This window comes from Varanus komodoensis, unplaced genomic scaffold (genome assembly GCF_004798865.1).
Source record: "Varanus komodoensis strain SLA01 unplaced genomic scaffold, ASM479886v1 scaffold6_4, whole genome shotgun sequence".
Taxonomy (NCBI): domain Eukaryota; kingdom Metazoa; phylum Chordata; class Lepidosauria; order Squamata; family Varanidae; genus Varanus; species Varanus komodoensis.
The window spans coordinates 2,757,564-2,901,742 of record NW_025336347.1 but is presented as its reverse complement, the minus strand read 5'-3'; the positions used below and the strand labels follow the sequence as shown (position 1 = coordinate 2,901,742).

At 43.6% G+C, this 144,179-nt stretch overlaps 3 protein-coding genes across 3 annotated transcripts; all 3 read left to right on the top strand.

The window, feature by feature from the left end:
• The first annotated feature begins 16,930 nt into the window (after positions 1-16,930).
• BHLHE40 (basic helix-loop-helix family member e40) lies at positions 16,931-24,102 on the top strand. The gene is made up of 5 exons (XM_044452018.1): positions 16,931-17,415; positions 17,649-17,718; positions 18,201-18,308; positions 19,234-19,357; positions 20,889-24,102. Exons 1-5 carry the CDS (start codon positions 17,336-17,338, stop codon positions 21,749-21,751), a joined length of 1,245 nt encoding a protein of 414 aa, XP_044307953.1. The 5' UTR covers positions 16,931-17,335; the 3' UTR covers positions 21,752-24,102.
• A 60,512-nt stretch (positions 24,103-84,614) lies between these two features.
• On the top strand, positions 84,615-116,586 carry ARL8B (ADP ribosylation factor like GTPase 8B). The gene is made up of 7 exons (XM_044451826.1): positions 84,615-84,864; positions 106,179-106,259; positions 109,639-109,712; positions 111,301-111,394; positions 112,011-112,078; positions 112,336-112,406; positions 114,299-116,586. The coding sequence occupies exons 1-7, from the start codon at positions 84,742-84,744 to the stop codon at positions 114,346-114,348; spliced, it is 561 nt and encodes a 186-aa protein (XP_044307761.1). The 5' UTR covers positions 84,615-84,741; the 3' UTR covers positions 114,349-116,586.
• A 3,811-nt stretch (positions 116,587-120,397) lies between these two features.
• EDEM1 (ER degradation enhancing alpha-mannosidase like protein 1) lies at positions 120,398-143,719 on the top strand. Its single transcript, XM_044451846.1, has 12 exons — positions 120,398-120,966; positions 126,206-126,278; positions 127,744-127,847; positions 129,264-129,435; positions 130,024-130,207; positions 132,671-132,845; positions 133,474-133,594; positions 134,954-135,124; positions 136,273-136,346; positions 138,062-138,158; positions 138,462-138,647; positions 140,432-143,719. Exons 1-12 carry the CDS (start codon positions 120,485-120,487, stop codon positions 140,519-140,521), a joined length of 1,929 nt encoding a protein of 642 aa, XP_044307781.1. The 5' UTR covers positions 120,398-120,484; the 3' UTR covers positions 140,522-143,719.
• The last annotated feature ends 460 nt before the right edge of the window (positions 143,720-144,179 follow it).

The following is a 144,179-nucleotide window of genomic DNA, read 5'->3' as shown; positions in this document are numbered from 1 at the left end:
GACAACACAACAGACCATCAATGCTAAAAAATGGCCATGGCTTATCATGTTCTCTGAACCCAACCACTGGATAATACCAAACATTATAAAAAAGAGGAGGAAGGAAGAGGTAGGCAATGTAGTCAAGAAGCTGATGCATCTTGGGATTGAATTTCAGCCACAGTGGCTGATGGGATATGTGACAACATTGAGATGATGGAGTGAGAAAGATGGAAACCATGTACAAACCACTTGATCATCTGTCCATAGATCATTGTAAAAACAAAAAACAAAACTGAACCATGATAAACATGCAGGGTTGCTTGTCATGTGTGAATGCAGCCAGAGACATTACTAATTAATGCACTTCCATGAAACGGAATCCTGGTCTCTTTTACTCTTGCAAGTGATCCCTGTAGGAACTTGTTTTCTTAGACAGTTTTTGTACAACATATTTATACCATACCACAAACATTAATGGAGTCAGTGGATTTAATTTTTAGTTGTTGTTAAATATCCAACAGCTCCCACGTCTTACTGATCAATGCAGTTAAGCTTCATCTCAGTCAGTCAATCCTTGCCTCTCTTTAAATCCTTACCATTTAAATGTCTTTTTGTTTTCCCCATCTTCTTTTGGGATCTCTCTGACTTGGGAAAAGAATGTTGCACCAACGGGCTAAAAGCCAGCAAAGGAATTGGCCTCACTTTCTTGGTAGCAGTAATAGGCAGACAAAAATACACATTACATCAGAGAGCACTAGATCCCCATCTCCTGCATGTTAATTAAGCCCCAGGAATAGATCAAACATGTTCTCAGGAGATGCCTCCTTACATATCACTCCTCCTATCCTGGATAACCTTAACTTGCCAAGACTGTTTCAAAGCCTCCAACCTGAAATGAAACTTCTGGAAATTAAATTAAGGGGGCAGGAGTAAGTGTGTGTGTGTGTACAGACACACACACATGCATGCATTCATGCACCCATTCACACATTCATGGAGAAAGAGACCTTTTCTATGTATCCTCTTGGAAAGTTGTATAGCAGAAGACTCCTGCCACCCCCACTTTCTATATAATTGGTGACTTGGAACATGTACCAATAAACCTATTTTCCCTTCCTGCTGCTCCTCCCATTCCCCGTGCCTTCCTTACTGTAATAATGGTACCCAAGTTGAGCAGATTTCTGGTTGTTAACCACCTGGTTGTTGGCTCTCCAATAACTTGAAAATTTATTTAATACTAGTGTATTGTGGAGAGAAGGATTCCCTCAATTCAAATGGGAAATATTTTGAAGGCATCACTGCTCAGTAGTCCAAGCCTTTAAAAATCAACTTGGTTTAATTTCAGAAATCTAGCAAATATCTTTGTCTGATAATGAAGAGAATCTCTGGTCGGACACATGATGTTCCCTTCTTGCAGTCCTGAGGAATCTTGATGCCATTCCTCACTATGTTTATCAGGAGTCACTTGATCTATAACTTTTATTTTTCCTAATGCTCTGGATCAGAGCCTATTTGTCTTACAGTTCAAATCTAGACATGACTACTCAGAAATAAGCCCTGTTGATTTCAATGGGGTTTACAATCTGCATATCTGATTGTATCTTAAGTCGAAATTCTATGCAGTTACCTGGAGTAATCCACACTTAACACATTAGGAACTACTTCTGAGTAAATACACTTTGTGTTGATTGTACTGCACAGTGCACTCCCTTAATTTTTTAAAAAATGAGGCAGCAATCTGGTAAAGACAAGCATATTAAGTTATGTGTGTGCGCGCACACCCTTGTCAGATCCTCTAGCTGTATGCACGGAAAAAAGTTAGGGAATGAGACCACTAGAGCCAAATGAACGCTTTAAAATCTTTATCATCTGTCATAGCTGTGCCTGATGCACAAAGGCAGTGTTGTATCATGGTCAGATTGTTAGCCTGGGGACCTGAAAGCTCCCAGTTCTAGTTTCCACTCAGCCATGAGGCTCACAGGGTGACTTTGGGCCAGTCACTCACTCTTAGCCTCACTTCTGACAGGGTTACCGTTGGGAGGATAAAATTGAACTAGCTAAGCCAGCTTGGGCTCTTGTAATAGGAAAAACGGTGGCATATAAATGCAAAGTAATAATAGTATGTGTTCTGAACTGGATATCATCACAGATAAAATTCTTGTGGAGATGCCCAGTGCAGCAAGTGGTCTAATGCAATCAGCGTTAAATGATGCAACCTGAGGATGTGGGCATGGTGCTTGGAAAGGGTCAACCAAACCTTGCCCAAACCTTGGGTAGAGGGATCTGACTAGGTAGATCCAGTGGATCATCAGTGCCTTGTGCAGAGCGGGAGTGGTCAGAGCACCTAGAAGATGGCTGTTGAGACCACTTCTTAAGAAAACCTCACTCATCCTGGAAGATTCCAACCTCTGTTGCTCAGTCATGAATTTGCTCCTTTTGGGCAAGGTGCTTGAGAAGCTCCAAGCACCATGCAATGAATCCATCTAAATCCACTTCAATAGGGGTTTAGGCTGGGCTTTCCCACAGAAACTCCTCTGCAGATTCTCTGCAATCTTTCAGCAGTTTTTGATCCTATTGACCACGGTATCTCATTAGATGGACTCTGTGGGTTTGGCTCAGTGGTCACAATGATATGAACCTTCCACTTGTACTTGCAGGGTCAGTTTAAGAAAGTCGTGCAGTCCTTGAAGGCTCTATCTTATTCTGCACCCTTTTTAACATTTATGTGGATGAGTACATAGAGGGTTTGCCATGCCGCCACTATGTTGCTGAGGCAGAACTCTTTGTTACTAGAATTAGATGAGACTGTAAAGGTACTGTACCATCGTCTGGATTTGATAATGAGGTAGATGATAGACTGAAGCTGAATCCTGACAAGATGTGGGTACTATATGTGTTTTCAAAGTCTAGGGAGTTGCAATATTACCTGTTCTGAAATGGGGCTATACATTCCCTGAAGAGGTAGCTGAGCAATCTAAGAATAGTAGAGTTGAAAGGCGTCATGAAGGCCTTCGGGTCCAACCCCCTGCTGTTGCAGGACACCAAGTTATACCATCCCACTCAGGTGGCTGTCCAGTTTTTGAAAGTCTCTAGTGCGGGAGAGCCCACCACCTCTCTAGGCAGCTGGTTCCACTGTCGTATTGCTGTGACAGTGAGGAAGCTTTTCCTGATATCTAGCCTGAACCTGCATTGTCACAACTTGACTTGATTATTCTGTGTCCTACACTGTGATATCATCAAGAAGAGATCTGGGCCTTCCTCTTTGTGCCAGTCTTTGAGGTACTTCTAGAGTGATACCATGTCCCCACTCAGTCTTCTCTTCTCAAGGCTGAACATGCCCAGTTCTCTCAGTCTCTCTTCAGAGGGCTGTGTTGCCAAACCCTGGATCATTTTTGTTGCCCTCCTCTGAATCCTTTCTAATTTTACTGTGTCTTTCGTAAATCTTGGTGCCTAGAACCAGACAGTATTCCAGGTGAGGTCTGACTAGTGGCGAGTATAGAGGAACTACCACTTCTCATGATTTGGAAATAATACTTCTGTTAATACATCCCAAAATAGCACTTGCCCTTTTGGCAGCTACGTTGCATTGTTAGCTCAAGTTTAGCTTCTTGTCCACAATTACTCCGAGATCTTTTTCTTTTTTTAAGTTCTGTTGAGCCACGTATTCCCCATCTTGTATCAATGCATTTGGTTTCTTTTTCCTAGGTGGAGAACTTGGCACTTGTCCTTATTGAATCTCATTCTGCTGCTCTGAGCCCAGTATTCAAGTTTATCAAGATCACCATGGATCTTCATTCTGATTTCCAGAGGGTTTGCTATTCCCCCTCATTTTGTATCATCTACAAATTTGATTATCTTTCCTTGTACTTCATCTAAATCATTAATAAAGATGTTGAAGAACACTGGGCCCAGAACTGAACCCTGTGGCACCCCACTAGTTACCTCCATCCAAAGATGCTCTTGGATATAACATTACCACTTGAGACCTAATTGCCCCTCATGGCTCAGAGCATCTTTGACCACTTGTGACTAATTAATCAATTGTAGCCTTTTCAGGGATAGTTCAGAGAGCTTTGCCTATGGGATGGTATAGAAATGAAATTATTACTAATAATAATTTGACTGCAGTAATTCAAGCTCTGATAACTTGAATTAATTGAATACAGACTTGTCCAAAATAGTGCCCTCCAGCTGTTTAGGAGTACATCTTCCATCAATCCCAGGCTGCATGAGCATTGGTCCGCCTCTAAGAGAAACATATTCATCTTCAAAAGAGATGGTTTTCTCTGTGATGGTGGCCTGAATTTGGAACATTCACCTGCAAAAGAGTCTCCTGCCACCAATGTTGTATAGTTTTTGGCACTAGATTGAAATCTTTGTATTTGCACAGGTATTTAATTTTACATTTTTGTGTTACTTGAAATAGCTTTTAAACTTATTGGTTGAAACATTGAATGTTTTTCTGTAAGTGAGCATGAAATCCTTTTTTGCTGACAGAACAGTTTGTTTTAAACAAACATTTCATAGTACCATGAGGTATTACTTACTGAAGTAATCATGGGCTCTCCCACACTAGAGACTTACAAAAAGAAACTGGACAGGCATCTTGAGTGGGATGGTGGAAACGGGTGACCAGCAACAACAGGAGGTTGAACCTGATGGCCTTCTTGGGCCCCTTCCAATGCTACTATTTTATGATTCTAAGTAAAAATGCCATCTTCCTGGAGATGCCAGGGGCTGAATACAAAGCTGGCCAAATCATTATGAAGCAAATGCATAGGGAAAACCTGAATTTGATACTAAGGGTGCAATACTGTGTAAGTACGGCCTAAAAAGCCCAGTAGTGCATAGTCATTCAACCATGGCTTTCCAATGAATGTGAATGTACAATGGACCATTTTCATATTGTCTGTCGGTATTTTTACGCATCAGTAGAACAGTTTTTGACATGAATTATAACAAGTAGAGTTTAAGAAGTCTGTTTTAACTTCGGATATGGTCATCCAGAATCAGGTCACTCTACCAGAATTCTGAGAAAATGCAAATTCCTACTGCTTTAAAGTGCAGGAAATAAATATTAAACGCCTATTTGATCTATTGATTTTTTAAAACCAATTTAAAATTTCCAATTTAAAATTTCACCAATTTTTTAAAAACCAATCCTGTGTTGTTACTTTAATCCATTTGGTGAGCCATATTGCAGATTTTTACTCTAAAGTTATAAATCTTTTAATAATTTATAATTTAGATAGAGATCTGGATCTCTAACAGGGGCAATTTTTGATAAGAAAGACTGAGGCTGGCTGAGGCTGACTGTTTACCTCTAAGCTTTGGGGCATCAGCATCTACTCTTCTGATAAACTCCATGACCTTCAGACTCTCTTCCCCATCCTTCATATTCCAGTTGCCTCACAGTTCTCAGTTCTCAGTTTCAATATATATTTTCTGGCTGTTGACACAAAGGAAAGATGGACAAAGAGAAAACAAGAGAAACACATTCTCCAGTTCTACAAGGTATTCTACCCCAAGATTTTGTAACCCCATTAAGGCATGGTTATTGGGCAATACTATGCAAACATCCCTGATTTGTATATATACAAACACATTAGATTTTGCAACTGTATCATTACAAGTTTTGTGCCGAATTCTAGTCTTCCTCACCGCCTCTGCTATGGCTGCCAAATCAAAAGCACTATCATTCAGAATAGCCCATGCAGTATATCAGTAGATGGACTGCAACATATTAAATTGCTTTTCAGTTCACACAATATCCCATGGTTATCAAACCATGGCTTGTTTGTGAGAGCTAACCAGTAAGGATGCTAGCTTTCCTATTTCTTCTTTTCTAAACAACTCAAGAACCTGCAACCCTGGGCTGTTGAGAGTAAATCACCCCAGAATTTTAATATATGGTTTGTTTTTGGCTTAACATTCTGTGCTGTTTCTCTCTTAACAACCTGGGTTTGGGGGCCACAGAGAACTGTGGCAAACCAGAAGTGAGAGGAAACTGAAATGCTCACTCGCTCCCAACGGTCTGCAAACCAGCCAGACCTCCACTGGTGGTGTGTATGAGCAAAAGACACAAGGGGAGTTCAGCTGCTCCCCTCACATCATCCGACTGTATGTGTCGGAGTTGGACTGCACACACCAGCTGTGCCCCATTGGCCAGTTAGCATACTGGCCATATTCCCCACTCACTGGCTGCAGGATTGGTGTTAGTATGAAGAGATGGTGCACCCATGCCGACAAGCCCATTCAGGGCTGCTCCATGGAACAGAGACCCCTGGGCTGACCAGAGTCTCCCCCTGCCCCCCGTGTGGAGGAGCTCGATGCACATTCCCATGTGCTCATGATTCTTGAAACTGACATGCGGCTGTCAAAGGATGGCATTCTGGTTGGTGCTGAGGCGGTACAGCCCCACTAACCCCTCCCTAACACTTACGGGGTATTATTTGGCCTCGGCAATTAGAGGTGGCCTATAAATGTAATTTAAATAAATTTGAATATTCTGATATATAGTTTTAAATATTTAATTATATATATACATATATATAAATATATAAGTTTTAATATTGAATTGCATTATTGTATTTTATTAATTGCAGCCAGAGTGGGTCGTCAATTTATTTATGCTGTTAGCCGTCCAGAGACGTTAGTAATTGGATGGCATACAAATTTTATAAATAAATAAATGTCCTTATATCAGATGCTTAGGTGATTAATGACAATGTAGGAAGATTGTGAATTTGTACTTATATTTCGGCCTTCCTGCGCCTAAGTTTCAAAGGCACTAAGTTTCATCTGTGAACAAAATTGTACTACCTGAAACACAGTCTGTGAAACAATAAAATTATCAACAATATGCACTTAGAAGGACGGACATACATACTGCCACTGAACCATCTGCAATGGTGGCCTCAGTGATCGCAAAGGAAACAGCGGTAAATAGCTGTAAACAGCTCCCGCTGCAAGCTAATACCTGGATCTATATCTTCACTGGTATAGGACTTCAGTAGGACGCTCCAGCCTTTGAACCTTGTAGCTCACCTTCTCTTTATAGCATTTATCCGTCCTGAGCACTGTATCTACTGACCTCTGCTACCCACAGACTGATCCTGTTCAGAAGGCAGGAAAATCTTTGATAAATTCCCTGTGCTAAAGTTCTGTTATCTTATCTGGTAAATACAACTTCTGTCTACCAACAAGCCTTCCCCTTGTTCCACATGTTTGGAAAAATTGTCCTGGCATCTCAAACACAAAGTGATTTGCTGCTTGACATTACATACAGTGGGAAGGTATGGCCACCGTTATCTTTGCGTTCTGAGAGCAGCTGGATCCCCGGATTACACTAGCAGAAGGACACCCTGCTTCTGTCTGAAGAATGCAGTCTCTCTGTAGACTCCTCAGACTAATCCAGGCCTGTTGGCAATCCCACTTTGATCTGCATTCTCTTGATTTTACAACTGATCTGTCTCCTGAGCAGCAGTATAGCAGTAAATCTTGAAGTACCATCACCAATCATGCAAGACTGCAGAGCCACACCTCAAGGAGAAGTCAAAAATTCAGGCAACTGTGTTGAGCCATATCATTTTAACAGTGTTTGTTTCTACCAGGAACAGCTCCCATTCAAGGCCAGACCACCCCAAAATTTACATTACAACAGGGATAGCTCATAATTTTGCATGGTTGCTGAGCAAATTCATTTCCCCCAGGTACTGTGGAGGGAATGGGATTTGGGGTGGAAGAGGTGGCAGAAGATGTCAGCATCCTTGCTCATCAAAAAGTGCAGGTATTGTATCCCTGCCAACCCTAACTCCACTACATCACTATTCCTAAGAAATATAGTTGGCGACTGCAATCATTTTATTTTGGCACAATATCAAAACAATACATAAGACAAGATTCTCTGTGAGATTACAATCATTTTATTTTGGCACAATATCAAAACAATACATAAGACAAGATCCTCTGTGAGCTAAAACATAATATAAACTTTGCAATGGTTCAACTGGTAGATGAAAGCAGAGCTCCTTGTACAATTTCAGCTCCTATACATGTGAAATAATGAAAACAAAGTTTTGTAGGAACAGCAAAAGCAGTTTGTGCAAGACAGCAGTTCCTTTCCCAACCATCAGGTAAGAATCAAATCGTGTGTTGCATTAATTATGTAGCTTACAGCATTCCCTCTGCTTTTTTATTTATTCCAAAATAAAAGTGTAAAGAGGAGGGCTTTCTTTGTGTAAGACAATGGAATACATTTTGGGAAAAATTGGGCCTGTGCAGGAAAGATGGGCTAGATCTGAATCAAGATGGAACAAGACTGCTAGCAAGTAACATAAAACGGTGGCAGAACAGCTTTTAAACTAAATCCTGAGGGAAAGCTAACAGGAGATGGATCGACTTAGTGGATAAAAGATTGCCTGAGTATAGCAGGGAGGAAACTGGCAACAAGGTCAAGAAACACCAGTATATTCAGTTAGAGAGGACAAAGTGCCAAAACAACAAACGAACGCAGAAGGAGAGGGACACACTGCCTAGGTGTTTCTGTACAAATGTCACAAGCCTTAGGGATGAAACGGGGGAGCTGACAATAAAAGAGAAGCTAGCTATAGTAGTCATTATGGAAGCCTGGTGGAGCAGAGATAACCATGGGATACAGTTATCCCTGGATACAAAGAGGACACAAAGACCGGGTAGGGCAAAAGAGAGGTGGCATTGTCCTCTGTGTTAAAGAGGGCACCGCATTCATCACGCATGAAAATCTAAGGTGCACAGACTTTTCCATAGAGGCCCCAAAGGTGAACATTCCTGGACCCCAAACTAACTTAGTCATGGGAATATACTATCGTTCCCCAGACCAGAATGTGCAACGAATCTGTGAATGGGAAATGAAATTAGGGAGACTTCCAGTAAAGGCAGTACTGTAATAATGAGCATTGACTGCATAAATATATGTTCCAGTTCTGAAAGGTAGATTAAATTTTTTGGTGTCCTAATCAACTGTGCCCTGCAGCAGTTAGTGGTAGAACCAACCAGAGGGGAGGCAATCCTGGATTTAAATGTGGGGGGGGGGGGTTGATCAGGATGTTGTAAAGGATGTAAATGTTGCTGAGCCATTAGGTAACAGTGATCACACTGACATATTTCATATATAGTTAGATGGAAGACTGCCAATGAAACATAGAAACAGAGCGAGTCAGAAAGGGGCTTCCCAAGCCATCTAGTCTGACCCCCGGCTCCAGCTGGCTCTGATCACGACATGCCCAGCATGTGCATGTCTACTCTATCCTTGAACACCCTCACCGAAGGGGCCTCAACCACCTCCCGTGGAAGCCCATTCCATACCCTCAGGGTCCTAACTGCCAGGAAATACTTCCTGGCATGCAAATTGAACCTTTGTTCCATGAACTTTGCTTCATTGGAACTTGTCCTGCCCTCCTCTGCAGCAGAGAACAGGTCTCTACCCAGGTCTCTACCCCTCACATACCTGTATGTCACCAACAGATCCCCTTTGAGTCTCCTCTTTTCCAGGCTGAAAAGACCCAGTTCCCTCAGTCTTGCCTCATATGGGATCCCCTGCAAACCGGCCACCAACCTTGTGGCCCTACGTTGCACTGACTCTAATCTGGCTATATCCTTTCTGTAATGAGGGGCCCAAAACTGAACACAATACTCCAGTTGCGGGTGCACCAGTCATACAGAGCGGTAGTAATACCTCTCTTGATCTAGAAGCCATACTTCTGGCTATGCAACCAAGGGTGGCGTTTGCCCTCTTGACCACCACATCACACTGCTGACTCAGGTTCAGCCTGCAGTCAACCGGCACCCCAAGATCCCTTTCACAAGTGCTGCTCTCCAGCCACTTGTCCCCTAACCTGTACTTATGACAGCTAGTCCTATGCCCCAAGTGCAAGACCTTGCACTTATCCACATCGAACGCCATCCTGTTGTCTCCTGCCCACTTTCATAGTCTGTCCAGATCCTTTTGGACCTGGAGCACCTGCTCTTCAGTTGTGGCCACTGCCCCGGTTTTAGTATCGTCTGCGAATTTGATCAGCAGACTGTTCACCCCTTCTTCCGTGTTGTTAATGAAAAGATTAAACAGGATTGGCCCCAGGACAGAGCCCTGGGCGACCCCGCTTGTCACTGGCCACCATCCCGATGATTCCCCGCTAATGGTTACCCTCTGCTTTCAGTCAGTATGAAGCCAAACTTATTTGCATTTAACTTCAAAAGAGGAATTTTCTCAAGACTAAGGTACCTGGATAAACAGAAGCTGGGAAAGAGGACTAAGAAGATAAATTAAGTACATAGCACTTGAGGATTCCTCAAAAATACTATAGTAGAGGCACAGAAAATATGCCTCTGCTCAAGTGAGGAAAGGCAGTTCAAAGTCCAGGAAATCACCTGCTTGGTTAATGAGTAGAGTCAAGGCAACCATTACAGTAAAAAAAGCTTCCTTTGAGAAATGGAAGTATTGTCCAAATGAAGAGAATAGAAAGGACCACAAGATTGCAGAAGGGAGATGTAAGCAGACAGTAAGAGAAGCAAGGAAGCAGTTTGAGGAGCATAACACTAATAACATCAAGTTCAATAATAAGGAATTCTTTAGATAGATCAAAAGTAGGAAAGCAGCTAGTGAAGCTGTTGGACCATTGCACAATGATGGAAATAATGGGGAGACAAGGAAATTGCAGAGAAGCCGAATATATTATTTTCTTCAGTCTCCATGGTGGAGAATGCAGAGCATTTACCTCTCCCTGAGCTTTTTATTCTGAAAAGGAGGAATTAAGGCAAATAGTAGTGATCAAGGAAGCAGTTCTCAACCTTAGTCATAATCTGAATGTCGGCAAATAACCTGCTCCAGACAATATCCATTACACAGCCCTTAAAGAACTAAAATGTGAAATTGCTTACCTTCTTACCAAAATATTTACTATGCCCTTTAAAAAAGCCCTTGTACCAGATGATTGGAAAATGGCCAATATAACACCAACTTTTAAAAAAGATTGGTGGGGCAAGGGGTCCAGGCAGGTCAGTTAGCTTAAATTCTATTCTGGCTAAACTGCTTGAAAGCGTAATTAAAGATAGAATCAGTAAACATTCAGAGGGACAAGCCCTGTAGAGAAAGGGTTAGCATAGCTTCCTCAGGGGGAAGTCTCCTTTCACAAACCTACTGGAGTTGTTTTGAAAGTGTCAACAAACATGTAGAGGGGTGATTCAATAGATAATGTTTTAGACAAAGATAAGGCTTTAGACAAAGTCCCTCACCAAAGTCTCCTGAGCAAACTAAACAGTCATGAGATAAAAGGGGAAGTCCTCTTAAAGGTTATCAACTGGTTAAAGAATAGAAGATAGAGGGTGGGAATAAATGGAAATTTCTCCCAATTGAGAGATGTCACCAGTGGAGTCCTGCAGCGTTCTGGGTTAGGGCCAGTGCTTTTCAACCTATTCATGAATGATCTGAAATTTGGCGTAAGTCGTGAGGAGACCAAGTTTGCTGATGAGACAATTTTTTTTTAGAATGGTCAAAACCATAAGGGATTGTAAGGAACTCCAAAGGGATCCACCACGATGGGGGAATGGGCATCTACATGGGGAATGCAGTTCAATAAAAGCAAATGCAGAGTAGTACATGGTAGGGCAAAAAATCCCAATTACAAACACATGCTCTTGGGATCAGAGCCAGCAGTGAGAGAGCGAGAAAGGGGCCTTGGGGTGGTAGTTTACAGCTTGATGAAAATGTCAGCCAAGTATTCCATCACTGCAAAAAAGGCCAACTCCATGCTGACCTGATTAGGAACAGAACAGAAAATAGAAATGCCCAGATATCATTCCCCTTGTACGAATCCTTGGTGTGACCACACTTGGAATATTGTGTTCAATTCTGGTCGGCTCACTTGAATAAGGACATTATAGTATTGGATTTTTGTTTTCTAACAGAAAAGGGCAGCGAAAATGATCAAGGGGCTGCAGCATCTCCTGTATGAGGAGTGGCTGCAAAACTGGGAGTGTTTTGCTTATAGAAAAAAGGCTGAGTAAGGGAAGACACAATAGAAACGTTTAAAATTATGCACCGAGTGGAGAAAATGGAGAGGGACACATTTTTGCCTCTTTCTCACAACACTCAATCCTGATCCTATTCATAGGTGATCTTATGAAGCTGCCTGGAGGAAGGTTTAGGACAGACAAAAGAACGTACTTCCACACAGAAGGTATAAATTATTGAGTGCACTGCCGTAGAAGTGATGGCCACAAATCTAGAAGGCTTCTAAAAGGGATTGGACACATTCATGGAAGTAGAGACTATCTGTGGCTACTAACATTGCCAGCCTCCTTCTGCCTCCATCATCAGAGGCAGCACATCTGCAGATGCCAGCTGATGAGGAGCTTGGACAGGCAAAGGTCTTGCAGCCCTCCTGCTGGAGCAGTCCTGGGCACCACCGGTTGCCACCACATGTACAGAATGCTGGGCTAGGAGGAGCACCTTTGGTCGAATCCAGCACAGCTTTTCTTTGTTTCTGTGTCTTAGAGTGGAGTCCCACTCTGGATCGAGGCTACCACGCACAAGGAGGAGTAAACCTCCCCTGCGGAAGAGGAGCAAAACCAGACGAGCAGCTTTTCCTTCCCGCATCCTCTTCCCAGAGAGAGAAGGCAGGCAAAGCAGGTTCTCCGGAGGGGACGTGCTGGCACACCTGCTGGGGACCAAGCGGTGCCAGGAAGCACTGGGGGCATCCAGGGTGTGGCCACACTCCCCTTCCCATCATTCGTCCCTGCTGGGCCAGGCGGATGAGGTCACTCCCACCCCACTCGCCTGTCCCGGGACGACTGCTACCTGATGTCAGGTCTGATGCACCAAGGGTCCCTTGGATTTTTGTTAAAGAGCTATCCTTGCCTCCGCACAGCTGATTACACCCAATGCAAGGACCACTGGTGCATTAAGCTCGAGGCCGGGCATTTTGAAGCTCTCAGCTAGCAGTTTAAGGCAGAGCGCACACTCCTCTCCTTTCTCGTTTAACGGGAGCCAGACAGACAGAGAACAGATGCAGCTGTCCCGCCTCTGTTCCTGCTGGTTCGCTGCCAACTTCTCTGCTGCCACCCAGCCTCTTTCAGTGGGTGGTGAAGAGCTTGCCAGTTAGTGGGTCCCAGCCATTTCCTGGGCTTGCTGCTTGTAGGAGTTTTCAAAGGAAACATGCCGAGAAGGAGGCTTTTTTACCCTGCCCTTTTATGACAGCCTTTGCCTCCACCCAGTATTACTCTGTTCAGTATGAATAATAAGTTAAACATGCGTCACAAGTCAGGTGCAGCTAAATCTTTGAACTTGGCTTGTTGCTCACCCAGACTGTAATAATCCTCTACTTAACACACACACACACACACACACACACACACACACACACACACACACACACGTTAAATAATGCAAACAGCACTCCACTGAGTAGTATCCATATTATCATCTTCATTTCTTGACAGGAGACCCTCCCCCGCCCCCCTGTATTTTTACACTAAAAAATCCTTACTCACAGAACTACAGCTAGACAGTGGCATTGCCAAGCCTTACCATTTTTTGTTTATGTGCTCTTCACTTAGAATGCTGTGGATATCCAAACATATGTAAGCAGCTTGACAAAGAAAGTTGTTACTGGGTGACACATACATATCGATAACAAACAGGCACTAAATAAAATAGGGCCAAGCAACTTTAAACCCATAATTAGCAATTGCATGTTGTTTTTGTTTGTTAAGTAGCACTTGTGGGGGGCGGGATTAGAACTGGGACCCTGGGAGTGAGGAGAGGGAATTCTTTTGTTCTCAGTGTGGTCCTGATGCAGATGCCTCTCCTGCTTCTATTGCTGTTACTCAGTTCACCCCATATGGAAGTCCAAACTTAAGTTTCTGAGGCTTGTTGCTGCTTGACATTGTTTCAGAGCATTATTCTTGGTTCCTTACAGTATGATATTGGCCTGATGTTGGATTATAATGTATTATTTTATTGAAATTATGGCATTTTAAGGTTGTGCTTTTTAATAAGCCACTGCCTGCGTGTGGGAGGGCTTACCCTAAAGGCAACATGAAAATATTTTAGCATTTTAAATTAAATAAATTCTTATTCCCAGACTATTGTGGTGGGTGGTCAGCAGCAGGTCCAGGACAGGAGCACTTAACAAGGAACTGTTAATAGGCTTCTGTCTGAGCAACATTAAAAAATGCATTTGTGCATTTTTTTTCTCTTAGAGAAATTACCTTTCATTCTGCTCCCAGGTTCGTTTTTATGGCATAACTGCTGTGCTTAGCTCATTTGCAGTGGTTTTCCCCTCTTAGCTTAGAAGGGCCATTAAATTATTTTTGTCAGATGTGAAGTGCAATTGACTTAATTATGAACTGCTTTATAACTAGATTTAGTGTAAACCGCTTGGGAACCATTATGGCTGAAAGATGGTCTATAAATACAGTAAGCAAAGTTGCAATCCTGTACTTATTTATGTGAGAGTAAATCCCAATGAATTTAACGGGGCATGCTTCTGAGCAGATGTGTGTTGCTGCTGCTGCTGCTGTTGTTGTTGTTAGTTGCGAAGTTGTGTCCGACCCACCGCAACCCCATGGACAACATTTCTCCAGGTCTTCCTGTCCTCCACCATCCCATGGAGTCCACTTCAGCTCACACTGACTGCTTCAGTGACTCCATCCAGCCACCTCATTCTCTGCCATCTCCTTCTTCTTTTGCCATCTATTGTTCCCAGCATTAGGCTCTTCTCCAGGGAGTCCTTCCTTCTCATTAGGAGGCCAAAGTATTTGAGTTTCATCTTCAGGAACTGGCCTTCTAAAGAGCAGTCAGGGTTGATCTCCTCTAGGACTGACCGGTTTGATCACCTTGCAGTCCAAGGGACTCGCAGGAGTCTCCTCCAGCACCACAATTCAAAGGCCTCAATTCTTCGGCGCTCAGCCTTCCTTATGGTCCAACTCTCGCAGCCATACATTGCAACTGGGAAAACCATAGCCTTGACTATACGCACTTTTGTTGGCAAGGTGATGTCTCTGTTTTTTACTATGCTGTCTAGATTTGCCATCGCTTTCCTCCCCAGGAGCAGGCATCTTTTAATTTCTTGGCTGCAGTCCCTGTCTGCGGTGATCTTGGAGCCCAGGAAAATAAAATCTGTCACTACCTCCATTTCTTCCCCACCTGTTTCCCAGGAAGTGAGAGGACTGGATGCCATGATCTTAGTTTTCTTAATGTTGAGTTAGACATGTTATAGGAGTGCACTATCAGTGCAATACATTCCTCTTTGAGCAGGGAGTAATGTGCTCTTTCCTGAAAGGGCAGAAGTGGCTCACCTTTATAAAACTAGCTGAACCATCATCAAAATATATGATCCCTTGGAATGCTCAGAAGCATGGTGAGATGTTTCTTCTAAATTGAAAGTAACACCTAACTCTGTGAAGAAGGAACTCTGCAGAGAGAAAGCAATTCTCCACAGTGGCCAACCAAAAGAAAGTGCCATCCTGGAATCCTATAAGCAGACTCCTATATTGCTTAATTATGTGTGGTGGAGCAGGGGAACATATGCCAAAGATTATTTTTCTCCCATTTTACCAATGAGATGGAACATTTTATTGCCTTTATCAAAATCTTTAACAGGTCAATGTTCTAGAAACCATTAAACAAAATGGACAGTTCAAGGGCTGCTCTAACTTGGCCATTCAGGGCCAAACTAGATGCATCCTCTGAACTCCTGTCTGTTTAAATTTTTGTGAAATGTGGAGTACTCGAATTCAGATCAGAACTGTGGCACTGGGAAAGAATGCTTAACTTTCCCTCTATTTTCCCAGTGTGTCCTTCTGATACTGCTATTTTCCCCTAACGAAGTTTTTCCTAACTTACACATACTGTTATGTGCGTGCACCCTGGGTGGGTCACACATCGTCTTGGAGACCACACAGGCTCACAGAAAACAACGGGAGTACCTTTTTCTCAAGATCTGAGTCACACCACAACCCTGGAAAATTCTTGCCACGCCAAGCCAAGACTCAGCCCTGGGACAGATGAAGCAATCTTGAGCCTGGGCAGAGCGCGGCGTGCCCTTCACACATGTTTGAGATGGCGGGGGGTGGGGAGCAGGGCGGCAGAGTTTCCATATGAAAGGGCGCAACTGCCTAGCCAGTTCTTTTCCAAAGAACCGAAACGCTGCTTTTCTCAGAGCTCGGGTGTTTCTTACTTGCGGGAGTTTCACTTTGCGGCCCTAAGTAGAGCGAGGAAGAAAGCGGAGAGCCGGGACAGGGCTTCGCGATCTCTGCCGGGGCTCACCAGGGCTCGCTCTCCGATAGGGCTGAGGCGGCAGACGCCGCTCAGCCGTGTGCGCGGGGAGGGGAGGGGGGAGGGAGCAGGCCTCGTGAAGCACGGGCAAGTGCCTTCGAGCATGTCCAAAGTGTCTTCGGCCAGGCGCCTCCGGCAGCGCTCGGGACTGAGGAGTGGCTAGGCTCCAGGGCAGAGGGCCGCCTGCTCGCACACCGGGCTCGAGCCCGTGCAGCGCGTCGCTCGGCGGGAAGGGCGCCAAGCCGCTCCGCGCCCCACGTGAACGCCGAGCCTGGCTTCCCCGCCGCCTGCCTCCTCCCTGCGCGCCGGCTTGCACGCACGCAGGAGAGGCGCCAGGCCGGAGGGGGCCGGGGCCGGGGCCGGCCGAGCGGGCGGGCGGGCCGGATCGTCCCATCACGTTTTGACAGCGGCGGCCGCGCCGCGGCTGCTTCGCCTGCTTCCGTGCGTGGCCAGCCGCGGCGAGGGTGGGGAAAGAGGCTGGAGCGTTGTCCAACACGTGAGGCTCATGTGATGGGAGGGAAGGCGGGGGGGAGCAGGTCGGTCGGTCGGTCGGTCCCTCCCCTCCCTCCCTCCCTCCCTCCGGTAGCAGCCAGACGTGCCTGGAGTCACAGGGTAGAACACGTCGCTCCAGTCCACCCACTCGCTCACATTTAACCCAGCCTGCAGCCTTCCAATTACTCCTCAGCTCCGGCTCGCCCCTTTGACAGCCAGCTGCCGGTGCTGCAGCGCAGAAGGACATGAGCAGCCGCCGCCGCCGCTAACCGACTGCTGCCTGACTCTCCCGAGCGCTCGGGGGACCGTCGCCCTCCCAAGCGCCTCTCCTCCTCTTCCTCCTCCTCCTCGCCTTTCTCCTTCTGGACCAGCGACGCGCCGGGCTCCAGCTCCAGGGCGGGGGAGGGGAGGAGATCCCGACTCCCTTCGCATCGAGAGGGAGGGGTGTCCCAGCCAGCCAGCCAGCCTCGCCTCGCCTCGCCTCGCCTCGCCTCGGGAAAGACCTCGGCTCGGGCCAGGAGAGCGCGAGGAGGAAGCCCCTGCTCCATGGAGAGGATCCCCAGTGCTCAGCCTCCGCCGCCTTGCCTGGGCAAGCTGGCTGCGCTGGAGAGCCCCGAAATGCCCGGGTAAGCGGTCGCGCCCGCAGGATGCCCGGGCAGGTTTTGCGCCGGCTTTCGCGACATCTTTCCAGCCTCTGCTCCGGCCAAGCCTGGGTCTGGAGAAGGTGCACAGAATCTTCTCTGGGGTGGCATCTTCGGTCTGCCGGACTCCAGGGACGGGGGGAAAGGTTGTGATCTAATTAGGTGATCCTAAATAATACCTTGCATCCTATTTTTCTTTCTTTTTAAAAAATCAACAGGTTGGACTTTGCTCACATGTATCAAGTTTACAAGCCCAGAAGAGGGCTAAAAAGAGGCGATGATAGTAAGGTAAATATGAGGCATTCTTGTATCTTTCTTTGCACCTTGGCTGAATACTTTGGGCCCCGTTTAGGATAATTTAAGGCGCACCTGAGATTCTAATATAAAGAAGTAATTTTGTGAAATACGGATGAAGTAATTTGGGGATCTTCTTGAAGTGTTTTTCCTCTTAATAATTTGTATTTGGAGAATAGATACTTTTTGGGGGAGGGAGAAGTTTGTAGAAGATTTTTTTATTATTATTTTAGGTATCATATTAGTAATTTATTTTGTCCCAGCCTAAGTATCTAAACCAAACAGTGCAGCTGCTTGCATACATATAATATGCTTAGTTTCAAGAATTTTGCTACTGACTTGAGAAAACATTTCGATTGTGTTCCCTTCTAGCCTGCATACTTGTGTGTGTATTTTAAATTTAGAGTCCCTTAGAAATTGCTTTTCATTCAGAGTGATGCAATTGTTCCCCCCCCCCCACCCCTTTTGACTTCCAGGAGACCTATAAGTTGCCCCACAGGCTGATTGAGAAGAAAAGACGTGATAGGATTAATGAATGCATTGCCCAGTTGAAAGATCTTTTACCAGAACATCTCAAACTTACAGTAAGTGTAAATCTGGCCACTGTCCAAACTGTTCTTCCTTTGGGGGGAATGTATTGGGTTTAATGGTTTTTGGTGCAGGTAAAGGTGCCACCTAGCGGTTTTCTAGAGCACTGCTGCTCAAACTGGAGGGGACTGCATCTGGGGATATGAGCCAGTAGCTGAGTTTATTGCCAAGGGGATACATTTCTCAAGAACTTTCATCTTTGGATTGGAGTAGATGATACCGTAAAAGCAGCTGGATGAAAGGAAGATTTATTTTGGTGTGCCTAGTTAGATTTTAGTTTGGTGCCCCTCCGATACTGTGATGGGGTTTCTTCAGAATCTGTGGTACGATTTTAAGTTATCAAAAAGCTCCTATCAGTGTAGAAAGCAGCTCTGTGCAACCTGTACTTCATGCATTATAAGACAGTGAGCACTGCAATATAGTCATACAGGAGCTGGGTTTTAAAAGTGAGGGGCAGCATCCAAAATAATTCAAATTTTGTTTGGGAAATCAGTTTTGCCTGCTCACTTCAGCTCCAGGAGTTCCCCTGTTTCTCATGGTTAAAGAAAAGCTTCTGCTGGAATCTTGTGTTTTAAGATCAAGCTGTTATCAGGGATAGCTACATAGATGTACAAAACAAGGTTAAGCAGATGTTCACACACACTGAGACCTTATCTTTTTGCTGAAAATATCAATAGAACAGAGCTAAAATGTTCCATGCCACCTTCCTTTTCAGCTGCTCTCTCTGTGTGTTTTTTACTTTTGTTTGTTGGAGCGTAATATCAGTTGAAATAAAAATTGGTTTCACTGGATGATCGTTAGCTTTGCTCTCATCCATGTTGATTCTGTCACCCATTTCCCCGCAGCGTGTCTAGGCAATTGTCAGTCTTGTGGTTCCGGTTCCTTCTGTGGAGACTAACTCAACCATTTACTCCTCCTCAGACATTAGGACACTTGGAAAAGGCTGTGGTTCTTGAACTTACCTTGAAGCACGTCAAAGCACTAACCAGCCTCATTGAGCAGCAGCAGCAGCAGATCATAGCTCTCCAGAAAGGTTTACACGCTGGTGAGTACCACAGTCATGCTGTTAACCTGATTGTTGGAGAAAATCCCGACAACTCCAGCAACTGCTCATTTCTGGCACTTTTCTTCAAACCAGTAACAACTTCCAAATTCTCATTCTGTCATTGTACATTCATTGGAGTCGTCCTGTTGATTTGGGTGGAACTGCTTCAGGACACAAGATCTTTGAGTCTTCTCACACCATTTTTGGAGGAGGAGGGTATATAAAACTTGGCCCATGCCCTTTCGTTTTGATCCTCTGTCCCTTTCATTCAAAACTAGCTCTTTATTTGAAACTTGATCAGGTTTTTAAAAGCTGGGCTGCCAACTCCTGTATCACCTTCAGGTCAAGAGGAGGGCTTCTGGCAGGGGCGCCTTTTCCCAACATGGTGTTCCAGCAGCCCAGAAGCCTGGAATAGCGTCTGGGCTCTTAATGATCGAGACACACTTTCCTCCCTCCTGCTGCAAAGCTCTGCAGAGAACTTGCTTTTAAGAATACTCCTTTTGGCTGCTGCATCTTCTGCAGTTTCGCTGCCCCTTACCTGGCGATTGCTGCTTCTTGGACAAGTGCTGTCTTCTGCCCTCAAGTACTGGTCCCATCCCTCTAGCTTAGAAAGTGATGTGGCAAGTGGCAACTCTGTAAAGAGGCGTTCACATAATAGTGGTGATTCACGCGATAAGCAATTCTAGTTACGGCCAGTGCATCAGGGTACATTTGTCGCATGGAGTGACTTTGCAGAGGGTGGGATCTCTGGGCAGTGACTTCTGCATGACGAGGGTCTCCTGTCGTGGTCAGTGCTGATTGTGTGAATGATCACTGTTAGGGTCCCCGGTTACAGTCTACCTCTACTACGTGGACATCTCTTTATGCCACTGCACGTCGCCCCCAGGAATACTGAAGCAAAGCAGAGCCTCGGAGATAGGCAGGCAACACTGTGAACTGTTCTAGACATCGTAGCCATAGCACAGAGTGCTCCAAGGGGGCAAACAGGATGCAAATCTTAGTAGAGCAGATTTGTTTTGCAGAGAAGTTGATTTCAAAGGCACTTGCTCTCAGTTTCACTGGAGTCAACGCACTTCATCAAATCCTAGAATGGGACCTTAGAAAAGGACTGTTTTCATTCCATAGCTGCACCAGAGTCCTGCATGATAAGAACTTCATTTTGTGTTTGTTTGGTTTTAAAGGCTTCTGTTAAACTAGAGGAGTATTTCAGTACAGTAGAAGTTTTCTTGTCGACATTTGTAAAACCTGAATTTTACCTTCACAGGCTCGAAGAGTTACCCAACCAAAATAATAGTTCTTCCTCAAATATTGGTCCCAAAGCATTTTTTTTTAAACAAAATTTTAAGTTGCATCCCTCTGCACATTTTTCTGGGAGTAAGACACAAGACTGCAAGCAGGACTTACTCCTTCTGAGTAAGCATACACAGGATTGTGCTGCTCGAGATGTATGATTATTTATAATTGTGGGCTTGCCTTTTGGTTGAACTTTGCTAATAAATTAAGCTTGTAACTCCTGCTGATCTTTCCTCAGATGAGCTGCCCACAAGGAGTCTTGATTCTAGCCAGGAGGTGTTTCGGTCTGGTTTCCAGATGTGTGCCAAAGAAGTGCTGCAGTACGTGGCCAAACATGAAAGCGCTAAGGAGCTGAAATCTTCCCAGCTCATCAGCCACCTGCACAGAATGGCCTCTGAGGTCCTGCAGAGTGGAACCAGCAGGAAACCTGGAGATGCTGCCCCGAAACTTATGGACTTGAAGGAAAAGTCCAGCTCTCTGACCAAAGCTGCTGAGGCACACGGGAAAAATTGTGTGCCCGTAATTCAGAGAACTTTTGCTCACTCCAGTGGGGAGCAAAGTGGGAGTGATACGGACACAGACAGCGGATATGGGGGAGAACTGGAAAAGAGTGACTCCAAATCTGACCCACAGTATTTTAAGAAGGACACTGAGCTCAAGTATACTGTCCAAGAGCGAATCAGCTCTATCAAACAGGAGAATGAGGACCCACCGGCCAAAAGGCCCAGGATCGAAATGTCAGAGGATGAAGACCATTTTAGCAGTGACATGCTTGGCTCCTCTTCAGTCAGCTTCTTGGGACCTCACCCTCACCAGCCTCCTCTGTGCCTGCCTTTCTACTTGATTCCGCCTTCTGCAACAGCTTACCTGCCTATGCTGGAGAAGTGTTGGTATCCGTCCTCTGTGCCCATCTTGTATCCCAGCCTCCCAGGCTCCACTGCAGCACTCTCAGGGTTAATGAGCCCAGATAAAATTTCCTCTCCTTTATTAATGCCTCAGCGACTTCCTTCCCCAGCACTGCCTCATTCACCCATGGACTCGACCGCTCTGTTTCAAGCTTTGAAGCAAATGTCTCCTTTGAATTTGGAAACCAAAGACTAAAAATGGAATGGCTTCCTCTTGAGATTCTTTTTCTTTTTGGTTGCGTTTCAGATTATTTCAGGGGCTTTTTCCTCCCTAAAATGGCTGAACTAAGGCAGAGAGGTAGAACTGGGGAAGATCATCAATCATTTATGTGTAGGGCAGTGACGTCCTTCCTTGTTTTGACTGTCCAGGAAATTTAGGAAAGACCATACAGATGCACCTAAGGTAGTGAAAGAGAGAAGAGGGTTGTTGTGGCTGTTTCTAATTTTTTTTTAATGATTTGACGTGCTTTTTACTTTTTGGTATCTATGGAGCACCACCTGGTTTAGTCAGCTAGGATAATATTCTGAAGCTGTGAAGGAGCACTAAAACGTTAGGTGGAGTCAGGGTCTGAATATAGAATCATGGTACTTCTGGTGAGGACTTTTCAAAGTAATGGCCTAGGGAGGCAAGGGCTGGAGCGGATTGGTATGGCTTCCCCATGTTGTTGCTGCCAGCATTTGAGACACGTACAGAGAGGGAGAGAGTTATTGAAGCATTGTTATTCATTCTGCTAGTAGCAGTCACTGGCTGGTAGAGCACAGTGATTCAGGGAGGTTTTGAGATGGCTTTTTGGTCACACTTCTGCTGAATGCACATATACTTTCTTTCAAGCACTGCCCAGAAATTTTGTGTAGCTTGAGCTGCTAAGCAAGGAAGGTTGTGGAAAGGGCAATTCTGCAGGAATGACCCATAAATCTCTGGTTCTCACACTAGATATTGCTTCTCAAAACTGCTAGACAACAGGAATCTGCAACAGTCCATAGGAAAGCAGAATGGCGCAGTCAGCGGTTTAGGGCCTAGCCCAGTTCTGTCTGGCAGAAAATGGTATCGGATTGGCACCTTGTCATGGGAATGGTTTGCCACCAGCTCTTTTCTTCTGGGGCCTGTTCTATTGCAAGCAAAGTTGCATTCTGCAATATCCATGCTGACTCTGTCCCCTGTTACGTTCTTTGAAGATAACCAAACCTGTTGTCTGCTATGCAAGGGAGTTCCATGTCCACAGTTGGGTGTGTGGCTTTCTTCTGCCAAATGCCAATGTAAAATGCTGACTCAAAATACATGTTACGGTTACCAAGACTGAAGGCCTTACTTAGATAGCTTTTACTGAACCAGCAGCAGCAGCTGGCAAGCCAAGCACTTGCCTGCAGCCCATGAATGTTCGGCAATTCGGGGCAACCCCTAATCCACCCCTCTGCTTCATTCCTGGTATTCAGGCAAAAGAGGCTGGGTGTGCAGTATGTTGCACTTCTGCTCCAAAGAAGGAGGCAGTGGCTATGGATTGGAGGGGGGTCACAAGGGCAATCTCAATCTAATTAATATTTCAGGTTTGGACTAGAACATTCTCCCCTTTTTAAACAAGCCGAATAATGACATTAGAGACTGGAGAAATTCCCCTCTGGCATCTGCCTGATGAAACATCTTTATGGTACCTCCTGCTAAGGCTGGTCCTGGAAGGTGCATTCAGGATCGTGGGAAATGTTTGAGCAATGCCCTCACAGTGTTGGCAGGTCTCTTCCCCATGAGGCAATAACAGAGTTGACCATGACCCTCATTGCGGACACCAAGATATGTTTGATGCTTCGTAAACCTGCAGGTAGGTCCAACGACTGTTGGTTGCAAGGCTCCTGCCATGTGGTTTGCCCAACTGGATTGCCATACTCATTGCTGGGCTGTGTCGGTGGAGAGGTGACTGCCTTTTCCTCGGACGCTTCCTGAACTCACTGGTGTGCTAGAGTACCAAATTAGGAAGCATGAGAAGCCATCATCCAGATAGCCTAAAAGTCTGCCCTAGACTGAACACATTCTGCACTGGTGAATGGCTATTTAAAACTACAAAAAGCACGCATGAAAGGTGTCCCTTAGTTCCTTCTGAAGAACTCCTTGATCAGTTGTCCTATGATGTCTCTTTCCATGGTTGCACCAATTGCTGAATGCACTATGCTCCATTGCAGATTGTGTTTGAACATTAAATTTATTGTTGGTTTTAAATACTTTTTTGTACACAGTTGTTGCCTTTATTTGTAAAATCTGTTATAAATATGAATGTGTACATATAAATATATATTGTATGGATATGTAAAATAAAATGTTTCAGAAGTCTATTATTTGTAAAACTACTTGAGTACACAGAAAGTGGGAAATTTGAATGTATTCCTCTTTTTCTTTTTAATGAGGAGAATGTTTTGTTCTCCCTCTAGGGAGAGGTAGAGTGTTTATATTTTTGGAACCTTCTTGAAGGTGGGGATATTGTAAATATTTTTATCAGAGTAAATGTTAAGTAGTTGTTTAAAAAATTTAATAAAATTATTTTCCTGTGGAGCACGGTACTACTTCTCTGAGTGTTTGTGAGACGTGTTGGTTGGAATGATAACATCTGGGGCTGACAGATACAAAAGCAGAGAAGAGACCTACGCAGATTGCAAGTTCTGGTGGAATTCTTGGGTGGAAGCCTGCTCAGCATCATTGAGCTCCATGGGGTAAGAGATCAGTTGTGACAGCAGCTGATGAGGGGGGACCTGAAGGCCCTAATGGTAGCACCCAAGTATCGCTCATCAGCTCTTTGTGCTGGGTTTGGGGCGATTGCCACCATCACTGCCCCCAAGGATGTGGGTTATATAGGGCAGGAAGGGTTACGTGTGCTGGCCTGGGTCTCAGGAGATTCAGGTTCTAGTCCCCGCACAACCATGAAGCTCATTGGGTGACTTGGGGCCAGTCACAGATTCTCAGCCTAATCGACCTCGTAAGGTTATAATGAGAATACAATGGAATGGAGGTGAATCTTGCATCAGGATAAAAAGAGCAAAAGCTCTGCCGTAACATGGCTGCTACAAGCCTGACATTGTAAGAACAGCTTTAGACTTAAGGTAGGATTTTTCGATGGAGCAAAGCTCAGGGAACCAAGATTTAGAGTGGATGCCAGGAAGTACTTCCTGATGGTTAGGACCCCGAGGGTATGGAATGGGCTTCCACAGAAGGTGGCTGAAGCCCCATCGGTAAGGGTGTTCAAGGACAGGCTGGACATGCACATAGTAGCCATGTCATGAGTGGAGCCGGGGGGTCAGACTAGATGGCCCAGGAGGACCCTTCTGACTCACTCTGCTTCTATGTTTCTAGGGGCCCCTTGAACACATCCCATGGGTCACGTCTGGCCAACAGCTTGTCCTCAAATGTGAAGGTACACTGAAGGCACTACAAGCGGAGCAGAAGGAAGTGTCCTTCCCCTCCTGCCAAAGAGCTGGTGCCCTGTAGCTGCACCCGAGCAAGCTCCTGCTTGCACAGTAGTTGCTGAAGCAGATCTGCCTAGACGGGCTGTTGGCTGACTTCTGAGTCCTTCGGTGTTACAGAGGAAGGAGCTGATCCCTCCCTGAATTCCAAGCACTAACTTGGCATTTTAAAACTTACATTTACTACTTATTTAAGGTACTTGACAGGCATTTTTGAGGCCTAAAGGCTCCAAGTGGGTAAGAAAAAGAACACCAGCCTCAGTGAAACAAACCAAAAGTAACATTTTTTTTTAAAGTACAATTTAATACAACGCCCCGAAACCCAACAGAAAGGAAGATGTCGTACTTCCTTAGGGTGGGAGTTCCAGAGCCCGGGGCACTGGCGGTAAAACCCCGGCACCTCACTACCGCCGTCTCTCTCTGCTCCCAGGTGGAACTGTCAGGAGGACCTGCTGACTTAGACACACGAAGCACTTGGGGCTCCTGTGCTTTGAACAGTAGAGCAGTTGCAGTTTGTTCTGCAAGCCAGAGCTGCCAAAATTCCATACTGTATACAACTTTTCAAGGTGCCGGAGTCCCATCCCCTCTTCGGGCACCTGGTTGATATGAGCACGTGCAGACAGCTACACTGGGCAGGTGTGTGGCACCGAGGCACCGCAGCGCTTCACGTGTTAAAACCAGCACCTCGAGTGGAACCGAGACGCAGCGGCGGGGCAGAACGGTCGAGACAAAGCAGGATTCATAAGCACTGAGGGAGGCGCTCGCACAAAAAGGACGTACAGCTGCACCCATCACCAATGGTGCTTTCAAGCCCCCTCCACAGGTATCCATTCTTCTGCTGCGGCACAGCAATCAAACCCAGAAGCTGTAGAAACATGGCTCAGTGCGGCAAGGGGGGCCTTGCTGGGCAAGGAGAGCTTCCACAGCAGGTGCAAGTGGGTAAATGTGTACTGTTGAGGTCCAGTGGTATCTCTAGTGAGTGCTTTCCTTGATTAGACCAAGAGTTAGGCAATTGTCCCAGGTGGGAGAAAGACAGTGGCAACAGCCTCTGGCTGTTCCTCCGGAGCTCCCCAGCCATTCCCCTCTCCTGGAGGAAAGAGCTGTGTTCTTCATGCCCTCAACTGGGCCCTCCTGGCCTTCAGGAAAAGTGAAGGGCCCACTCCCATCATCAGCTGCTGGTTCACTTCTCTGTTGTGTCTGGAACGGGAGAGGGGCATCTTGTCCTTTGCCTCAGGTGGCAAAGCATCCTGGGCCAGTCCTGCAGGAGATGATGCCCTCAGCCGAGCATCTATTGGCGAAGGCCTTTCCAAGGTTTTCATCTGGAACTTCAGGACTATTTGAGCAAGTGTCAGGAGAGAGATGCAGGCTCTGCAAAAGGCTGTTGCAGCCTATTATCCCAAATCAGAGCTGTGTACTTCCAGATTTAAATCTCCCATCAGTGCACCGCTGCTTCAGTCTCCCCATCCACTATCTGGGAAAAACAATACTGGTCTACCAGTTACAGGGCTCGGTGTATGCAAACACTTGGAATGAGGTTATGTAAGTGCGAAGTAGAATTCTTAAAACATCGTCTACGAGTTCCATCTCTTTTCCAAAGCCCTACCTCTGTATTCCATTGCCAGTGCTGCTTCCTCTCTTCTTTCTGTCACTTGGACATCTAAATAAGGACTTCTCTCAGTCCTCGCTTCTCAATAAAAGCGAAACATGGCAACTTCTCTTTGCTTTTACTGAGAGGGAGAAAATGACTGTGCAAACTTCAGCATCTGAACCGTGGCATTTACTGCTTCCTTGTAATTTAAATCTAAAGGTTCTTGAAGTGAACAAGAAATCACGTTTGGATTTAAACTGAGTTGGACCTGGCTTGATATGCATGACAGAGCTGCCATGGGGTCACCGTTATTGTCCTTTAGACTTTGGAGTGTGCTCCAACATGCCATCTGGGTGGAGCTGGTGCACACCTCTTTGAATTAAGGGATTTTGGGTGACTGCACCACCTTGCCTTGAGGATCCTGTGTGGTTTCATTTTCCCTTGAATTGGCACCATTTCTTTAAAAATAATGGTTTACAATATAATAACAATGTTCAAAAAGTTCCCAAATTACAGCATTGTTCTTGCTGAATTGGCCATAACCCAGAAAATGCTGTGATACTTTCTGTATATTTCTTGAAGAAAACCCCCAAGTCCCTATTACACAGTAAGTTGCTTTTGAAACTCCAGCGGAAATACTTTGAGATGCATCATGGAGTGGTATGTGTGTAGCGACTTTATAAGAAGGAAAAGTCATACAGACCATGTGTGCCCTGTTGGGTGTGCCTAAACTAGTTCCTTGGGTTAGATGCAACATTTTATTTTTAAGGGCTGCATACTGTCAAGCTTTCCAGTTAGTAAAAACAATCTGAACCAACTTCTCAAAATGCTTCTCTTTCAATACATGTGCAATATTGCAAATATCTCCACTTATTTGGGCACACGCCCACAGGGAGCTCAGTAGAGCTTACTTCTGGGTAAGCACAGGATTGCCGTTTAGGTCTTGCTTCTCAATAGTTTTAGCTGCGTCCAGAGCTGGTTTCGCTTAATGCTGTAACAAGTTCATGCAACTAACCACAGAACTGGGACCATAGCCTTGTTGTTATCATCCTCTCGGCAGTTGTATTTTTGCTAAGACTGAAATCTTATGCACGCTTCCCTGAGCATAAATATCACCACATTCTGTGGTACCTGCCTTCAGGTGCTCATGTTTAGGGTTGTTCCGTCAAAGAAATTAAAAAAAAAAATTGCAACATGATGCTCACTTACCTGGGAGTAACTCTCCTTGAAGAAAGTGGACTTGCTTCCACATGCACTGGCATGTGATTGCCCACTTAATTAATTGCCCTTCTTGATACATGGGCGGGACCCAGAAGCAGTGCAGGAGCTTCGGGCACACCTGCACCGAAGCAGGAAGGCCTGCAGTCCTGGCTCTCACGCAGCCAGTCATCTGCTCCCACAGAGCTCTGGGTCACTGCTTCCTTCCTCATTCGGTAAACTTGAGCAGGGCTACCCACGTAGTGACCCACCCACTTGACCCAAGCCCAGAGCTACTACTGCTTTACCACAGCTTGAGCACTTCTGGGCTCCAGCAACCTGGAGACAAAGGCAAGCTCAATGGGCTCCTGGTTTCCAGCATTCCAGAGCCCAATGAAAATGGGCTGGATGGTGATTTTAGTACGCCTTGATGGTTAGGAGAACAATCCAAGATAATTCATTGTCAGAGAGAAATCCAGTACAGAATGATAAGCATACCTTGAGCATAAATAAAAAACAGACAAATCCATTGCAACTAACTGTGGTATGAACAAAAGGGAGGTTGATAGGGTTAGAGGCTAACCAACCAATGTTTGCCTAATTTGAAAATCCTCTGACACATCACATGCTAATTGCATAATGAGTGCAGCTGAGAAATGGTAAAGGCTTCGCTCAGAATTCAAGAGGAGCAGCCCCCATGATACTCCTTGGCCCATACCAAGGGAGCAGAAGCCTTTCTCTACCACAGAAAGATGAGGTTCGGAGTGTTTTTTGCAAGGTGTTCTGATTTCCTCCCATTGGAAAGTCCTGTGCTGTTATATAACTTGCTATGCAAATGAAAATGTGTGTGCTGCGTTGCCTTCCCATTCCTGTAGGTCCTCCTTCCTTCGCTTTGAAGTGGTGTTCACCCAAAATGCTCCTAGGCATGTGAGCATACTCTGTCCTGGCAGAAAAACAAATGGCAAATGAGGCGTGGGGGCGGGGGGGAGGGAGCGCATCAAAGGGCCTCTGTGCAGCTGGAGTTATCAGCTTGTGACGAGGCTGCTTTGCACGCTGCCTCCGCACTTGGACTGTTCAGACAGGGTGTGTGTTAAGTTCCCCTCCCCTGGCTTGTTTTCATGGTCTCACCCAGCTCTGACCTGCCTCAAATGTTGACACAATGTCACGTTTCCGACTGCAGTCTTTCATGTGCAGCCTGAGGCTAAATACGGCTGCTGGTTCCTGGAAACAGACGTGCCTGGCACCCTTTCAGTAGAAACTCGATCCCCATGCGGGCTTGGCACGGCAAGCTGAATAACATGGCAATAACTCTTTCAGCGGCATTTCAGCCCATAAATAGGGCTCCCCGAGCAAATGCCTGGAAATGTGGCAATACATGATGGGCGCTTTCTTCTCAAAGAAAATGAGGGTGAGAAGAAAGCAAGTGCGGGAATATCACCTCCCACGACAGTGTCGGGGGCAACCCATGGTGGGAATGGAAAAGGGCCTGCACAGTATCCTCTTTTGCTGGCCACTGGTACTGCAGGCGGACGGCCAATTTGTGTCTCTGTGGAGCCACTGAGGAATACTCTTCCTATCTACTGCTCGAGAAGCTACAGCAGGGGTGGGCCAGCTGTGCCCCTCCAGATGTTTTGGCTACAACTCCCATCATCCCTCATCATTAACTATGCTGGCTAGGTCTGGAGAAGTATAGGATCTCATGTTGCCCAGCCCAGACATACAGCCTGCATCTCACCACCCTGAAACTACAAGGACCGAAGGAGGCCACAAGACTGAAACCTGGACAGTCTAGAACGCCTTTGTCAAATCTGCATAATCTTCACAGGACTAAGGTCAGGCCACAAAATGTAAACTCAGCTGCATCTACTTCTCTAATATTTGGTCTCCCCAAGATAACTTCAAAGGGTTTCCTCACTAACATTTTGTTCCACACTCACTCCCCTCCTCACTTGTGTGTTACATTAATAGTCTGCCTTTCTTCATCTGCCTGGTGAGATTTGTCAATTGACAGAAAGTTACTTGTGCACTTCCACTAGTTTGATTCAGAGGATCTGAACTGGGCATTCCAAGCCAACATTTTTGCCACTACGGTGCCACATGCAAGTCTACTTCAGTCCTTAGCCTTCTTCTGCCTCTCTCTCTCTCTCTCTCTCTCTCTCTCTCTCTCTCTCTCACACACACACACACACACACACACACACACACACACCCCTTAATGCTGCAAGTGCCATATCCTTCTTCTAGACTTCCTCTTAAGGATAAGAGGAGGCCAGATGAAAAATATATCATGTGGATTATTTACACCAGTTTCTGTGTATTTAATTCATCATATAGCTGCATTCTTGAATGGCTTGGCCACCATGAAAACTCCCAAAGTCCAAATTTGTCCACAAAGCCAAAATACTTCAGGCAGATGAACACAAATGTAGAACCTTTTCTCTGTTGGGCCAAAGGAGCATGCTGGAGACAGGTGCACCTTTTGGTACCCACCTCTGCAATCATAAGCACTTTCTCAGAAAGAAGACATGTCCTTATCCTGGCCAATTTAGAGGTAAATGAGAAGCCCTCATAATTGTAGCCTTTCATCACCAGCTGGGGAAGCTGGAATAGCAGCATGCCGTTGCTCTGGATGGGGCATGCATGCATGTATTCTGGAAGTTACTTATTCTTTCTATAATCTGTAGTGACATTTTTGAGGGAAGGCAAGCTATGGGGTCTTGAGGTAGGATGTCATGCTTAAGCAGTATGCTGGTTACTCCAGACATAATCCTAACATACTCCAAAATTGTATTAATACTTCTCTATTATATAAACACACTTAAGTCCATATCTCACATACACCCACACACAGTGGCACAGAGACTGTGCAGGGAAGCAGCACCCCTCCATCTCTAAAGCGTGCAACAGCCAGTGCTGAGTGTTTTCAGAAGGCTTTGAAATATCCCTTGAACTGTGTCCTAGTACAAAAGAGGCTTTGAAATGAGAAACACGTTGTCATGGCATGTTCCAGGCCAGCAGCCCTAGACTGAACCAGATAATTGCAACTTTGGCTGCCTCTGTGCTGAAAAAAAAGCAGTCTCGTGTCAAGTCAGTTTCCTCCTCGCAAATCTGAGGTGATGTTAGAGGCCTTTAAACATTCGGAGGAGGACAGGAGTGCTCAAAGAGACAGAAAATGGAGCCACACCAAGAAGCTGCTTCTTTCGGTGCTGCTAATGCCTTCCTATCTGGCCCTGGTTATTAGTGGCAGAAAACTGTTTCCAGCAGGGGACTTTCTGTCAGCTCAGGTAAAATTAGTTTGCTGGTTTCAAGCCATGTAACTGAAGCCAGTGTCAGTGGATATTGAACCTGGAGTGTGACACAGGAGATTGACTTTGAGTAACCTTAGCTGCGTCCTGTGTCGTATCAGCCTCCTTAAATAAATGAATAAATAGCTCCAATGGGGAGAAAGAGAAGTGTGTGTGTGTGTGTGTGTGAGAGAGAGAGAGAGAGAGAGAGAGAAAGAGAGAGAGAGAGAGAGAGCATGCAAGAGAGAGATTAGCAACCATTCTGTGTATGTCTGAACTGGGAGATGCTGCATGGGAACCCTCATCTACAGCTATTTATGTCTCAGAATTCTGTGATATGATTAGAGCTGCAAGCGTTAATTAACTGACAGATCACACGGAAATTTGACACATGGGATTTTGGAGCACTTGAGTGAAAAAAATACATGCAACTTCAGTGCTGGAGCAAAACCTGATGTGGATATTGCTAGTTGCACTATTCTCAGGCTACTTTCTACTTTTAGTACAGATGCACAGGATTTCAGCACAGGCTGGGGACATGGGCAGAGCATCCAGGAGCTGTGAGATATTTTTCAAATGCAGACACATCCTTAAACAGGTTGTAATATTACAAGTTTTAAAGTTTGGACAAGTTAGAGTTAATGGGGCCAGAATAACTAGAAGACATCTTTAATGCTCATGAGACAAAGTTACCAAACTCAAGAAAAAGGGAGACCAAAATGTTGGCATGTTTCAGGGGCAGGTGCAAATTAGTTTGAGCTATGAAAAAGAACCCGGAGATCCTTTGCGCTGCCAGCAGAACAAAATAGGACTTCTGTAATAGGACTTCTGCATCCCTTCTCCTTCTGCCAAACTTGTGGATTCAAATCTCTTTTTAAAGATCTCCAGAAGCTGCACAGGAGAGCAGAGGACATGGAAGGTCCAGGCCCTAAGCAGTGCCCTTCCAGTAGCAGATCATTGGATCTGGATCCAACCTCCATTTGCTGATTGTTGGTTGATTGTTGGTTGTTTGTAGGAGGAAGGCTGAGTTCCTCTGGATGGTAGATGCCTGAGTCGCATCTTATACATATATAAATAAACCCAAATGTTGCAGAAATACATTAAGTCTCCAGTGATTTCTTCCACCTGAGAAACTCAAACCTAGGTAAGTGCTGCCCTTGGGATTTCCATACACCTCCAAGAGCTGTGAAGACTCATAACAGTATCAACTGTTTCCAAAACAAGTTCTCTGTGGATAAAATCAGACTTTGGTACAAATAGAAATGCCATCTGTTGTCCATAGCCCCAATAATAATAGCCTCTTAATCTGAAGTTTAATAATGGTTGGAAGACTATGAAGGTGTGTGAATAGACAACTCTTCAAGGTTCCTAAATGTCATCCAGTCCCTTGAATTTGCAAACAAGTGTGTATCACCTACTTCTCATAAAACAAGAAGACTTTCAATCATTTAATCCGAGAATTTATTCCGTACGGTATGGTCCTGTTAACCGTAGAACACTTTCACAGCTTTCTATCCACAATTAAAGCTTATTGTGATGTGTAATATATGACCCTCAGGTACACTTTTGAAAAGTTGTTGTATACATGTCTATGCATTTTCTATCATCATTTTAGTCCTCATGTTGCCAAGAGTGGAATAACAATTCCCAACACAATTAGCTGAAAGGCAAGGCACCATGGTGCTTCTACTCAACAAAGGCAGAACCAGGACTGCAAGGAGCAGAGATGTATGAATTTTCAAAAATCAGGAAAATTGGGTTGGCCTGGACATTGATTATCCAAGATTACTCTGGGCACCCATGCCAAAGCAATAACTGAGACAATTTCATCAAGCCACACAAAATCTTGTTAGCTAAGTTTTCAAGTGAGGTCTATGGTTTCACTAATATGCTTGATATTCTGTGTTTATGTGCTTGCTGGAGGTAGATCTTCCTTGAAAATGGACTTAGTGGGTTGAAACTTGGTGTGCTAGTTCAAGACACAACCCTCCATTTCCAGTTGAAACACCAGTTCAATCTTCACAACCATTTGATGGAGTTCAGAAAAATATAAAGCCCATTTTTTTAATTTTAATGTGAACTCTCCCTTGAGTGTTGAGAAATAATGAACACAGGCTCATAGTGTTTCATTTGAAGCTGAAACTCCCAGCTGAAATTTGAATATCCTCACACCCATTTTAAGAAGCAAAAAATAAATAAAATAAAAGCACTGAATGGGCATTAAATGGGACATCTAAAGTAATTGCATGCTCTTGTACACATGCCCTGGAGATGGTTAGCACTGAGCCACAGACAGCCATAGGGTAGTACCCTGGAATTAGAACTGAGGCTTAGTATAAGTCAAGCGCCATAATCCACTGTCCTTGTCCATGCAAGTCTTTATGCTATAAAGGAACAAAGCTGTAGCGTCTATACCCCTTTCTACTGAATGCATGCCAGTGGTCATTCTAGTACATGGAAGCCCTCCACAGTTTGTAGCCAAACTGCAGCTCCAGCGACCTACCCAAGGGCCAGGGTTTCCATGGGCCTCAAAAGCTCCTCACAGAAACATGCAGAACATTCAAATGGTGAAGTTGGTGGGATGCTGGGGAGTCTTAAAAAGTGAAAGGGACAGAAGCCAAACCCTTCCCAGTCTATGTACATAGGGAAGTCTCTGTTGCTTCTGCTTGGACACCCAGTGCCGAGGCACTGCACCGCATCCTTAACCAGCAGGGCATTGAAGGCCCAGATGAAGCATGGGACATGAGGCCTAACAAAAATCCTTCTCTTTATGATGTTATCAGTTACAAAATGCAATGGAAAAAAATCAGCTCCTGGATTTTATAGATCGCTTTCTGGGAAACTTTTAAAACCATGGCTAATTTATCTCTCATGACTAACATTTACCTTCTATTTTATTACTCAGTAAACCAGTAAACCACCTGAGGGCTTTTTTTTTAATTGCCAGAGCACAGCTCCATATGACAAAGCCAGTGCCTTCTGTTCAAGGCATCAGGCCTCTTGCAGGGCCAACAAGGATGGCTCGGTCCAGAAAGCAACCGTGTCTGTCATTTTATGACTATCGTTTTAGAATGCAATTTCCTTGACCTTGCTGGCTCAGTTTCTTCATTTCCATGGACACATGTTTCCTTCATTTAACTTACTGTAAGTGCAGAATGGCAGGGAGCTGTTCCCTTGAAGATACTGTAAATGATGGATGCTCAAATATTGTTTATGTTATCACATGTGAGCTTATGTTATACTACGTATAATAGCCATGATTTGCATTTTGGCCAGAGGACCAACACAGTGCTAATACACTGTTGAGAATCCTGTGGGTGATTTATCTTTTATTTCTGTCCTTGATATCTACTCCTTTTTAAGCCAAACTATATCAAGGGGGCAATCCAGAGCACTTAGCAATTGATGCACATGAATCTCCGATCTCAGAAACCTATAAGCATCCAGTGCATGCAGCAAGGTGGGAGTTGTACATTGGGGTTGCACCTTCTGAGCCTTTTTCATTTTTACCAGATCTTACAAATCACAGCACGGGTAAAAAACATAAAGTATTTACTTCTCTGATGTCTGCATCAGGAGAATATGAAAAATAAGTATCTAGATCTCACAAGAGAAGAGATTGCTTTGGGTCTTATTCAATAAGAAACCAGGTAACAAATATTAAGAAACACACTTTTATGTTGTTTTGTTGTGAAAATGCAATTGTTTTAAAGATCAAGACTTAAAACTAAGTCATGCTTTTGAAGGACTTGTGACGTTAGAATCCCTAGACTTTATACCTCATGTCGTAAGTGTATTTACATTGCTTGTTCCAAGAAGTCAGACTAAGACCTGTATAAACACATTTAGGGTCAGACTATATATGAAAAGGACTTAACAACATACAGAGGTTGGGTTTTTTGTTTTTTTGTTTTTTTTGGTGTATAGTTGAAGGACAGACCCAAGTTTCCTTGGATGTGCCTATACATGGGTTTAGGAAGGAGGTGGCTCTGTGACCCTGAAAGACAGAACTATGCCAGCGCCTGTTCATATTCCTGTAAAATGTGATAAAAAGGGAAGTGGTTTTTTCCTCAAAGAAGATCTACAACCTTCCTGACAAAGTGGAAGCTGAAGGAGCAGGTTGGCAGCTTAAAACTGATAGGCAAATGGTCAAGGATCATCTAACTGGGTTGAATGAGTTCAAATCTCCAGGGACCAATTAACTCTGTCTTGCAGTCATAAAGGTACTGGTGGAAGAACTCTCAGAACCACTGTCTATTATCTTTGAGAAATCATGGAGGACAGGGGAAGTGACACTGGAGCAGGGCTAATGTTGTCCCCATCTTCAAGAAAGGAAAGGAAAGGAAAGGAAAGGAAAGGAAAGGAAAGGAAAGGAAAGGAGAAGCTGGGAACTACGGACCAGTCAGTCTGACGTCAATCCCTGGGAAGATTCTGGAGCAGATTACTAAATGGTCAGCCTGCAAACACCTTGAAAGCAATGCAGTGATTACTAGAAGCTAACATGCATTTCTCAAAAACATGGATTCCTCAAAGATTTCCTGCTTGTTGGAGCAGTATGGCAGTGGGACCAATTACCTAGGGAAGTTGTGGACTGTCCCACACTAGAGGCACTGAAGATGCAACTTGACAGCCCTCTGAGGAGGGTGGTGTCCTGCACTGAGCAGGGGGCTGGACGCGATGGCCCTCTGGCCCCTTCCAACTCTACTGTTCATTTATGGAAACAGCTCCCCAGGGAAGTGTGCCTGGCACAAACCTTATATATATTTCGGTTTCAGGTCAAAAGTTTTCTGTTATTTTAATTGATAAATCTGATTATTGATTTTGATATTGGATTTTAAGTATATTGTCATGGTACATGATGGATTAGTTGTTACATTGTATTATTATTATTATTATTGAATTGTTATTCATTTCTATATGACTTGAATTTTGTTGGCTATACTGTATTGATGTCTTTTGACATCAAAACTATGATACTTGCATTGTTTTTGTATGGTTTTATTGTACACCATTCTGAGAGCTTTTGCTAATGAACAGCACATAAAAGCTTGATTAATTAATTATTCTCTTATTCTCAGTCTTTTGGGCATTGACAGGCACTGTCATGAGCAGAGCAAGGTGCAGTCCGATGAACATACAGCCCCTGAGCCTCTCAGAGGCTTGAAAGGTATGTGAGAACAAGAAGGTGACAGGGAGGCTGCATGGGTGGAGCTGGGAGGAAAAGGAGACGAGGAAGTCCCACAGGAGTGATAAAAGGCAGAGGTGGTGCATACCTCTGAGCTTATCCCTCTGTCTCCTACTTCCTGGCTGTAGCCTCAGTGTGAGAATTTTCTTTTAATTGCACAACAGTTTACAAGAAAAGCCAGACCCTTGCTTGAACTGGTTGGGCTCATTTTTCTTCTTCTGAGAACAGCTTGCTGTAGCGGGACTCACATGCTATCCGTGCTGTACGCATCAGCAGCGTGCCCACTCACATAGTTTGCCTGCAGGGTTTCTTGAGTGCAGCATCTGGCTGGAACTGGGATGACTCAGGGACTTCTTGCAGCAAGTGCAGGGAAGAGAGAGGGCGGTGACCCTGTCTGGGCTTTGCTTGGAAATAGAAGCAATCTTCTACTGTTATGGAAAAATGTCTCTCTGTAGCCCTTCAGATGGAAACTTACAGGAATGACAATTTCAGAGATTTCCCCCTGAACTGCTAGGGCTTTGAAGAGCAACTTTAAGTCATTGCAGTTGGGAAGTATATTTTATCCCCTCCAACGGATGCAACAATCATGCTATGACTGTTTGCTGGACATGGGCCCATTTGATTCTTTGAATGCTAGCCTAGGATTGCTAAATGTCTCTGACTGGTACTCCCTGCACTCCAGAATGTTCCACCTTCATATAATACACAGAGTGTTCCTCATTTTCCAATATTGTACCTACATAGAGCAGTTCCTGCTGCCTCATATTTGCTCACCAGCATCCTTTCTGTTTACATTTTTGATCTGCCAGGTCCTGTGTCAACATAATGTCAGGAATGGCTTCAGTCGCTTGAATTAATATGCAAAAAGCAGGGGAGAGGGAACCTCATAGGAAAGTGTGTACTCGAAGCTGATAGCTGAGGGAAGATAAGGCAAAGGCCCGAGAAATTCTAGGAAGAGGGGGTCAAAGTGAAGATGGTGATGGAATAACCTTCTGCATAGCTGAGGCAATAGAGAGCTTGTGTGCTATTTTTAAGGAAAAGTATGAACCAGGTGAGCCAGAGAGTTACTAAGAAAAGGCTAAATAGTACAGACAGTCATGCAGCCAACTGTTTGGCATAGTCTGTGTGAGGTGTCATGGTTTCTGGCTAATGTCCTGGTTATCACTTCTTTCTCACTGCTATCTGATCTCCCACAATTCAGCTGTGATGCGTACATGCTGCCTTGAGAGAAAATCTGGTCCCCATAGCTTGGACAGTCTTTTTGTATGCTTTGCTTCTGCTAGCAGATGTGAGACTGGCAGAAATTCAACGAGTGAAGCTGTCTCTCATCGCTGCATTTCCCAGGTTGGGAAAGTTTTGCCGGTTACATTTACCCCACACCGTGCAGTTATTAAAAGACTCAGGACCCCTGCCAGGAAAAAGGAGTTTGCAGATATATCTCTGACACAGTGCACCTAGGTCTATGTTGTGCTTTACATTATGTTGCTATTCCCTATGCTAAAACGTCACAGCAACAAGACATTTTCCATGGTGGCAATTATTATTGATAATCATGGCAACCAGGGCTTACCTGTTTTTGTACCAATGGAAATAATTATGCAATGACTTGCAAGCCTGGCATTTCATCAGCTTGAGTGGAAACTATTTAGTTGGAGGGTTTTACATTTGCTCAAAGTGGGTTTTCAGTAGGGTTTCTGCTATAGGTGTGCCTTTTAACAACTGGGTAAGGTGCAGACATTAGCATTCCTCCTATGAAAAGTATCATCAGCTGGTGGTTGCTTTATCAAACTGTTTCTAGAACCCCCCAAAACAATGATTTTCAGCTGGCAGTCCCACTGAAAAACACTGCATGGGAGCCACTCAAGTTGAGGCTCTCCAGATGTTTTGGTCTACAACAGCCATCAGCCCTAGACAGCATAGTCAAAGGTGAAGAAGGATGGGGGTTATAGGCCAAAAAACATCTGGAAGGCTACATGTTGTCTGTCCCTGCTAACGCATCTGAAGCATGAGATATTGTAGATACCAAGAAAATTGTACCAACAATTTAGGGTAACAGGAAGCTACCCTGAACACACTCATTAGAGCAAAGACAGACAGCCTGTGGCTAACACTTAAGTTCAGAAGCCCTCTCCAAGCCATCATTGCAAACTTCTGACAAGAGTGAGCTGTCCCACCCTCAGCAGACTGCTGGACTGAGAGAAGGAAGCGAGAAGGGATGGCAGAAAGAGAGAAAAGGGGGAAAGGGTGGTTCGCTGGCCCTGTGGGTCCTAGCTCTGCTCCCATTGCCTTCAGCCCTACCACACGAGAGACGTTCAAGGCAAAACTGGACAGTCACCTGAGCGGTAGTGACTTGGTGTCCTGCACCAGCAGGAGGTTGGACCCGGTGGCCTCCTTGGCCCCTTCTGATCCTGCCATTCTATGAATCTATGCATGTGGTCTCCAGTTGATTAACCTTGAGGGAATATGGCACTTGATAGGAAAAAAAGAAGTTCTGCACCTCAGGGGCATGTAGTAAGCTGCCATGCCTCCCTGTCAATGAATACAATTATGAGTAAGCAGTAATTGTTTTGCAAGTGACCTGGATCAATCATGCATTTGTGCATAAAATGCCTTTGTCCTTCAAGATAAGGCCTGCAAGTAAGTGCACATGGCCAGGCCCAAGAGCATCAAAGGGGAGTGGAAAGGAGGAAAAAGACAGTTTGGATTATTTCAGTGTCATAGCAGCTTCCATAGCATCATTGTATCCTGGGATTTTTAACATGCAATTTGATTCTGAGTGGGGAAACTTAGAAGGATCTCTCCAGGAGTTGAGTGAACTGAAATACAGTATCACACTGCTGTAGTCTCTGAAGGTGAAGAGCACTCTTGAAATACATCCTTAAGCCTGAGTCCATGTCTGCAGCTTACTCAGCTCACAAAGGCATGAGAAAGAACTGTCTGGTAAAACTAGTCACAGCGGCCTGATTCACATGCCACAAAAACCAAGTTTTTTTGTTTTGTTTTTTTAAACCTTGGGTGGTTGGGAACAAGCGCTGGAACACGTTGCTCAATCTGCTGAGAGCAGCCACGCCCTGGGTTGTTTGTTGTGATGTGTGAATCAGGAACTCTGGCTCATCTCTGGCTGGTCAGAAAGGAGACATAACCCACAGCTTGTTACTGGCTTATGTTTCTGGCTTCTTGAGGGACAGACAAGTCACAGTTCTGGTTTGCAGGTAATAATCAAGTGCTGTCAGTGGGAGTGACTGAGGCACATACCCTGCCCCAGTAGGTTGTTATGAAATATTTCTCTTACAGCTTTGTGTAGGCTCCAGGACAGTGTATAGAAAAGACTAATTGATTGTTTAAACAGATAAACTGAATCTTAAGAAATGTTGGGTGTTTTGAAGTTTACCAACTTACAGTTACCAAAGTAAAGGCTGTTCTCAGGGTTTTTCCTCTCAGAGGAGGAAAAAGAAATCAAAGGAAAAATGTTAGTTTTTATATTTCTATACCTCCCAATAGGCAAAGCTCTTTGAGCAGGTTGTACATGGGTAGGTCATCTCAGACTTATGGTGACCCTATGAATTAAAGACTTCCAAGATGTCTTATCCATGACAATCCATCTCATATTTGGTCTCCTGTTTCTTCTCTCTTCAACTTTCCCTAGCATGATTATTTTCTCCAGGGAGATTTTCCTTCTTATGATCTGCCAAAGTACAATAGCTAAAAAATGTGAAGTCTGGGTTATATTTGACCATGTGAGGCACACCCAGAAATACATAAATGTATTTTATTGTGCACAGTTTTGAATGGAACTGTCACATCCTGTGACCCTTCTGCCACAGAAAAAAATAGTTGTGTAAATTGGCCTGTAAGTATTTGAAGAAAAGCTAAGTTTTTAGTGTGTTAGGCCATTGAGTCTTGCAACCAAGATTATAGTACAGATGTGATAAACAAGCAAGCAGGCAAATTACTCCCCTCTCCATATCTCCAGTTTTCTAGCCATGTGACATCTGATCTCTAAGGTTGATTATCAGAAGTGTTGTATCCTGTACTGCTTTAACTGACTGCACATGGAGTTGTGGGATCAAAACATGAGGCAGCTAGAAGCCTTAGAATGAGGCAAAACAGATTAGAAAAGAGTAAATACAACTGTTTGAACGAAGCCTACAGTTTCAGAGGCAGGCAGTTGTCCAAAACAATTTTTCTAATGATGGGTCACATTTTGGCATACCTGGCTTTCTCAGCAGTCCTGCATGAACCTCAGTGAGATCACAGCTTGAGGTACTTTTGTCCTGAACATTTTTGGGAAGAGTTGCAGTGCTGCTCTGACCTACAGATGAGTCACTATGGGCAAAATTGAAAGCAGTCATCTGGGGGCGGGGGGGGGGGGGGGGGGGAGGGATGTCTACCAGCCACGAGGTGCTGGTGGGAAACAGTGCCCATCACTTGGGAATACAGCCCTTCCGATTTTAGACAGTGATGTCATGACATCTGTGGCTTCTGCTTCATTGAACAGCTGTTACTGCCAACAAGTGGCAAAATGCTGAGATGCACAGTATCCATGGCAACTCCAGGCTCTGTAACATGTGGCCGCAGGAATCCCTTCACTCCAAATACCCCGTGGAACATCCCAGCTGCGATGGAAGAGAGGATGAAATTGCAGCATATGGTACTTAATGTCTTGCTCCACTAATTTCAGTCGGGGAAAAAAGGTCACCGAATGTGAACAGGAGAAAACAACACCCATTACATAAGCCTACATTGCCACTGTGGATGCGGTAACAGCTCACCGGCTGGGCCGTGTATTTCAGATCATCACCACATACCTGAAGGAGTGCCACTAATGCCCAGTTTAAATGTTCATGCTGATGGTTGAAAGGCACACCTAATGGTAATTACACTTTAGTTGAAGTCTTTTAATTTTCTCTGCATGTTATGCAAGAGAAAACTGGATTAGCACCTGAAGAAAAAAAATCCATCCCAGCATGTGACAGATTTTGCTGAGCTAATGTGCCATAAAAATCATCTCCTCATCCCCCCTCCCCTGAGGGGATGCTTTGAGGGGACAGCCAAATGCATTTCCTGAAAAGACTGAAGATCGATTATATGAGAAGGCCCTTCAGAGAGTCCGGATTGTGGAACCCGATATTCAGGGCCCACCTCTGTGGTGTGCACATGAGCACACAAACCTCTAGGGGGCACTGTGCAATGCAATCTATACAACAGGACGGTGAAGAGAAGTTGGTTTCATTTTAGACCTCCCATGGGGCTTCCAAATTCTCTGTGAATACTGCACCTTCCAAGTCCAGCCCAAGACACTTTGCTGCCTCTGGCGGAACAGAAAATGCTGTGTACACCCCACCCCACCCCACCCCTCTTGGTATAATTGCACCCAAAGATGTCCCAGTTTGGTATCTGAGGCAGAAAGTTCCAGAAGTGCTGCTTCCCACTCTGGCAGTTTAAATACTGATGAATTAAATGATGATTCACTGCCATTCCATGACACCCAAAACCAGCAGTCTGAAGCAGCTGCCTCACTCTGGCTACTGGCAAGGCCCACCCCAGGAATCAGTCATTCCCTTGGGTTGGGGGAAGAATAAAGAGGAGGCCTGGAAAAATGCCGTCCTGCTTCATCAGCTCCCCAGGGAGTTATCTGGCAGGCAGGAACGGCTCCCTGGCTCTCTTTCCCTGCTAGCTCCTACTGATACGCTTGGCAAGGGAAGGAAGAGTAAGGGAACTTCCACGCATGTGATCGCAGCATCCTCTTGCAGCCTCTCAAGAGACCTGTTCTCTTTCAGCAGGGCCTGACCATTCACTAGGCGGAGAGGACTTCGTTTCAGCCACAGGCCGTATAAGAACCCCTGGCAGTCAGCTCGCCTTCCTCTGCTGCAGCTGCAGAACTGCATCACAGGACAAGAGGAGCTGCCGCGGGGCAGAGGAGGGAAATAGCGAAAGAGACAGGAGGGTCCTGCTCCTGAGAGTATACAGGAGAGGCTGCCAGTGCCGGCTTTGCGGTGGCCCTTGGCAAAGGCACCCATAATATTTGGAGAAGCTGCATTTCCACCGCCACTGTCATCTCCTGCTGCTGCCGCTCTTGTAACATCTTCGTTTCCTGATAATTCTCACCATCTGCTTGCTTGCCAGGTGGGGGCTGCTGGCATCTACATTTCCTCCTCCTCTTCCTCACTATCAGTGAATGTTGGGCCAGACGAACAAGCAGAATCCAGTGGTGAGGGAGAGGAGCAGGTCCAGTGGGTTCGTGTCCCTGCACGCTGATGTGTAGGCTCCTTGCAAGTGTCCTGACATGCTAATCCTTGCCATTGGTTCTGGACGGTGTAGTTGACTTCTGCATGATACAAAAGCATTTTCCAGCCCCTTTCCAACCTCCCTTTAGTGCAGGCAGGACAAGCTTCAAAGGAGAGAATTTAATGTGGCAACAGAGTCAAATTAATAACTGGGACCTACAGATCTGGCACAGATAAATCAGTTCTTTCCTGTTTGCCTAGGCTGCCTATATGCTTGTGAACCCAATTCAAGGTGCAGAATTTCACAGGCCGCAATATTTAATGGTGCACCTCCCCCAGCCACAATCTGCTCAGATGTTACAAGGCAGCCTTCCACTGATTGCCAGGCTTGGAGGGCAGGAGCAAGGGGGAGCGCTTTCTCACTAGTGCCCTCCCCATCTATGAAATGACTGCCCCACTGAGGCCCACTTGGTGCCCGTCCTGCCATCTTTTTGGCACCAGATTAAGCTGGCCATTTCTGATGGGGCAGATAAAAGTATACAGAGGGAGCCAAAAACCTGAGGGGATTCCCCATCCCAGGTGCTTTACAGGGCTATTCTTCACTGTATCTTGTTTTTCTGGTTCTTAATTTAGTTTTAATCTTTTTTTTTGTGTTTGGGAAAGATTTTTTTGGTGTTTTACTTTATTGATTTTGTGAACTGTTATAAGTATCAGGATTCCAGAGCTGCTTGGAATGAATACTCATGGTCAATGGAAGCATACAATCAAGCACCCAACAGTTTATTTACGGCAACAGAAAACCCTAAAACAACAGCGCTGAAGGGTAGCAGTCTAGGACTGGCAACAGCGGATCAGAGCATGTTCAGAGTGTTTTATGGATGGATCAGAGCATGTTCAGGGTGTTTTATGGACTTGCAGTCACATTCACATGAGAGGGAGGGGGATGAGACCTTGAATGAGATATATGCAAGAACAATAGAAGCACAAAAGGAAAATGCAGAAATATTGAGAAACCATCAACACTGGGAAAACATCATGAGGCATCAAGCTCTTGAGTGACAGATAGCAAATAAAACAATCAGGCATTACAGAATTTAACAGGTTTCAAAGTTTGCTTTTTACAGTTTGAGGTAGGAAATTGCAGGAAGACAATGAGAAGCTGGCCTAGTATTTGAATATTCAAACTAGTTGCATTGTATCATCCCCCTGCTGGCTTTGTTCTGCATTTGAGAGCGATTTGCCAGGGGGTGAATCATTGCATATCAGAGCTGGAGCTCCTTTTCCGTAGAAGGAACCTGAACAGAAAAACCTGGCAGATTGGGGGGTGGGGGTGGGGCAAATAAAACAGACAGTTTTCTATATTCTAAAGTATAAAATTTGCACCTTTTATTAGAGCAACTCCAACATAGGCTGCCTTCTTTAACGGCTGCTATTTTCCTGTCTCTCCCCACACAAGGCACTTGTCTTTCCGCAGGTGTTGGGACAGATGAAATTGTGTGGTGTGGGAGGACAGTGTCGTGCCTGGCTGAACACAACAGGTGCTTTGCCCCTTCCGCAAAGATGAGGCCTGAGATGGGATCTTGACAGTACAATTCTTGTTTTGATTCCAGGCTGACACAGGAGCTGGGCCAGTTTTAAAGTGGCTAAGGAGCCTGTTCTTCAGCACTGACAACAGTAGAAAGCAAATTAAGTGATGGTGCAATTCTTCAGCAGATCCTCTGCACGTGGCACCATGTGTCCTGGGTTGTGTAGGCTGATCTGTGAAGGGCAGGGGACGACTGAGGAGAAGATCTCCCAACCTTGGGCCACTGAGAAAGTGCACACAACTGCAGGGAGGGCTTTGTTCTGCCCAGGAGTGAGGCTAAGAAAAGGGACCCACTCATTCCTCCTTGGCTGGGAGAATAATGCTTGCAAGAGTTAAACACAGGGAGAGGAAAAGCTCAGCTGCTTTGGGATGGACAAAGTTTGGCAGCAGGCTGCGAAAAGCCGTTTGCTGCCCAAGAGCAAAGCACGTGTGCTGGGACAGCGATGGCTTGGCATGTGACAATGACAAACCAGTGCTATTGAGGTATTTCCCAGCGAGGGCAATGTGGAGGTGGGGAAGGGTGAAATGCAGGCAGAGCCATGCATCATACATTAAGTGGCTGACTTCTGAAAACAAGAGCGTGCAAAGTCTTCTGAGCCAAAGGGATTTTTCTAAAGGCATGAGAGTGGCTTGCAGGGTTTGGGCTCAGTAGCACTGGATAAGGGGGTGTTCTGACTACTTATGCTCCTCAGCACTAACTGTGTTTAATTGGGAGCATGTCCCATAGGTCTGATATGAGAGTATTTCAGACAGGCAGGAGCATGATTGCTTCCCTTGGGCTGAGCACAGATGGCCATTTCCCCTGGTGCTAATTTGATGCTGTGGTGCCAGACTGGTGGTGCATAGTGTGGGTAGGGTGGAAAAAGTACTAGAAAGGAGAGGGAGTGCCAACTTGCAGAGACCTTAGGGTCACCCTAAGTTGGAGATGACTTGACAGCCCATTGCAACAGAACAACAGCAGAGGCCTTTGACTAGCAAGTTGTCTTCTGGACTGTGCCAGGGATACTGTTTGGACTAGCAGTATTCAGCAAAAGATGGAATCTGTATGTGTTTATCACACTGAATAAGCACTTGATTGCTTTTTTCCTTCCAAAATATTCTTTATCTGGAAGCATCTTTAAAAGACCTAAGAATTCCTCAAGTATCCATAGCATTACAATCCATCTTAAACACACGGGGTTGCATCCCACAATGGCTTTGGACTACTGGAACCCCTTTTACCCACCCCAGCTGCAGTACCCCATTTTACTGATTCCTCACTGCCAACAGTAAGCCTCTGTGGCATATCCCATTGCAGGAATCCTCAGGAGGAGCTTTTCAGGCAGCTGAAGTGGGTTGGATGGCCAATTACTGAAAACTGGAAGCTTGTGCTGCTAGTGCAAAGCCACCATTAGATTCAACCCATGTACATGGATAGGAATACCCTATACAATTTACTTCCCTGATAGTGTGAAATGGAGTCACAACCATAGAGATATGTCCACTTAACAATACTTCAAAGGCAACATTTAAATGACGGTTTGGAGAAACTTTTAATTACTTGGCAGGTAGTTTTTTCAGGGCCTCTCGCACCATGTTCCCCCAGCTCCTTCCTTTTCCTGCACGGCATTGCAGCTCCACACCTGCACACTGATGAGATATTGCAAAGGCCAGAGAGGTTCTCCAGAGACCCAGCCAGACTGAGGCGCCTGGCCACGAAGGGATGGGAGGGTTTCTCCGGAGATTGCCTCATACCCATCCACAAAGACTCTTAGTGCAAGCCAGAGGGCCCCTGCTTTGGAGAACTCACATTACCGCAATGGGAGAATGGGAGCAGTGGTGCCCTTTGGAGATCCCCACCTTCTCACCATGGCAGATGCCACTGTGGAGAATCGCTGACAGGTTTCCTCAGTGCACCTGCTGGAGGTGGCAGCAACAGTAGCAGCCCTGCTCATGGGGGCCTGGCGCAGTTTGGCACCTTGTGCCTGGCCTTTCCCTGGCCTCTGGGCTCCATTGCTTGCAAAGTATGCTCTTTGCCAATGAACTATGGTCTCACAGGGCCTTCCAAGCCCACATTCTGGTTCTCAGGTGTGGCTCGCTAACTGCTCTTACGCAGGATGCCAAGAAGGGAGTGACTGCCTGCTGTTTCTCAGAATAGACAATGAAGAAAATTTTCTGCTAAGAACTAGTCGTAGCCACCAGATATTGCATATGCTGTCCATGTAGAGACACCTCGGCAGTCCAAGATAAGAGGATTACTGGTAGCAAGGTGGTGAAAGACCTCTCTGTGCTCAAGCACTTAGAGGGCAACTGCCGGGCAGGGTAGGCTTGGGTAGTGTAGATGGACCAACAGTCTGACTATAGGGCAGTCTCATGCGTCTTTATATGGCCAGTAAGGGATATTAGAATAGCTGAAGACTGCACAGCCTGCAAAGCAGTTCTGCTGAAGCAACACAGGCTCTCCAGATGGCAGAACTAAGTCTGTTCTGTAGACAGCTCAAAGTAGGGAATCTTGCCAAAAACACTCTTCATGCCCTCCTCATTTCCTTCACAGAAGACTAAACAAGACTAGGCATGATTTTGCCCACAACTGCGCAATCAATGCTGGGGATGGATCTCAGCACATTCTTGTTCTTTTTAAATTTTTAATTCACTTGTTCACAGCTAAACCACATCCTTCCCAACTCAAGACCCCAGGATGAGAACAGTGAAACCAAAAGTAGGTCAGGGCTTCTCAGTGCTGTTCTTGTTCAATCCCGGGATCCATATAGTGACTGCAGCACTGCACGTATTTCCCCCTCCCTTATTAATTCCCTTGATGTTTCTTCTAGGACTAAATCCACTTGCTTCACTGCCCAGTACTGAACCAATAAGAGTAGAACGTGAGAAAGCAAATGCTTTGGTTTGGCTTGTGCATGCAGCATGCATGGCCAGTGATCAGGAATGATGGGAGTTGTTACCCAATAAAATCTGGAGGGCCACAAGTATACTAATATACAGGTAATATGTAGCCAGTGGCTAGTAACCAATAATACATAGCCTTATCGCCCATGCACCGTCTCCTTTCAGTGGCACCCATTTTGTGATCATTACTGCAACTCATGATAACCAAACCATAGAATTTGGGGTGTGCTGCATGAAGAAGGGCTTATTTTGTCCTGAATTGCCCACCATTCAGCTTTGTTGGATGACCTCAGACTGCAGTATCGAGAGAGGAGAATACATTCTCCTTATTCACTTTCTCCACATCATTTTTGTATACTTAAAGCCTATCTCCCATTGCTGTTGCATGTGTTGTAACCTGCTCTCGCAGGGCAGTTGCTCAGGCCCCGTGACCATCTCGACTTTTCTGCACTTCACAGGGCTCCTAGAAGCTTATATCTTGTCCTGGGCCTATTTATGACACAGCAGCCACTGTGGATTCCGAAAGCCAGTGCAGCTGAACTGGAATGCAGCAGACCTGGGTTCTAGTCTCTCCTTGGTCACGGGGTGGCTTTGGGACAGTCACTGATTCTAAGCCTGGCCTTCCTCAAAGGGTTTTTGTTGTTAGGATATAATGGAGAGAAAAAGACCCTTGCAAGGGGAAGAAAGGCAAGATACAGATGCTGTTCTTTTAGTCACCATTATTTAATCAAGGGTGAGGGTGTGGCACATGCTGGACTTGGGGGCTGCCATTTTGACTATGCAACTCCCATTTGTAAGCCTAAATGAACCCTTGTATAACCCATTCATGACATGAGAACCCCCAAGGAGGAGTTGCTTATTCAAAATGGCAGGTGCACAGGCCCTGGACACATCACAGCCTCACCACGGGTTAAATACATAATGGCCTGTTTTAAGGGAGAGGGATATTTAACCCTCATGCAACATTTGCTGGATTTATATCATTTAACAACACCAGCGTGTGCTCTCTGAGCCTAGTCACTAAGTCAGACATAGGTTCATCTGGCCCAGAACTGTTGAAAAAGCATTTTATTAGCTCTCTGACAGAGTTTATTTTGTGACCTGAGCTGGAGCTGAACTTGGCATTTCCTGCATGCAAAACATGTGCTCTGCAACTCAGCTGTAACTCTTCCTCAGTAGGGTAATGTGATCCAAGGTACCAGGATCTCAAGGTACTAGGTTCTCACCTGCCACGAACTAGCTACTGAACTACCTGTGCAGGTGCTGATACCAAGAATATCCTAAAAGTAAAAACTATGCCTATGGCATGAACAAAAACAAATGTAATATACTAGGGTGTAAATTTATTGTCTCATATGATAAAGATAAGTCCTACAAACAGATTCTGCATATTTCATATATTGGAGTATGACCATAATAATAGGTTCCTAAAAAACCTAAATGTATGAAGTGGGGTGGTAGAGTTATTCCTCACTTGGAATGCCTTTTGTGTCGGCCCAACCTTGTTCACATGTGCACAACTATTAGATGAGGACCAGTAAGCCGAAAACGTAGCCAATGGAATTACTTTTAGAAGATCTCAGTAGCTGCGTTCTCAGCAGAGAAACAGGTGGATCACCATGGTTTGATCTTGGAGTGGATGTTTTACCATTGTTCAGATTGGCTTGTTTGACCTTGTTTGTCTGCTTATTTGAAGATTGTGAGGAGGAGGAATTATTAACTGTGCTGTAGGATAGAGGCTGGTGCAAGTACAATGCTAAGGAGAAGCCAAAGTTGTAGTTTGTTAGATCTGTAAATGTAGTGGGTAAGAAGAGAACTTTGCTTTAGAAAAAGAAGGCTTGCTCAGCACTTTCCAAAAAAGCATTATGTGTCATCCACTGCAGAAAAAGAAGGAACACACATTCTTCAAAGGAAAAAACAAACTAAAATATATGTTCAATACTAATTTCTTATCTCATTTATTTGTTTTTTATTACATTTCTACACTGCTCAATAGCCAAATTCTCTGGGTGCTCCACAAAAGTTAAAACCATAAGCCAAGACATCAATGAGGTGGGGACAACATGGTAGTATTTTTAAAGGGCTACAATTGTGCCTTTTCAAGTGGAGCCTTCACAGATTTAAAAATACTGTTTGAAGAACTCTGCAGAAAAGTGCCAAAACTGTGAGGCATGAAGGAATGTGCTGCTCTTGTATCTTTGGTGAGATCAGAGGCATTATCTAGCTGGTGACCACAGCAATCATAAAGTTTATGCAGTTCCTACCTCTCTTGCTGTGACTCTGGTTATACCAATCTGTGAGAAAACTGGCATCTTCTCTGAAATTTGCGTGTGGATCTTATTCCAAATGATGGTCAAAGCTGCTTACATCAACCATCCACCTGCTATGCATGGAGGTATGTGAAGCAAGGCCTTGGCTTTCAATCCTGAACAAGTTGGACCTTCAGCAAAAACAATGCAGCACATCTTACTCTCCCAACAGGGCCATTGCTGTTTGGGGCATCTTTGTATCACTTTAAGCCACTGCTTTACCCAGAGGTCCTCTTCTGATTCCAGTGTGGAGGGAAAAGTGCATCTTTTACACGCAGTCTGTATTTCTCAGCCTTGCTATATATCCTTTTAACCAACCACAAGGTGGTGCGGTGGCATAGCTGCAGGATGGCAGAGTTGCAGTAATACACAGATTTCTTCTGGTTGGCTGTGATTTAAAATTTAATACCAGATTCTCCATGCTTTAAAAAATGTCAAAAAAGTTAGGAAAATCCTGGAGAGGCTATGGAAGATGAGAGTATTGTAAAAATGTTTCACCGAGCACAATAAATGCCTCGTGTGAGAGAAGATCTTGGAGTTCACAAAATCATAGAAAATAGCACTGGAAGGGGCCTATATGTTCATTGGGTCCAAGCCTCTGCTGTTGCAGGATACCAAGTTTCAGCATCTCTGACAGATGTCTGTCCAACTGCTTCTTGAATACCTCCAGTGTGAGAGAGCCCATGACTTCCACAGGTCATTGATTCCATTGATGTACTGCTCTGTCAGGAAGTTTCCCCTGCTGTCTAAGCTTCCTGTACCCTGAGCCCCTTCTGTGTTTGTGCTCTGGAATGATTGAGAAGAGATCCCAGATTCCTTTGACAGGCTTTCAAGTATTTGTAATGTGCCTCGGTTTTCTCCAAGCTAAACATGGTCAAGTCTTTCAATCACAGAGCTTTGTTTCCAGTTCCCCCGATCAACTGTGTTGGCCTCCTCTGAACATTTTCCAATTTGTTTGCATCATTTTGCCTGAGCAAGCTACACCCTCTTTCAGGATACTCCATGCGACTGACACTCCTCATATATTCCAGTTGACATTCAGCTGTCCCTTTTTTGACCCTTAACTTGCTGCAGCTCCTGAATATGCTGAGTTTTCATTGAGCTTTATTTAGGGGTATGAGTATCTCCTTTGGAATTTTGTTCCAGGTTTTTTGTACTTCTGGGAAGCTTAGGATTCTGGTAAGTGTCTTTCTCAGTGGCTCCCCTTTGGCTCTGTTTGTGTCAGCACTCACCATCTGATTTTGCTGTCAGAGGAACTTATTAGCATCTCTACTCCCATGGGGTGCTCTTGGGATAACACAGGTTAACCCATCCTTTAACGAGCTGATTATTACTCTTGGGTGGTACCTTGAGGATCGCACTACAGTCTTTTGGACAGGCTATTCCCATCGTAACTATTCATAGGAGAGTTCAGCACCTTCCATCAGGTGGTCTGAAATGCAGAAGGCCGTCCCCAGCTGTTGAAGGGACTTGCGCCTGCTCTTAGCAACTGAACAGGCTAACTCACACAAAACTAAAAATAAAACCCCCCCAGCACTTGTGCTGTTTAGCAAACAGAAAAGCAGCAGGGAGTTTCTGAAGTGTCTGCCTTTTCCACACAGAGAGGTTTAGTCATCCATGCGAGTGAGTGTGTGTGTGCATGTGACCAGAGACAGGAGGCAGGGAGGGGAGCAAAAAAGCTCTTGGGACTTTGGAAAGATTAAAGACTTATGCTGACCCTTGAATAGCTTCAGGGTTGTTAATCTAGCCCTGACCCTATCTTGCATCTAGGGCGGACCCATTTGCATTTTGTGCCACTTTCCTGGTTCTGCCTCCACTCCCCAGTCCAGACATGCTTTGGCGAGGAGGTGGAAGGCGTACAAGCCGCTTCTCTCCCGCAGCTGAGCTGTGCTCTTTGGAGAGCTGGACTGGGTGCAGCCCTCAAAGGAAGCCAGTGTGGATAACAGACGGGTGCACAGAGTTCTTGGAAACCACTCCCAGAGCACACAGACGCACGCTAGAATGGTTATTCAAATCATGGTGAGGGTGAGGTTTCAGAACGCTTGGCAGCTGCGCCCAGTAGCTGAGAAAAAATGTGCCATCAAGGTGAGGTCCTCTGGGCAGAAGATCAAACCCATGGAAACAGCTGTATCCAGGACACCCGTTTCACAATATTTCTGGCCTAAAATGAGCCTGGCTTCAGGCCTCCTCCATTTCAAGTCCTGACTGCATGTCCCCCCCCCCACCCCGGCCCCCTAAATTCAACTTCTGACTCGAGTCACCTGGCCCTTCAGTGGCAGCCCATTCTGTATTCTTTATTTATAAATGTAAAGTGTGTGCGTGCAAGAAAGTTTCTGCATGCAGAGATCAAGGCCAAAGGCAGATAAATGGATGGCTGTCACCCGAGAATGCACCAATATACTCATCATGTTGGTTTTCTCTTTTAATGCCTGGGAAAACACTAAACAAACAGTTTTAAGCCCGTGGTTCTCACCCCAGCTCCCTTTCTACCCACAGAGCACAGCCAGGGGAGTGGCAATGCACGTTTCGCAGCGCTGCCCCTTAGCAACATACCTGAAGGATGAGATGACAAGGAGTTGCTGCAAGTCCCTGTGCTTGCTGAATCACTGCCTTATCTGATAGGGCCAGTGCAGGAACTGAACGATGGAGGCTCCAAGCAGAAGCCTCTAAACAGAACTTTGAACTAGGGCTGGTGGTGACCAACCTGGAAAGAGGCCTTGTGGTTATGGTGGGCACCTCAGTGACATGATCGACCTTGCGTGCGGCAACTATGAGAAGGGCGCATTACATCAAGCAATCACTGGGACAGGAGTTTCTTTTGAATGCTAAACAGATTGCTTTGTTTCATGGAACCAACAAGGTTCCTCAGAGGTTTATAAAGTTACGACAAATACAGGTGGATATGAGCATTTGGCCAGCTGTTCTTTGCAGCATGCGGAGCCAGCAAGTGGGGTCAGTGTTGTCAGGCACCATGCTAGGCTACACCCCTCCTGACCCTGATGGCCTTCTTGCTCCTCTGGCAGTTCATCTGCCCTCTCCAAGCCTATGAGCCGCGAAAGAGCAAGGCGGAAGTGCGTCAGTCTCTGTTTGCCCTGCTTTCCCCTTCTGGCAGTGGGATTGGGATTGGGCCCAGGCAGAGAAAGCAAGCACGTCGGCAGTGGTAAGGGGATGGGCCCACTCAGAGAGAGGGGCCCACTGAGGACATCTTGCCAAAGTCTCCTCCCTCCAACCTGGAACAGACACTGACATTACGCAATCTCAGGTGGATGATGGGTGTGTTCTCAGAGGATCCCTCCAACCACACACACAGTGGCAGATTTGGGCAATGGCGCATATGTGTTGTAGAACTTGTACCCAGAATTCACGGCAGTGCCAAAACATCCCATGGCTGAAATGTAGGCCTTCTTGACACACAGGTTAGCATCAAAAGGGTCCACTCTAGAAAACAGGAACATTTGAAAATAGCCATTCTAGTCATTTCCTTGCATACTATTCTCCCCCAATAAACATTCAGTAGTAAATAATGACAGGAGTTGGGAGATTCCACATGGCACAGTGGGAATGATATCAAGGCTTATTTTTTTAAATCTAGGAGAGCTTTAACGTAAGGGACAATGCAGGACACTCACATTTTATGGATCTCATTTTCTGGGACCACATAGGAGACACTGCTTCCCGGCAATCAGTATTTGAGCTCTCAAGGGAAGAAATTACGTTTTCATCCCCTGAGTCTGTTAAGGACACAGTCAACTACTGAAGAAGCAAATCTGTCAGTCACTGCATGGTCCTGGAATAAATTTGAACTGGTGACCTGGAGGTGAAAGATTCAGCAGGTTCTATTTCGAATCCCCTGGAACATCCAGTTCCTCTGATAAGAGAGCAATATATAAATATAGTAATAGCTGAGTGGTGCCTTTTTCTACTGTGCTTCCTTTCTGCTTTGCAGGAACTGAAACCTAAAGGTGTCCCACTGCAGGTCTTAGTTTTGTGCACTATAGTGAAAAACTGATCATTCCCCATCAGGACAGGTGGCAGATCTTGGCAGATGTAGTCCTATATGCTGTTAGAACCCCACGTTACTTATTGGGCAGATTAGAGGTGCAATGAATGCATTAGATAAATTGATTAAACCATTAAAAGTGGACTGAAGAGGCACCCTCAATAGCTTAGGGAGCATGGTTTCTTTTTTCAAAAAGTTAATTATTTTCATTGTGACTCCTTATAAAAACTGCAGAAGGCCAGTGCCACTTCAGGAGAGGCGTCCTTCCTCCAATTTCACATGGCACTCTTCTAAAGTGGCAGCAATTGCAACAGACGCACACACCACCTAAAGGCAGAGCCAGTATAATTACCCCACCACACTTTCTCTAGTGGTTAGGCAGTATCGGAGTGCAGAGATTACCCGTGCTTGGTTCCCTTTGGAAGGATGTTACTGGAGGCTTATTTGTGAGTGCAGCCACAAAGCAAACCAGTTGTCTTCAACCTGGTGCCTGCCAGGTTTTGCAGGTGGTAGTCCAACTTCTTTGGCGGACATCAGATTAGGGAAGTCTAGCTGAAACACTCCAACAGACAGCTGGGCCTGTTGCTCTCACATCAGTGCTCCCAGAAGCTAGTCTGTACATTAAAATATTATTAGCCAACAGAATTTTTAAAAACTCCTTCAGCTATCTGGCTCCTTGGGTGAACTTGCATGACAAAATAACCCCCTGAATGAGCTACATTGTGGGCTTTGCGAGTGTCACACACAGAAGGGGGGGGGGACAATTGGGCTTAACGTGGATTGTTCTCCCCTTCCTTTTCTCCGGTCCTCAAGCCAGTATCCCAGGGTCCTGTGTGGCACAATCTGTCTTCTCCCACTCCATACTCTGATCATAATCCTATTTTTTATGTGTGTTTCATTTCTGGAGCCCATACTGTGCCCAGGAACAGTCACTCCATTGATGCTCATGTAGCTCTGACCATCACTGGCTTGTTACCTTTAAAAAGGTAGCAGCAGAAATTGAATGTTTAAAAAACGGTTTGAGGGGTTTTTTTTGCATGTGCACACTTAGAGCTGCCCAAAAGGTACATTATTGCTGGCCAATATCTAAGTGTCCTTGCAGTAGGTAACATCCATGCATATTGTCCAAGATGGGTACCATATAAGTCTCTATGCACACTCTTGACAGCTGCCAGGTGATAAGCTGTCAACTGAAAGCAAAATGGCAAAGGGTTTTTTCTCTCAAAGGAAGTTGGTGACTGCTCCCAATTAGCCAGCGTGGTTTGCTAGTTCTTCAGTATTGCCCTGGGAGTTCTCTGTGGTCTCCACCACAAACTCCTAGTTAATGCAGAAATAGATCTACACCCCCTTTTCATGAGTACATACATTTGACAGCTGTCAAAATGTGTATTTTTAAAAGCCTATCTGGCATCTTTGAGAGAGTTTGGGAGTGGAAAGGCACAGGGAAATCTGCAGCCACTAAATTTGCATGTACTGTATTTCCTGCTTGAATTATCCAGACAGGCTTTTTAAAAAAAGTCTGTGGAATGTAGGTCTTTTTCTGGAGTACTTAGAGGGTGAGTAAGCTATGGAAGTGGCAAAGGGAGATGAGCATTGTAGGGGTAATTTAAAAAAAGCCAAACAAACTAGAGGATCATCCCCAAACTGGGGAGATATACCCATCACCCCCTTTCCAGGGGGAAAACCCCCACCACTTTTCAATTGACAACTTTAGGTGTGCACAAAACAAGCTAATACAGCATCACTTCGCTGATGCCATCGATGTTGCCTAATACATGTTAACAGCTGACACTCCCTGGGATACTGGCCAGCCACTTCTCAGTCCCTTGTAGGCATGTACCTGTGAAAGGCAAGGGGAAAAAACTGAACAAAATGGTGCACACTTGTGGCTTCCCTTCCCCCTCGAAAAAGGTAAGAGGCCGGTGATGGTTGCAGCAAAGTGCCTTGAGAATTGGTGGAGCAAGCGTCACTGGCATCAACAGGAAAAGGAGTTGCTTTTTGATCAGGGAGTGGGAGACAAGGTGGATTTAGGCACACAGGAGCCTGGGATACAGGCTGGAGGAGGAGAGATGGAGGAGGGCCAGAACAACCCAGTGCTAGTCCTATTTATTAGATTTTAGTCCACTCCATTAGCCACAAGGCTCCAGCGGTGGAAGACCGATCATTGGCTGGAAGCAGCAAAGGTTGTTCCAGGAATAAGCTACAGTGAGCAGCGTCTGCGTGTTGTGTGAACTCATCATTTGCAACATATGCTCTTCCCTAATGCATACCTGTGTGAATGTTATCAATACAAGTGTTACTAACATCTGTAAGAAAGGAGTACATAATCCACAAACACGGATACAGAAGATAGCCATTCTGTCTGTGGGTTGGTTCCTGATTGCATTAGTCCCACCTGGATCCTACTGAAATCAGCCTGAATGTTACTGTGTTTTATATGGTTTTGATTGGATGTAAGCTGTGGGAAATGAATGAGTAAATAAAAGTTCTCTCAGCCCTGCGGTGACTGGTCTGTGCATATGGATGCACTGTTTAATTTCTTTTAAATTGCCTAGACTGCAGGTCTGCCTCACATGGCATTTGGGTTAGAGCTGCTTTTGTATTTGACTCCCCACTCCTTTAATTACTGTAGAATTAAAAACGAGCCCTGTATTTACACAGCAGCACCTCATCCTGTGCCAAAAAGGTTGACAGCCTTTGGGAGTGTGTGTTCTTTCCAGGGCTTCATGTGCGTGCAGCATAAGGATCCTGGCTGGCACAATTTCAGCTGACTCAGAGCACAGTCCCATGGGCTCGATGCCCAAACGGCAGGGGCCTCTGTCCATCTTGTGCTCTGCAGGGCTTTTGCCAGGAGGCTGGGAGAGACTTTTGACCCTCCATGGATCTCCTTTCCGCACTCTCCAGCTAGCACCCATAACACCTTCCTTCCTTCCTTCCTGCTGTGGATCTTTCTGTGGGAACTGGGTGGGGCTTGGCCCGTGGGGGAGATTCGGGATGGATTATAAGTAGTACTTCCTCACACGGCTCATCTTCAGTATCACAAGAAGGATGACTAGATCTGGATGGCTTTAAAGAGGAATTAGTCCTGTACATGGAGGCTCAGACCATCAGCAGCTAAGAGACATGAAGACAATCAGTTGCCTCCAACATCAGAGGTGGAATGCATCTTAACACCAGTTATTGGGGACCACAAGCAGGAGGAGCTCTTGCAAGCACATTCGGCGTGTGGGTCCTCACAGGTCTCTGGTTTGCCACTGTGGGACCAGACTGCTGGCCTAGATAGGCCTCCAGTTGACTCAGCATGGCTCTTCTTATGCCAGCAAGACAGCTTTTGTGATCCCTTTGACAGCTTCTGAGCTCCTCTTCCAAGGTGCTCCAGCAACAGTGTGAAAGGGTGACCTGTGGCTGCACAGTTTTTTTTTAACTGGCCCCTAATTTTTGCAAAGAATTGTGATGTTTGTTTGTTTGCCCTTTAATTTCTTATTGTCCTTGCACAGCTGTGAACAACGACAGTTACGCAGGAGCAGCAATGGGGAATGTGGAATGGGCAGGGAGGGTGCTTCCTGGCAAAGCCCAGCTGGTACCCACCCTGTCCAATGCCAGGGGTGCAGGTAAGTAAACCTCCACTGAGCAAGCTTTTAACAGCTGTCAGAAGCAACTTGCCCTGGAGTGGCCTTTCCTTGTGGGAGGGGTGCCTCCTTTACCTCTTTCACAGCAGGATTCTTGGGGGCAGTTGCAGGGAGAGGGGGAAACCAAGTATCTCCTAGGTTTTGCAGGTGTCCCCGAGATGCCAGCATCTCAGGAACATGCAAAACTTACAATCATCTCCTTTATGGGCATAGTTGCACTTTGACAGTTCAGGTTATCTGCACACTTCTTAAAAGCTTGAATTTCTAAGGGGCTGAAGATGTATTTTCTTTGGCAGGAATACTGATAGGGAGATAGAGTCTTACAAACTCATGTTTTTGCAACAGTTGGTCTTCACCCACGGTGTCTCACATTTGGAGAACAGGTGAATTCATTGTGAGGGAAACAACTCCTACAAGCCATGGGTTCCCACAGTGGGTTCAGAGGGGACACCAAAGCACTGTGTCTTATAAGCCATTATGGCTTGGTATGTCATGAGAACCCAGGCAGAATAAAGGGAATGGATGAATGACAGGAGTGAAAGAGGCGAGGATGAGAGCAGCTTTGCTGCCCCATTTCTCACAGCATCAAGGCATGTAAAGGTTGAACAGCCAAACAATCTTCCAAGGCTCTCTCTGTCCAAAGGACTCTGCCCCAGCTGCCTGAGGTAGCCAGTTCTTCCCACCTACAGTCCCTTTTGCCCCACGCTATTTCTCCATCCCACTTGCAAAGTTGGAAGTGGTTTGAATGCATAATCTCAACCATAAAAACAATGCCTCTGAATACACAGAGTACATGTTCAATCAACCACTTGCACCTATTTTAGAATGCCTTTTTTCTTTATCCTAGGATATTTGTTGGACTGAAAAGTAAAGAGAAGATTAGTGGAGTTTGGTTAATGCAAATCTGAAATATTTGGTAGTGACTGGAGCTAGCAGATAAACCTTGAGCAAGAACTGAGAATTCTTTCTTTGACGTATGCCAATTACTTTGGATTTCCAGTTAGCACATGCTCTGAAATGAAAGCACTTTGATGTCATGCAAATTACACCCTGCCTTAGTTAGCAGGGAGTCTGGTTTCCTTTCTGTTCTGGGCTGCCCCTGCTAGTCAGGAGGTAAAGCAAAGGTCAGGCTGGGAGCTCCTAATCTGTCTAAAAAATGGTAAGAATTGTTCTGGTGGTTTTGATCTCCCTCCTAATCTCCCCTCTTGTAGCTAATTAAATGCAACAGCTCCAAGGTGGACTGAACAAACTTACGGTATCTGCTCAGGTTATGTCAGCCAAAACATTTTCCATCCATCGAAACACTACTAATTAGTGTTATTAAATACATTGTTTGCTTTCAGAATCTCAGCAGCAGAGATCCTCTGTCAGTTCAGGTCATTCTGCCTTAGGGAATCAGCGTTTGGAGGGGATCTTCTCTTAGGAGTCTAACAGACCTGATAACAGCAGACAACATGGTAGTCTTAGAACTGTTTTTCTGCCAAATTCCTAGAAAGTGGAGGGAAGGAATTGAAGCATTCCTTCTTCCTGAACCTTTCACCTTTGGTAGTGGTGGTGAATGGCAAGAAGTTGCAGTTCATCTTCCATTTCCTGACCAGTGTAGACTAGACACACTGCTGCTCTTTTATAATTTTTAAAACAGTATTACCAATGGTCCACAGAGGTCCACTTTGGTGCATAACACATTTTGGTTCTGCACAAGCACAGAGCTTTATAGGTGTCCATGGAAAGTATTGCTAAAACCATTATATGACCAAGTGTCATCGTGGTTCCGCAAGGAAAAGGGCAGTGGCTTCAGGGTGGAGAAGTGTTGTAAACACAGCAGATACCATGCTGCATTCATTAACAGGTACCCATCAAGTGGCAATTGTGTTTTAAAGAAAACAAAACATCCCATGATGTCGCTCAAGCAAAGCTGGCTCCAGGATAGATGCATCAAAGGTTAACGAGCACAGATTATTGTTGGATCCGGACTGTTTTTACCAAGCATTCCAAGGTGGAGGTTTCAGGCTCTGACTCTGAACTGGAAGAAGGGAGGAGGAGAATCAGTCTGGAATCAACTTCTGGAATTGGCAAGAACTTCACAATTAGAGGGTCTTAACTGGATGGATGGTCCTAACTTGCTAATAACCTTTAATGTAATAAATATTGTAGTTAGAAGCTAAATGACTATTTTGCCTCTGTGTTCTCCCCAAAGCAGGAAGGGGGATGTCCGCATAGGAGATTAGATGAGGCTGGGGACTTAGGGGCACAGATTAGAGTCACCCCCTTTGAAGTCGAGGGGCTCCTCAGGGCACTGAATGTTACAAAGGCGCCAGGCCCTGACAGGTTACACCCGAGAGTACTTAGGGAGTTGGCAGGGGTTCTCTCAGGCCCACTGGCCTCCATTTTTGAGGCCTTGTGGAGAACGGGTGAAGTTTCAGAGGACTGGAGGGTGGCATCAGTGGTCCCAATTTTCAAAAAGGGTAGTAGAAGGGACATTGGGAATTACAGACCTGTTAGCCTTACGTCCATTGTAGGAAAAACAATGGAAAGGCTCATAATAGAGAGAGATCTAGTGATGCTAGATAGGGAAGGGAGGCTGACAGCCACACAACACGGCTTCCACAAAAACAGGTCCTGCCAGACAAACCTTGTGGAATTCTATGACAAGGTTGCGAGATGGCTAGATGGAGGGGATGCAGTGGATGTGGTATACCTGGATTTCAGCAAGGCCTTTGACAAAGTGCCCCATGATATCCTGGTGGAGAAACTGAGGAGTTTTGGGATAGACCAAAGCACTGTCCGATGGATTAGGGCATGGTTGACTGACCGAAAGCAGAGGGTAACCATTAGTGGGGAATCTTTGGGATGGCGGCCAGTGACAAGCGGGGTCCCCCAGGGCTCTGTCCTGGGGCTGATCCTGTTTAATCTTTTCATTAACGACATGGAAGAAGGGGTGAACAGTCTGCTGATCAAATTCGCAGACAATACTAAAACTGGAGCAGTGGCGACAACTGAGGAGCAGGTACTCCAGGTCCTAAAGGAACTGGAAAGACTATGAAAGTGGGCAGGAGACAACAAGATGGCGTTCAATGTGGATAAGTGCAAGGTCTTGCACTTGGGGCATAGGAATAGATGTCATAAGTACAGGTTAGGGGACAAGTGGCACTTGTGAAAGGGACCTCGGGGTACTGGTTGACTGCAGGCTAGACATGAGTCAGCAGTGTGATGCAGTGGTTAAGAGGGCGAACACCACCCTTGGTTGCATAGCCAGAAGCATGGCTTCTAGATCGAGAGAGGTATTACTACCACTCTATACGACTCTGGTGCGCCCGCAACTGGAGTATTGTGCTCAGTTTTGGGCTCCTCATTACAGAAAGAATATAGCCAGGTTAGAGTCAGTGCAGCGTAGGGCCACAAGGTTGGTGGCCAGTTTGAAGGGGATGGGGTATGAGGCGAGACTGAGGGAACTGGGTCTCTTCAGCCTGGAGTAGAGGAGACTCAGAGGGGATATGTTGGCAACATACAGGTATGTGAGGGGATGTCACACGGAAATGGGTAGGGACCTGTTCTCCCCTGCAGAGGAAGGCAGGACACGCTCCAACAGAGCCAAGCTCAGGGAGCCAAGGTTCCATTTGGATGCCAGGAGGCACTTCCTGACAGTCAGGACCCCGAGGGTGTGGAATGGGCTTCCACAAGAGGTCGCTGAGGCCCCATTGGTGCGGATGTTCAAGGATAGGCTGGATGTCCACATGGTGGGCATGTCGTGAGCGGAGCCGGCTGGAGCCGGAGGTCAGACTAGATGGCTCAGGAGACCCCTTCTGACTCGCTCTGTTTCCATGTTTTTCTGTAATTCTCTACTGGGAAGGAAAAAGGAGAGAGATTGGTGGAGAGAAATACCAGTTCTTGACAATGAATTCCATGTGACCCAGGACAAGGGTACATCAAATCCTGCATTCTCCATTATTTTCATGTATAAAACATTAAACAATCCTTCTGTAACATGAGCAAGCTTTATGCAGCCAAACAAGACTATACCAACAAAATCTAAAGAACTTTAGCTTATCAGTTCAAAATAATTCCTGCAACAGCAAAGGGGGTTGGACTTGATGGCCTTCATGGCCCCTTCCAACTCTTCTATGAGTCTATGATTCTATTGATTCAGGAAAGTAGGTTTTAAGGTAGCAAACTACTGGAAATGGCAAAAGCAGTTCTTCTTGGCATGCTTTCCAGGGTCAGGGTTGCACCAGCTCTTTGGATGAGTGCTGTGAAGGCTGGGAAATGGGGAGATTGAGAATTGAGATGGTGGAAGAGTGTGAGGTTATTTCAAGGCTCCAGGTGCTCGGTCAGACCATGGGAACAGATAAGGCTTGGAAGTGAAGGGAGGGGATGAGAAGAGCTAGATGAGCCAATGTTTGGTTCTGTCTCTGATTCCATGATGTGGCATCAGAATAGAAGGGCTACCCAGTTAGAGGGCCTGTGTAGCTCAAGACTAGACCTTCTCCAGGGAGGCCCACCCAGAAGGGTGGAACCCAACCCAGGGTTACTGAAAAGGAGAGTTTTCAGAAGTAGTTGCTAGTTTGGGTTCGGTGAAACACTTTGTTCCTGCACAGTGACTTGTGGTTATACTTTGTCAGCTGTGAATGGGAAAGAAAGCTCTATTGTTTATGTCTATTGTCTATGTCTATTGTTTGAAATGAATAAGGGGAAACCCAGTTCCTGATACAAACTTCATCTAACATTCACTACAAGTAAAACTCTTCTACTCACTCCATAAGCTTTAAGGTACTTACCCTTTCCTGAGAAACTAGGAAGTAATTCCTCTGGCAGTATGATAAATTCCCCTTCTTTCTGGCTCACACCTTCCTTGAGTTGCCTGACTTCCCAGGGGCAATAAGGTTGTGTGGCTGAACTGACTGCCTGGTCTTTCCATGAGAATGTTCTACTTGCCAGTCTTCCTTAGCTCATCCTCTTCTTCCTCACTGAGTTTGTGATGCTTTGTTGAATCAAATGCCTACCCCTGGGAAGCTTCCCACTAGAGTCTTCCTTGCTTCTACAGTTGGATTCTGTATTATTCCTTTCTCTATTCCTGATTCTTTTTTTCCAGACATGCTCATTTGTCATGTATATTCTTCCTCCTCTCTAGCTTATTTCCTGCCTTTTAAACTCTTGTCTCTGACTCCACCTGTCCAAAAACCCAGAATACAGCCAATCTGTGCTTTGACTTCTGAGTCGTATTGACGACTTCAAAGTGGGTTCTTTCTTGCATGGTTTATGGAGTCTACTGTCAGTCCAGAACTGATTTCTGCTTATGAATATAAGCTGACCGGACCCCTCCAGGACTCTCTTGCAGGTGACAACTTCCTCACTAATTGTCATGCTGCCACAAATACTATTATGGACATTGTATTGGCCCTTCCAGTGTGCCAACTTACCTTGTTTTCTAAGATCGGTTCCAGTTTCTTGAGGATGAGGGATCTACATCCACATGATCCAGTTCATGCTTTCTTGCCCTTTGTCCTTCATGACTTCTTTGAGCTAGCCATGGGGTACTGACCAGAGGGATCAAGAGAGTGGTGGATGCATCAGTGCATGATGTGTGGGTTCTACTGCTTTGAAGGAGGCTGTTTATTTATTTAAAATATTTCTATGCCGCCCCATTCACCGAAGCCTCGGGGTGGCTCACAACATAAATTAAAATATAATACATTAAAAATATAAAACAAATTAACAATATAAAATAAGTTGCCCTGGCCAGATAAAGTAAGCAAATAATATTAACAATTAAAATGACGTTTAAATAAAAAGGTCTTCGCTTGGCACCGAAAAACAAATAACAACGGCGCCAGGCGGACCTCTCTGGGGAGAGCATTCCATAGATTGGGCGCCACCGCAGAGAAAGCCCTCCTCCGAGTACCTATCCTCCTAATTTCTTTCACGGAGGGTTCCCGGAGAAGGGCCTCTCCCGCAGATCTCAAGGGGCGGGCAGGCGTATATGGATGTAAGCACTCCTTCAGGTAACCAGGACCCAAGCCGTTTAGGGCTTTATAGGTCATCACCAACACCTTGAATTGGGCCCGGACTTCAATGGGAAGCCAGTGAAGCTGACGGAGGACTGGAGTCATGTGAACATAATGCCCAGTCCCTGTCAGCAGCCTGGCAGCTCTATTTTGAACCAATTGAAGTATCCGGACTGTCTTCAAGGGTAGCCCCACATAGAACGCGTTACAGAAGTCAAGGCGGGAAGTCACCAGCACGTGTGTCACTGTCGCCAGGCAGTCGTACTCCAGGTAGGGGCGCAGCTGATGGATCAGCCGAAGCTGAAGGAAAGCGCTCCTCGCCACTGCTGTCACCTGAGCTTCCAATGAAAGCTCTGGGTCGAGGAGCACTCCCAGGCTGCGGACCTTGTCCCTAAGAGGGAGTGCAACCCCATTCAGGACTAAGTTCATTCACCCTCTCCAAAGCCTGATCCGCCAACCAACAGGACCTCCGTCTTGTCTGGATTGAGCTTCAGTTTATTGGCCCTCATCCAGCCCATTACCTCGGCCAGGCACCGGTTCAGTACAGCCACTGCCTCACCTGGATTGGTGGAAAACAAGAGGTAGAGCTGGGTATCATCAGCGTACTGATGATTCTGCAGCCCACATCTCCTGATGACCTCTCACAGCAAAGGGGACAAAATGGACCCCTGTGGTATTCCATGGTATAGCTGCCATGGTGCAGAGCTATAGTCCCCCAGCACCACCTTCTGGAATTGGTTATTGAGGTAGGAGCGGAACCCCACTGCAAAGCAGTGCCTCCGACCCCCAATCCCGCTAGCCTATCCAGAAGGATACCATGGTCGATGGTATCAAAAGCCGCTGAGAGGTCCAGGAGAACCAACAGGGACACACTCCCCCTGTCCTTCTCCTCGCACAGGTCATCGTACAGGGCGACCAAGGCAGATTCAGTACCGTACCCAGGTCTGAAGCCAGACTGAAATGGGTCCAGATAATCAGTTTCATCCAAGAGAGCTTGGAGTTGTCCCGCCACCACCCGCTCTAACACCTTGCCCAGAAACGGGATGTTGGCCACTGGTCTATAATTAATGGCCATCTCTGGATCCAGTGATGCTTTCTTCCAGGACCGGTCGGACTACCGCCTCCTTTAAAGGGGCAGGCACCCGACCCTCCCTCAGAGAAGCGTTAACCACTTCCAAGATCCAGATCCCAATCCCGTGCTTGGAATTATTTATTAACCAAGACAGGCAAGGGTCCAATAGGCAAGTGGTGGGACGTACTCGTCCAAGCACCTTGTCCACATCATCAGGCCACAATAACTGAAATTCATCCATTAATTTTGGACCAGACGGCAGCATTGGTGTCTCCCCAGAAACCTCTGAGTCACTAGTAGAGTCTAGCTCGTGACGAATCTGAGAGATTTTCTCCCTGAAATGCATGGCAAAGTTGTCACAGCGGGCCTTTGAGGGTGGAACCAGATCTTTCTTAGGACCTGGACGAACCAGGCCTTGCACCACTCGAAAAAGCTCCACCGGACGGCATTTTGAGGAGGCAATGAAAATGGAAAAGAAACTCTTTTTTGCCACCCTCACTGCCACAGCATAGGCCCGATAATGGGCTTTCAAGTGTGTTCGGTCAGATTCATCCCGTGATCTCCTCCACCTACGCTCTAGCCGTCTCCCAACCTGCTTCATCACCTGCAATTCAGGTGTATACCAAGGGGAAGAGTGGGCTCTGCCCAGTGGGAGAGGATGCTTAGGAACAATTGTGTCCACAGCCCTGGTCATCTCCCCGTTCCACAGTTCGACCAGAGCCTCGACAGGAGCACCAGTCTTGTCAGCCGGAATCTCCCCCAGGGCCTTCAGGAATCCATCCGGATCCATCCGGCTCCGGGGGCGGACCCACACAATTGGGTCTGCACCCTTGCAGAGGGAGAGGTCGCTCTCAAGCACAAACCTCACCAGGAAGTGATCTGACCATGACAGGGGGTCAAACATAAATTCCTCACCCTCAGACCACCCTCTTCCTGCCCCGTCGAGAAAACCAGGTCCAGAGTGTGTCCATGTTCATAGGTCAGGCCGGTGACATGTTGAGACAGCCCCATGGCCATCATGGAGGCCATGAAGTCCTGAGCCACCCCGGTCAGACCAGTCTCGGCATGGAGATTGAAGTCCTCCAGGACCAACATCCTGGGGGTCCTCAACACCAGGTCCGAGACGATCTCCATCAGCTCAGGCAGGGAGACTGTTGGGCAGAAGGGTGCACGGTACACCAACAGAATCCCCAATCTGTCTCGGTCGCCCAACACCAAGTAGAGGCACTCCAGCCCTGGTCTCGAAGGGACCGGAAGTCCCGTGAGAGAGATGGAGGCTCGGTAAACCAAAGCGACCCCCCTCCCCTCCCCTCCGGGCGTGAACAGTGCTGAACCAGATACCCGGGCGGGCACATTTGAGAGAGGGCGACATCCCCCCCCTCTCCCGCCCAGGTTTCCGTTATGCAAGCCAGGTCGGCCCCCTCATCCACAATCAAGTCATGGATGAGGGAAGATTTATTGTTGACCGACCTGGCATTGAGCAACAGCACTGTCAGGCCCGAGGGGCGGTTGACAAGACTAGCTGGAACCCTCTGGCTGGGGGCAAAACCAGAAGGAGGGATAGGTGTCAACCATCTGTCCCTCCTTCTTCTACGCCGACATGTTAAGCCCCCATCTCTGTTACGTCCATTGCCCATGACCACCCCAATGGCGACGCCCCCGCGCTCCCCAGGAAACACAAACGTCGACATGGCCAGGGACGACTCCCTAAAAACAAATTAAAACAGATTAAAATACAATAAAATTATAAAAACAATCAAAAAACTCCCCCTTCCCTTGGCGGCAGCAGCAGTGACTGCACAGCGTGGCCCAGCAGGTAAACTGAGCCGCAGAATGCGGCCAATGTCCGTAGGGGGAGGGAGCTCCAAGCCCGCCCTGCCCCAGGCCGGGCCCGGCGGGTTAAACCGGCGCCCGCCCGCGCAACCCGCCCCAAACCGGCATCGCTCTCACCGGCACCGGCAGGGGGGAGCAGGGAAGGGCGCGGAAACCCGTCAGGCGGGAAGATGGCGGCATCCTCCTCCGCGCCATCAGCGGCGGGCCTAGCGTGGCCCTGGCGTCCTCCATGCCCAGGGTGGTCCAACGATGGCCGCAGGAGCGGCGTCAGCTGGCCCCCGGCTCGGTGGTACGCCCCAGTCCGGTGGCAGCAGCAGCAACAGCGACAGTGCAGTACAGCATGGCAGGTGGACCAATTAAAACATGGCCCCTGGCTAGCCCAGCCCCCCGCTCGGCCCCCGAACGGCTCCCAAACGGCAGTGACCGCCCTTTGGCCATCGCCCTTCAGCCGCTGGCCCCGGCTGGCCGCCGGACCTTTATGGTCACAGGGCCCTTCCTGAGCTCCGCCCTTTCCCGGCACGTCTCTCACCTGCACGAGGGAGGCAGGCCAGAGCCGGGTCCTGGGCTGGTGGTCCTGGCCTCTGGAGGACGGCGTGGCAGCCGGCGGCCGTGTCGCTGCAAAGCGGCGACACGATGGTCCGGGTGGCACGGAAGGAGGTGGGCCCCGTCCAGCGCGCTGGTTCTCCTGGGCTGCCGCCGGCGCTTTATGGGTTGCAGGGCCCTCCCTGAGCTCCGCCCTTTCCTGGCACGTCTCTCACCCGGGAAAGGGCGGGTGCGTGACTGCCCCTGAAAAACAGTACCCTTGACACAGGGACCCAAGCTAAGCATTGCCCATCTGATCACAAATAAGCCCCTTCTTGAGTAGAGTGCTTGACAGAGTGGTGCTGTCGCAGCTGTAGGCGCTCTTGGACGAAATTGATTATCTGGATTCATTCCAGTCTGGGTTCAGACCTGGTTTTGGAAGATGATGTCTTGGTTGCCCGGTGGAAAACCTTCAGGAGAGGGACAAAGGGAGTGCTTCCCTGTTACTTCCCAATCTCTTACTGGCTTTTGATACAATTAGTCATGGAATCCTCTTGGATCATCTTCATGAGTTGAGAATTGGAGGCACTTAAGAGTAGTTCAGCTCTTTCTTGCATGATCAGTTCCAGAGAATAACTCTGGTGACTGTGCCTCAGAACTGTGCCAGCTGAACTCTGGGGTGCCACAGGGCACTATCTTGTCACCAGTGTTGTTTGGTATCTATATAAAGCCATTGAGAATTATCCTCAGGAGGTTTGGGGTGAACTGTCCCTCATATGCCGCTGATACACAGCTGTATTTCTTTGTGAGCTCCGAATCCGGAGAGGCTCTGCATATGAATTAGATGGGCTAATAACCTGAAGCTCAATCCTGATTAGACAGAAACCCTAAGGGTAAGTGTCTCTCAGGTCCAGGAATTGCTTTTTGATGGGGTTTCATTCCCTTGGAAGGAGCAGACATGTTGTTTGGGGGTGCTTCTGCATCTGTCTTTGTCACTGGAGGTCCAGGTGACCTCAGTGGCTTGAGGTACCCATTATCTATACCTGTTCCTGGATAGGAATAGCCTGTGATCCATGCACTGCTAACCTCATGATTAGACTACTGAACTGTGCACTATGAGGGACTGTTTGGTTGGAAGCTGCCGCGAGTGCAGAATGATGCCCCAAGGGTGCTTAGAAGGGACACCCAGCTATGCTCACACACGTTCTATGTCAAAAAAAACTGTATTGATGGCTTGTTACCTACCAAGTCATGTTCAAGGTTATCTTGTTGACATACAAAGCCCCAAACAACTTGGTACCAGGATATGTAGCAGCCTGCCTTTCCCTTTATATACCTAGCCCATGGTGAAGATCTTCTGAGGAGGTCTTACTAAATCTTGCAACCAAGAAAAGGTTTCCATGCAACACCTTGAAAGTGGGCTTTCTCAGCAGTGGAACCCACCCTGTGGCAAATCATCCTCCCATAAGTTTGGAAAAAGAAAATGTGGCATGTTTAAAATCTCTCTTGAAAGTACACTTGCTCAACAAGGCCTTCTTTGGCTTGGAAATAATTTTAATTGATGATAAACTGCTCCAACTTTCTGCTTTTTGTAGTTAGTACATGTTATTTTAACTACTTTATTTAATGTACATGTAGTTAGTGTTATTTTAAAAGCATTTATTTTGTTGTTTTAGTTGAAATTGCTCTAAGAGTGTTTTAATGCTATATTTAAATGTGATTATAATACTGTATGTGATCCAGTTTGAGATTTTTAATATTAAGTGGCATATAGTTATAAGTAAACAATAAATAAAATTATAAGTACTCTAACATAGTCACAATTAGGGCAGTTTAATTTTTGCTTTCCCTTTCAGTAAGCACTTTAGTACTATAACCCAGTTTTAGGAACGAAGAAATGTGTTAGTTTTGATTTCTCTCGTTTTGTCGTTTGTCCAGCAGTCAGTTTTCCCCTCATCATATTTCTGCATTAGTTGTTATTTTTTAAAGCTGACATATCTAAACAAATTTTCGCAATCTTTCTCCAATACATGCATGTTTGTTCTCACTTTTGCTTAACTTACATACTTCTGATCTGTGCCAGATAAGGAGCTGGCCCAAGTCAACAGAACAGTAACATAGAAGCTTGCAGAAGTCAAGCAGGCCTTGGCAAATAGCAGAGACTTAGAGGGAAAGAGAGCTGTGCAGTTTTTGGAAGCGTTTGGCCTCTTGGATGAGCCTACTAATGAACTGAACTTCTTTGGGAGAAAACAAAATGTTTTAATCACAATCAGAGCCCTGTAAATGTATCTTGCTCATAACAAGTTCATTAGAGTCACATTATTGCTTTTTGTGGGTTTTGTAGGGTAGGTAGTAAAAAGACTGGCGACGTTGCCCACCTTCTGTTTCATGGCTTGGGCAGCATTTTTTTCACACTAGCCAGGTGAAACAACACTCTACAGCTGATCTACCCAAAAATTCCTATATGGTATTTATTTCTATCCTAGTCTCTCTCATTCAGAAAGCTAAGGGTTGGATACACATGGTCCTCTGTGCAGAAAGTTAGATATAGTAATTGAGCCACAGGTGTCCTCTTTTTAAGAGGATGCTTTTCCATCTGTCCAGTCCAATTCTGGGTTGAAGAGAAAGATTAGAGGGAAGGGGTGGGCCTTGAAGTTACCCATGGATAGGACCTAGAAAGTCAGGTGTGCAAGGCACAGAAATCACTTGGTCGTAATTTTCCACATGATGGTGAAATGTACTGTATTTCTATTTAAACTGCAATGTTGCTACTGTATAGCTCTTTCTAAGTTTGCACTGCTGCATCTAAATTCCTATATGCACATTTTATGCAAATTGCTGTCCTCTCTTGTTCTCTGTTTAGGTGACTTATGTCCCTTTTTGGGGCAATTCACAGAGGGCTGCTCTATTCATGGCTCAGTAGGCATTTGAACCCTGGCTTGGCTGACACTGGTCCGGCATGCAAACCCCCGCCAGACCCTGGGGGTGCTTCTGTGCAAGCTTTTTCCCTTGCACCCACCCTGCATCATTCATGGAATTTCACAGTGATTTCCAATGAAGTTGTCATCAATGTGTGATTCTCCCATGCTCCTCTACCTCTTATCCTCCCGCCTCCACCCCGTTGCACCCTGGCCTCAGTGAGTAGATATTTCATTCCTGTTCTGTTCATAAGCAGGATTACATATCCTCATGAAAGGGACAAAAATAATGGTTAATATGGGGAAGGGTAGCTGTACCCTTCTTCCATTTCTGTGTCCCTTTATTCCCTTACACTAACCAAGCTAAAGATGTTTAGTGTATGGAGTAATGCCTCTTTCACAAGTGGTATGAACGCAGTTCCTGTATTTGTTCCTTCTCTCAAACAATTTATAATAGTTTCACTATCCAGAAAGTTTAAATTGGCTTTGTTCCACCTTCTGTACCACAACAACAGCATTTGGAAGTGACTCATTTACAGCATGCCAAGTTAGGCAGGAGGGCTGCAGCATCCACCTGTCCCTCCTCAAAACTTCTCCCTGGCCATTTTTCTCCCAGTGGGGCTCTGAGGCTCTAATCCTTACTAGGAAAAAATGGTTTGGAGAGGAAGGATTCAGGAGACTAATGATTCAGCAGCCTGCTTTCCTCTGTCCATGCTGGAAGACACCCCCGCGTACTTCCGCTTCACTGGGAAATGAATACCATCTGACACACAGATTGACGAGGTTCAGGCAACGTGGTAAGCTACCAAGGCTGAGTGTATTGTCTGAAGACCCCCACCCCCATTTCCTGGCACTCGCTTTATTATAAGCCATCCTAGGTGGCTTCTAAACCCTTCAACTAGCCATGCCCCAGCAGCACTTGGCTAGCTGTCATTGGCTTCCCCCAAGTTACTGCTGATCCTGGGAGAGTGAAACTGCTGGGAAGACCGATGGGGGAAGAGAGGGCAATGATTACTTGGGCACAGCAGGGGCTCCCAGGCAATTTTAAGTGAAACCAGCCATTGCGTCTATGTAACATTGGCTTTGGATTGCGTGGGTCAAAACTAGCAGAGATGCTGGGAGATCTGTTTGAACCCTCATGGGGGAAACTCCTTTAATTCAAAGGCGCCTTGGACCTTCTCAATTAGAGTGACTCACAAGCTGACATTTGTGCAAGTTCCATATTCATTGACTGGCATACGTTTTCTCCTTTACTAAGCTGCCCGGCTTTGGGTTTCTGTTACATTTATCCCAAATATTAAGATATTATCTCCAATGACACTGGAAGATCTCACTGATTTGCCCTTCAGTTCAACAGTGTGCCCCACCCCGATTGGATCAGGGAAGCAGCCCTGTGCAGGAGATATATATATATCTCAACCTGTGCACATTGCCCGATTTAGATTGCCCCTCCTTAGAACTGGCATTTGGTTCCTGAGGGCAAACAGAAACGGCAAAGACAATGTGCATGTTTTACCACATGAAGAGGTAAACAGCAGCTTTGGGAAGAGAGCATTTAGATCAGGAAAATGGCACAGGATAAGATCATTAAAAACTTTCCCTGCTGTCTCTCCCCTATTTGAGCTAAACACACATGAGATCTCCTTAAAGATTCCAGTGTCAGTGCTGTTTGATGTGAATGCAGAATGACTCAATTGCTGGTCAGTGTAGTCAAGGAGGAAACATTTATGAATGTGGGAGCTACTTCGGAAAACACTCTTACAGAGAAACCTGAGCAGCCCTCTACAAGATAAGAAGTAGCATGAAGATACTTAAAACCTTTTGCTTGACCTTGAGCCACAGAGGAAATAGGTTTCATAGGAGGCATGGATTTGCTGAAAAGGGTGATGTATGGCAAAACTAAAAGGAGAAAAGGTCAAAAAATGGGATTGTAAAGTCCTTTCCCCTTCAACTTTTTTTTTGAACTGCACAGGGCAGAAGTGTGTGGATGGGGGATTTTATGGGGAAATCTGCATCCATGTTTGTGTGCCTGACCTCAGCTCTTGGGGTGGTAAAGGCCTCTGCTCAAAATCCTGGAGGATAATGACCAGTGAGTGTAGATGCAATGGCTTTTCTCTGCTGTTTCTAAGTGTCAAAGGTATTCTTACACAGGAGTAAAAGTTCAGTCTGGGTCTGTTTGGTAATTGAAGCTGTTTCCAAGGATTATTTCCAGTTTGTAGTTATCTGAGTACCTGAAAATAAACATGAACTGAGCATCCCAGTTCTAGGCAGGCCTTTTAAGTGCGAGCATGCATTTGGTACTGGAAGATAAAATGCAAAATAATTTTAATGGTGAGGGAAAACATAACAGCCATTACAAAATTAGCAAAACTATTTGCAAAAACAAATGATTACTCAACATGATATATTTTTCTTTACTTGCTGCGGTGGATCTCAATGGGTCCAGTACTGCTTCTATCATACATCTATGATAGATGATATGGAGGTGTGAGATAAAAACCACAGAAAAGGCAGAGCTCTTTTCATAATCTGTCCTGTCTCATTTAAAAATGAAAACCTCCTACCTCCAAAAAGAGAACAAAAAGAGAACACACCTCCAGGCCTTCTGCTCTGTACCAATTAAAGCTGTCCAGGTGAGGCATTAATGGTATCAGGAACTCGAGCTGGGTAACCAAGACTTTAAGCATAATAATTAACAATCTGAAATGGTGGAGAATGGCTCACCAGGTGAAATATATTCGCTCTCTATGTGGGTCTGGCCAAGGAAAAGATGTGCCAATGCTCAACTTGTGTGTGGCAACAGAAACAAACAATGAACACACACACACACTTTGCAACTTGAGGAAGCTCAGTAGATTAAAATGGATTAGCAGTTATATGCTAATCTGACATGCTTAGGTTTATTTATTTATTTGGGTATTTTTTTACCCCATTCAATACCTGCAGGGTCTCTGGATGGCTTACAACTCAAATCCAACAAATACATACATGTACCTATATACCCAGATAATACAAATAATCACCGAACTGAGAATAAAAATATAGTTAAAGTATTAAACAGTAAAAGTACAGAAAAATAAAAAGGTCTTGACCTGGTGCCAAAAAGCATATAACATTGGCACCAGGCAGACCTCTCTGGGGAGCACATTCCATAGTTGGGGCTGACCCAGTATAATACCGGGACACATGTGGAAAACTCATCAGGTTCCCCGAGATCAGCAGCAAAAGCCCTCCTCTGGGAACCCTCCGTGAAAGACATTAGGAGGGTGAGTACCCGGAGGAGGGCTTCCTCTGTGGTGGTGCCCAACCTATAGAATGCGCTCCCCTGAGAGGTCCGCCTGGTGCCGTCGTTATTTGTTTTTCGGTGCCAGGCTAAGACCTTTTTATTCCAAGAATATTTTAATAACTTTTAATATTAGCTATATTTGTTTTAATCTGCAGCCAGGATGGATCTGGAATTTATTTGTATCATGTTTTATATTATTATTCTTATTTATTTATGTAAGCCATCCTGAGGCTCTGCAAAAGGACAGCATATAAATTAATAAATTAAATAATAAAATATATCCCAGTCCAATAACTGATCATTTGCTGCTTGTTAATAAATAAAGCACAAATTGTGTTTGATGGTAAGGATAATTATTCCTCCTGGTAGAGCAATTTCTGGAGCTGTTAAAAAAATTAAAGGTAAGATGACCATAGGGCAAGCACAGGCCCCTGGGGCCCAGGCCTGATTTCAGAAACCCCCTGGAAATATTGACTTTAGACCTCTGAAGCTCTCTGGATGGAGAGCAGGAGGGAGAGAAAGCAGCAGAAAACACTAGACAGAATAGTAGCCCAATCCACTTTGGGGGCTGCCTTGACCACCACTGGCTTCAGCCCCACTCATTGGCACCATGTGCTAATACCCCTATGGACAAACAGAAAAAAGTTCCCCACTTTCACCACAAAGAGTTTTCCTCTGAACGAACCATACCCCTTCCAATTAAAAAGGATATACTTCAAAGTATCTTGCAAATATCTTCTTAGGAAACAGTTAAATCTGCAACTTCCTCCAGGCTGAGTCCTTTCTGGTCAGGACAGTGTATCTACTGAATCTCATTTCCTTGTTTCTAGATCTTTTCACAGTGCTCATATACCCTGAAATAGAAATTCTGACATAGTGAAATTTGAGAATGAGGTTTTGAGAAGCAGGACAAGAGGATACAGGTCTGGGATACCTGTAAACCAGTATTTTCAAAAGTTTACCATATTCCAATAGAGCACACTGCTTTTATTGCTGCCATGTACTGATCTCTAAGAAACACTTCATTTTATCTTTCAAGCATACCTATGCCAGTGAGAGAAGTTCAGTGTTTCTGGTTTGACTATGAATGGAGGCAGTTCTGCATGACTTAAACTGTTCCTACTGCATGCATTAAGGACTCCAGTCTGCATGAGAATTTGCTCTGTTCTGGGACACTCTGGGGAAACCAGAGCTATAAAACAGTACGACTGTGGTTTGTGAGGCAAACGCCTACAGTTTCCAAAAGGCCGGGGAATTAGATTTCCTTAGGGATTATTCCCAAGTGATTTGAACACTGATGTCATTCTTACCTCCTCATTAGCTGGTTCACTTGGCTTTAATTTACAAACGAGGCTTCTCTCACTGTAAAGGTCATCACACTCCCCACTGTCTGGGGTGATGAAAGGGGTCTATATGCGGCACACAAAAACAACCTGGGGCTGACATGCACTTGCAAATCACCCGCCTCGCATGGCACTCTGTCCATTGATCAGCTTGGCTTTCTCTCCATTCAAAGAGTGTGGCTATGATTAAGGGCACAATCCTGTGCTTATTTAGGCAGAAAGGCATCCTGCGATTCCCAGCATTCTCCAGTCACGCTTTATTTTTGGTCTAAACATGCATGGGGCAGCGCCTTAAATCATACGAAGTGCAGATGGTGTGGGGGAGGGTGGAAAGGTATTTTATCATTACGGGTGAAAACCTCTTTGAAAAGAAACCATTTCTTGCAACAACGGGATAAAGAGTAAAGCGAGTGTTTCTGTGCTTATGTGCCCCCCTCCCTTCTTGGGGCCGCCGTCACCCCCAGCTCCCTTAAATCCGCCCCAGCCTCTAAAGCAGTGCACGGGATAGGAAGGTGGGACTGTGAGGGCCACCAAGCGTCCCTTTTACAGTCCCCGTTTCGTACCGTCCTATTTGACCGGGGATCCATCGGCTTGGTACTGATGCGTGCGCCGAGAGACAAGATCTGCTCACGCACATGCTGGCTGCGTGTCAAGGAAGCAGCAGCGCGCCGAACAAGCAGCCCAGAGGCCCAGATCACGAGGAAACCACGTTTCCTGCTGGAGGTGGCCTGATTTGCTCGTAACACGCTGGCGCGGGGGGAGCCCGCCTGCCTGGCCTCGCGCGCCCCCTGCTGGATCCCTCGCGCGCTCTCCCTTCCTGCGCGCGCGTGTGCAGCAAGTTCAATGGTGGGGCGGAGCGAGGCGGAAAAGAGCCGTAAGTTTTCTGCGCCTCCAATATTCCTATCTGTACATGGATCGGTATATAACTATATACCCCATCCAATCAATATGCACTTTTGCTTTCACGGATTGGTGGTGAAATAGGCATCCAAACATTTGCATTGGATTCTAACTAGGCATTTGGCCCTCAGCATGCAAACGGATAGAATTCAGAAGTATTTTTACTGGGTGAGGTGAAGACTTTTCTATACGGCGCAGGGTTTTGCGGACTCGCCCCTTCTGGACCTTCTCACCACCATTGTTAGGGGCAACTGAGCAAGCAGGTCCAAGGGGCTTTTGTCAGTGGGGCGCTGCTTGCATGTGACCGCCACACAGACGAGACAGACAGACGGAAAACCAGAGCTTGAAATAAAATTCAAACGCAGTCCGAGGGACTTCAGCCAACTAGGCATGTCCTCTCAGGGCAAGCCATTCCGTCCCCCCTCACCCGTGGTCCTGCGTTGTACTTCTAACAGTCAGGCGGCATGCTCAGTTTTCAATCGGCTGCTTTGGGGTTAAGGTCAGGCTTCACTTCTTTTGGTTTTTTACCCCCTCCCGCCCTTAAGTTTTTTATCCTTAATGGTTTTGTTGGACTTCTGTAAACTTTGGGGTTCCCCGAGCCTACTGACTCCTGCCTTTTATGTGTGGGGCTGCCATTTTGGCTGCATAAGGTCCCACATTTAGGGAATAATAATAGGATGACTTTGGATATTGAGGCAATCTTGGAAATGGAAAAACTGTTAGCTCAGCATCTCTCCTGAACTATAATTAAGAGTAAAATCTTGAAAAACAGGTTTTCTCAAGGGAAAAATAAGGGAGAAGTATGACCTTCCCAGTACTTAAATCTTTGAGGATGTCAGCATGCAATAATGTTGTGACTTGTTATTTTATTGTTTTGCAAACCAATTAGCAAAATATAATATAGCATATATTAAAATAATTCTGCCTCCTTCCACAAATTATCAGTGGTTCACAACAATATAAATGAGAAATGCAATAATACATGCATACACTTAACTGGTGCTTGGTAAGAGCAAAAAGAAAAAACTGTTGCAACAACAGTTATTATATTTATTTATTTTTCAATTTATATCCTGCCTTTTTCCTACAAAGGGCTCAAGGCAGCTTACATCATTCTCCTCCTCCATCTTATCCCCACAACAACAACCCTGTGAGGTAGGTTGGGCTAAGAGTCTGTGACTGGCCCAAAGTCACCCAGTTGGCTCCATGGCGATCTGGGTTCTAGTCCCCGCTCAGCCATGGTTAAGAGCATGGGACTGGGACTCAGGCGATCTGGGTTCTAGTCCCCTGCTCTTAACTATTATACCACACTGGCTCTCATTATAAATGGAGGTAGCATGCAGCAAGACTCCCACTGATGGGGAAGTGGGGAGAGATTTGGTGCCATTTCATTCTTTCATTTGGAATCTGTGATGCAGATTAGAAAGCCGATTTTTCAGCTGACACTGGTTGAAATGCAGTGGCTGGGCAACTGAATGGAAAAGAGATTTGATATAAATAACCATACATCTAGGTACTGTGTAACCACAGACCTGTGTGTTTCTGCAGGCAGTAGGAAAATCTCTGTTTTAGTAGATTCCAGTCAAACGGTCTCTGTGCATCCATATGATGACACCTGAGTCTTTCCAATCTGGTTTTTGCAAACTGCCTTAATATGACTTTTGCCCTGCATCCAGTTTAATGATAGTGCCTCGTCACAGTAGGATAAACCTGGTGTGCTGAGGTTTATCCAAGTAAGCAGGTTCACTGAAGCATGCACATCAGCCATTGCGAGAGAAAGAGCTGAAACTAACGGGGTGTCCCCCGAAAGCAGCAAGTGTCTGCCCTCAGAAGAAACGCCTCTTGCGTCTATGACATTCTTTGGTTATACAGGGAGAAACAGAACCCTATCAATTTTCTCAGCATAGATGCACCAGTGAACACACATTTATCTTACCTGCTTGCTTTGTTGTTGATTTACAACAGGCACAGCCTCCATCTTGCATCAAAACAAAAAGTGAGATATAACAGACACAGACTAGATCACGGGTTATCACAAATAGGTGTGAATAACAACATCCCAAGTCTTCTCAAGAATCTGTACTGAGTGCCTTCCCAACACATTCGGCTGATCTACTTTCCTGCCAGACCCAGCTGACCAGAAAAATATTTAAGGCCTGAACATTTAGACTTGTTTTAGGAATTTCCCAGCCCTTCAGTATTCAGTTTGTGGGCACTGAAAGAAGCGCTTGACTAAAGACTCACAGAGAAATGTGGCCACTCTAGCTGCCAGGATCTGTCTGGAGGCGCACAATGCAGTCACCTCTTGGAGCGCAGCAGGATGGGGTCTCGTCCATACCAGAAACAGATTGCCTGGGAATACCATATCCATTGCCTGAAGTTCCATGATGTGGGGAAGGGCAGGATACAAATTAAAATAAATACAGTAAATACAGTATTTCCTTCTCAGTGTAAGTAGGAAATCCAGCAACATGCTGTGCACTTACCAGCAAGTCATCCGCAGCCTGGTGAGCCCCAGAGGGGCATGACTGAGGCCGGACTATGCTGGCAATTGCAGCCTAACACGTGGAGGGCGCCCGCTTGGGAAAGGCTGGCCTCGTATGTAGAAAGCGAGGCTGGCAAATGGAATATATAGCTTCTCTCTGGCTAATATCCCTGCAAGGTGCTATGGTGCAAGAACCTTGATGCAGGAAACCAGGGAGATGCAAATATCAGGCAGAAGTGCAAAGGGAGCTGGGCTAGCATTGGGTTAATAGCTAAACAGAATATTGTTCCACCTTAATAGGCTGGCAGGTTTATTTAGTCCTGAATACCTAATCTCATAGAACTATTTTTGGGCTAATACATTTCTTGTGTCTAACCATTTAGATATTACAAATGTAAAACGTTTTAGATGCAGGAAGAGAAAAGCAAATCCTGAAGTAACCACAGCTGCATAATTTCATAAAGAGACAGAGGAACAAACCTTTGATCAAAACTGGAATAGAGCTACCATCTAGTGGCCATGAGGAGAAGTCACCCGGCTTACCCAAAAGTGGTGAAATGCCCTTGCGCTTGGTACCCCTGTGCATGATCTCCGTTGTGGATCCAGTGTGGGGTGCCTCCAGACGAGGCTGTTACAGCACCATCACCTTGCCATGCCTTCCACTTGTAGTCTTCCTGTAATTTCCTTCTATCTTTCCCCTTACTGTGGAACTCTATAGGGTAAAAAACAAAGGCAGAATAGCTGTCGGGTGCCTCTCAATCCTTGAATTAAGCTTAGGGGAAAAGCTGCTCCTGTTTGGAGCCTAAGGACCTGCTCCTTGTGCGATGTCGTACCTAAGTGTATCTGTGGGGCGCATGCAAGGGACAAACCAGAGATGTCACTTGAAGAGCTTATTAAATTGGCCACGGTGCTTTTCGCTTTGAATCGGACTGCCGATGGCACGGGGTATGGATTTTGCCATCTGGCAGTCATGCTGCTGTTCAGTTTTGCTTCCTGATGCACCTGCTGGGAGAGCTGGGGGTGAACAGTGGGCTCAGAGGCCCACCACTGCACAGGCCACTAATGTGACCCCCCTCCCCTCCACCCTGTGCTGCCCTGATCTTGGCACCACATCCCCCCTTCAGGAGATCCACCCCAGAGGAGCTTGGAGCCCAGTCCCCCTCCCCCTTGGAAATCGATTCACCCAAAGCCTACCATGTCCTGCCCAGCTGCAACTTAATACATTCCCCCAGAATAGTCATAAATATATACAGCAACTTATTTACACACACAACTTATTGACACGTACATCTGTCTAGTGACAGATTTTATTTTCTTGGGCTCCAAGATCACTGCAGATGGTGACTGCAGCCAAGAAATTAAAAGACGCTTGCTCCTGGGGAGGAAAGCGATGGCAAATCTAGACAGCATACTAAAAAGTAGAGACATCACCCTGCCAACAAAAGTTCCTATAGTCAAAGCTATGGTTTTCCCAATTCTAATGTATGGCTGCGAGAGTTGGACCATAAGGAAGGCTGAGCGCCGAAGGATTGAGGCCTTTGAATTGTGGTGCTGGAGGAGACTCCTACGTGTCCCTTGGACTGCAAGGAGATCAAACTGTTCAGTCCTAGAGGAGGTCAACCCTGATGGCTCTTTAGAAGGCCAAATACTGAAGATGAAAGTCAAATACTTTGGCCACCTAATGAGAAGGAAGGACTCCCTGGAGAAGAGCCTAATGCTGGGAACAATTGATGGCAAAAGGAGAAGGGGATGGCAGAGGATGAGATGGCTCGATGGAGTCACTGGGGCAGTGGGTGTGGAGTTGGGTGAACTCTGAGGGATGGTGAAGGACAGGAGAGCCTGGAGGAATGTTGTCCATGGGATCTTGATGGGTTGGGCACAACTTTGCGACTAAGAACAACAACAACCTTGCAGCCGGGAAGGAGACAACCCTGCCCTACTTGCTTGCCGATTGGAAAGCAGGTGAGTTTCCACCCCTACCCTGATGACCAGCAACTAACGTCTGTCCAGCACAAGATTTCCTGCTAGAGGCATGGAAGAACGGTGAAGTCGGCAGCAGCAGCGGTCCTGGCAGTCCCACAAGGCCACTTTGTGGGCCTTTGGTGGACCAGAGAGAGAACAGGCTGCATCTGCTCTCACTCTGGCCAGTTCCTCCCAGTCCAGCACCATCAGGCTGTCCTACTGGACTGGTGCTGTCAGGCCACAGGAGGGCACTGCTGCCTCTGTGCAGATGCCAGGCCTGCGGGCTCCCCTCCTTTCCCACTGGCAGGTCAGTGTGTGCCCACAGTGGTGGTTCCCTGCTTGCCAGGGAGTCGATGGACCAGGTCTCTGACAATCAGGAATTCACCTTCTGCTTTTCCTTGGACCATTTTTTGACGCTTAAGGAGTTTAAAAAAATATAAAGTGCCAAACAAATAAATGCACATGGCTTTGGGGTGAAGAAGGAACAATCAAAGCCAGTCCACCTTCAATCATTGGTGGCAAGCAGAATTCATTCCACAGAAAATGTCACTACTGCTTGCAGGCCCTCTAAATGTGCCCCAAGGGATAAGGACTAGAAAGTAGAGAAGCTTGCAGGCTTGCCTATATTGCTAGGATTTAATTTTTCTTTACTTTGTGCTTGTAACAGTGGCAGGTTTGTATAACCTATCCCTAGATCCTTTGAAACATCCTGAATTCCAGCTTCAGGAAACAGCCTTCATCCCACAGTATGAATGAAAATACATTTATTCCATGAAAGTCGATTCTGAGTAAGCATCTCTCATGCTGGAATATAAGGGCCTTTCCATCTGATCATATTGCTGTTACTCACCAGACTGGCACACTGCATTAAGATAAGCCTGGAAGGTATGCATCTCCAGCTGAAAATAACAAGAAGTTCCAGTAAGTATGTGTTTCCTAAGTCACAAATAATTGTTCACACTATTGGGTCAAATTTCAGCAGTATGACTTAATTAGTCAGACAACTTAGGGGTTCATAATTAGATCAAGACACAGTAATCAGGAGATAGGCATGAACGTTTCTAGGCATAGAATTGTATATAACTCCAGTGTTGCAGAATTACTGATAAATACGGTGGTCAGCTGGAGATTCCAAGCTTGAGTACAGTAATCCTGGAAGAGTCCTGGCTTGATTAGATTTCAGCAAAAGAATCCTGAAGTATTTTCAGGATGATTTAATGGGATCCTGGTTTCCAGTCTGCCCTATTTTCCGAAAGTCTTTCCAATACAAAATTACTGCTTTTTCATGTGTGTGTGCACGTGCATATGCGCGCACATGCATGTGCATGTGGGGATTTGCCATACTTTTGAAGTGATTTTTGGTCAGACACCTCACCACTTTGGTGCCGCGTTCCCCTTTTAAGCCAGTGGGAGCAACTGGAACCAGCCTACCTTTCCACTGTCCTTGCTTCCTCTTCATGCCCTCCATCCACTGTGATCACACGACCCTTTGGTGGATTTGGGTAAAACACACCAGAATTGGGAGCATCTGAGAACCAAGGGTTTAAAAATAACAATCTGGAAATGGAAACCAGGAGAAGCAGGGGATGTTACCCTGGAACTGGTCTGAGTTCAGCTGGCCCAATGGCCCTGCCCTCCTCCCTCTTCGCAGTGGCTCTGCACGCTGTCCAGCTGCTGCACCTCACCTGCAGTTCGAAACATCTCTACCTAACCTTCCGCGCCTTCTTTGTTATTTTCGCTTAGGGCTCACCCAGTCTGTTGTCACAGCCAGACACTGATCTAGCACGCCCACAGCCTGATGAGGCGGAAGAGGAGAAGCAGAGCTGCATGTCATCGGCACACAGGTGCCGGCACACTCCAGCACTCTGGGTGACCCTATGCATGGTTTCATATTGATGCTATACAGGACTGGGGACAGAAGTAACCCCTCCAGAACCACATCCTGGAGAAACCACATCCTGGATGAGCACTGTCCCCCAAGCACACCTTTCTGGAGTTGACCATCTGCACAGGAGCAAAATCCACTGCACTGCCATGATCCCTGACTCAGACAGTTGCCCCAGAAAGATAACATGGTCAATGGTATCAAAATCTACTGTGAGATCAAGGAAAGTCAACAAGGTCACATGTCCCCCTCTTTCCTGAATAAGGTCATCATACTGGAGAACCAAGGCTGGTTCTGTACCAAAAGCTAGACTGATAAAAAGACTGAGCACCAAACGAAATGGATCCAGTTCCTTAGCCACTCAGCCACAATAAGAATCAGACCCAGTTTGGTGCATTTGCTTTCCCTATTCCCAACCTCTAGTCCCAGTCAGATATCAGAAGCACAGAGACTGCCAAAACCCCCTGCCTGATGGAGAAACCCTGCCTTCTATTTTACATGCAGAAGAGGGAACGGTTTGCTTCTCCCTGTCTTCACTGCAGAAGATACAGATCTGTGCCTCAACTAACATTTTCAGAAAGGGAGTCTGAGGATCTGAGTCTGAGGAAAACGGTGACAAAAGGTAATGCTGTTAAGCTTTCTGACAAGCAAAAAGTTAATAAATCACTGACCCAGATTTCTTAAGAAACTCCAATAATAAAATGCCTATGGTGGCCTAAGATCAACCTTATACCAGAGAACTGGGGAATGGCCAATGTAGCCACAATTTTAAAAAAGAGATCCAGGAAGGAGCTGGGGATTACAAGTTGGTTAGCTTAATGTTTATTCCAGGTAAATTGGTTGAAAGTTTTATTAAAGGTAACATTACTAAACATATAGAAGGGCAAGCCCTGCTGTAAAAGATTCAACATGGCAACTGAAAAGGTAAGACCCATCTCACTAACCTTTTAGAATTCGTTGTTAATGAATGTGTGGACCAGAACCAGGATGACTTGGTAGAATTGCTTACTTGGGCTTCCAACATGCTTTTGACAAAGTCCCTCAACAGTGGCTGCTGAGCAAATTTACCAGGCATGGAATAAAAGGGAAGGTCATATTATGGATCAGTAAATGGTTAAACAGTAGAAGGCAGACTTCTGGAAATGTTAAACTCTTAATTAAAGAATGTAAACAGTGGGGTTCCTCAGGGATTTATATTGGGACCAATGCTTTTGAAGTTATTCATAAATTTTCTAGAATGAGGAGTGAGCAGTGAAGTGGCCAAGTTTTTTTTTTTTTAATTTTGATTTATATCCTGCCTTTTTCCTACAAAGGGCTCAAGGCAGCTTACATCATTCTCCTCCTCCATCTTATCCCCACAACAACAACCCTGTGAGGTAGGTTGGGCTGAGAGACTTTGACTGGCCCAAAGTCACCCAGCTGGCTCCATGGCTGAGCAGGGACTAGAACCCAGATCACCTGAGTCCCAGTCCCATGCTCTTAACCACTATGCCACACTGGCTTGTCAGCAAGTTTTCTGATGACACCCAATTAGCTGCGGCTGATAAAAGGAAAAGTGGGCAGCTTGTTGTCTGCTATGTGAATGGAAAAGAATAAAATGGCAAAACATATGTATGGAATTGCCAACCAGTTCCCTGAGCTTCTGTGCTTGGATGGTGGCCCAGTGGAGAGTAGGGTAGCAGCAGGGACACAAAGCTGCCGCTTCCCTACTCATTTGCTGCTTAACAATCTGTCACTGAGTACAGGAACCTACCTAGAACAGGAAGGTTAGTAACTCCACAAGGAACACCAAGCGCATCTGCCTGTTCCTGCTGGTCATGAGAGAGAGCTGGCTCCTGGATCAAGGTGCGGGTCAGATTCCGTACATGAAAAGAATCATCTGTGGAGAGGACAGGGACACAAAGGCAAATTGTTAACAGCTAAATTACAGGGGCTCTGAACCAACATACAGGGCAGGTCTTCACAGCACAAAAAGCCACCCTGCATAGGGAGCACTGGAGAAAGGGATTTTTGCCGCTCTTGCCAAACAGCTGTCTAGCATCTAGTCTTCAGCCACAATAAGACCTACTGCACGGGTTCAGACAGCATGGCAACCCATAATAAGTCAACACAAAGTAGCTAGGTGAATGGGCAGAAAGACCTTTACTGCAATTGCCAGAAACTCATGCTTAAATCTCCTGTCCAAACAGAGAGAAGATGCTTATGAATGGGAGGTAATTAATGAGAAGAGAAAACGGGGGGGGGGGACTTGAACATAAGCAATTAAAAACACCTTTAGTATCAGAGGCAGTGCACCCACGTACACCAGCTGCAGGGGAGTGTGGGCAGAAGGACACCTGTGGGCAGTGGGGTGGCTGCTGAGTGGGCAGAATGACGGTCTGATGCAGCAGGGCTCAAGAGGCAGAACGCTCATAAGGCGAGAGTCACCAGAGGGTGGCAACACAAGGACAAACAGGCAGTCAGAGGAAAAGGTCAATGGATGGCCCAGAGTGACAAAGGACAAACCATATTCCAGTGTTGTTATGATTGGCAACATGCGTGTATAAAGAGCTGGACTAGCCAACCATGTTTCAGTAATCAGCGGAGGGGCATATAAACAGGAAGATTCTTCCCTGACATTTTGAGCATCAAATGGCTAACTAAAAAGGAAACCATTTTAGCTAACGTTGGCAAACTGAATGTATCAAAATACTTCCTGTTTGTGAATCTGAAAGCCGTAAGTATTTATTGTAAGCTGCCTTTAGACTACAGTGGTAGGTGGCTTATAAATGAACGTATAAATAAGTAGACTTTTCTGATCTACGAATCCTGCCGACCCCTTTTCTCAAACCATATATGAATTATTGCTATGGTTATTTAGACGTGAGGCACTTTATAAATGTGCAAGGCCACATTTTCCTTTGCTATTCCTTTACGTGCTGTCATCTAACAGTGGCCACACCGTTGAACAGCAGAGGAAACCAGAAGAGGAACAGCCTCTTCTACCAGCCGTGCTGAATCAGTAGCTGCTGTGGCCGCTTCGGACTCTTGCTTATGGGTCACCAGCCGCAGCCACTCCATTAGACCATCCGAGCTGCCTTCATCCACTTTTTGGTTAGGACCAAAACTTTAAGAACTGACTTGCCTTCTTCCTCTTCCCCCTCCCTTGTGTCTTGTCCTTTCAATTGCAACTCTGAGCGCAGGAATTCTCCTGTTTTCTATTATAATAATTCAGATCTGAACACCGGCTTAAAACAAGTGCTCAGATTGCTCCAGCAGAGGACGGGCGAGTGGTGCTTGAGGACCCCAGAACAGGAGTCTCGACCGAGCTGCCAGGTCTCCGCTGCTCCCGCTCCCAGCCGGCAGGGGGCGCGTGGTCCTCACGCGCCCCGCCCCGCCCCGGTCCTCCCGGCGTGTCGCGCGCCGCTTCGCCGGCAGGGGCCGCCGTGAGGCCGGGCGCCGGGTCCGCCGGCGGGGCGAGTCTGCTCTTGCCTCGCCGCGAGCCGAGGCGTCATATGACCCCGACGCGGGGCGCGAGCGCGAGCAGCTGCTGCAGCCGCCGGAGTCGGCCTGAGGCGCCGTCGTGACGGAGGCGAAGCGGGCGAGACGGGCGCAGAGGGAGGCGGATCGCGAGGCAGAGACGCGGCCGGGCTGCTGCTGTCGCCACCATGCTGGCGTTGTTGTCTCGGCTGCTGGACTGGTTCCGGTCGCTGTTTTGGAAGGAGGAGATGGAGCTGACGCTGGTCGGGCTGCAGTACTCGGGCAAGACCACCTTCGTCAACGTCATCGCGGTGAGAGACCCCGCAGCGCCCGCGCCTGCCCTCCTCACGCCCCTCGCGGCGGCCTCGGGAGCCCCTCGCCGCCGGCCCGCCCAGCCCCTGCCTCGCCTCGCCGGGGAGCGGGCTGAGCGAGGGGGGCTCGGGCGGTCGCTGCGCCGCTTCCCTCCGGCCCCGGCACCTCCCCGCGTGCGGCTTGGGACGCCGTGGGATCGTTCTCATTTCATTTCACGCAGTGCTACCCCAGGCTACACGCGGCAGCCCCCCTGGAAGGGATGAGCACTTTAAAGTGGGCTGCAGGTGCTCAATAGCGTATTTAAATACAGCCTCAGGGGTGGAGAAGGAGGAGGAATACGTAGCAAAACAGCATGCCAAGAAGGAGGGTTTGACCTTTTCCCAGGATACGTACGTTTCCTGAGCATGGGGTGGGGATAGCATGCTCACCTGTAGTCTGCAAGTTGTGGGTCCAGGAAAAGCATGACCTTTTATTCTGTAATTTTCTTAAACTGGGGCTCGGTGAAGTTCCTTGGGGATGGGTGGGGCTGAGCCTGAGGCAGGTTGCCTTTTTACCCAATTTATTGTCGCTGCGCACGCGTGGATTAAAGCAGCTCGTGAGGTGGGCTGGGGCGGGGAGGATGGTGCCTTGTGTTAGCCGTCTCTGAACTCTCCTAAGTCTTTTGCACAGTAAGCTCTGCTTGGGATGGGCAATATCGGGAGTTCTTTTGCTCCTCCCATCCCTGCAGCTGCTGTGATTCTGACTCCTTGTGGGGTGTGGCCTTCCTAAAGATAACTATTCACTACTCCTTTTCCCCAGCATGTAGGTACTCTGGGATGTGGGGGTTAAAAAGATCTACATGCCTTCCTCTGAGTTCATGAATCCAGTCCTCTTTGGAAAAAGTTAGATCAGGGTCATTAGTACCGATTATTAATACCATATAATGCCAAATCATGGTCCAAAAAGGATTATGTAGTTCACTTTAAGGGAAACTGGCCCAGCCGAAGCCCAGAGCCTATCCAGGAATCCTGTCTGTGTCTGGTCGTTTCCTGAAAGAGTAAAAAGTAAGCTTAGAATTTTTTTACCAATAGGCCATCAATTGTTATAAACTTAAAGTAGTTTATGTGAGTTGGAGTCTCTGATATCTTCACTCACCTGAATGTGTCTAGAACCCCTTTAATGAGAGATTGGGTATCTGTTTACTTAATCGAGTGTTTCTGTTCTTCCTTAATGCCATTCTTCTGTACAGGCAGTTACAGTCAGCTGCATGCCCCGAACAGCCTTACCCTGTTTGTACTGCTGAATGGGAAACAAGTTGCGGGACTTGTTTCCCTCTGTAGGTGTATAGGACTGTAACCTTAATAATAGGGGCTACAGTCATAAGTTCATAAACCTATGCTATACATAGTAAAGTAAAAGGCAATGTAATAATAAAGATGAATGGACCAGCATAGTAAAGACAAATATGTTATCTAAGTTTTAGGAATGTGAATTGTGATTAAAAGTGTTCCATGGTAACTTTTAATCAAACTTTTAATATGTGTTTATAACATGGCCTCATTATTTTATTTTAAAATAGTATTTTATGTTTCCTGTTTTGGTGTGTATGTACAGGGATTCCACTACTTTTAGTTACAGTGAATTTCAGATCAGCTCTTACCAAATACTTAGCTCAGGATAAATAGGTTGACTTTGTCTGTTTGCCTGGAGAGACCTGGGTCAGGTGAGTCCCACTCTTTTCATGGTAGGTCAAAGTAGCCTTTTTTTAGGTAATGCAGTAAGAATAAGTGGGCAAGGTTTGAGTGCAGTTGGCAAACTGTTTGGAATGAGATAAATGCTTCTACAATTGGTGCAGCTGCCCAATGTGTCTGTTTTGGTTTGGCCATTAACTTGCTTATCTATGTAGAAGTTGGTACATAAAAAGCTTTGTTAAGCTCTTCTAAATGACAGATTGCAACACTTTTAACAAACAGAAGATGCTGTGTTGTCCTGATTGGTGTGGTGTGTCAGTGCTACATGTCCCTGGTAAGGTCATAGTATTGCTCATTAGATTAAAGCTTGAAGTTGTTCTGACTAGTCAATAAGTCAGTGCACTCTTTTTAGTACACGTAGGATGCAGCCCAATCTTGAGGGCTTTTGAGTATCTAGTACTTTGTTGGGCTGCTGCTAGAGAAGTGACGAGAGCTGATTTTTTACCTTTCCATTCTCCTGAAAGTTTCCTACTATTCAGACCCCTTTATTGGAGTCTTTGCACCCACCAGAATAGGGGCAGGGAAAGAGAATACAAGACCACCCCTCCTGAGGTCATAGCAATGTCTACAGCCTTGGGAAGGGGACTCTGAAAATCCTGTGCCATCCTTAAGATTTTCATGCCTTTAGTACACCTGATGCTGGAGTGAGCTGTTGTCAGTCCTGTAGCCTTTAATGGAGGCACTTTGCTGCATAAAATGATCTGTGCTAGAGCAGAACTGTCTAGCCCAGCAAACTGTTTCCACAGTTGCCAACCTGAGGCCTATGTGACATATACAAGTAGGACATTATGGGAGGAAAGGGATCCTTCCTATCCACTCTCTCTGCATCTTGCATATTTTTAGATGCTTCTGTCATGTTCCTCTTGCCTCCCCCCCCCCCAAATTAAAGGAATTGGTTTATTCCTTTGTTTGGTTGCTGTTTATTGATGATTTCTAGCCCTTTGTTTAGGTTTGGACTACAATATGCTTCTTAAATATGTAGCTAAGTGCAGCATTTGCAAGGCTGGTAACCAGTATCTAAGTATAATGAACTTGTTTGCTGTTGCTTAATCTTTGCCTGGAACCCAGTTATGAAATTTCTGTGGAAGGGGATCTTGTGAATGAGACCTGAAGTTGATTTAGTTTCATATCAGTATTATTTACAGCAAAGGAAAAACAAAGATGTCTACAGAGCTAAACCATAATTCTGAAACCTCTACTGTCTAGGAAGGTATTTAGTATAGCAGTGGCTGAAACTTTTCCAAGATGTTACTATTTAGTATTACTCAATCCTTGACAAGTATGCACTTTGAAATACTTCCAGGTAACTTTATTATTTTAAATGAGTTAACTGTTGCATTTTAATGTGAAGTTAAAAGGTCATGCGGCCATTGAGTGGTATGCTATGTCTTGAGAGGGAAAGGCTTATTAGCTTTTTGTTGTCTTCCTTTCAATAACCTCTAAAAAACAAGTTCTTTCTGGTAACCTTTTATTGAACTGGCAGCTACTTTTAACTTGACATATGTAGCTGACTTGATGTAACAACTTTATTTATGTTACAGCTTTAAATATAACATTTTTGTTCTTACTAACAGCTTAGATAATTGGGAGGAAACCTGGATGAGTTAAAAGAAACAACTTCTCTGAGGGGAAAAATATTTCTTCTGTAAACTGAGCTACAATTGATGAAATTTCAAAACTGCACCAAAGAACTGCATATTTTACACCCAACAAAGAAGTATTGGTCTATCAAATAACCTGAACTGGGATAACAGAAACAAGAAGGTGCATTAAATACTGGAAATGATTAACATTTCCTTCTCTTGATTCTGAAAAACCAATACTGGAGATTGAGGTATCATGCATAGGGGATCATGTGCTGGATATCACTCTAGCCATGGTTAAGGGAGGCTAACTATAATATGGGAAATAACAGGTGGATATGTACTTCTATCCTTTCGTGTACTGTATAGCATGAGGAGAAGCATCTCCATCTTTATTTTTCTGGTAGGCTTAGTTGTCAAATCAGTGAACCTCTCTGTTCATGCAATAGTGCTGCTTTGACAGAGTGGAACAGTTTTGACTGTTCCCCAGACATCTTTGAAAGCAGTGCTTCTCAGAAATGACAAAATAGCTCCTTGATTATGTGGAAATTGCCTATGCTCAGTGCTGGACCTTTGTATAAAAATCATAAATAAAAGCTCTCTATGTCTTATAGCAGAAGTATGGTTCATTGGAAGGCATGAGGAAGGGTTGGTTATGCCATTTGAAGTTGTGTGGCTTATTGTCCAGATTCTAACTTATATCTAGACTTAACTAGGTGAAAATTATTAAATATATATGTTTACAAATGTGTTTCTGGATGAAATGAAAGTGTAATGATAGTCCCTTTATTAAGCTTCAATGTTTTGACTACCTTGCTAACACATAGACTGCATGTTAGTGATTACAGGATGCTTTACCATGTAGTATTAAAATATGCTTTTTGCTGTTGCTTTGGCAGTAGGGATCCGTTGCCAAGAGAGATGTTCCCTTGTCTTCCAAGTAAAATAAAAATTATTGTGCTTGGGCAGTGAGCTTGCCAAACTCAGGACTAAGCAGCTATAACATGTGGTTATAGATTAATGTGTTTCAGAAAAAAACAGTTTTTATACTTATTGGAAACCTTCATTAATAGAAAATGCATGTTTGATGTTACCAATTCTTGAACAATGAATTTAACAATTTAACTGATTATTTCATCAGTAATATGGTCTGCAATGTTTGTATTTTGGGCATGGCTGTTGCTTGAGAATTGAAATATTGTAGAAGTTGAGTAGCTGATGAACTGTGGTTAATTTCTAAAAATGCAACAAGATTGGAAAGTTTATTCTTAACTTATCCTAGAAATGATTATTGCCGAGTAGACACACACAGATTTGGGTGAAAAAGGTAAATATGGGCAGTATAGTAAATGCATGGCAGTGACTTATCTGGGACTGTGTGTGAGACTTAAGATTCTATTTTTCCAAAACTTCATAATCTTTTCAAATAGGCTCACTAAGATCATACCAAGTATTCTCCTGATCAATTTCAGTAGAACTAAACTGGTTTAAATGCAGGGATCATGGGACTAAATGGTTTGAGTTGGGTTTCTGAGCCTTTCATTATTGGGAGAAACCTCATTGCACACAGTCAGCTCCTATCAAGTCATCAGCCAAACTGGATTATGACTTGCTTTTCAGACAGGTATAACAATAGCATGACTCATGATGATCTGATAAAATGCAAGTCTGTATTTATTGCAAGAAGCTCACTGACCCATCTAAACTGCTGAAGTTATCTATTATTGACCATCAAAAGTTGATTTAGCAAGTTAATAATTTATTTCTTTCTTAAAATGTGTTTAATATCAATCCATCAATCTATTAATTTAAGGCTATAGAAAACAAACTGCTATGTCTTGTTTTTCTGTAATGAACATGGTTGGCAGAAGTTGACTGGCCATTGGTACTCCTTAGTTCTTCACTAACCTGTGGCAGATGGGGCTAGTGCACCCATTTGAAGTCTAGCCTGAAATTTAGAAATTGTGCTGTTTGAAAGATTAGCAAGGAGAACCTTGTCCTATTTGTAATTAACTTTTATGTAACATCTCCAAATAGTTTATACAGCTTGGATCCACAACATGCCGCAATTGTGGGTAGGAATGAAGCAATGAGGGTAATGGTGAAGTGGCTTTTGTAGGAGTCTAGTGACAACGCTATGCACTTATTACAAGTGGTGATGAAACTACATACCCTCAGATGCAACTCTGAACTATCTATGTATGATACTGTTCTTCGTAAGCTGTTCAGAGACTTTTTCTTAGTAATTGGATGGCATAGAAAAACTTGAAATAAATAAAATATATTTTAGCTAAAGCAATCTTGCAGCTGAGGCAACGTGACTCTCTAGGCAAATGATAAAACTCTGAATTTGCCCACATGCACCTCTGTTAATCAGCGCTGCATCTAGGCCTCAAACTGGAGGAAATGATTCTACTGGTTTCTCTGAAGTGGAGGTGCACGTGCAGCCAGGCAAGGATTTTTTTCGTAGCCTGACCAGGAGATGTGCTCATATCTTCAGCTCATCCTGCCAGTTAATACTTGGATCATGTCCTTATTTGTGGCAAGAAACCTATGTATCTAGGAAGATAGATAGTTTGGATTGCCAGTACTTCATAACCTTTTTCATCAAGCAAGGTATTTCCTTAAGTAATTATGAGCAGATTTGGACAGATCTGTTCACATGACATCACTGCTGGACCAGAAGCTGAAGCTCCTGGAGGAAATTCTGCCTTTATTAGAAACCTCTTGGGTTATCTAATAGTGTTTAATATTCTTAGTGTTGCAATCAGACAAAAAGTGGTATGCTTCAGATTGGATTTGAAAGTGGGCTTGTTCTTTCTGAGTGCTGTTATGGTGTAGCAAAAATGAAGTGTGGGTTGAGCAACAGCTTGGATCCACTCTTATTCCTCAGATTTTTTTAAAAGAGTTTCATGTCAGAAACAGCTTATGCCCCTACAAAGTAAAAATGAATTAAATTTTATAACCCACTCTGGCAATTTTATTCAAGAGTGCAGAATTCTGCAAATAAAATGTAAAGAGGGTGTTTCTTCATGCACGGTGTCCTCTGAACCATAAACATCCAAGTGTTTTGCAAAGGCAGAGCAGCATTGCAGTACGTTTCTGTGAATAAAATCTGAGATCTCAGTGCTCCACTTTGTAGTAAATAAGTAGAGGATGCATATAAACTGGGGATATTTGTTTCCAGTTAAGTCTCATGATTTTTCAAACTGTTTGTCTAAGTGTTGTCATCTTCAAGCATCTCCAAATCCTGAGGATAATGTTGCAAAAGCACCTTGCAACTGGCTTCTGGTTCAGCATCTGGAGCTGGCATCCATTGAGGTAGGGGTCCATGGTTGTATCAGAAAGGAGCACCTTGTCCACCCAGCATTAAGGGGGGGGGGCTGTAATATGTTCTGTCCTTCCCCTTGTCCATTTTGCAGGTGAATAGGGGCTTGAATGCATTTGATGTCTCCTTACCTGCAAAACTTTTGCTTCCTGAGCTAGTAAAAGGAGCAGGTGTTGCCAGCCTGCATATATGGCTTGTTAGAAATATGAATTTCAAACAACCCCCTCAGTGTGGAACAAATTCTAGGCTCTGTCTTGAATTTCCTATACTGAAGCTTGCTAATATGATTTGTGTTACTTACATGTAAGGTGTGTGAAGAAAGCAAAAGAAGCAAGTACGGTAACACTGTAGTGAGAGATGAAACAAGGCTTTGTCACAACAATTGGATATGTTTTTATTGCTAGGATTGTTTTAAAGTATTTGATTTTGTTGATTTAATGCACTGATTGTGAGCTGTCCCAAGATGCCTTGCATGGGGGACAGCATACAAAAGTTTTAAATAAATAAACAAGCTGTGTAATCAGAAATGCACTTCTGATGAGGATTGCTATCTCTCGCTTCTATATGGTTTAAGGTGTTTATACGGTGTAGTTTTCATGAGTACTGAAAGCAAACACTGGTTTGTTTATGCCTCTCAGTCAGATGACCTGGCTCGTCAATGTCACTGTGATTCCTTAAGGAGCATGAGTTGTTCAGCAGCCATGCTTTTTGTGCTTGCTTAATATGAAATCTCTAGTTAAGAATACAGGTCCACACTATCAGCAGGAGGGGACAATACTGTTAGTGACACTGTCACTAAGATCTGTGATGGTAGTGATTGCAGGAGTCTGGACACCTTGCCTCTTGAACCAAGCATTGATGTTTCAAAGACCCAGGCACATGTGGAAGGTTGTGGTGTGTGAGCAACTCTTCAGAATGTTTAGTCCATGACGGGGGTGTGCAATAGCATGTTGTGTTTTCTGAATCCAAGTACTGGTTTGTTTTGAAAGTTTAATGACCCTTAGAATAAATTATGAGTTATTTTGAACAACCCCTGCTGCCTGTGATCACAGGTCATGGTAAGCTGGATCATGAAAAATGGTGCTTGTAAGCCTCTGGCATGACATGACAACTTTCTCAGCTAAATTAAGCCGTGGTAGGCTGTTGAATCCTGCGAATTAAGGCATTGTCTTTCATGCTACCTTATAGGATTGTTGTGAGGATAAGATGGGGTAGAAGAAAAATCTGTAATAGATAAGTACAATAACATAATCAACTTGATGCTAAGATTTACCTGAACTGATGGTAGCCATTTTATACAGGACCAACAATGCACATTAATTTAGGCTACTAAATTGCCAAACTATGGCGATGCAAGTGTGAACATATGTACATCAGTGGGCATTCCTGCATTGTACTGTTGCAATATTTTTAGGTGAATTGGCCTGTTGGTCTTAACTTTGAACAAACTTCAGATATGATCAAATACACAGTAATCTAGATTTTCTTACTTAGAAGTAACAGTTTTAATTTAACAGTGTTTGCATTAGATTCAGGTATCATGATTACTTATTCTGTCTTGAGTTTATAAACATAGGGACCTGGCAGGAGCCTGAAATTTGCAAAGCACTAAGCAAACTCTAGCATGTCTTGCAATGTCAGGATGTTCCAAACTTTCGCTCTTGCTTCTGTTGTTGGACCTGGACCAAGCATCTGGTACAAGGCTTTAAATACCAGTTATTGCACAACCTGGTATTGCAACAACATTGCTTCAGCATTCTACCACCTCAAGTATTTACATATGTGGGAATGTTGCAGATACAGTAAAATTCTGTGGATATATGTTTCAAGTTATATTTTCATCACTTCAACAGGTATTGATTATATGCTGCAATGGGATAAGTAAATTACTTTCAATAGGACAACATTCATTAATTATAGCTGCTGTGTTGTATTAGTGGGTCACACTTTAGTTCCAGCACTTGCTTAGCGATTATCGGTCTGGATGGTTACTGAAATTACTACACTCAGCATAAACTACCTTGAGACTTAAGTTAAACATGTGTACCTTCTGTTTTTAGTGTAACCTTAAGAGCACAAGAACATAAGAAAAACCATGCTGGATGAGCAAAGGTGCATTCAGTCCAGCACTCTGTACATACAGTTGCAAACCAGCTGCCTACAGGATCTCTCAAGCAGGATGGGTGCAAGACCTCAGCCTGCTTAACCTTCCCAGCAACTGGTGTATGCAGGGATGCCACCTCTGGTAAAAGAGACAGGACAATAGCCTGCAAGGCTAGCAACTACTGATAGCTTCCTCCCTCATGAATCTGTCCAATCCCTTTTTAAAGCCATCTAGCTTGGCAGCCATCACCACTTTCCTTGGCAGTGAATTCCATAGTTTAACTATATGATGTCTGTAGAAGTACTTCCTTTTGTCTGTCTTAAACCTCCCACCAATCACCTTCATGGTGTGACCCCAGGTTTGAGTGTTATGGGAGAGGGAGAAAAATGTCTTCCTCTCCCCTTTCTCCACACCATTATTCTAAGCACCTCTGTCATGTCTCCCCTTACTCATCTTTCTGTAAACTGAACAATCCCAATTGTTGTAACTGTTCCTCATAGGGCAGTTTGCACCAGTCTCTTGAGAATTTTCATAGTCCTTCTAAGAGACAAGTTGTCAAGACTTCTCGAATCACTACAGAATTAGTATCACAGGTGGCCTTTGAAAAGCTGTCATATTTGCATAGCCTGCACCTTACAGGTGCTGCTTAAGTTCCTTTGAGAGAAGATACAGTGTGATACTTCTGTAACAGTGCAGTAGGACTTCACAGCTATGGCTTGTAAGCACTGCAGTTCTCAGATTGGGTAAGAACGTGGCTGTGAGAAAGATGTAGATATCTTATGTGCTGTTTGGGTAAGAACATGGCTATGAGAAAGATGTAGATATCTTATGTGCTGTTTAGAGACTGGACCTTTTCACCATCTTAAATTGTCAGTCAGTTCAGCAGAATCCGAATCATGTACTAAATAAATGCTACATGATTTTGCTAGATGTCTGTTTAGTGTGCAGGTCTGGTGCTGCTATGGTGTTTTGAGCATTAAAGAAACATGTGCCATATGTTTTGTAGAGTTGTATTGAATAATTTAATAGTTATCGTAACTGCAAGGGGCAGAGATTGGTAATGAGATAAGTCTTACCAGGCAGGATGAAATGTCTTGCCTTCTAATTATCTGTAGCCTTGATTCTATAGAAATAATATTTTACTAGAAAGTCTAATTTTATTATCTATCTCTAGAGTGAGCAGGACAACTCAGCCCTCTGATAGGCATAACAGTAACAATGGCTGTGTCTGTATATATTTTTTAGTATTCTGCTTTTGTTTTTACTAAGTAGTTCCCATGCTGTACATCAGACCAGATGTCCTTAGAGCATGGCTTGCCTTGATTGTCATGATCAATAATATCTATCTAAAGTGAACAAAAAGAATATAACTCTTCATTCTCCTGGACCTCTTGGTGCTGCTTGATACAATAGAATTGGGGCTGTGCATCTGTTTCTGTCTGAAGCAGAGGAGATTCCCCCCCAACTTACTTACTTACTTATTTAGACAGCTTATATGCTGCCCCCGTTGCATAAGCCTCAGGGCAGCTTACAATCATTAAACTAATTGTTTGAGAAGTAAAAATTGCCTTTCCCATATCTAGGGATGTGCTCAGGCACTGGAATACTCTGTTGCTGTAAATGTACCTACATTCTGCAGTTTTGTTCTGAGATTTTTTTGACTCTTAAAATTGCTGATCTGGTTTGCATGACCCTACAACTCTCTATGGCTTAATTTAGCCCACTGTCCACCTGATACAGCCCTCAGTCCCCCACCTCAACAGTTGTCTAACCCTCAAAGAAACACATGCAAAAATGGTGCCCAGAACAACATGATAGCCCTTTCTGTTTGGTAAATTAAGCCATGGTGGGCTGTTGTGTCATGCAAACAGGTACATCTTGGAATTTTAGAAAGTCATTTAACATGTTTTGAAAATGGCTTCCTTCTTTGCTGCAGTGCATGCTGGCATCTCTGTTTTTGGCTGGTATGTATTTTTATGGTATTTTACAATCAGTATCGGAATTCTTATTGTGATTTTTGTGTATGTTTAGTTAGACACTATGAACAATATTATTGCTGAGAATACTAAATATAAATTTGAAATATACAACAAATGAAAAAGCCTTTGTATTCTTCCATGCCTTTCCCTTGTGTAACTAAATCTCTTTGGACATAACTTATATTGGGATTTTAATTGCAAAGATGGTTGCAGTATCGTAAGAAAAGTGTTGATACTTAATCCAAAAGTGTTGAATACAAAGCCTGTTAATGAGTATGCAGATAGCTGAGAATTTACAGTAGTTTGAAGGACATGAGGGTATGCAGGAATATCTCAGTGGAATGCTTTCAGAGGAAAATGAAAGGCATTTGATTGGTACTTTGCAAGTCACATAGCACTGTAGTGTTCCACGTACTTCATGTTCACTGTGGCAGTAATCCTTATCACCCTGTATCATACCCCTTACTACAGATTAAGGACATGCTTATGGTTATTTAGTGACTGCTTGGCTGTTGATGATTGAATAAAGACTTCACAGCCTGTGTTCCTCCCTGTAGCATTTGACTGTAACTAAATCCTAATCCTGTGGTTACCCTAAGTAAACAAAAAAAAAAGTTGCAAAGAACCCCCTATTTCAAAATACATTGAGCTTATATTTACTAGAAGACCTTGAATTTATTACACTTTTCTCTTGGCACTTTTTACAGGGTTGGTCTTGATTCAGGGGCATCTGTTACCTTGAATATTGTCATCTCCTTGGTCTTGCCTCTGTTCCTTCACCTCTCTCCGGAACTGCTGCAGTAACCATTCTTCATCACCCCATTGGTTTAGCCATTTGATGCCCCTCCTTTAGATCTTTTCACTAGCTTACATCCTGATACTTCCCTGTCTGTTATCTTGTTCTCTTTTCAGAAGAGAACTTCTCTGGGTTCCCCCCAGTATTTCTGGAGCTCAATTCTGAGAGAGGTTCCTTTGCTATATTTCTGGTGACAGCTGAAGTCTGTTCCATGCTATTGCAGGAGACTTTGATTATTTTCTTCTTCTCTCACTTGCATTTTTATTCTGATCTGGCTAATGGTTGAGAATGATTGAACTGCTTTATTTATTGTATATTTTAGAAACTAATATAGAATTTTATGAATAGCAGTTTTAAAATACTCTAAATTAAAAACAAAATGACTTTTCAAAATTATTGGTAAGAAATCTGCTGTATCTCTTGCAGGACCAAGAGAAATACTAACCATCATAGCCCTTGACACAGGCCATGATATAATATGCGTATAATTAAATAAAAGCACAAATATCATTGTAATGTAAGAAGTTTTCTGATTCTTGCTTCTTTGGCTCCTATAATATGGCATTAAGATCACGTGCTATACTCTACAGGCTCCTTAATTGCTTTTTATATTCTGCACTGGTTGCTTAATTCTTTTGTTCACAGTAGAGACTAAGATCAATTGGAAGAAGTGGGTAGCATGTCCTCCTTCCAGTTCCTTTGCTACCTGCTAAACTGCTCTGGAGAATTGCCCAACCTTTAGAAACTGGTCCTTCAGGAGCTACAGAGTGAGGGAAGGAGTTGGTAAAAATCACCTCTACCCATCTCTTTTTCCAGGGGGAGTATCCTGTGAATAGAGTATTGAGCTCTGCTCATAGGAACTCTGAATCCAAGCCACTGTAATAGTGAGCAAAATAGTTACACCCCTTGTTCCAGTAAATTATATACAAGTTACATCCATAGATGTCTTTGCTACTTTTGAACAAAAGCTTTGTTTTTCTTTTTACTGTTGTGCCATCACACTTGTCCTCAATGTGTTCACACTCCCCCTAAAGAATAAGGGTTGTGCCTTGGGGGTGTTCCTGGACCCTTAATTATTCCTGGAAGTCCATGTGGATTCTGTGTCTAGGAGCAACTTTTTATCAGTTGAGGCTGATTTACCAGCTACCAGCCTATCTGGAGAGGCAGAACTTTGCAATAGTTATTCACGCTCTCCTAACCTCTTGTTTGGATTATTGCAGCTCTCTCTGTACATGTTGGGCTTCCTTTGAAGATGGCCTGGAAACTTCATTTGGTCCAGAATTGAGCAGTGAGGCAGCTGACAAGGTCTGACTAATATGATCATATAACACCAGTAGTGACCAATTGAAATTCAGCCCGAATTCAATGTGCTAACAACTTTGAATTTATTCAAAGAATTTAATCCCCTGAATGGCTTGGGGGCAGGCTATCTAAAGCAGGGTGCATTTGATTTAGATCTGTTTAAATAACGATGTAAATCACTTGTCAGTAAGACTAGATTTAAATCATGGTTTTCTACAAAATTTGCATGCATGCCTCATTAAAATATTCTCAGTCTGGGTCTCTCTTACAGCCTGCTGACATTATAGGTTTTCTCCTCCAGGGAAAGAATAAACCTCAGGCTATACACAGAAGAAGGGATGCGGTGGCGCAGTGGGTTAAACTGCTGGGCTGGTTGATCAAAAGGTTGCCGGTTCGAATCTGCACAACGGGGTGAGTTCCCGTTGCTCCGTCCCAGCTCCTGCCAACCTTGCAGTTCGAAAGCATACAAATGCAAGTAGATAAAAAGGTACCACTTCATTGGGCAGGTAACAGCGTTCTGTGCACTTCAGTGTTTAGTCATTCCGGCCACAGGACCACGGAGACTGTCTGCGGACAAACGCTGGCTCCCTCAGCTAGGAAATGGAGATGAGCACCGCCCCCTAGAGTCAGGCATGACTGGACTTTAATGTCATGGGGAAACCTTTACCTTTTTATACACAGAAGATCCAAAGATTTGTGGAAGATTCTGCTCAAAAGGTTTCACCTTCATTTTTACCTCTTGTCCCCTTCCCCCCCAATACTTAGCTTTTTGTGCAGATCTATTTTACTCCAAACAATCTTCTGCTTTCCTTGAATTCTTTGAAACTTAGCACTTAGAGGTAAGGGTTTGATTCTGTGTACATAGATTTGCAAACAAACTAGGTCTTTTTCGCAATTTTGTCTATGTTATAACATTTTTGCTGTGAAGAAGCATGTGATCTCTGCAGACATAAATTTACAGTTTTGAGAACTGTAGAACAAAGCATCTGCTTTCGTATCTTCTAAACAGAAAAAATGCCCAATAGTATCACAGAAACCTCTAGAAGAGCATGATATGGATTAATGGAATTCATTTACCAGAAATTTAAAACATTGGATGAATATACAGCCTTATGCAACATAATGAAAAACTAATCCTTATTTCATGATGAATAATGCATCTTAAATAGAAAACTGTTTAGAAAGACTTTTCCTCAAAAAGTATTTTATTCAAAATCCAATTTTATTTTTTTTTAATTTTATTTTTATTTTTTTAAGCATTGATTTTTATCCACCCTGATCTGAAGGAGCATCTCCTCTCATGTGTGCTTATTGGTCCCTTAGATCATCACTGGAGGTCCTTCTCAAGGATCCCCCTCCTCAGGAAATAAGGAGGGTGGCTACAAGGAGAAGGGCCTTCTTGGCAGTGGTGCCCTGGCTCTGGAGGTTTGCCTGATGCCTTTTCTTTATTCTTTTTGGCACCAAACAAAGACCATTTTATTTACCCAGTATTTTAATTTTTAAGATAATTTTAAGGTTTTATAATATTTTACATGTTAGTGCTAATGTGTCTTTTATTATTGAGGGTTTTGTGTAGTTTTATAATGGCATTTTGTTTGACTGTTTGGATTTTACTCTTGTATTAATGTGCATAATAAAATAATAAATTGTTATATTTTATAGTCTTGTAACTTGCCTAGAGAAACTTTCTGGCTTAAAGGGGCAGGATATAAATCTAATAAATAAATTGTTAACTCTTACAAGTCATCACAACTTTTTCTTCCATTTTGCTGTCTGTCTCATCTGTCTTTAGTGCTTTATGTACTATTTCTGGCAGCATTAACAGCGTATTTCGGATGAATTACTAATACAGTAATTTTATAGGTATGCATATACCTATTTACTACCTCAGTAGTAGTACTGCTTATTAGTTGCTATTTTCTTGGCTACAGGACAAGTCCAGCTTATTACTTTTGACTGTTAAATTTTCTGTGTGTAGTTTCTTTGGAACAATATGACTTTGTCATGAACTTGTAGTACATTTTCCAATATTCTCTTGCTGGCTAATCATGTAATAGTTGTATATCACAGTGCTAACAGTTGGGGCTTAAATATTCTGGAAATTAATTGTAATTGTACTGCTTAAAACTGACCTTTTCCCATCCAGATAAAACTGGGGTTAGCTTAGCCAACATTTTTTATCTTATATTTACTCCAGTACTTCGTGTGCTCTTAATGTTCTAAAGCAGGAATGTGGAACTTGTGGTCCTCCAGGTGTTTTTAGACTGAAATGCCCATCAGCTCTATCCTTGTTGACTGGGTTGATGGGAGTTGGAGTTCACTCATATCTGGAAAGCCATAGATTTGCCACCCCTTTTCTAAAGCTTGTATTGCTCCATCAGTGTGCAGTAGAATTGTAGGTCTGTTCAACTTCAGCAGTTGTCTGAGTATCATATCATACTCATTCTCACTGCAGATAATTTGCAGTCTGAAGTTATGCTCATGGATGAACAAAACTTGAGAGATCAGTTAGTATAAGCATCTTCAGCTCTGTTTACCCTCTTGTACTGATATTTGTAGAGATAGGATCATAGTCAATAGAGCTGCAGTATTGTAACTGCAGCACCAACAGGAATAAGTTCTGAAGCATGGGCTTTAAAAGGGGGGTATAGGAATATGTATGCTTGTAACGCAGAGATTATAGCCGCCTGCTATTGCTACTAAGTGGTCAGATGGTAAGTCACAAGCATGGATTTTAAACTCATGACAACTCTGACTTTATTGCTGTAGTTAAACTGAGGAGGAAGTGGTAATACCATGAACTGAATAAGAGCGCAAAGCAGAAGCTAGAAAAAAGTAGTATGAGGAATGGAAGAAATATCCACTATCTCTTTCCATGGTGGAATGGATACTGATTCAGTGTATATATTAGTTAGCATAAATTTTTACCAGTCCTCCTCTTATAAATGTTTTCAGGATTAGAAAGAAAAACTGTATACTTTATTGAAATGAGTTTTATTTTAGCAATTCATATGTAAACCGGAATAGCACTGTATTTTGCTGCTTTGCTCACTCAATTCATGCCTTTTTCACTTCTGCAATGAATGAACTTTTACATATCTGCTTATCTGTTACCAGCCCCTATAGTCACATGAGGTAAACAACTCTTGCAATTACTCATTGACACTGGCGAGTGGTTTTTAGAAATAAGTTCAGCAGACCATAGCAGTGAAGATGATCTATACTATTTCTGACTCTGCCCGGAGGAGGGAGTGGGTAGATAGGAACATGACAGGCTGCTATTTGTGACTACCTGGCCATACGGCAGAATCACCATGAATGCTGCATATTGATGGCTCCTCAGCACTGTACTGTGTAGGGCTGGGAGGCTGCAGACAGGAGTTTGGGGTTACCGTTACCAGTGGGACCAGTGGTTCCTGGGTCTAGATACATGACAGAGCAACTCATAACTGTTCAGCTACACCAGACAGCAAGCACCCACCGCATGGCATATATTTCTCTTTCCCTTCCCATCACCCAAATAAAAAAGCAAGGAGAACATGGCCTTGTAGGACAGCTCACATTTAGCTGTCTCTCCCCACCCCCCACCCCCATTCAAATCTATGAGCCAGCATGATGCAGCAAAAGTGGAGAGGCCCCACTGCCTGAACCAATCAAGAAGAGTGTACAGCAAGCCTTTTTGCTTCATACTCCTTGGCAACCTGTGTTACCAAGGCAGCTCCCCCTCTGTTACCTAGTGGCTTTTTCCTGGTAGCATTCCAGCAACACTCATCAGCGCTCCTTCAAGTACAATCCAAAAATTGCCCAAGGACTCTGCATGGGATGTCCATCATTCCACTAACACAAACACATCCTCTGTGGGTGCATTTAACAACAACCCCCCTCACCCAGTGTGGCTTCCTATGTGCAAATCAGGTGACTGCCTCAGCCTCAAAGTCCCTGCCCATCCCAGTTTCGAAAGACAAAAGGTCCTGTTCCAAGTTGTCCCAAGTTCAGATGTTCTGTCAAGGAGTTGGAAGGGAAGAGAAACTTGTCTGGAGCAAGTAGTTGAAGAACTCTACAGAGCAACCTCGTACGGTATCCTGGCCACAGCTACAGGATGGGCCTCCTTCCTGCTCTGTAAAGAATAGGGTATTGGACCCAGCGCTTGAGGGTGAGCCATCTGTGGTGAGGAATGGAAGACTAACAGAGAGTAATAGGTGGAGAGAACATAACTACCAATCACACATGCATACAAAAGCTTCTTGGGGTGAGGGACAAGAGAGAGTGGTGCTGCTGTAGCGCTCACCCAGGGTTCATATCTGAGCCTTCCACTCCACTATGGGTATGCTGTCCTCTTTCCTCTTGGGGGTTGCTCATTCACATGCAGTACGAAGGTGCGCAAGAGGTCCTAATGGCTGGATCAGCACAGATGGTTTTGGCTAACACGTGGGGGAGCATGTTTCCTGCTGTAGCAAGGGAAGAGTATTGTAGAACTGCAGAACATTCCAGACACATTTTTCTGATATGGTGTAGGGGTGTGGGTGAGGAAACATGAGATAAAGTTGTAGTGGTTATCTCTTAGAATTCCCCTGTTTTGCTCCCTGTTAAATGCTCTGTCCTGACATATCAGCTGTGGGGATGGGGCGGAACTGAGCTGTATGGGGTGGAAGAGAGGTGCTTGTATATTATGACGTACATTGATTGAGCTTAGTGCTGAGAAGAAAGAGTGTTAAGAACAAAATGGTTCAGACCAGACACACTTCTTAGCCTTCGTAGTTGAATCAGTCAAGGCCCTGCTCTCCAACCTAAGATGAGATAAGCCAGATAGAAAAAGCATGGATCTGGTCTTACAGGATTTGCAGCTTGATGATCCACTCAGGCCTTTCCTACTTGCTTTATGGATTCCTATGCAAACAGCTTGATGATGGGAATCCATATTTTGGTGCTGCTCACGTGTCTGGCAGTGGGGAAATAAAAAGCAGTCTGTGGCATTTGAAACCATTATGCTCACAATAATTCATGCTCCAGTACAGCATTGGAGCTTATTCTGAAATATTTCCCAAGTGTTTCAAGGCTGGACACACCCTAGAGTAGATTTTCAAGTTTGATATCTTGAAGTTACACAACTGGATGCCAGTGAAGCTCCTTGTGAGTTGCATAGGCTCTTCAAGTTCTTCCAGATGCTGGCCTTTTGCCCCAGGGAATTGGGAGCATTGCAGCTGGGGCTGATTGTTTATTTCATAAAACATGAGAGAGTCTGTTTTAGTTGGCTAATAAGTTCTTAACACAGTTTGAAGGAAACTGTTTTTGGGAGTGGCATACTTGGCTTCCAATAGACTGCAAGGAAGAATTAATCCTTCCTATTCCGTCTTTGTAAACCTGCAAGATATTTTGGAGCCACTGTATGTGACTCAATATATGCCAGGTATCTCTCCCCCTGCCTGCCACCCCCAGTCACTTTCTTTTTTTTGCAGTACTTTTTAATTAAATTTTAAAACAGTATGAAAAACATCAGTCATCACAAACATTGGAACTACTGAGTCAGCCCCTTACTACATATCTTTAAACATTCTGTAATCATATTCAGATCCATTTATGGAATCTTAAAACATTTTTAGATCTAAACCAAGTCCCGTTTCTCCAGCCAATAATAATAAAAAAGTTCTAAATTTGATAGAAGTCACTATCTTCTTTCTCCTTCTGCAGTAGGATCAGTCCATCCATTTCTTACAGAGTCCCGTTTTCCTTGACCAATATTAAAAGAAAGACTCTCCAAATTTGATGAAAGTCAATATCTCCTTTCTTCTTCAATAGTAGCTTCTTCAATAGTAACTCTACACAATTCCAGATCTTTTCATTTTTCTAATATTAAACAGATAAACGCCTCATTATAATAGTTACAAATATGATCAAATACATTTTTTGCTTACTAGTATTCCAGTCTAATATCCACAAAAAGGAAAGTGAAAGAGAAGAAAAGTTACAAGCTTAAAAAAGAACGAAAGACTTTTTACCCAATTTATGTTCACATGTCTAACATCCATTTAGCATCTTTAAGGACATCTTATCTAACGACAATTATCTATGATATCTTTTAAACAAATTTTCTTTAAGCTAATTTATTAAAGTTTCATCTAGCTTACACTTCATTTAATCACATACAATTAACTCCTTATAAGAGTCCAGCTCCTTACAATCTTTAATATATCTCGCTTGTAAAAAGAAATCTATTTATTACAGCTCCTTCTACTCCCATAATAGTCATTTTCTAGTATAGCAATTCAAAGACAAAAGAGTCATACAACTTAGCTTTTGGTCATTCATTTTTAAGATAAAAAAGAAAAAAGAATCTCTCATTTTCCCTTATATCACCCACAAAGGAGAGAGAGAAAAAGGGGGGGGGACTCCACTCCTATTCTCCTTCTTAGTTCAGTTTAAATCTTATCTTATAATCTCTTCATAATTCAACACATTTAAATGTAGAAAAGCTTCCACAGTTAAAATCACATACCTTAGCCTTTCCATACCACAATAAACATCCCAACCCATTTATACCATTCCTTTTTAAGATTTCTTTTTTACACCTCTTCCAAACTGCTTTTGTTTTAATAGGGTTTGCTGAAAATCAATATTTTTAAACTTTACATCTCCAGCCCATCTTTCTCCCCTTGGTGTTATTTGTTGAAAATCAACCCACTTCAAAGTCTGTATTTCAATCTTCACTATTTCTTGCTTTATCTTAAGTGATTTGTTGTAGGTCAATATTTATTCCCAATGGCTGTGTTTTTTGCTGCAAATCAACCTTCACTGTTTCTTCTTCCTCAGAATCAATTTTAGTTAATTCAGGATCCATCCATCCTTAAAAAATATTCCTTCCTTTAGTGGCCAAATTTGTTTCTTTTTATCCACAGTTTCAAATTTTTCAACTTTTTCAAATTTTTCATATACTTGTTGCATTTCTTGTATATTCTGTTCAGTTTTGGATTCTACATTAATCACCATCTCCTTAAAAGAAGCATCAAGCTTATCAAAGCGCTTTTTTTGTACAGTTGAGAAGATTTCCTGTTGTCTCAACATCACCTCTTGGGATATTTGTAAAATTGTTAAAGATTCTTGTATTTCCAAAAAAAATCTCTTCAGCTCTACCATCCTTGCAATAATTCCAATAGCCACAAAGTGGCAGCCAAAATCAGTTCCACTTTTCTCTAGATCACTTGCTTTCAGAAGGTTGGTAAGTTGCCAGATATTTTGGCAGAGGTCCCAGAAATGCAGGAGAGGAAATGGAGATTCTTACATCCTTCCTCTTTTCTCCCTTTTCTCTCTTTTTTTTATGCCAATTAACAACAGATATAGTTTTTCCACAAGTAGTATTGCAAAAGGAAAATAGGAATGCTCACCCAAACAGTCGTCACATTAAAGAAGAAAGCATCCGACAATGTGAAAAATATCCTGGCAAGTGTCCATTTGATATTGGCAGAAGTCCAAACAGATATCCAAAATGATCAGTCAAAGCTTTGAACTCCTATCACGTAATTGCACCTTAAAAATTTAAACTAATTTTATACCCTTAGAGAGGTTAGAGGAAAAAGTCTTTTTCTTCGGCTTCAACTTGGACAAAAACCTCAGCACTCTCTCATCTCAGTCGCCGCCTAAACATCCAGAGGGTTTTTCTTTTCTTAATGCCAAATTATAAACAAATGCAGCTTTTCCACAGGTAATATTGCAAAAGAAGTAAAAAATATTTACTCAGCAGTTCCAATGCTTATCTGGCTAATAAAAATCCTAAGCTAATCTTTTAAGACAGGGGTCTCAAACTCAATTTACCTGGAGGCAGTCTGGGTGAGGCTGGGCCGCATCAAGTATTCCACCACCGCGGTGGTGGTGGGCCGCTCATCCCACGTTGCTCCCGGAGGCCGGCCTGGGTGCCGCCAGCGCTTTGAAGGCCACAGGGCCCCTCCCCCAAGCCCCGCCCGGCCCGGCAATTGGCCCGCGGGCCGCGAGTTTGAGACCCCTGTTCTAAGATGTCGAGAACTTGAAGGGGCTGAAACCACCCCCTGTGTTTACTCGGTTGAGAAGTACCTGAATTGCTCTCAGCAGATATGAGATTGCCATCTCACATCAAGCCAAAAGCGTGCCCAGGCAATCTGTCTTCACCCCGACAGGGCTTAGATGAGTCTCCCACGACTCGCTGCTGAATAATACCGGTGTGATAAACAAACTCCGTTAATCATATCTGTCTCATTCCGACGCCATCTTGGAATCCACCCCCAGTCACTTTCCATTTCATGGCCCTAGATTTGATACGTGCTTAGTGGTTGCCACAACAACAAGTGTCATTTTGGAAAAGATGGTAGGAAAAAACATAGCATCTTAGGTTAATATTCTAGATGCTAAATGTTCTCTGGTGCTTTCATCCATAATTCTTACTCCAGAAGAAAAATAGTAGGGACAAACATACTAGAGAAGCTAATCCTCTGTCTTACTAATGACTGAACTCTTTTCTCTTCAGTCAGGTCAGTTCAGTGAAGATATGATTCCTACAGTTGGTTTCAACATGCGGAAAGTTACCAAGGGTAACGTCACGATAAAGGTACGTATTCTGCTTTTGTGAAGGCAGATGCAACAAGCTGCTGCCACTTTTAAAGGAACAATTAAGAATTGGTTGGGAAATACTCAGAAGGAAGAGACTCCCACATCCTTCCCAATGATTCAGTGCTGGTCATTCATAGCAGCATCTTTAGATTATCTGACATGACTCTCATCAATAGAAGGGCCCCTCTGTTAAGATTGCATTCAAGTCATGGGCTGCAGGAGAAGAGAATGATGTACTTAGTCTGCTTTGTAAGAGTCAGGTTCTTTGAATCAGGAATGAACAATGCATACCTCTAAAAACTTATTTAGGGGCAAGTCTTTTATACATCAAAATTGCTTAGCTCATCATGCTGTAGTGCCTGTACCCAATAGGGGGTGATGAATGCTTTTTTCAAGTTCTGCTATAATGACTAGGCTTTGAAGAACTGCTGTTGGAAGGACTATATTAATGTGAAAACTGCTGTGGTGAATTGGAAATATGCACCAAAAGGCTACGGAAAGCAGCAGATGGGTAAATGATGTTGAGTCGTTGGATGATAGTGTAGTTGGAACATGCTCTGTTTCAGTCCAGTTGTTTAGGTTGGGATCTCCAGGACACATGACTGTGTCACTGGAGGGCAACTAACAAATATGGCAGTAAACATCTCATGGGAAGCAGCAGAGGATCAGAGCCTGGTGCTTCTGATCTGCATCTGTAAAGTGAGCTGCTAAGAGCAGGGTAATTGAAACAGGCTTATTCAGTTCTTGTGGGATAGGAGTAGTGCTTACTGAGTTAATGCAGAACTTGTTTACTGTGTTTAGTGGCTAGTCACCTATTGTATTACTCCGATTATTCAGAAGCTTTTATGTTTATACATCTTGGGATAATAGCTTTCATATTTATATCTTTTTAAATTTGTTTGTTTGTGCATACATACTTGCATTTATAGGCTGCCTATAACTGCCAAGGCCTTCCATATTGCAGTAAAAGTAGTATGTATGTATGCATGCATGCATGCATTTATAGCTTTTATAGACCATCTACTGGCGTCTTGATGGTTTACAGCAAGCTACAGATAAAATGGCATTGCATCCAGTAATTCAATAATATAAAATCACATTAAAACCGATTAAACATAAAAATAACAGGAAAAGGGTTTTGCCTGGTGCTGAAAAGAAAAAAGCGTTAGCGCCAGGCAAACCTCTCTGGGGAGCATATTCCATAACTGGGACACCACCACAGAGAAGACCATGCTCTGGGTAACCACCCTCCTAATCTCTTTCAAGGAGCCCCTCCACCTCAGTTCTCATGGGGCAGGAGGGCGTATAGGGAAGGAGGCTCTCCTTCAGGTATCCAGGACCCAAGCCATTTAGGGCTTTATAGGTCATCACCAGCACCTTAAATTGGGCCTGGACTTGAATTGGCAGCCAGTCCAATTGGCAGCCAGTAAGCAGTAAAGGGCTGCATTATATGTGCATACCTGCCGGTCCCCATTAATATCCTAGGAGCTCTATTCTGAATGAACTGAAGTATCCAGACCATCTTTAAGGGCAGCCCCACACAGAGCTTGCTACAATAATCCAGTTGGGAAGCTACCAGGGCATGGTCACCATTGCTAGGTACTGCTCATTCAGGTAAGGACACAGTTGGTAAATCAGCCAAAGCTGAAGAAAAGTACTCGCCACGACATCCACCTGAGATTCCATTGACAGCTCTGGATTGAGGAGCACACCCTGTCCTTTAGGGGGAGTGCAACCCCATCCAGAACAGGGCTGATATCATTCACCTGGAAGGCTGAACTGCCCATCAACAGGACCTCAAACTTGTCTCAATTAAGCCTCAATTTACTGGCCCTCATCCAGCACATTACCTCAGGCAGGCACCATTAAGGACAGCCACTGCCTCACCTGCATGTAAGAGAGATAGAGCTGGGTGTCATCAGCATACTGATGACTCCACAGCACAAACCCCTGGATGACTCCTCCCAGAAGTTTCATGTAGATGTGAAAAAGCAAGGGAGATAAAATGGAACCCTGCGGAACTCCATGACAGAATTACCATGGCGCAGAGCCATAATCACCCAGCACCACCTTCTGGAATTGACCAGACAGGTAGGAGTGGAACCACCGCAAAGCAGTGCCACCAGTTCCCTACCGGGCCAGCTTATCCCGAAGGTCGATGGTATCAAAAGTCACTGAGAGGTCCAGGAGAACCAGTAGCAATGTACTCCTCCATCCCTCTCCCTGCAAAGGTCGTCAGACAGGATGACAATTTTATTTGCAGGCCTGAAGTAAGATTGAAATGGATCTAGAATCTAGATGGTCTTTTTTCTCCAAGAGTGCCTGGAGTTGTCTGGCCACCACCCATTTGAGCACCTTGCCCAAAAACAGGATATTAGCCACCGGCCTATAGTTGGCAGTTATTTCTGGGTTCAGGGTTGCTCTCTTCAGGACAAGCCTAATCACTGCCTCCTTCAAAGGGGCAGGGACCTGACTTTCCCTTGAAGAGGCATTGATAACCTCCTGGAACCAGGTGCCTATCCTGTCTTTGGCTCTGATGCACAGCCATGAGGGGCAAGGGTAGAGCAGACATGGGGGTCCTCAACACCAGGTCCTGGACGATCTCTGTCAGCTCAGGCTGGAAGTCTGTTGGGCAGGAGGGTGCACAGTACAGCAACAGGTTCCCTAATCTGTCTCTAATTAATCTAATTTAATCTATATTAAAGGAGAACTGTTTTGTTCCCTCCCTCCCTCCCTCCCTCCCATGTATTGGTTACTGTGTATTTCACGGAAACAAAAAATATATTAAAAATCCCCTGACATTATATATTGGTTAAATGTAAATATTGCTGAAACTGAAATATTCAATGCAATATTGAATCCAGGTGTATCCACTACATGAGCTTCAGCAAAGGCTGACCAAATATTCATATGTATGTCCATATGAAAGTGGTGTCTATATGTCATCCATTAAAATATCGAAAGCATTGTTAGGTCGTCTTTGCATTGCATTATAAGTGGTAGAGCTTTTATTTTTCCTGTGTTGTAGTATCAGCCTTGTAGCTGTTAAAAAAGCATGAAAATTTTATTTATATTTTTACATTGACCATGTAGTAATTTCCAAGAAACAGGTAATTTTAAAGAACATGTACATTAGGATATATCAGTGCTTGAATACATTATCCATATTATCTTCCACCTAAAAAGAGGCAGCTACTGGACATTGCAGAAACTTGTGTTTGAAAAAAAGTATTACACTTCCAACAGTTAGTCAACAGTCAACTGTATTAACAAGGCATTGTTGTTTCTCCTGGCAAATTAAATGCAGCTTCCTTTATGAATTGCAAAACTTTAAATTCACCCTTCATGCATAACACTAGTTTTCTGTCTCTTAAAAGATCTGGGATATTGGAGGACAGCCACGATTCCGAAGTATGTGGGAGCGCTACTGCAGAGGAGTTAATGCTATTGTGTAAGCGCAGACCTTATGGGGCTACAGGGGGCTGCTTCCACTGTGTGTTGTACCTAGTTCTTCAGGGCTATTACTGTCATGCTATATCCAGTCGCTAGCTGTGCAGGAGTAAGCTTGCAATGCAGATTATGCAGTCTTGGGCCTCCTTTCCTTTGAACTCTACCATGTCAGTGGGGAGGAGGGAAGTTCTAGACTATGAGCATTTCTTAGCTACTCAGTAGCTTTCATTCTAAAGCGCTTGGCAATCTCAAGCTTAGTTTCAGCTTAATAGTTATTGCTAAGCACTGCAAAGTACTCATGGCTGCTTTTGAATGTCACGCTAAACCACAGCTCCATGTGATTAGGGGGATCCCCCCCTCCCTCCCTGCTTTCAAGTTAGCTTATTTCAAACCAATCAAACTTTAGCTATGGTTCATCAGTTGAGGCAAAAAAGGCATGTAGCAGTGAAGTAAAAACTTTGCAACTCTTCCTGAGACCAAGGAAGGGAAGGCACATGAGCCTGAGGCTGACTGACTTTTGTTCTTATCATCCTAAACTATAGTTAACATTAATCAGACCAATGTGTGTTTAAACTATGACTTTGTACGTGACGTGAATGCACTTTATTTATTTATTTAAAATGTTTTGTATGCCATCCCTTTTGCAAGACATCTCAGGATGGCTTACAATCATTAAAACAACCACAATAAAACAATAACAATTAACAAAAATACAAATTAAGTAAGTTAAATAACAGTGACTGTTAAATATTAAAATCTAAATTAATTTTTAAAATAACAGTTAAATAATAAGGTTTTAACCTGGTGCCAAAAAGAATATAAACTCGGCTCCAGGCACACCTCTACGGGGAGCGCATTCCATAATAATTCCATTATTGCTGCACGAGGATAGAAATTGATAGCCTAAAAATTAATTGCTTAAAATGAAGTTACTAGCTCTTCTGGCTACCAGTGGAAGTTTAGAAACTATTTTGCATTTTATTATATAGTTAGTATTCCTTTCTATCTAAACTAAGCCCCCACCAAAGAACCATTCAAACTATAGATTACAAACACAGGCATAAGTGTGCATGCAGTAGAGAGAAGGATCTTGTAAAGTCTTCGATCACAAAGGGGCATGATCCGTCTCTCCAGCAAATTGAGGTTTGGCAGGCCTTCCCCACTCAGTTCCTTATCTCCATTTGGTTATTATGCAAAAACCTCTTAAGGGATTCTCACTAGGATCCTGACAAGCTACAACTGCTTGAAAAGTTAGAATATATCAGAATATATTCTATTTGACACTGTACCATCCATACATTTTCTAATCTACTTATCTCAGGCTTTTTACAAGTCCTCTGGGGTCATAATGCCCAATTTTTAATCACTGAGACTTTCATAGCAGTTGAGCATCAATAATGTAAAAGGTATAAGGAGCATCAGTTTCTCATACTTTTTTACATTAGCTTTTAATTGTCTAGCCATTTTAGAACCTATAGTAGTTTGGGTTTAGTCATTTTCTGAGAGTTAACTTGGTTTGTACAGGGTTGCATTATATTACAGTTTAATGCTTATAACTGTAGTTAAGCCAAAGTAATTACTTTTAATAGGTATATGGTAGATGCAGCAGATCGTGAAAAAATCGAAGCTTCTAGAAATGAACTGCACAATTTACTAGACAAACCACAGCTACAAGGAATTCCTGTGAGTAGTAAATATATGGTCCTACACCCCGTATTACATTTGAGATAGATTTCCTTCTCCTGCATACTCCTATCTGAAAGAAACCCTTAGCTTTGTGGAGATGTTAGGTCACATAACTTCTTGTGGTGTTCTGTCTATTATGTATACTTAACCATGTGTTTGACAAGAAGGATTTTCCTCTTGGGCTTTCATTAATTCTTGCTTTGTTCCATATATAATAGTCCAATTCACAAGGTTCTTTTAAATTTTGGGATGGCATTAATGTGCATCCCCATCATCCTTGAGCACATTGCCTGAATGTTCCCACTGTAATTAAATAACCCAGAGAGTTTGGATACAGTGCTAAACAATAATGCACTACAGAAGTGTTCTTAAAACATAGATTTCCCCCCAAAAGTACAGCTGCTTGTGTGAGTAGTTCAGAATAATTTAGACATGCAAATTATTAAACAGACCATAAATGTTCTGTTCTTAGAAGCAATAGAAAGATTGCAGATGTAGTTTTCACCCAGCTGTTTATTTTTCCATTCTGTTTTTATAGGAACTGAGCTAATGTAAGCTGCTGCCTTCATAATAGAAGGCAGGTTTCAAATAAATTATTTTTTTCTCTCTTCAGGTTCTAGTACTTGGAAACAAAAGAGACCTTGCTAATGCTTTGGATGAAAAGCAACTTATTGAAAAAATGTAAGTGGTTAACATGTATGTCTTGAGAGGCCTATGCTGACTTTCCCCACTCAGAACTAGATATTATGAGCTAACACATGTTGCAGGACAAAATTTGATTATATTATGCAATGCTTAGGAAGAACTGAACAAGAGCTTTCAGTATATTACCTTAGAAATAGCCTTGGTAATTATCACATGGATTGCAATATTTTCATATTAAACAGGGCACTGCTAGAGATTTTTATTAACTTGCTTCCATGCTGCTTCTCTTCCAGGAACCTGGCTGCTATTCAAGACAGAGAAATCTGCTGCTACTCCATTTCCTGCAAAGAGAAGGACAACATAGGTAATTATGTTCAGTAAAGCTAGCTGCTACTGGGCACAGGAATCGAGAGTGTTCTGCTTCCCAATATGCAAACTACTTCTAATTGCTTTCAGATACTTAGTAGGTTCCTTCCAATGGATATTCTAGTAGTTCATTAATTCATACCATTTCAGGTTTGTGCACAATTCATAGTAAGCTGCACATATAGCTATAGACCAAACACATTGTTTCTTACAAGGAATCTGGAAAACTCGAGTTAAAATACGGTAAACCTTGGGTCTATCCAACAGTGTCCATCACTGTAATGAACATGGCTGTTAAAGCCCTTTGTGTCATCTTCACAGGATGGGGGAGGGTCAATGTGGAAGGGAGGAAGAGTTTGTCCCATTGCAGAAGAAATCTGTTTGGAAGACATTCGATGGAAACCCATAAACAAGATTAATCTCTTTGAGTGAGATGCCTGTCCATGTAGCAGCTTAACTGGCTGTGTTTGGCCAGTGTCTTGTTTTCCCTTTGGCCTACAGCAGTCAACTGGTCTTTGGAATTTCCTGGATATTATTTTAATCAAAGTCAATGCAAAACGATATAGAAAGAACAATTATACTAACCAGACATGGCTTAGTTAAAATGTGAAATAAATTGGAAAAGAATTGACAAAGAACAGTAAAACAAAGAGACATAGCTTTAACATTGAGAGTAGCTTGGTAGGAGTAATTCATTCAGTGTTTACTTGGAGAGATGGAGAAACTTGTGGCTTCACAGGATTCTACATTTCATTTGGTATAGTAAATCATGGGACTTAAGATAGGCTGCTGCCTATTAAGGCCTTTGTTGTAAAGGACTCGTGTGAAGTGTCCAATACATAGAAAAGACCAGTGTAGCTGCATGTTACTTTGTGTATTATTTAGCAAAAACAATATTTAGCAAAAACTAGAAAGCAGATCCGTTGGAATATATTCAATAAATTTTACATGATTTTGGTTTCTGCCTTCCCAGTCCCTTGAACATCAGCAGAGTCACCACATGAAACAGAATTTATTAACCTGATTCACACACAATGCCCAATTCCTACATTAAACGATCCAGGAATTGGTGTTGTCATGTGGGAGCCAGCAGTGTTGCCTCCCATCTGTGCATTACCTCAGCTTTCATTCTTGGGTTAATTGTAATGTCCAAAACTGGAACTCTGTGTTGTTTAGGGTTTAAATAGGTTAGAATTAACCAAGCAACTAACACTGGGATTCCCAGATTATTGATTGAAAGTGATGAATATGTGGGCACCAGCACATCTGCTCACTGTTTCTCAACCTTGATAATTCTGCTTAGATTTTCCCTTATAAGAAACTGCTTTTCTTGTCTGCACAGTCTTCTGTAAATGGTAAGATGGTAAAAGTCCTGCTGTGTGAACACAAGCTTTTTAATGTATATGAAGGGACTTGATAGATAAAAGCAACAATGTGTAATTTGTTTGTTTGGTCTTAACTGTCCCAGAGTAATACCCACCAGTCTAGAACATTTGAATTGGCACTTAGAGCTGTTAATTGTCTAAGAACACAACCTTGCCCTTTTGAGTATATCCTTTTTTATTTTGTGCAAAGGAGTAATAGTTCAGAAGCAAATACTGACTGAGCTAAAACTGTTTGAAACCTATCCAAAGAATATCTGCTGAAATGCTTGGGACTTGGCAAACTTCTGAGGCTTTACTGGTTCAGCCATCAAGAACATCTGCCTACCTGTCTGCTATTTTCCTCTGAAGTATTTCCAGAATCTGGAAAAAGAAACTCCTGGCAGTATAGTTGTTAAGATGACAACTATGTGTATACATATGCTTATCTCTCACTTTTACATTGGATGCTCAGCTGCAAGAATAGAGTATGTTGAAGGCAAATGACCAATGTTTTTCTTTTTCCTAGATATCACACTTCAGTGGCTTATTCAGCATTCAAAGTCTAGAAGAAGCTGAAATCTTACAGATAAACCCTCAGTTGGCCATAATCTCAATTGTCTACTCCCTCCATGATAAAATGTTATCCAGGATAGACTTCCTCTGTCCAAGGAATTGCCTTTTTTTCCACAGTTTATGCCTCCATGTGCACTGCTGAATGACTTACATTCTTACTTTTGTCAAAGAATCAGCTAAGAGTTATCATGAGTTGTGCAAATGTTTTTATTAAGTTCACCTAAACTGTGGCAGTGGGTGCCCCCTTCCCAAAAGCTATCATTTAATCAAAGTGTGTTTCTGCTCTGGTCTTCCTGAGCCAGGTTTTATATTTGATTTTCAGCAAACTTATTTAAACCTTGTATTTAGTGGCTTGCTGAAGATGCTGACACAGGGCAGCATGAGGATTCTAGCACCACTTATTGTACCTAAAAAGCTTTTCAAACACTGTCTAAAGGGGGTACTAACTTTTCTCTCAGATGCATGTGATGTGTTTGTAAATGGTTTGCAATGGAAAGTACCAGGCACTAGATATTAAGTCCCTAAATTATCTTAAGTTCTCAAGTTTCATTCATCCCAATGAATTAGTCATGTCAAATTGTCGACTTTTTTTTAATCCATGCAGGCATTGCTAATAACTTTATATATGTTAAGATTCTTAAGTGGGATAAGGCATAGAATACTTCAAACTAAAGCTTTCAAGAGTTTGTACATACAAGCAGGTAAAACTTAAGCACCTCAGTCTAGACTAACAATCAGTTTGCTCCTTGAATTGCTTTGCAAAGTCTGTACAGCTGCATGACACTTTGTGTCACACTGACAGCACAAAAGAATCTCTCACTGTCTGGCTTGTCCTTCTGTTAATGGAATACTTGTTCACAGTTGCACTTGCTGCTAGGAAATACCTAGGCTACTGTGACAACTCTAGGTTTACCTGCTTTCTCAGTGTGTAATCATGTGTAAAGTTCACAGGCTATGAAATGTTAAATGGTGTTTTGAAGCACAAGAGAATCAGTGAACAGATCCTGTTCTTGGTTAGCTTCTACAGCATAGAGGTGTATGAACTATAAAAACCTGTAACACTACTTCTGTAGCTTTACCTTCTTTGCTGTGTCAATATTTAAAGGGACAGACTTGTTAAGGCTGATTTCATTCATACAGTAATGTTACTGTAGCCTACTGTATGCATACAAATATATGGTTACACCTGCTTGTGTTGCCCCTCTCTGTGTTGCTCAGTTTTTGCACTTGCATGTACTTAGATACGACACTTTCAGAGTCCTTGTTTGACACATTTGGTACATTTAGGGGCACGTACACATAAATGCACACAAACATATGTGCCTGATCCAGTAAAAAAAATCAAACCAAAACAGTTTATTAAAAATAAGCATCTCAAAACTGGATCAGGCTCTGCTAACATCCTCTACTACCCTGCATCCGTGGCACCTCTCTTCCAGCCTTTTACAGGCACTCCTAGTTAACATCAAAGGGTTCTTTTGCTAAAAGGCCACAGACCATGCCTTTACAGGAACATATGTTTGTAAAAGACTGGCAGTTTTGGCAACTTGTATGGGTGAAGTAAAATAGGATCATGCAGTGGCTGCAACTCTAGCCTAGTTGAGTGTTTTAAGGTATGACAGGTGCAAGGTCTGAACTTGTACAGAGTTCCTGCAGCTATGCCATAGGTACTGATTGGACCAAGGTAACCAACACAAATCTGCCCTCGGACAACAAGCACTGCCATGGCCTTACCGTTCCCATAGCAATTACTGCACTGTTGCACAGATACAAGTATTGCCTCCATTTACAAATTGAGCTTGCAGTTTTAACTTCGGTATGCTTACAAGTGTATTATTGATGCTGTAGCGACAGTTAATTTGCTACTGTAGTTGTAGTTCACTATGGACTGCTACACTTGACTAGAGCAACTCTACCTGTGCCTAAAAACAAGGAAGCTGAACTAGAATGTGTTGCCCTTTCCTGTAGGAACCAAATTACTGTTTAGATAACTGGCCTATTGCTGAACTCAGTGTGTTTGATTTTTTTGCGTGTGTGTATACTTCACCGCTTTCAGCATTTTGACATCCAAAAACCACTACCAACTTTTTAACCTGTGCATTAGTCTCGGCATGTGAACAACTTATACATTTATCAAACTTTGTAAATACGTGATTTTTTTTTATTTAGGTGGATTGCATTTTGTTGGTTTACTGCTGTTTAGCTTTATCCAATAAACTTGAGTTTTCAGGGTCATATTGACATACTGTAACTTGACTCATCAAGGTCTCATGTGTGACTGAAATTTGAGAGTATAAACCTACTTGTGCAACTAGGCAAAGATCATAGAAGTATCAAGTGAAGACTTAGTGCATAGAAAACAATGTATAATATAATCACATGTCTTGTCCAGAGTAAATTCTGAATTCAGTGGGGGTTTATTCCCAAGCGAATGAAGTATTATCCAGCTAGATCGCTTGGAATGCAATCCACTGCACATTTACCTGAAAGCAAATTCTACTAAATTCAGTAGGACTTGCTACTTGTATATGCATAAGATATTGTTAGTTTATATAGTAAATAATTGTATTCTGTAGTATCTAATAGAAAAGCCCTTCTCTGGTGGGAATAAAAGGGTTGGCCGTGCTTGCTTCTAGGATCATCCTATGGCTGGCATATGGTTTCTGCATTTTGTAACGGAAGGGTTTCCCACTCCTCTAAATTTCCACCTGTATTGATCAGTATAGTCAGCCTAAATCAAATACAAAGGGTCACTATATCTCAAACTTGTGTACAGCTTAGGCTTACCAGAACAGTTCCATATCAGTTTCCTCCCCATTTGATATTTAGGAATATTGCAATTTAGAAACATACTGAGTCAGAAGGGGTCTTCCAGGCCATCCATTCTGACCACTGGCTCCAGCCAGCCCTGCTCATGCAATACCCAACATGTGGTTGTCCAATCTTTCCTTAAACACCCTCACTGATGGGGCCCACCACCTCCCTTGGAAGCACATTCCATATCCTAGGGCATGGGTCCTCAAACTACGGCCCGCAGGCCGGATCTGGCCCACCATGCCCATTTATCCGGCCCACCATAGAGGTTTTGGACTCGCCATGTATGCATGCATGCACATGTGGTGAGGCGTTGGCTTGCTCGTGTGGAGAAATTTTGGACTCGCTTGGAGAAAATGATCTCCGCGTGTGCCTGCCCCTGCCTCACTGCGCCTGTGCACCCCCTGGCCCTGGCCTGGCCCACGCCCCCCACACATCACGAGCACCTTTCAACTGGCCCCCTGTTGAAAGAGTTTGAGGACCCCTGTCCTAGGGGTTCCTGACATCCAACCTGATTCCTGTTTCCTTGAGCTTTGTCCCATTGGACCCCATGTGCTTTCTTCCACCACAGGGGAGAACAGGTCATGACCCTCTAACATGTGACACCCCTTCACATACCTATATGTTGCGATAAAATCCCCCTCTTGAGTCACCTCCAGGTTGAAAAGCCCCAGCTACCTCAGTCTCATGTAATTTTACCCTGCCCCCTATCCAGTTACCATCTTTGTGACCCTGTGCTGAACTGATGCTATCCTAGCCATCTCTCAGAATGTGGAGCCCAGAATTGGACTCATTACTCCAGTTGTGGGCACACTCAAGTCTTACAGAGCCTCTTATAATACCTCTCTTGATCTGGAAGCCATGCCTCTGCCTATGTATGCAAGGGTGGCGTTCGCCCTCTTAACTGCTGCCTCACACTGCTGGCTCATGTTTAACCTGCTATTGACAAGTATCCCAAGATCCCTTTCACAAGTGCTGCTCTCCCAAGTTCAAGACCTTGCACTTATCTACATTGTTGTCCTGTTGTCCCCCACCCACTTCCACAGTAAGTCCAGATCCTTTTAGATCTGGAGTACCTGCTTCCTAGTTGTGGCCACTGCCCCCACTTTGGTATCTGCGAATTTGGTCAACATACTGGTTACCCCTTCTTCCAGGTAATTGATAAAGAGGTTGAACAGAATCGGTCTCAGAACTGAGCCTTAGGGGACTCCGCTCATCACCAGTTGCCATCTTGATGATTCCCCAGTGATAGTCACCCTCTGCTTGCAGTCCATCAACCATGCCCTAATCCATCAGACAGAGCATCTATCTATTCCAAAGCTCATCAGTTTCTCAATCAGGATATCATGTAGCACCTTGTCAAAGGCCCTGATTTCATAGACATTAAGGCAAAACAGGTTAAGTAAAACATCTCTTAGTTTTCTTATGGGTGTTGCTTGTTATGGCTGAACTCAATAGCTGAATAATGACCCAATATTTACCACAGAAACTTTAGTACAGACATCAGCTTGTCTGTGTATCTGTGTACTAAACATATGTGAAATGCATATTTATTACTCAGTTCCTATCATAAAAAATGTCCTGCTGGATCAAACCAAAGGCCTGTCTTTGACATTGTGTTGGCAAAGTGGGCAACCAGATTCCTGGATAGGCAAAAGCAAAACAAGACTTTAACACCAAGCACAATCAGTTTCGTTTTAAATTCACTTAAGGCACAGTCATATGTAACTTTAGAAAGAAAGAAAAAAGTCCTACAGTGTTCCCAACAGCATTTCTGCCTTAAAAGTTGCATAGGATTATGTTATTACATGAGAATAGTGTCGTAATGACTACAAGAATAAAACTATTTGTTTTGGCTGCCCTGATGCGAAACACAGCTACCTGGAAATGCTTGTAGAAAAGTGCATTATGTTTTAACTAAAGAATGAGTACCTGTAATCATGCACATGCCCAGCTGCCCAACTGCCAACCAGAACATGTTTAAAATAAGTTGTAATATGTAGCACATTTCTGGTGTGTGCAGGCACTGCCATAATGGCTTATATGGGCCTTACTACTTCGATCATCATTTGCATGGTCTTTGGAGTAGGGAACATGGACTTCTATGGACTGAACAGAATAGACTGTTTAGTGTTATCCACCTCCTCCCCTACCGTGAGCTCACGCCTAAAGTCAATAGCAACTCTGCTTGTAGGTTATGGTGGAAGAAGAGGGACTGTGAGTCAGTCATTTAAAAACATCACTGGTTATACGGTTTATGGAAATATACTCTGTGATTTACATATGCAAAATTGCAATTTAGAGTGCCATCCTTTGCGTGTTTAGACAGAAAAAGCACTACAACTCCTGGATGGCTGGGAGTTCATAGGTCTTTGTTTTGCCTAAACATGCATTAGAATTGCCTCGTCAGACTACGGAAAGTCGAAAGCAGAAGTGGCAGATCAACTATGATGGATCAATTCCATAAACGAGGCTGTAGCCTTGCCTTTACAACGGGTCACGCATTCATAGGATCACCGTAAGTTGGAGACGACTTTGACAGCGCCTCACCACAATTCGTTTCGAAGACTTAATTACTGTAAATAAATCAACCAGTTATAACACAATGAGATGCCTTCCTAACAAATGACACGTCAGAGAGCGGTTTATTTGGCTGGCACAGTTATGCCTCTTGCGAACAAGCAGGTCGGGGAGAGAGAGAGAGCGAGAGAGAACAGGCTCGTCGGAAGAGGGCTGTTTTGCCCCCTGTCCTCTCAACGGCGCTTATGCTCTCAGTCGCTCGCTATCTGAACTGAACTCCAAGCACTCCTCCTACCGCCCTCAACGCGGGAAAGCCTGCTGCCTCTGAACAACACGCGCCACCTGCGCCCAAAGCCAGCGCCGTCCCCCGATTGGCTGCGCCGGGGCGAAAAATCGCCGCGCGCCACGTCACCCCTCGCTCAGCGCCTGCCTCTTCCTGTCTGCCGGCTCACGTCATCCTCAGCCGACCGCTCCTCTGACCGAGCCCTGTGGAGGATTGAGGCGTCGGCAGCCGGGTGATGACGACACCAAAGGGGAATCTACGGCGGCGCGTTTCGCCCCGAGGATCATAATATCTCTGTTCCCCGCCTCCCGCCTGGATGTCCTTCACTCTTAAAGGAGACGCGACATTGTTTGGACCGGGAAAAGGGCGGGACTAGGGGGCGGGGCGGGGCCGAGGGTGTCACTTTGGGCCCCCTCCCTCCCTCCCTCCAGCAGTCGCGGAACGTTCCGAGCGGAGGTTCCGCCTGAAGTATGCGCGTGGAAGGGGCGCGCGGCGGCTGCGGCGGCTGCGACTCCTCCGACTATGCAATGGCGGTCGCTGGTGTTGGCGCTGCTGGCTCTGAGGCTAGCCGGGCAGGCGCTGCTGTGGCTGGCGGGCCCCAGCCTGGGTTTCTACCAGCAGCGCCTGCGGACCTTCTCCTGCAGCCCGGCCAAGGAAGGGGACGCCTCGAACGCGCGCTGCCTCAGATCCGGTTTGGTGGCCCCTCACTGGGCCTCCTTCCTGGGCAGAGCCTGGGGAGGCAGTAGCGGCTACATCAGTGGCGGCGATGGCGCTTCTGCTGGCAGGGCCCTCGCGGGCGGCGACGGCGACGGCGGCGAAGCTGTGGACGACGAGTACGAGCAGCGCTACAGCCGGGCCTTCCCCGCTCAGCTCCGCACGCAGCTCCGCGACGCCGCCCGCGGCATGTTCGTGTTTGGCTACGACAACTACATGGCGCACGCTTTCCCTCAGGACGAGCTGAACCCCATCGAGTGTCGCGGGCGGGGGCCAGACCGAGCAGACCCGTGAGTAGTCGAGCGAGCGAGCGGGGTGGGGTGACGCCTTGAGATGGCCGCTGTCGATACGGGTGGGGGCCTTGCTTGTAGCGGCTTGCTGGCTCTTTCGGGTCGGTGTCCCGACCCGTCCCGCTGGATGTCGCTTGGTGGTGCTGTGGCAGCTTGGGTTGGGCTGTGTGGTTCCTCCTCTTGCAGGCCGGGGGTGGGGGATGAGGCTAAGGTGAATTCCTCAAGAGGTGAGGGGCAGAAGGGAATGGGTGGAGGCCGTTGTGTGGAGAAGGAGAGACATGGGGTTTAAAGATTTGGGGATGGAAGTTTTAAGGGTAGCCCTTCCAGTGGGGAGTGGAATGGATTCGAACTTTCCATAGGAGTGCAAGGCAGGCCTGATCAGCCTAGTGAATGGATGATACGAGGGGTACAGTTAGAGCCGAAAAGAATTCCCCCTCCCTATTCAGAAAGCAGTCACTGACAGGCACTCCCACTTTCAAACCATTGTCATGCTTTTAATAGATTAAAAAAAAAACCTATTAGGCACCTCCACTGTAGGAATGGATCATAACCATATGGACATTGCCATATGCATCCATAGAATCTGGAAATAGTGTCTTTAACAGTAACTGCAAGTGCATGTGGAAAAGGTAATGGCAACTGAGTGGGAAGGTTCCTGGATGTTAAAGAGGAGTAGGATAAATTAGATAAAAGTAGGAACCTTTATGATGTGAAGTACTGGGCAGTAAACACAGGAATGATGAAACTGGTTGTAAATAGTGGATAGTTATGCAGTACAGCAATAAAATTATTTCCTGTGTCAGCTTCCTTCCAAAGTACAAAGAGTGTTTCTTCAAGTGTGACAGCCATTGGTTTCCTGGAATCTGTTGCATCTTTACCTCTTTTTCTCTGTTACATTTCACAGTTCGGAAGTGCTCAGAGCAGATGTGTTCTACTTAGTGATGCCATCTTGCATGATGTTTGTAGTTGTAAAAATTCTTGAGTATTTTGCAAATTGCATAAGTATTGCTTCATTCTCCCAGGAGGCTCTGCAGTTATCCCTGGAGTGAATGGTTCTTGGACGTAAAGGCTAATCTTACTGCTAAGGCTTTGATTGCTTTTTTGGGAGCTGCCTCTAAGTTCTCCACGCACCTCTGCCTCTTGCAATTTTATCTAGTTAGAACTTGTATGCTTTGTGTGATGTTTCTCTCTATAGCTTAGCACCTACAGGTTAACATATGTGCATTAGTGGCCTGCTGATGTGAGCTTAGCACAGCACATATTATCTACCAGAAAATCTATGGGGATAACTTTCCTGCAAGTTGAGTTAGAAGTGAACATTCCTGAAAGTATGAGCATAAAAACTTTTAGCTCACATTTGCCTAAAAAACAATGCCTTGGTAGATCAGAGCAGTCCTACTTAGTTCAGCATCATGTTTGCCACAGTGGCTAACCAGATGCACGTAGAAAGTTTGAAAATTGGACAGGGGGTAATGGCCATTTTCCAGTGCTGTTTCCACTAACTGGTATGAAGAGGTATTAGTAGCCATTGAAGCCTGTATTCTTCATGAATATGTCTAATCCTCTCTTAATGCCATCAAGATGGTGACCAGTTCTACATCCTGCAGCAGTAAATTCCATAGTTTTAACTGTCACTTGTGTGAAGAACTACTTCTTTTATCTGTCACCTGAACTTGCCATTATTCAATAGATGACACAAGCTTTAATAACATAAGGGAGGAAGAAGTATTTCTTTTCACTTATTATATACCATACAGAATTGTATACACCTGCCATATCTCCCCATTTCAATTAGCCTTAAAAGAAAACCCATCAATTCTCATAAACAACCTTCCCTTGTTGAGGAATGGCCACAGTCCTCATGATTATTTTGACTGACGACTTCTGCACTTTTCCCAGCTTTACAATATCCTTTCTAAGGTGATATGAACTCTATATTCCAACTATAAGGAATACGTTTGAATGAGGATGCTTATATATTGGCAGTTTTACTTTCAGTCCCATTCATAAATATTCACAGCTTAGAATTTGCTTTTTTCACGGCAGCCACATACTGGATCAGCACTTTCATTGAAGTATCAATGTATCAGCCACAACTCTAAAGAGCCCTCTACTAATCAGTCATCAGCTGGGATCCCATCAGTGTATAGATCTGTCTGTTCCTATATCATTTTATGCTTCCTGAATTTGATCTACATTTGCAATTTTTAATACCCATTTTCCTGGTTTAAGAAATTAGTTTGGATCTCTGCACAATCCTTTTGTTGTTTGAATTTCTCTAAATAATTTGCTGTAATCAGCAAACATGGCTGTTTCATCCTAACTGAGATAGAACAACTGTATTGTGGTCAGATTAATCTAATATAGACCCTTGGGTGACCCAGCTGTTTGTTTTTCCCTGGTGAAAACTGGCCTTCCTTTCCTACACTGTACCTCCTATTTTCTAACCAGTTACCTATCTGTAATAGGATCCCTGCCCCTTATTCCATTGCTACTGTTTGAGAAAGAGCATTTGGTGGGGGTGGTTTTGTCTAAATTTTTTAAAATGGAAAATAATGGATATCACCCCTTTTGTGTTGTTTTTTTCTAACAAGTGAGATATATTTTAAAAATATAATCTTCCTTTCATTCACCTGTGTTGATAGTGATTGTTATAGAAGGAGAGAAAGAATCAACATGAACTTCACTTCTGGAATTAGACCTTAATTAGTGTTATGCTAAAAGTTACTTAGAACTTTAATTCTGGTTATCTTCAGCTATAGTGCTGTGTGTAAAATAAAAATAGTAAATTTTTTTACTACTATTGCTAGTAAAAAAATAGTGAAAATACTACTGTTAACAGTTTTATTAGATATATTTCTGGTAGCCAAATCTATAAATGCATATGAAGGAAATTTTCAAAATTATCTCACTGAAAATAATAGGTTTGTACCAGAGGAGGAACTTGGTCCTTAATTTAAGGGTGGGCAAGATACATCCCATGGATTGCATGTTTAATTTATTAATTCTAAGCAGTTAGCTACTGAATTTTGGTAGCAAAGTGCAAGGTTTTTTATTCTTCCCTCTTCAGGTGTGTGATAAATTGGCCTGCTTTATTTCAAATAAAGTGATATAAAGCTGTGTGGACTTTACCCATACTGGGCCTTAAGATTTTAGAATTGTCAATTTGTCAGTAAGGAAATTTGATTTTATCTTGGAAAGTGGTTCTTGTCAGAGCAGTGAAAAAATAAATTTTAACAATTGTATAAATAGCAGACTGATATCCCTGCATTCTGCCTGACTGCTCATTTTTCATAGATTTTTGGGTCCAAAGAGCACTGCTCTTGAATGGTCCAAAACCAAATCCGTTTGTTCTCTTAGGTGGCTGTTATTTCCATAGTAGCCTTTTTCATAGAACAATTAAGGGGCATCATCCAGTGTGACTGTGACCCTCCCAACTCAGGATTAGGGGCATCCAGCAGAAGGCAAGAGGAGTTCAGAGGCTAGGATTGCTTGTGCACTGCCCTCATCCTGCAAAAGCTGAAGCACCAGCAGCATTCACTGGGGGATGGAGGTGTCTCCCTTCTACCCTCTCACCCAGTTCTGGAGATGGCCTTCCAGCTTTGGAGCCCAGCTGGCACAGAAAGAACCATGCCAGCTGTGAGGGAGGAGGGTGTGTCTCCACGGTAAGGTTTCCGGTTCTGACCTTGGGAGCCATTTCCAGCGGTGCCTCTGACATAGCCTGTGGCCTGAAGACAGTGTTGGCAGGTTATGGGATCATGCCCTAACTGTAGCTCAGGATACTGCACACTTTTTTCAGCATGTAACTAAGCATCTCTATTGACTCTAGACCTCTTGAATAAATTCATGGCAATAATTTCAAAATAACATTAGTAACTTCATTCCAGTTTTTGAAAAATTGTTCTGAGCAATATTTAAATGTAGCTTCTTAGTGAATATTGGTGTTCACATAACTCTTCAACATTGCTGTTCTTTAAAAAAAAAAAAGCCCAAATGGCTAGAAGCAGATGTTGCATCAAAAACAGGAGCTTTTGTTAAAATATCCTGTATAATGACTTTATCATGTTCACAGCAGTGCTTCTTTGGAAAAGCAACTTTACTGGAAAGTATCTTTTGTGTTTTTGCACACCACTTTCTTTCAGGCTTTTGTGATTTAACGGGCACACATATGTTTGTATCAAAATGTCAAATACGAGCAATTGTATGAAGGTTGCAAATTATTTTTAGAAAATTAATTGTGCTAGGTAGTGTGAGCCAGACTAACAGGAGTGCTAAGAATCTAAGGTTTCAGTGGAAAGCATGTGTGTCCGTGAGGGCGAACTACCTCTTTAGTACTCAGTTTCCTGTTTTTGTTGGAGTTGTCCTCATTTTCAAGGAGACAAGCTATTTAGGCTGAACAGTCAGTGGTTGCTGTAGCAAACACAGTAAATAAAGCTTTAACTCCATGTGTGCATACCTTCTTTGTGAATCAGCTTGAAGATGCATGTTTCCTATATTTTGAAAAGAGGAAAATAATACACATTTACAGCATTATATTTAAGGGAGATGGGTGGCGTGTTTTGGTATAACAACGACCAACTGTATTTATTTAATTGTGAGAGTGTATGCTGTATAATCAATAGTAACCAGCAGGAAAATGTGGCACAATTTCTGTGTTCTGTTACTCATAATGACACTGTGAGAATGACTTAACAATGATATTGAAGTATTGGCAATACAGAATGAACAATTTTCTGAAAATGTTCCAGTTTGTCCATCGTTAATAGGATTTGAACTTGAATCTCCCAGTTGAGATCCCTCCCTACACTTTGTTCATCAGGTTTATATTGCTCATAGATACTTGTTTCACTTTAAAATTTCAGATGTACCCTTTGTCTAGAGTTAAACTCCTTGGCCTACTCTAGGTTCTTTTATACTCTGAACTTCCTTAAAACTTTAGTAAACAACGAGTCCTACTAGATTCAAATAGTTCTGCCTTAGTATGAAAGAAATTGTAAGAGACTGAATTAAAAGTGCAACCACAAAGTAGCTTACTCTGAGAATATGAATACTGGTTTTAAGTTAGGTAGCTAGGGCTGTAGCCCTCTGTGCATTTACTTGGGAATCTAGTCCATTGAGTTCTTTGACTCTTACTTCCAGATAAACCTACACAGGAGCTACATGTTTGATAGATTAAATACTTGAATTAATTTTTCAAAAAAAATCTGGTAGAACTAACTTCTAACCAAATTTATTTCAGTTCAAATCTGAATATCAATGATGTCCTGGGAAACTACTCGCTTACTCTGATTGATGCATTGGATACCCTAGCAGTGAGTTAAAATGTTTTTTAATTATTGGAAGCAAAAAAACCAATCTTAAATATTGTCAGTGGTAGTTATTAAGTGGAAGAAAAATCTCAGGAAGGATGAGGGCTGTTTTGTCTGCTATTTTCCCCAGCCTGTCTTGGTAAGCAAGCATGTGTTCTGTGTAAAGGGGTTCATACCATAAATCTCAGCCTGGCATTTGCCTGCACTTGAGTGTGAAGCAAAAGACACTTCCTTTTTTCCTGAGTTCTGTGCACATTGCAGAGAATTGGAAGGGGTGGCTTGTTTTAGGTCTGCTGTGAGAGACAGTTGGTTTCAGTTCATGCCTGGCACTGGAAATAGTAATGAGCAGTGAGAGAGGTTTTATTATGCATGCCAGAGACTCTAGGAAGGGGTGCGCTTAGTGGCAAGTAACAACCACAAACAGTTTTAATTGAATATCTTACTGTCAGGGTAATTTTCTTATTATTAGGTAAATCTCTTTTTTAAAAAGTAAGTTTATTCTAGCAAGAAAACTGGATTCTCTATCTCATTCTTTTTCGTCTGCCCTTGTACTTGAATGTAAGTCCTGTGTTACAGTGCATTTCTGTACCATTTTCTTCCTAGTGAAATGCCCCAATGTCATTACATGCTGATTATTTTAAGTTTCTTTTCCCTTCTGTATTCATATTGGTAGAGAGCAGAATCTGTTTCTAGGTTAGACAAAGAACTACAGCTCTTCACAATGGTGTTTTTAGTCAGTTACATTTTACACACTGAGAGAGGATTCCTGTGGACCCTGGACAGTGTCGAGGTGCTAGTAACTGGACTAAATCCTTTGTGCCCATAGACAAAGTTATAAATATGGAGGAAGAAATATGATTGGATCTTCTTTTCCCACCCGTGCTTCTTGGCCTCCATGGAACTCTTCTGTGAAGAGAAGTTGGAGAGGGATAAAAGCGACTTGCTGGTAGGCAGGGAGGGGAGATAGGAAGCTGCAAAATGCAGCATTTTATGGCCTCTTCAGTCCCCTCCCTCATAGACTCAGAGGGTAATCTTGCTCCTTTTTGTATTTTCTGTCCTCTCTCCCATCTAGCTTTTGCTGATGGGACATAGGATAAGTTGAGGATTCTGAGCTTGGAGCCCTCAAGTGCAACCTATCGGATTGTGTTCTTAACCCTGAAAGTTGTTTCTTTATGCTTTATAAGGATATATAGGGCATACTTTTGTTGCATTTGTATCTTACTATGCATAAACGGTTCCACTTAAGTTGTAGTTCTTGACTTTGGCATTGCAATTCAAAAATACTTTAAAAAACAGGATTATACAATAGTATTTACTCGGGGCCTAAAATATCACTGGACTTTGGGAAAGGGTGACAAAAATTCTAACATTTATTAATTGCTGATATTTATGATGTGATCTACAGTTTAATATAAGTTTAGGGCAATAACTGCTATTTTTTATCTGGTATGTATTTTCTGTGTTAAAGGTAATGGGAAATTCTTCAGAATTCCGGAAAGCAGTGAAGTTGGTGATCGACACAGTATCATTTGACACAGATTCAACTGTTCAGGTCTTCGAAGCCACAATTAGGTAGGTTGCTGCTAAAATTGGATGATAGTATTGTAAGCAAACATGTTGGCAGTTTGAAGAAACTAAATTTCATGATGATAATGCAAAAAGGAAAAAAAAGTGTGATAGCAACCAGAAAGGGGCCAGAAGCAGAGTGTAGGGCAGAGCCAAAGTGCTGCTTGGGCATTGCTGGGACTGCTGTTGCTGGTCTGGGTAAGCTTGACAAGAGGTTTCTTTTGCTGTTCTTGCTGAGTGTCTCACCTGCCATTTCCTTGGACTCATGATGGGTTGGATCACCCAACTGTGGATGATGTGACAACTCGTAGTAGGATCAATAACTCCTAGAGCAAGGCATGGCTTGCCAGGGTGGCTTTTTGCCCTGTGGAAAGCAATAGGTTTGTACAACATGACAGTGCAATGTTGTTATTTACTCACAAGTTTTGCCTTGTTGTGTGAACCCAGTCTTAGAGTATTGGTGCGATTGTATTTATTTATATGTTTTAGGTTGCTATACAGTCAAGGGTATGGCAGAACAATAAAACAGCAGACAATATTCTTAACAAAGCTTATAACAAATTAAAATGCCCAGTTGAATAAAGCTGAATACATTGAAAAGTTGAATAAATTGAAATAAATTGAAAAGATTGCAATTTGGGCATCAGGTGAACCTCTTTAGGAAAGGTCTTCAATAATTTTGGTGACCCTGCTGAGATAGCTTTCTCTTGGTACTAAACGTACTTCCAGTAAAAGAGGCACATGGGAAAAGCCTTGGCAGAAGTTCTTAAAGGAGAGGCAGGATGGTATTTGGAGATCTAGGTATTTGGGACTCAAGCCATTTAGGGCTTTTCAGGTAAGTGCACAGACTTTGAATTTAGCCCAGAAGCAAATAGACTGCAATTCATTTTTTCCAGCATGTGCAGGTCTGGCTCTAAAAGTCAAAGGTCATATAGCCATATACTTTTACCAGCTGTAACCCCTGAGTTGTCTTCATATGGCTAAACTATTTTTTCCAGAAATAACTGCAGCTGGACAACCACTGCTGGCAAAACATGGTTTTTGTAGGAAACTTGGCAAGTAATTGAACCAGCAACATTCTTGGGCTTTAAGTTGGCAACAAAACTGTTCTGAGAAATACCTCCATAAGGTTAAGATGTTCCTCTGCTTATGTTATGGCCTTCCCATTAAATGATATAAATATTATGTTCCTAAACTGGAATGTAACTGAGATTTATGATACTATAACTTATAAACAATGTATCACATTTTGCATTGTCTTGTTTAAAACAATTGTCTATGCGCTGCCAAGTTGTCTCTAACATACGGCGAATCTGTGAATGAATGCCCTCCAAAATGTCCTATCCATGATGGTGCTGCTCAGCTCTAGTAAGTTCAAGGCTGTGGCTCCCTTAAAGCAATTAATGATTTCTTTCCTTGTAGGGTTTTGGGAAGTTTACTTTCAGCTCACATAATAATTACAGATGCAAGGCAGCCTTTTGGTGATATGACCATTAAGGGCTATGATGATGAGCTCTTACATATGGCTCATGACCTGGCAGTGAGGCTGCTGCCTGCTTTTGAAAACACCAAAACTGGAATTCCTTATCCTCGGGTATGTATATCACAAAGATCAATTTTCAGACAAGCTACTTTTGAGCTTTTTTTGGCATTGTAATGTCTTCCCTTAGCTGCGTCATACATATTAATCGTTTTGGTATAAAAATGCACTTTTGAACAATCTTGTCTGTAAAGTAGCCCTATGGAAGCCATAATGCCTGATGTGAGATGTCCATATTTATAGCCCTGCTTCCTCTCAGTAATCCAGCTGAATGTGTCACTGCTCTTGCTTGAATATACAGAGATGCAGCCTTTCAGTAGAGATAGTGCATTAACTGTATCCATTAAACTGGTTTCCTCAGCATGGCTAGATTAGTGGGACTGCTGTAAGATGGGGATTTTGCATTGTTTGGTCTGATTTTCTGATGGCTGGATATTTGCACACCTAATATTAATCTAGATACCCTTTAAGACAGATTCCCCATGGAATATGATGCAACTTCATGACAGAGCCCTAATGAAACACAACAAGTCACCTTATTATTATCATCTGTGTTTGATTATGAAGGGGGTTGAGTGGGAAATCCTTTGAAGGCTACAAAAAATAGGAATGTAAGTGCTATTAAAAATCCTATTTCTGCAGGTAAATCTAAGAACAGGAGTTCCTTCCGGCAGTAACAACGAGACTTGCACTGCAGGAGCTGGATCCTTATTGGTGGAATTTGGAATACTTAGCCGGCTTCTTGGAGATTCAACTTTTGAATGGGTTGCCCGCCGAGCTGTGAAAGCTCTCTGGAGTTTACGAAGCAATGACACTGGGTTATTAGGTGCTTATTTTTTATGCTTGTCTTACTCAATTCAGAACAAATATATGTAACAGTGTCTGATTCTGAAGGGCTGTGTGTAAGATGGCAGGAAGAGTGGGTTGTGCCAGTAAACAATCAGTACACAGGTGTGATATGTTTAGGGATCTATGGATTTTTAAATATCTGTTCTGTCTTTGTTTTGCAGATTATCGGTCATCTTCTATTATAACATATAACATCTTCTGTTATATGTTAACAAACTTGGATTTGGGGTGTGGGATGCACAATAATTCAGTTTGTGTTTGTAAATATGCACCTGCCCTTATCTCCCCACCAAAAGTTTTGTTTTTAATGATTCTCACATTTATCAGACTTAGAAGAACCCAGTCTCCTAAGGAATCCTCAGGTCAGATTCATAGAAATCTAAATGCATTTGAGCCCATTGCAGGTTTTTCTGATATCTATAGGTATGTGAAACAGCCTTGATAGCTGGTTTACAGATTGTTTTCTATGTGCATCTCCTGAATCATACTGCGTAATAGAAATGGGCATTAAGGCACTGAAACTGCCTGTGCTGCTTGGTGCATGTAGATATGATAAATATGTATACTGCACAGCATGTGAAATGGACCTTATTTAGCAAATGATGATTGGGACAATTATCATTAAAGTTCTCTAGAATTCTTGCAGAAACTGTAACATGCTCTGTAGGAAGTGTTCATGTAACATGCTCTGTAGGAAGTGTTCTGTTCATGTAACATGCTCTGCACCTCTTTACCTAGTGCAGGGGTCGGCAACCTTTAACACTCAAAGAGCCATTTGGACCCGTTTCCCACAGAAAAGAAAACACCAGGAGACGCAAAACCCTTTTGACATCTAAAATGAAGATAACACTACATATATCATTTTTACCTTTATGCTATGTATTAAAAAACTAGAGTGTGTTGCATTTATGAAATCAATGAACTGCTACAGAGAAAACAAAATTTTATTTCTGCATGCAACAAAAACATTTTGAACTCCTAAAAAAAAGCAAGGAAGTAGATCTATGTCTTCATTAAGATTTAGCTGCAGCTCTTGTTCATTCACTAAAAACTGTTATTTTTAATCTTACATTATAATCTACTAGGACTCCTTTCATATATTTTGAATAGCAGAACAGCTTTCTGCAAAGTCAAAGTCAGTGCTAAAGGGCTGCATGCATTAAACATAAGTTAGTCAGCAGTAAAAGCAAATGAATCTATCCATGTACCATTAAACGTTCTGTTTTCTTCAGAAACTTTTCTTCAGTTTATCCATGGTTGGCGTATGGGGTGGGGGGTGGAGGGGAAGCTCAGTAAATCATGCGGGTCCCAGATTGGCTGTGCCCGAGAGATTACATTTGGACAAAGAGAATCTTTTCAGCAGGGTTTGAGTAACATGAGAGCCTGTAGGAAGCTTGTTCCACTCTTTTCCTGCACAATAGCAGAGGAATGTTGCAATTTACTTAACCAGCCTCGGTCACAGATTGGTGGCTGTGCCAGCGCGTGTTTTGAGCTATGGAGCCGCAGCAGAGGGATTCAAGAGCCACGTGCGGCTCCGGAGCCGCAGGTTGCCGACCCCTGACCTAGTGCAAGGAGCAGCTATGTGCATTATAATGAGAATAATAAGTAAAATCAGCCAATCAGTTTTCCATGAGCTGTGCTTTCCACCAATGCTCTGCTTTTTATAGCCCTATACTAGCTTTTTCCAAACTGGTACCCTCCAGATGTTTTTGGACTACAGCTCCCAGGTTTCCTCACAATTGGCCATGCTAGCTGGAGCTGATAGAAGTTGACATACAAAACGTGTGGAGGATGCCAGATTGCAGAAGGCAGCCCTGTCTAGTTTGTGCTCTATTTACCTTAAGAGACATTATTTCCATACATACCCTGATCTATATTTGAAATGTTCTGGTGAAAGTACTGTTCAGAATTGCTTTCATGAGTTGTTCCCTTGGGAGAATGTCTGTGGAGGCTTGCCTTTGCCCACGCCACTTTAAAAAAAACACAAAAAACTCCTACTACTTTTGGAAGACATTGTGCAGGAGTCCAGATTAAGTCCCCATTCAGCCATGGAACCAACTATGTGACTGGGCCAGTTACAGACACTCAGTCCAACCTACTTCACAAAGTTGCTGTTGTAGGGATAAGGTTGAGAGCAGGAGGAGAATGATAAAAGCTGTTTTGAGCTTGTTGTAAGATAAACGTGGGTTATAAATCAAACCTTGAAATTTTCCTGTTTTGCACCCAGGATGTTGCAATAGGTTTTATGCACAATGTTTATGATTGTATCTTTTGTGAGTTCTGGTAAACACATGCATTTTAATTAGTTTTATTGTAGTTATGTTGTGTGATCTGGCAGCCTTATGCTTCCTGGAGCATTATTGGTTGAAGACGTTCTAAATGAAAACAGTATGTAGCTACGCTTGGCTTATCTTTATTCCTTGGCATTTTTACTTCATAGGCAATGTTGTGAATATTCAAACTGGTCACTGGGTTGGAAAGCAGAGTGGCTTGGGAGCAGGATTAGACTCTTTCTATGAATATCTTTTGAAATCTTACATCCTTTTTGGAGAAAAAGAAGATTTAGAGATGTTCAACGATGCATATAGGAGTATTCAGAACTACTTACGGCGAGGGTACGTGGCTTAATGGAACCTGTTGTCTTGTATTCCATAAAATGCTGTGCGCAACAGTGCTCTATAAATTAATAACAATACTAATTATTCCAAGCGTTTGCTGTGTGTCTTCTGTGAATGACTGTTATTAGAAGGTCCAAAGTTACATAAGAGAGTGCTGTTGCACTCAGTACTTGCTGTTAGGTTTTCTGTGAGCAGCTGATTTCCACTGTCTTAACAGAACGATGGGCTAGAAGGACTCCTTGTTTTGATCCATCAGCGCTCTTCTTATGTTTTTGAACCTATTAGCATATATTGTGCATGGTACATGTGGGCTTGTTAATGTAATGCTTGCCGTTAACCACTGTGGTATTCAGGACTTGACATTATGAAGTCATTATGATGCAAGATGGAAGGTATGTTTAGTTACTAGTGTGTCTGTTTATGGATGCTATGCATAAGCACTCATAATGAGAATTATTATGATTTCTATTCACATTGTTTTTGAACACCATCTTGAGAGGCAGAAAGTGTGATTTATACATTTAATCAAAAATAGTTGTATAGATACAGATATCTGTTCCAACCTAAATTAAGAATACATGTAACAAATGGGCCTGAATCAAACCTTGCTTATTGTTCTCTTCAGGAGGGAAGCCTGCAATGAAGGTGAAGGGGACCCACCTCTCTATGTTAATGTTAATATGTTTAGTGGGCAGTTGATGAATACCTGGATCGATTCTCTTCAAGCATTTTTTCCTGGTCTTCAGGTATTTGCAGCGTGGTGGAGAGAATATACTTATTGCATTAGTAGTTCTGTTCCCAAAATAAAAGAGGCTTTGGCAAAACCAGTATCTGGAAATAAATGTCCTGCACATTCATGCCAGTGTTGTACTAGTTACACATTAATTTCACTACGTACATGTATGTGCATACCATTTATAGACAGACAATTCATACCAGCCCTTAGAATCATCCTAATTTGGGGCAAAAACACATTTCTGTCTGCTTCTAGAGCATTAAGTTGTTAGGCTGCTCAGCTCTTGAAATGCCTGTTGTGGTTTAAGGAGGGAATGAGTTGGACCTGCTTAGCAATTGACCCATCCAGTGAAATCCTTCACAGGCTTCTGTTCCCAAAAAAGATGCAGAATAGTTCCACTTGAATGTTAGACTGAGTTGCATCAGCTGTGTTAGCCCATATTTACAGGAGTCAAGATGTGTTTTAGAGGAGGGGTGCAGAACCTGAGTCCTGGAGGCCAAATCCACGCTTTAGGATTTGCTAGATGGCCTTTGCCCTTTCCCCAGCCCTACTTCCTTTCCTGTCTCCATCAGTTGTTTGAAGTTTCCCACTTCCCGTGCAGCTGTTTGCCCTTTTTGAAAGATTGAAGTGCTGCTCCTTAGGCTTCGCTACTGCTGGTTAGCATTTTATTTATTTATTAAAAGCTTTATTTATTTATTAAAAGCTTTTCTAACCTCTTCACTACAGATGTCTTGGGATGGCATACAAAAAATGAGTAGAATAAAACAAACACCAAAGCATCTGACAATTAATATGCTAAAACGCTAGTTAAAATCAATTAAACAATAAAATAGTAGGAAAATAAAAAGGGTTTCGCCTGATGCTGAAAAGAATATAATGTCGGCACCAGGTGAACCTTTACTTTACACTAAACTTTGCTGGCATATTTGGTATTTTGGTCTGGCCCCCTTTTGCCTTCGTCCCCACCCACCATTGGAATGCAGGTCCTGAACAATCTGAGATGAAATTTGGTTCTTGGGCTGAAGGATGTTCTGCCCACCTGCTTTTTCGAGATCCCTTTGTGTATTATCATTTACTTGGTACCACTGATTCAAAGGGCGATTTCATTGCTTCTGTATGTTGTTAGTCATCCCAGGATTTGTTGGCCAGGCTAGCTCTCACTATGTAACCTAGCTTTAGTGTGCTGTTTCACAAAGTAAACTTGTGGTCAGCTGAACATGTACAATAGTGTTCTTGAACTAGGGAGAGCTGCTCTGTGACTTTTAGCAAATGGTATGGGCTTCATAGATGAGGAAAACTGGTTTATTGCTGTTTTATCAGTGAGCCAGCCTTCTGTGTATGCAGCTTCACTGTTGTTGCTTCTCCTCAGGTTTTGATAGGTGATGTAGAAGATGCTATTTGCCTACATGCATTTTATTATGCAATATGGAAACGATATGGAGCTCTTCCAGAGAGGTATAACTGGCAGTTACAGGCACCTGATGTCCTTTTTTATCCACTGAGGCCAGAACTAGTAGAATCTACATACCTTCTTTATCAGGTATTTAATGTCTTCTTTTCTGAAACATTGTCTTTGGTGCAGTAAGAGGTTTTTGCTTCTTGCCAGATGTGGTCCAAAATAAGCCATTATATATTTTAGAGTAAGTTTTTTAGTTGTAGTTCTGGAAACCAATCAAATATATGATAAAGCAGATACTTTTTTCTGCAAATGCTAAATTTAATGATGGTATAGCAAAATCAGTAAGCCAACATGGCTCTCTTTTTGGCAGAGATTTTAGCATAAAACTGCCACAGATATCGGATGGGACTGACTTACTTTAAGATGAGGACTTAAACTAGTGAGGGTTTCCCCTTACGATTTAAAGGAAACATTTGATTAAATTATATTCTGAGTTGTATCACTGGGATATAGCATCCAGGATCCAAAGAATGGCAGTCAGTTTTATGCGTCAAAGAGGCATGTTTCATCTATGCAGTTCCTCAGTGTAACACAAGAAGCCGCTGTTAGACTCAAGGAGGTTTCCAGTGATTTGAAAGGGACATGCCATATGGTTGTATGTGGCAGAGAGGTCTACTGTTGGAATGGGAGAAACTATGATTTGTTCAAAATCTAGTTAGGTACAAATGGGGATCAAACCATGGTATCAGGTCACTAGCACATGGATATTTTAAAAACTGGCAGTGGACTCAAATGAATTTGAATGTCTAAGAATCCACCCTGCAGATTCCAGAGCACATAGGCTTTTCCTGTACAAAGTACTTTTCCAAGTACAAAGACTTGTACACTTTTTAAAATTCTGCAACATTTTATACAAGTTTAATTGCAGAATAATATGTTAAAACAACCAAAAACTAATTTTTCCATAGGCCAAAATGCATATTTTCAGCAATTTGTGTATTTTGGAGCGATTTGCACATTTGCATAAGTACAAATTTGTGCAGCTCGAGGCATGCACAAATGTGTACAAGCACATTTGCACAAACTCCATTTCTATCAATGAATGGATGATGAAATGAAAGGCTTCTGGCAGTCTTTGCAGCACAGACATAACTGATTTTATAATGTCTGTGCACTCCTTCATGGATCATATGATTCAGTAGGTAGAGACTGTTTAGCTGTACTTCTCCATGGTCTGGGATAGGTGGTTTTATCCAGTTTCTTCTAATATATTTCCTTTATTTATCTAGGCCACAAAGAATCCCTTTTACCTTCATGTAGGAATGGATATTCTTCAGAGTTTGGAGAAATACACAAAAGCAAAGTTAGTTTTGAAGTTCCTTTTTATATTAACTTTGTGTGTAGGCATTGGAAAATAAAGACTAAGTTCGATTGAAACCCTTTCTTTTTAGTAATTAGAAATCTTAATTTAGAATAGTGCTGCATGTGACATAATCTGAACAAGCATGCCTGTTTACATTGAATAAACTTTAGATGTTTCATCGAATAGGTATATGAAAAGCTGAGGATGGGAAGTTATGCCACTTTCTTGGGTGTGTGCAGTATTGATTTTATTTGCATTTAGTGCCAAGAAAATATGCATAGGATTGCCACAGCATTTATAACATTGATTGGATTCTAGCCACAGCATTTATAACATTTACAAAGTATTACACTCTTATACAGTTGTGTCCATACTCCCAAGGATTGCTTGGACTTGTGTTTCTTGGACATTATTCTGAGGTTATGTGGCAAATATTGCATTCATTTACTTGGAATATTTATATCTTACTTGCAAGTCAAAAATACGTAGGTTGCAATCCTGTGGAGAGGCCCATAAATATCTGAACTTGGAGGATTGTGGGCATCCATGGAGGGCCAATGGAGCATAGAGGTGAATGTCACTCCTGCATTTCTCTTGCTCTGTAAGTGGCCAGTTTTGGCCACCTAAGTTTAATGTATCAGGGCAGGGGGGATGGAGGCTGAGGCATTGCCAAGGTACCTCATATCTTGGTGGTACCAGTTTTCTTTCCTCACTCCCCAGAATGCCCCCAAAAGCCCTTCTCCAAAGTTGCTGTTACGACCTCAGAGAAGCAACTACTATAGTTCTCCCTGCGCTGGCTGCAAGGAGGGTCTGAGTCTGGATTTCCAGCTATGAGCTTAGAGGTTGGAGCGATTTTCCAACCTTTAGCTTGGGAATCCAGGAAATTCTGTGACTGTCTAGACATTGTCTAGAAGCCATGGGACTGTGCTGTTTAGACAACTGACAGTGTTTAGAATAAAGCAGTTGAGTCAGAGGAAGGAACAAAGGTGAGCCTCCCTGTTGTCAAATATTCCAGTTGCCACTGTGCTGTTGAATTTCTGGACTGCTGTGGGTCTTGGGGAAAATAACCATGGCCCTTACAGGATGGGCTCCACTCACCAGGCTGTGGCTACTGATGTCTCTTGTAGCCAGGGGAACTTCCAGAAGGAGCCCTATATATCATGGGCAGTTCAAAGTTGAGGATCTTAGGCACGTACAGAGTAGCTCTTGCAATCCTATTTTCTAATTTTTTTTCGTTAGGAGAAAATGTCTTGAACTCTCTATTTCAGTCTCCACTGGACTGAAAACTTCCCCTGCCTTTAAGTGTTAGAGTGATATTTCTGCCCACACCATTTGAGTGCGTGAAATATTCATGTTGAAAACAGTTCTAAAAGCCTTGCTAATGTACCATCGTGACAGCCTACCTATTGGCCTCCGTTTGAGAAAGAAACAAAGCAAAGTGCATTGCCTCAATCAGCTTTTGAAACAAAGGTGTCACCAGAGGCATTGTGTTTCACTAAGATACCAGATCTGTTAGTTGCTTTGGTGTCTCATATCTGACAGTTCCATATTTAGAGGTAACTAGAAAAGCTATACTGTTCAAACCAGTAGCAGCAGTAAGATTTGTAAGATACCTGAAATGTGACTACCTTATTCTTAGCCTGTTGTAGTTTTCCCAGTGGTGGTTCAAGCTGCCAAAATGGTGACAAATCAATCTGTGCAAATGTTCCTTTCAGATGTGGCTATGCTACTCTGCACCATGTCATAGAAAAGTCCAAAGAAGATCGGATGGAAAGCTTTTTTCTCAGTGAAACATGTAAATACTTGTATTTGGTATGTATCCTCATGGTCATCTTTGGAGGTTTTTTTTTTTAAAGGCTTGTTCAGTAAAACTAATTCGCAAAAGTGATAGGCCCACCTAGAATGAGTCATGATATAATTTATTGATGCAAGAATAGAATGCTTGTGACGCGCTGATGAGACTTTAAGCCTGTATATACCTTGTCTCCTGAAAATCTCTGCATGGCTGTTACTAACGATGTGATTTGCTGCTTGGTCTGTATCAGCAGGACAAGGCTGATGCAGCATGTGCCAGTCTTGGACCGTAAAGGCTATATACACTCTCTTCTGTTCCAGCTATTTGATGAGGAAAACCCAGTGCACAAATCAGGCAATAGGTATATGTTTACCACAGAAGGCCACATCGTGTCACTGGATAAACGTCTTCGTGTTTCACTGTGGCAAGATACCTTCTCTGAAGAACAGAAGAAAGATGAAAAGCAGAAGCCTAATGAACTAAAAGCAGTTAACTCCAGTTCAAATGTAAGCTTAAACCAGTGCTTTATATTTGTGTGTAGTGTCATGTACCGTAATAACAGATGATTTTGCTAAGTAATCTTTAGAAATGTATAATGTTTTATTAGGGCATGATGGCTTAAGACAGAAAAGGATTTCTGTTTTACAAGAAGCATATCACTAGTATCTCTTCAAATATTTTATGTTGGAAAAGGAAATTATTAAACTGTTTAACTAATGCAGTATGGATAATAGAGAGGACAAATGCTTAATAATTCCTTTCATATTCTCAGATGAACTGTATAGTCATTTTATGCTTCTATGTTTTCGTGAGGTGGGGAGATATTTGGAAGACGGATGCAAAATCTTGATTGGCTGCCTGCAAGAAACTGAAAATGTATCTCAGAAGTGAAGATGTTAGGGGCAAGCACAAGTGTTTAGATAACTTATCCTGGATACTCTTCTAGGCATCACTGTTTTGTATATATAATGGAAGTGTTGATTATATAGCCAGGTGTGGATCAAGATTTGAAAGTAGATTGAAGGCAAAATGCTGGAGGGAAAATTGAATCTCCAAAACATTGTAGCATTTTAGACACTAGCATGATCGTGGTAGCACTTTGAGGCACAGCACTGTGGGAGCATTATGCTTTATTCTAGTTTGAAACATTCCTAAGAAATTCCTATCCAGATGGAGAACATTTATGCGGACAGCACTTGTTCATCACAGTTATTTTACACGGGCATGTTGTGAGGGGAGCCGGCTGGAGCCGGGGGTCAGACTAGAGGCCCCAAGAGGCCCCTTCTGACTTGCTCTGTTTCTGTGCTTCTATGAATTAGGTTTTCCCTAATGTGTGGCAGAACTTTGTGATCATTCAATTTACTGTTTTACTCCGTAGTCACGGAAAGGACAGTTTTTTCTGTTTTAACATCCAAATGTTAGGAAAGTTATGTGAGTTAAATTCTTCAGCCTTTCTGTCGTGTTATCTGTCTTCTATACATTATTGCACACAGTTCTTCCCTTAATTTGTTTTATCTACAATTTGACATCCTCCTTGAAGTGTGTGACCAGAACTTGAGTATGTTTTTCTAAATGAGCCTTTACTCCCAGTGTCTTCAAAACTATGTAGATATGAAGGGCTTGCCCAGTTATTGCTTTATGAAGAGACTCCCAATTTAGTATTCTTAGTATTAGTAGTAAGTGTACTCCTATGTTCCAGGAGAAAAAAAATTATCTGAACAAAGATATTTTTTGGCTAAGGTAGTCAGAAGAAGAACACTACAATCAACACAGTTCACTCATTATGTATGTATTTCTTTATTACATTTATATGCCACACCTCTTAGCCAAAGGCTCTCTTGGTGGCTTATATAAAAAGCAAGCTATATCCTTTCTCTGGTGATCGCCAATCTTAGTCATAGAAGCATTTTTAAAATGTTAGGCTAGTTGATCTTGCTAAAATGTAACAGTTGATTTGGTCCTAGCAGAGGGATGATACTTATTTCTTTGGAAGTCACCAGAACTCATTTTCAATATTTCAAAGGCAAACTTTTCAGTGCAGGGGATTATTTAATATTTATTTAAAGATTAAGTTGTGCTTGAGTGTTCCATACATAAAGAGTGTTCCATATGTATGGGAGACAAGCTCTTACTATCTGAACATGTTGGCTTTCTGAGATCTGTTCTAGAGTTGATTGGTGCTACCGTGTGCTTACTCTGTCTTCTAAAAAACAATGGTAAGAATCAGTTTTCACTCCTGTGCTGTACAGACCTTCAACTTAAAAATGTACAAATCTCCTTCTGTTTACAGTGCAACAGAGTACCAGATGAGAGGAGATACCTGCTGCCTCTGAAGAGTATTTATATGAGACAGATTGATCAGATGGTGGGCTTGATCTGAACAAGGCCTGACATTTCTGAAAGAGTGGACGGCAACATGTTGTTCTGAAGATGGTTCCTCAAAAGCTACATTGCTTATAGCAGCTGCAAGTGAAGGACTTGGTTCCTTTGGTTGAAACAGGGATCCTATGCTAGAGAGCAGTTGTAACTGAGATATATAGTAAAAAGCGGCACATTCAGTCTAATGTGAGCTAAATTCTTATCTGTGAAACTTAAGAGTTCTTAAGGCCAAAAGTTCTTAGTTAAAAGAGCTCTAAAAAGAAAAAAAGTGCACATGAATTGTGCCAGATATGCTACTTTGCCACCATCTCTTATTTAGGATCTAAATGAGAATGTTTGGAGAGAACTTATAATTTTAAATTTATTTCCAAAGTAAGAATAAAAACTTGGGTGGGGGAAAGAAAAGGGAATGTGCAATTTTACTCATCAAGCTTGTTTATTTCACTAGCAATAAACAGTACTAATTATTGCTCAGGTAGGAAAATATCCATAGGTTCTTGTTTACTCAAAATGTCTTGCTGAAAATGTCCTAACTGAAATGCAACTTGTAATATCAACCATGGTATTGCATCACTGTGTTCAGGACTAACATCTAGGCTGATGTTGAAAACAGTGTTTTTAATTTGAATGGCATATTCAAGGTGTGTGGAGTTTACTAGTTTCTGAAACCAGAAATTTTAAACCAGGTGCCTTGTAGTAGGTATAAATGCACAAAACCACTCATCTCAGTGATGACCTTGCATTGCTGTTTTGAAGATATTCACAATATTCTTCTGCTTAAATTTATCTTCTGTTTTGTGCCTCTCTCGGAGATCTACTGAACTGAGACAGAATCTTAGTATTTACATTCCTTGTAGTTCTAATATGCAGGCTTTTGGATCTAGTGCCTTCTTACTTTGTCACTTCACAGAGCCAAGACTTTTAGCCCTTTTTTCCTCAAGACATAACCTTTTTACTAACTTAAAACAATCTTACACTGAACATAAATAACATCCCAAGTAGTATTTGAGGGTTATACACTCTCTTTCACACCAAATGAGAATTGAGTATTTTATAGGTGTTTGCAGCCCCTTCTCTGGACAAGTATTTTTTATAGCAGAGGAGGTGAAGCAGAGTTGATTCTCAGAGATGTTCCGGCCTTTGCTTCCCATTTCAGTTGTGACAGATGTTACCTGTCTTAAGGTAAATGTTTTGGTGCCTCATTTTGAAGCAACTTTGAGCACAATAACTAAAATGGGTGTGACCCTAAGGTTTTGTTTCTGATCAATAAAGCCTCCCTTCTCCTTCTAGTCATCTCTTCAGACCTCTGTTTTTTCCAGGAGATAAAAGGCTTGACAGTAGTATCCACATTCCTTTATTACAGAGTATAATCTAAACATTTTTAGGACTGTTTTTCAGTAGTTGATCAAATAAAATTAAATGCATAAACATTTTCCTTTTTGAGATAATTTAGATCACATCTTATAAATAAACATATAAATACTCTGTTTTATTAGATATTCAATCTGATAATTCATAGAACAGGCATTATTCTCCTAAGTGTATTCCAAGTTAACCACCTAATATTTATTAAATAAATAATTAGGACTTGCTTAATCTCTTTGGCAAACAAATGAATCTCAGGGATCTCCAAGTTCGCTTCTGTTTGCCTCGCATATTTTGTGTTTTACTCGTATTTCCTTCCTATTTCCATGATAATGCCATTTCTTCGAAAGTTAGCAGATCAGAATCACAATACACAGTGCTATAAAAACTATCATACCGAGGTGAATGAAGCTAGGTTTTAATAACTTTTCTTTTTTTCTTTTCCTGAAAATACATCTACGATGTTTGATTCATGAATTAGAGATCAAGCAAAATTTCAGGAGTTGTATATCCCAAGTTATTAGGACAGTGCAGGTGATAAAAATGTATGTGTTGACGGGGAGCAGTTTAGGATAGGCATGTCTGTCTTCCCTAGAATAATGAACACAGGAAGAAACAGGTAAGACAGAAGAACTGACACTTCAGAGTAATGGTCTTTTAGTGGAAAACTTGAACTGCGATCCAAAGAATTTTAGAAGTCCATTTTTATAAAGATGAATCCCATCCTTGGTGATTCATCACCAATTGCTTTTGAAGCTGAGGAGACTTTTAAATGCACTTTAGCATTGGGATGAAAAACTCATGCTTTCTTGGGATTACGGCATTCATTTCATAGTTTTTGGGATCCAGGCCACAGTACACTCAAAATGTGAAAGAAGGTGCAAACCAAGACAGTTCAGTTCACCTCTGCTGTAATCATGTTGTCAGATGAAGAAATGTGGTCACGAGGAGCATGTACATAATTAATGCATTCTGCTGGGTGTGTAACTAGCAGATCCACATTAGCACATACAACTATGTAGACTCTTCAATGAAGATTGTATGTCTTGCTTCTCCAATTAGCAAAGCTTGTGCCTAATAAAATGTTAAGTATCAAAATGGGGGCTTACAGTTTGGAATGTTTTGCTAAATAATACATTTGAAATATACCCCTCCTCCCACTTCAAAAGGTAAAGAGCTTTCCTTTAATCAGGCTAATGCTAAGTTCCAAATTGTGAGTTTCCTGGGAACTTCCAGAAGAAATGTACTTCCAGTGGAAGTAATATACTCCTTTCCATGCAATCAGCTAGCATTTTAATCGTTTTAGTACAGATAAAAATGCAAATGGAGAAGGCTGTATCTTTCCTTACAGCCAGTGTTTGTAGGTGCTAATATGTACTGTGATCATTCCAAATGGACATTTGACATATTGGCTAAGATTGCACTAAAACTGTGGAGTTAGGGGGAACTAGATCAAGCTTACAAGTAAAAGAATTGTCCAGTTTCTCTCAAATGTCCAGTTTCTCTTAAAGTTCAGTTGAATTTTAGCAATGCTATTCTGTAAAATAGCTCTTTCGTTCATGAAAAGTGACTTAATTTGTTCTATTGCAAAATTAGTGTTAAGGCCAAGTCTAAAATGTTGCTTGGATAATTTGCCAATTCATATAACTAGACTGAATTTCTCACCATGATTGTGCAATACATGTTTTCCATGCTTAACATGGCATTGTTACAGAACGTATTTAATAAGGTGATGAACTTAAGGTTTATAAAGAATCAGATGTTCTGAGAAATGTAAAGATTTTAAAATGAATAGATTTTACATATAATTTGTATTAAAGCACAATTTCTTAAATCTTTGGTGTTGGTCTTCTTTGAACCTTTAAAGAAAATGTCTAGTTTACTTTTTGAAGGCAGTGGTTTATTTTTCCAGGTAGTAGGTAAACTTAGTTTTTACCTTTTGGAGACTTAAATAATGGAATCTCTCTCAAAAACTGTGCTAATGACAAATATATGAACTCTCCACTTTCACCTCTGGGAGATCTTTGCCACTAGCACACCTTTGTCTTTGTTTTACACCAGGTAACTGACAAGCTAAACATGGGTTCAGTGGGACTTAAGTATTATTTTTGTTCTAGATTGGAGCTACAGATGAGTGGAGCTTACTTGGGCCCATGGACCAACCTTTTTCATCTGGTTTGATCCTAAGGCTCTTCCCTCCCCCACTGCTGCTGAAACATGCCAAGCTTAGCTGTGGATGCGATGTCCTGATGCCCAGTTCAAACATTTTTTCAATAAATAAAGGAACATCTTAC

Excerpts from the sequence above, each read along its gene's own strand:
- BHLHE40 (XM_044452018.1), top strand. The coding sequence starts at position 17,336 with ATGGAGAGGATCCCCAGTGCTCAGCCTCCGCCGCCTTGCCTGGGCAAG. Across the intron at positions 17,416-17,648 it reads GAGAGCCCCGAAATGCCCGG|GTTGGACTTTGCTCACATGT; the intron begins GTAAGCGGTCGC and ends AAAAATCAACAG. Across the intron at positions 19,358-20,888 it reads CCAGAAAGGTTTACACGCTG|ATGAGCTGCCCACAAGGAGT; the intron begins GTGAGTACCACA and ends ATCTTTCCTCAG.
- ARL8B (XM_044451826.1), top strand. The coding sequence starts at position 84,742 with ATGCTGGCGTTGTTGTCTCGGCTGCTGGACTGGTTCCGGTCGCTGTTT. Across the intron at positions 112,079-112,335 it reads AAGCAACTTATTGAAAAAAT|GAACCTGGCTGCTATTCAAG; the intron begins GTAAGTGGTTAA and ends CTTCTCTTCCAG. Across the intron at positions 112,407-114,298 it reads CAAAGAGAAGGACAACATAG|ATATCACACTTCAGTGGCTT; the intron begins GTAATTATGTTC and ends TCTTTTTCCTAG.
- EDEM1 (XM_044451846.1), top strand. The coding sequence starts at position 120,485 with ATGCAATGGCGGTCGCTGGTGTTGGCGCTGCTGGCTCTGAGGCTAGCC. Across the intron at positions 126,279-127,743 it reads ATGCATTGGATACCCTAGCA|GTAATGGGAAATTCTTCAGA; the intron begins GTGAGTTAAAAT and ends TCTGTGTTAAAG. Across the intron at positions 130,208-132,670 it reads CAATGACACTGGGTTATTAG|GCAATGTTGTGAATATTCAA; the intron begins GTGCTTATTTTT and ends TTTACTTCATAG.